Below are 144179 nucleotides of genomic sequence, written 5' to 3' on the forward strand. Positions count from 1 at the left end.
AATGGCCAAAAATGCAAGGCTATAGTAAGGCAAAATGTCAAAATTTGACGCATCCCAAAAACAGCTGAAAACAGTGGAAAACCACCTCAAATAGCGTGCAGAGACTCGCCATAGCAAAGAAAGTTGCAAAAATGGTCCAAAAAACCCAGAATATAGCATGTCGAAAAAATGACCCAAAATGCAAGGCAAAATGTCAAAATTTGACCCATCCCAAAAACAGCTGAAAACAGTGGAAAACCACCTCAAATAGCGTGCAGAGAGTCGCCATAGCAAAGAAAGTTGCAAAAATGGTCAAAAAAACCCAGAATATAGCATGTCAAAAAAATGACCAAAAATGCAAGGCTATAGTAAGGCAAAATGTCAAAATCTGACCCGTCCAGAAAACAGCTGAAAACAGTTGAAAACCACCTCAAATAGCGTGCAGAGACTCGCCATAGCAAAGAAAGTTGCAAAAATGGTCAAAAAAACCCAGAATATAGCATGTCGAAAAAATGACCCAAAATGCAAGGCTATAGTAAGGCAAAATGTCAAAATTTGACCCATCCCAAAAACAGCTGAAAACAGTTGAAAACCACCTCAAATAGTGTGTAGAGACTCGCCATAGCAAAGAAAGTTGCAAAAATGGTCAAAAAAACCCAGAATATAGCATGTCAAAAAAATGACCCAAAAAGCAAGGCTATAGTAAGGCCAAAATGTCAAAATTTGACCCGTCCCAAAAACAGCTGAAAACAGTGGAAAACCACCTCAAATAGCGTGCAGAGACTCGCCATAGCAAAGAAAGTTGCAAAAATGGTCAAAAAAAGCCCAGAATATAGCATGTCGAAAAAATGACCCAAAATGCAAGGCTATAGTAAGGGAAAAATGTCAAAATTTGACCCGTCCCAAAAACAGCTGAAAACAGTTGAAAACCACCTCAAATAGCGTGCAGAGACTCGCCATAGCAAAGAAAGTTGCAAAAATGGTCAAAAAAACCCAGAATATAGCATGTCAAAAAAATGACCCAAAATGCAAGGCTATAGTAAGGCAAAATGTCAAAATTTGACGCATCCCAAAAACAGCTGAAAACACTTGAAAACTACCTCAAATAGTGTGCAGAGACTCGCCATAGTAAAGAAAGTTGCAATAATGGTCAAAAAAACCCATAATATAGCATGTCCAAAAAATGACCAAAAATGCAAGGCTATAGTAAGGCAAAATGTCAAAATTTGACCCATCCCAAAAACAGCTGAAAACAGTTGAAAACCACCTCAAATAGCGTGCAGAGACTCGCCATAGCAAAGAAAGTTGCAAAAATGGTCAAAAAAACCCAGAATATAGCATGTCAAAAAAATGACCCAAAATGCAAGGCTATAGTAAGGCAAAAATGTCAAAATCTGACCCGTCCAGAAAACAGCTGAAAACAGTTGAAAACCACCTCAAATAGCGTGCAGAGACTCGCCATAGCAAAGAAAGTTGCAAAAATTGTCCAAAAAACCCAGAATATAGCATGTCGAAAAAATGACCCAAAATGCAAGGCTATAGTAAGGCAAAATGTCAAAATTTGACCCATCCCAAAAACAGCTGAAAAGAGTTGAAAACCACCTCAAATAGTGTGCAGAGACTCGCCATAGCAAAGAAAGTTGCAAAAATGGTCAAAAAAACCCAGAATATAGCATGTCAAAAAAATGACCCAAAATGCAAGGCTATAGTAAGGCAAAAATGTCAAAATTTGACCCGTCCCAAAAACAGCTGAAAACACTTGAAAACCACCTCAAATAGCGTGCAGAGACTCGCCATAGCAAAGAAAGTTGCAAAAATGGTCAAAAAAACCCAGAATATAGCATGTCGAAAAAATGACCCAAAATGCAAGGCTATAGTAAGGCAAAATGTCAAAATTTGACGCATCCCAAAAACAGCTGAAAACACTTGAAAACTACCTCAAATAGTGTGCAGAGACTCGCCATAGTAAAGAAAGTTGCAAAAATGGTCAAAAAAACCCAGAATATAGCATGTCGAAAAAATGACCCAAAATGCAAGGCTATAGTAAGGCAAAATGTCAAAATTTGACCCGTCCCAAAAACAGCTGAAAACAGTGGAAAACCACCTCAAATAGCGTGCAGAGACTCGCCATAGCAAAGAAAGTTGCAAAAATGGTCAAAAAAACCCAGAATATAGCATGTCGAAAAAATGACCCAAAATGCAAGGCTATAGTAAGGCAAAAATGTCAAAATTTGACCCGTCCCAAAAACAGCTGAAAACACTTGAAAACCACCTCAAATAGCGTGCAGAGACTCGCCATAGCAAAGAAAGTTGCAAAAATGGTCCAAAAAACCCAGAATATAGCATGTCGAAAAAATGACCCAAAATGCAAGGCTATAGTAAGGCAAAATGTCAAAATTTGACCCATCCCAAAAACAGCTGAAAACAGTGGAAAACCACCTCAAATAGTGTGTAGAGACTCGCCATAGCAAAGAAAGTTGCAATAATGGTCAAAAAAACCCAGAATATAGCATGTCAAAAAAATGACCCAAAATGCAAGGCTATAATAAGACGAAAATGACAAAATTTGACCTGTCCCAAAAACAGCTGAAAAACATTCAAAACCACCTCAAATAGCGTGCAGAGACTCGCCATAGCAAAGAAAGTTGCAAGAATGGTCCAAAAAACCCAGAATATAGCATGTCGAAAAAATGACCCAAAATGCAAGGCTATAGTAAGGCAAAATGTCAAAATTTGACCTATCCCAAAAACAGCTGAAAACAGTTGAAAACCACCTCAAATAGTGTGCAGAGACTCGCCATAGCAAAGAAAGTTGCAAAAATGGTCAAAAAAACCCAGAATATAGCATGTCAAAAAAATGACCCAAAATGCAAGGCTATAGTAAGGCAAAATGTCAAAATTTGACCCATCCCAAAAACAGCTGAAAACAGTTGAAAACCACCTCAAATAGCGTGCAGAGACTCGCCATAGCAAAGAAAGTTGCAAAAATGGTCCAAAAAACCCAGAATATAGCATGTCGAAAAAATGACCCAAAATGCAAGGCTATAGTAAGGCAAAATGTCAAAATTTGACCCATCCCAAAAACAGCTGAAAACAGTTGAAAACCACCTCAAATAGTGTGTAGAGACTCGCCATAGCAAAGAAAGTTGCAAAAATGGTCCAAAAAACCCAGAATATAGCATGTCGAAAAAATGACCCAAAATGCAAGGCTATAGTAAGGCAAAATGTCAAAATTTGACCCATCCCAAAAACAGCTGAAAACAGTTGAAAACCACCTCAAATAGTGTGTAGAGACTCGCCATAGCAAAGAAAGTTGCAAAAATGGTCCAAAAAACCCAGAATATAGCATGTCAAAAAAATGACCCAAAATGCAAGGCTATAGTAAGGCAAAAATGTCAAAATTTGACCCGTCCCAAAAACAGCTGAAAACAGTTGAAAACCACCTCAAATAGCGTGCAGAGACTCGCCATAGCAAAGAAAGTTGCAAAAATGGTCAAAAAACCCCAGAATATAGCATGTCAAAAAAATGACCAAAAATGCAAGGCTATAGTAAGGCAAAAATGTCAAAATTTGACCCGTCCCAAAAACAGCTGAAAACAGTTGAAAACCACCTCAAATAGCGTGCAGAGACTCGCCATAGCAAAGAAAGTTGCAAAAATTGTCCAAAAAACCCAGAATATAGCATGTCAAAAAAATGACCCAAAATGCAAGGCTATAGTAAGGCAAAATGTCAAAATTTGACGCATCCCAAAAACAGCTGAAAACACTTGAAAACTACCTCAAATAGTGTGCAGAGACTCGCCATAGTAAAGAAAGTTGCAATAATGGTCAAAAAAACCCAGAATATAGCATGTCGAAAAAATGACCCAAAATGCAAGGCTATAGTAAGGCAAAATGTCAAAATTTGACCCATCCCAAAAACAGCTGAAAACAGTTGAAAACCACCTCAAATAGCGTGCAGAGACTCGCCATAGCAAAGAAAGTTGCAAAAATGGTCAAAAAAACCCAGAATATAGCATGTCAAAAAAATGACCCAAAATGCAAGGCTATAGTAAGGCAAAATGTCAAAATCTGACCCGTCCAGAAAACAGCTGAAAACAGTTGAAAACCACCTCAAATAGCGTGCAGAGACTCGCCATAGCAAAGAAAGTTGCAAAAATTGTCCAAAAAACCCAGAATATAGCATGTCGAAAAAATGACCCAAAATGCAAGGCTATAGTAAGGCAAAAATGTCAAAATTTGACCCATCCCAAAAACAGCTGAAAACAGTTGAAAACCACCTCAAATAGCGTGCAGAGACTCGCCATAGCAAAGAAAGTTGCAAAAATGGTCAAAAAAACCCAGAATATAGCATGTCAAAAAAATGACCCAAAATGCAAGGCTATAGTAAGGCAAAATGTCAAAATTTGACGCATCCCAAAAACAGCTGAAAACACTTGAAAACTACCTCAAATAGTGTGCAGAGACTCGCCATAGTAAAGAAAGTTGCAATAATGGTCAAAAAAACCCAGAATATAGCATGTCGAAAAAATGACCCAAAATGCAAGGCTATAGTAAGGCAAAATGTCAAAATTTGACCCATCCCAAAAACAGCTGAAAACAGTGGAAAACCACCTCAAATAGCGTGCAGAGACTTGCCATAGCAAAGAAAGTTGCAAAAATGGTCAAAAAACCCCAGAATATAGCATGTCAAAAAAATGACCCAAAATGCAAGGCTATAGTAAGGCAAAAATGTCAAAATTTGACCCGTCCCAAAAACAGCTGAAAACAGTTGAAAACCACCTCAAATAGCGTGCAGAGACTCGCCATAGCAAAGAAAGTTGCAAAAATGGTCAAAAAACCCCAGAATATAGCATGTCAAAAAAATGACCAAAAATGCAAGGCTATAGTAAGGCAAAAATGTCAAAATTTGACCCATCCCAAAAACAGCTGAAAACAGTGGAAAACCACCTCAAATAGTGTGCAGAGACTCGCCATAGCAAAGAAAGTTGCAAAAATGGTCAAAAAAACCCAGAATATAGCATGTCAAAAAAATGACCCAAAATGCAAGGCTATAGTAAGGCAAAAATGTCAAAATTTGACCCGTCCCAAAAACAGCTGAAAACAGTTGAAAACCACCTCAAATAGCGTGCAGAGACTCGCCATAGCAAAGAAAGTTGCAAAAATGGTCAAAAAACCCCAGAATATAGCATGTCAAAAAAATGACCCAAAATGCAAGGCTATAGTAAGGCAAAATGTCAAAATTTGACGCAACCCAAAAACAGCTGAAAACACTTGAAAACTACCTCAAATAGTGTGCAGAGACTCGCCATAGTAAAGAAAGTTGCAAAAATGGTCAAAAAACCCCAGAATATAGCATGTCAAAAAAATGACCCAAAATGCAAGGCTATAGTAAGGCAAAATGTCAAAATTTGACGCATCCCAAAAACAGCTGAAAACACTTGAAAACCACCTCAAATAGTGTGCAGAGACTCGCCATAGTAAAGAAAGTTGCAATAATGGTCAAAAAAACCCATAATATAGCATGTCCAAAAAATGACCAAAAATGCAAGGCTATAGTAAGGCAAAATGTCAAAATTTGACCCATCCCAAAAACAGCTGAAAACAGTTGAAAACCACCTCAAATAGCGTGCAGAGACTCGCCATAGCAAAGAAAGTTGCAAAAATGGTCAAAAAAACCCAGAATATAGCATGTCAAAAAAATGACCCAAAATGCAAGGCTATAGTAAGGCAAAATGTCAAAATCTGACCCGTCCAGAAAACAGCTGAAAACAGTTGAAAACCACCTCAAATAGCGTGCAGAGACTCGCCATAGCAAAGAAAGTTGCAAAAATTGTCCAAAAAACCCAGAATATAGCATGTCGAAAAAATGACCCAAAATGCAAGGCTATAGTAAGGCAAAAATGTCAAAATTTGACCCATCCCAAAAACAGCTGAAAAGAGTTGAAAACCACCTCAAATAGTGTGTAGAGACTCGCCATAGCAAAGAAAGTTGCAAAAATGGTCAAAAAAACCCAGAATATAGCATGTCAAAAAAATGACCCAAAATGCAAGGCTATAGTAAGGCAAAATGTCAAAATTTGACGCATCCCAAAAACAGCTGAAAACACTTGAAAACTACCTCAAATAGTGTGCAGAGACTCGCCATAGTAAAGAAAGTTGCAATAATGGTCAAAAAAACCCAGAATATAGCATGTCGAAAAAATGACCCAAAATGCAAGGCTATAGTAAGGCAAAATGTCAAAATTTGACCCGTCCCAAAAACAGCTGAAAACAGTGGAAAACCACCTCAAATAGCGTGCAGAGACTCGCCATAGCAAAGAAAGTTGCAAAAATTGTCCAAAAAACCCAGAATATAGCATGTCAAAAAAATGACCCAAAATGCAAGGCTATAGTAAGGCAAAATGTCAAAATTTGACCCATCCCAAAAACAGCTGAAAACAGTGGAAAACCACCTCAAATAGTGTGTAGAGACTCGCCATAGCAAAGAAAGTTGCAATAATGGTCAAAAAAACCCAGAATATAGCATGTCGAAAAAATGACCCAAAATGCAAGGCTATAGTAAGGCAAAAATGTCAAAATTTGACCCGTCCCAAAAACAGCTGAAAACAGTTGAAAACCACCTCAAATAGCGTGCAGAGACTCGCCATAGCAAAGAAAGTTGCAAAAATGGTCCAAAAAACCCAGAATATAGCATGTCGAAAAAATGACCCAAAATGCAAGGCTATAGTAAGGCAAAATGTCAAAATTTGACCCATCCCAAAAACAGCTGAAAACAGTTGAAAACCACCTCAAATAGTGTGCAGAGACTCGCCATAGCAAAGAAAGTTGCAAAAATGGTCAAAAAAACCCAGAATATAGCATGTCAAAAAAATGACCCAAAATGCAAGGCTATAGTAAGGCAAAAATGTCAAAATTTGACCCGTCCCAAAAACAGCTGAAAACAGTTGAAAACCACCTCAAATAGTGTGTAGAGACTCGCCATAGCAAAGAAAGTTGCAAAAATGGTCAAAAAAACCCAGAATATAGCATGTCGAAAAAATGACCCAAAATGCAAGGCTATAGTAAGGCAAAATGTCAAAATTTGACCCATCCCAAAAACAGCTGAAAACAGTTGAAAACCACCTCAAATAGTGTGTAGAGACTCGCCATAGCAAAGAAAGTTGCAAAAATGGTCCAAAAAACCCAGAATATAGCATGTCAAAAAATGACCAAAAATGCAAGGCTATAGTAAGGCAAAAATGTCAAAATTTGACCCGTCCCAAAAACAGCTGAAAACAGTTGAAAACCACCTCAAATAGCGTGCAGAGACTCGCCATAGCAAAGAAAGTTGCAAAAATGGTCAAAAAACCCCAGAATATAGCATGTCAAAAAAATGACCAAAAATGCAAGGCTATAGTAAGGCAAAAATGTCAAAATTTGACCCGTCCAAAAACAGCTGAAAACAGTTGAAAACCACCTCAAATAGCGTGCAGAGACTCGCCATAGCAAAGAAAGTTGCAAAAATGGTCAAAAAAACCCAGAATATAGCATGTCAAAAAAATGACCCAAAATGCAAGGCTATAGTAAGGCAAAATGTCAAAATTTGACGCATCCCAAAAACAGCTGAAAACACTTGAAAACCACCTCAAATAATGTGCAGAGACTCGCCATAGTAAAGAAAGTTGCAATAATGGTCAAAAAAACCCAGAATATAGCATGTCAAAAAAATGACCCAAAATGCAAGGCTATAGTAAGGCAAAATGTCAAAATTTGACCCATCCCAAAAACAGCTGAAAACAGTTGAAAACCACCTCAAATAGCGTGCAGAGACTCGCCATAGCAAAGAAAGTTGCAAAATGGTCCAAAAAACCCAGAATATACCATGTCAAAAAATGACCCAAAATGCAAGGCTATAGTAAGGCAAAATGTCAAAATTTGACCCGTCCAGAAAACAGCTAAAAACAGTTGAAAACCACCTCAAATAGCGTGCAGAGACTCGCCATAGCAAAGAAAGTTGCAAAAATTGTCCAAAAAACCCAGAATATAGCATGTCGAAAAAATGACCCAAAATGCAAGGCTATAGTAAGGCAAAATGTCAAAATTTGACCCATCCAAAAAACAGCTGAAAAGAGATGAAAACCACCTCAAATAGTGTGTAGAGACTGCCATAGCAAAGAACGTTGTAAAAACTGTTAAAAAACCCCAGACTATAGCATGTCAAAAAAATGACCCAAAATGCAAGGCTATAGTAAGGCAAAAATGTCAAAATTTGACCCGTCCCAAAAACAGCTGAAAACAGTTGAAAACCACCTCAAATAGCGTGCAGAGACTCGCCATAGCAAAGAAAGTTGCAAAAATGGTCAAAAAACCCCAGAATATAGCATGTCAAAAAAATGACCCAAAATGCAAGGCTATAGTAAGGCAAAATGTCAAAATTTGACGCATCCCAAAAACAGCTGAAAACACTTGAAAACCACCTCAAATAGTGTGCAGAGACTCGCCATAGTAAAGAAAGTTGCAATAATGGTCAAAAAAACCCAGAATATAGCATGTCGAAAAAATGACCCAAAATGCAAGGCTATAGTAAGGCAAAATGTCAAAATTTGACCCATCCCAAAAACAGCTGAAAACAGTGGAAAACCACCTCAAATAGCGTGCAGAGACTCGCCATAGCAAAGAAAGTTGCAAAAATGGTCCAAAAAACCCAGAATATAGCATGTCAAAAAAATGACCCAAAATGCAAGGCTATAGTAAGGCAAAAATGTCAAAATCTGACCCGTCCCAAAAACAGCTGAAAACACTTGAAAACCACCTCAAATAGAGTGCAGAGACTGCCATAGCAAAGAAAGTTGCAAAAATGGTCCAAAAACCCAGAATATAGCATGTCGAAAAAATGACCCAAAATGCAAGGCTATAGTAAGGCAAAATGTCAAAATTTGACCCATCCCAAAAACAGCTGAAAACAGTGGAAAACCACCTCAAATAGTGAGCAGAGACTCGCCATAGCAAAGAAAGTTGCAAAAATGGTCAAAAAAACCCAGAATATAGCATGTCAAAAAAATGACCCAAAATGCAAGGCTATAGTAAGGCAAAAATGTCAAAATTTGACCCGTCCCAAAAACAGCTGAAAACAGTGGAAAACCACCTCAAATAGTGTGCAGAGACTCGCCATAGCAAAGAAAGTTGCAAAAATGGTCAAAAAAACCCAGAATATAGCATGTCAAAAAAATGACCCAAAATGCAAGGCTATAGTAAGGCAAAATGTCAAAATTTGACGCAACCCAAAAACAGCTGAAAACACTTGAAAACTACCTCAAATAGTGTGCAGAGACTCGCCATAGTAAAGAAAGTTGCAATAATGGTCAAAAAAACCCAGAATATAGCATGTCGAAAAAATGACCCAAAATGCAAGGCTATAGTAAGGCAAAATGTCAAAATTTGACCCATCCCAAAAACAGCTGAAAACAGTTGAAAACCACCTCAAATAGCGTGCAGAGACTCGCCATAGCAAAGAAAGTTGCAAAAATGGTCCAAAAAACCCAGAATATAGCATGTCAAAAAAATGACCCAAAATGCAAGGCTATAGTAAGGCAAAAATGTCAAAATTTGACCCGTCCCAAAAACAGCTGAAAACACTTGAAAACCACCTCAAATAGCGTGCAGAGACTCGCCATAGCAAAGAAAGTTGCAAAAATGGTCCAAAAAACCCAGAATATAGCATGTCGAAAAAATGACCCAAAATGCAAGGCTATAGTAAGGCAAAATGTCAAAATTTGACCCATCCCAAAAACAGCTGAAAACAGTGGAAAACCACCTCAAATAGTGTGTAGAGACTCCCCATAGCAAAGAAAGTTGCAATAATGGTCAAAAAAACCCAGAATATAGCATGTCAAAAAAATGACCCAAAATGCAAGGCTATAGTAAGGCAAAAATGTCAAAATTTGACCTGTCCCAAAAACAGCTGAAAACAGTTGAAAACCACCTCAAATAGCGTGCAGAGACTCGCCATAGCAAAGAAAGTTGCAAAAATGGTCCAAAAAACCCAGAATATAGCATGTCGAAAAAATGACCCAAAATGCAAGGCTATAGTAAGGCAAAATGTCAAAATTTGACCTATCCCAAAAACAGCTGAAAACAGTTGAAAACCACCTCAAATAGTGTGCAGAGACTCGCCATAGCAAAGAAAGTTGCAAAAATGGTCAAAAAAACCCAGAATATAGCATGTCAAAAAAATGACCCAAAATGCAAGGCTATAGGAAGGCAAAAATGTCAAAATTTAACCCGTCCCAAAAACAGCTGAAAACAGTTGAAAACCACCTCAAATAGCGTGCAGAGACTCGCCATAGCAAAGAAAGTTGCAAAAATGGTCAAAAAAACCCAGAATATAGCATGTCGAAAAAATGACCCAAAATGCAAGGCTATAGTAAGGCAAAATGTCAAAATTTGACCCATCCCAAAAACAGCTGAAAACAGTTGAAAACCACCTCAAATAGTGTGTAGAGACTCGCCATAGCAAAGAAAGTTGCAAAAATGGTCAAAAAAACCCAGAATATAGCATGTCAAAAAAATGACCCAAAATGCAAGGCTATAGTAAGGCAAAATGTCAAAATTTGACCCGTCCAGAAAACAGCTGAAAAGACTTGAAAACCACCTCAAATAGCGTGCAGAGACTCGCCATAGCAAAGAAAGTTGCAAAAATGGTCCAAAAAACCCAGAATATAGCATGTCAAAAAAATGACCCAAAATGCAAGGCTATAGTAAGGCAAAATGTCAAAATTTTACGCATCCCAAAAACAGCTGAAAACACTTGAAAACTACCTCAAATAGTGTGTAGAGACTCGCCATAGTAAAGAAAGTTGCAATAATGGTCAAAAAAACCCAGAATATAGCATGTCGAAAAAATGACCCAAAATGCAAGGCTATAGTAAGGCAAAATGTCAAAATTTGACCCATCCCAAAAACAGCTGAAAACAGTTGAAAACCACCTCAAATAGCGTGCAGAGACTCGCCATAGCAAAGAAAGTTGCAAAAATGGTCAAAAAACCCCAGAATATAGCATGTCAAAAAATGGCCAAAAATGCAAGGCTATAGTAAGGCAAAATGTCAAAATTTGACGCATCCCAAAAACAGCTGAAAACAGTTGAAAACCACCTCAAATAGTGTGCAGAGACTCGCCATAGCAAAGAAAGTTGCAAAAATGGTCAAAAAACCCCAGAATATAGCATGTCGAAAAAATGACCCAAAATGCAAGGCTATAGTAAGGCAAAATGTCAAAATTTCACCCATCCCAAAAACAGCTGAAAACAGTTGAAAACCACCTCAAATAGTGTGTAGAGACTCGCCATAGCAAAGAAAGTTGCAAAAATGGTCAAAAAACCCCAGAATATAGCATGTCAAAAAAATGACCAAAAATGCAAGGCTATAGTAAGGCAAAATGTCAAAATTTGACCCATCCCAAAAACAGCTGAAAACAGTTGAAAACCACCTCAAATAGTGTGCAGAGACTCGCCATAGCAAAGAAAGTTGCAAAAATGGTCAAAAAAACCCCAGAATATAGCATGTCAAAAAAATGACCCAAAATGCAAGGCTATAGTAAGGCAAAATGTCAAAATTTGACCCATCCCAAAAACAGCTGAAAACAGTTGAAAACCACCTCAAATAGCGTGTAGAGACTCGCCATAGCAAAGAAAGTTGCAAAAATGGTAAAAAAAAAACGAGAATATAGCATGTCGAAAAAATGACCCAAAATGCAAGGCTATAGTAAGGCAAAATGTCAAAATTTGACCCATCCCAAAAACAGCTGAAAACAGTTGAAAACCACCTCAAATAGCGTGCAGAGACTCGCCATAGCAAAGAAAGTTGCAAAAATGGTCAAAAAAACCCAGAATATAGCATGTCAAAAAAATGACCCAAAATGCAAGGCTATAGTAAGGCAAAATGTCAAAATTTGACCCATCCCAAAAACAGCTGAAAACAGTTGAAAACCACCTCAAATAGTGTGTAGAGACTCGCCATAGCAAAGAAAGTTGCAATAATGGTCAAAAAAACCCAGAATATAGCATGTCAAAAAAATGACCCAAAATGCAAGGCTATAGTCAGGCAAAATGTCAAAATTTGACCCATCCCAAAAACAGCTGAAAACAGTTGAAAACCACCTCAAATAGTGTGCAGAGACTCGCCATAGCAAAGAAAGTTGCAAAAATGGTCCAAAAAACCCAGAATATAGCATGTCAAAAAAATGACCCAAAATGCAAGGCTATAGTAAGGCAAAATGTCAAAATTTGACCCATCCAGAAAACAGCTGAAAACAGTTGAAAACCACCTCAAATAGCGTGCAGAGACTCGCCATAGCAAAGAAAGTTGCAAAAATGGTAAAAAAAAAACGAGAATATAGCATGTCGAAAAAATGACCCAAAATGCAAGGCTATAGTAAGGCAAAATGTCAAAATTTGACCCATCCCAAAAACAGCTGAAAACAGTTGAAAACCACCTCAAATAGCGTGCAGAGACTCGCCATAGCAAAGAAAGTTGCAAAAATGGTCAAAAAAACCCAGAATATAGCATGTCAAAAAAATGACCCAAAATGCAAGGCTATAGTAAGGCAAAATGTCAAAATTTGACCCATCCCAAAAACAGCTGAAAACAGTTGAAAACCACCTCAAATAGTGTGTAGAGACTCGCCATAGCAAAGAAAGTTGCAATAATGGTCAAAAAAACCCAGAATATAGCATGTCAAAAAAATGACCCAAAATGCAAGGCTATAGTAAGGCAAAATGTCAAAATTTGACCCATCCCAAAAACAGCTGAAAACAGTTGAAAACCACCTCAAATAGTGTGCAGAGACTCGCCATAGCAAAGAAAGTTGCAAAAATGGTCAAAAAAACCCAGAATATAGCATGTCAAAAAAATGACCCAAAATGCAAGGCTATAGTAAGGCAAAATGTCAAAATTTGACCCATCCAGAAAACAGCTGAAAACAGTTGAAAACCACCTCAAATAGCGTGCAGAGACTCGCCATAGCAAAGAAAGTTGCAAAAATGGCCAAAAAACCCCATAATATAACATGACGAAAAAATGACCCAAAATGCAAGGCTATAGTAAGGGAAATATGTCAAATTTTGACCCCTCTGAAAAACAGCTGAAAACACTTGAAAACCACTTCAAATAGCATGCAGAGACTCACCATAGTAAAGAAAGTTGCGAAAATGACCAAAAAAACCCCCATAATATAACATGTCAAAATAATGACCCAAAATGCAAGGCTATAGTAAGGCAAAAATGTCAAAATTTGAGACAAGAACAGCTGAAAACAGCTGAAAATCACTTAAAATAATGTGTCGAGACGAAAAATGACCCAAAATGTCAATATATGACATGTCCCAAATACAGCTGAAAACACCTAAAAACAGCATATAAATGTGCCTAGTTAAGCCATGGCATAGAACGTTGCTAAAACGGCCAAAATATTTTTAATAATGCATGTCGAAAAAATGACCAAAAAGGTATGTTTTAAAATGTCAAAATATGACCCAAAAACAGCTGAAAACACCTCATAACAGCTTAAAATAGCGGCTAATCAGGCCATGGCATAGAATTTTCCAAAATGGCCAAAAACACAATAATAACACATGTTGAAAAAAATGACCAATAAGGCAAGGCTACAAATAAGGCTAAAAATGTCAAAATATGACATTCACCAAAAACAGCTCGAAAGACCTCAAAACAGCATAAAATAGTGTGCCTAGCCAAGCTATGGCATACAATGTTGCAAAAATGACCAAAGACACCATAAAATTACACATTGAAAAAATTACCAAAAAAGCAAGGTTATAAAGGCTAAGGCTGAAAATGTCAAAATATGACATATCCAAAAAACAGCTGAAAACACCAAAAAACAGCATTAAAAAGCATGCCAAGACATGCCATGGTATAGAATTTTGCAAAAATGGCCAATAACACCATAATAATGCATGTCGAAAAAATGACTGAAAATGCAATACTATAGTATGGCAGAAAACTTAAAAATATTACATGTCCCATAAAGAGCTATAATGCCTCAAAGCAGCATAAAATAGTGTGCCGAGACACGATACAGCATAGCAAGTTGTAAAAAGGGCCCAAAACAGCGCAATATAGCATGTCAAAGAAAACAACCGAAAATGCCATTAATATCGCAACAAATGTCAAAATATGACATGTCCAAAAAACAGCTGAAAACAGCATAAAACAGCATGCCGAGATTGTCCTCGCATAGAATGTTGGCCAAAAATGGCCAAAAACATCATCACGTAGCATGTTAAAAAAAACGACCGAAAATGCCACGTATGACCAAAATTTGGCAAAAAATTTCAAAATGGCAAAATTTCAAAATATGACTTGTCCAAAAACAGCTAAAAAACACATAAAAACATATGTAGAGACACTTAATAGTTTAGAATGTCAAAAGAAACTGCCCAAAACATCATAATATGGCATGAAGATAAAACATGACATTGTATAGTATGGCAAAAAAAATCTCAAAATATGATACATTGAAAAAACAGCTGAAATCCACATAGTACAGGATGTTGAGACACGTCATAGTATACTTTGTCATGATGCGGTCAAATAGGTTATAATAAAGCGTGATGAAAAAAACAACCAAAAACGACATAGTATAGTATGCTGAAAAATGTCAAAATATGACATGTCAAAAAAACAGCAGAAACCACATAGTACAGCATGTCAACACACATCATGGCATAGCATGTCCAAAAAAAGCACATAGAAAGTGATTATTTGGCTTGACAGACATTATTATAGACTATAGCCTGTTTTACATTTAAATTACATTTAAATTACACATCTGCTGATATCATAATATGTGACTGTATTGTGCTCATCTAACACCAATAGTAGAGTGCCGACTTTTGCAAGATCTTGTCTCCAGCAACAGGATTGTTGGGAAGGGGACAGTATGGAAGTGTTGCTTTCTATCTGAGAAGCAAGCCAGAGCTGGAAGCCACTCTTAGATAGCTGGACCACTCACTCTCACTGAGAGCACTTTGATTTCCCTGCCAGGCTCCTGGGCTCTCCCAGCCCTATCTGCTGCCCCGTGGCGTCATGAGTGGCCAGCACTCAGCGGCACTAGCAGGGGGAGCAGAGTGTACAGACAGTCCCGGAGTGAGGAAGTGGGGCCTGAGCTCTGCCAGCAGGGCGAGAGGAAGCAGGAGGAAGCACAGCGGAGAGGGAGTGCTGGTGTTTGGGAGACAGGTGGTACAGTGTTGGCAGGTGTGTGTGTGTGTGTGAGTGTCAGTGTGAGTTTCCTTCGTCTGACCTTTATTCTGAATGACAGGCAGTGATGGGTTGATTAACAACCATCGAACACATACAGTGCACACACATCTGGTGCTTAATGCAGCGATGCTTCAGTGAACTGGGCCTGCTTAGAGGAAAAGGATCAGTCTGTTTTTAAAGGTCCTTCCTTCAGATGTGTGAATCTAGTTTAAATCTAAGAAATACGCTTTTTATGCTTTTAATGTTAATGTGTTTCTGTTGAAGATTTTTTTAGAGGTGATTTATAACTTTATGGAAGTTTGGGCTTCCACTGTGGCAAAAATAACCAGTAAATTACAGGCAGGAAATACTAAATCTTCAGGGGCTTCTTTTATAATCTGCATTGAAATCTTTTGATGACAAACTCACACAACAAGTGTCTGAAGTCTTTTCAGTTTCCCCTTCGGAGACCATCTGTCCTGACTGTGCAGGAAAAACTGGCTATCTACCAGCAACATAGACGCAACAGCAACTCCAAAATACCTCAACTATCTTATCATTTCTGGTTCTTGCTCATTCCAACTTTTGATTCCTGGAATATTATTTCAACAATAAAACAAATAGGTTTAAAAGCCAAAAACAAAACAAAACAAAGAACAACCTTTGATTACATTTCAAATGACAACCAAAACATGTTTTCTGTACCACTAATCACTCAGGCAACATTTCAGGCAGAAAACACATTCTCAGATTCTTTGTGCTGTGTAATAAAGCTTCACTCAAAGGTAAGTTTACTGTAACTGCTTCACAAAAACAGTTTCTCATTATGGTGCATACGTCTATTTAAAAGACATTTTTCATGTTTTTATGTAAATAGTAAAGACAGAATAAATACAACCATGCAAGTGACAAGTGGTCACTGTGGTTTAAGTGAACACCAATCTACCAACATGAAGCTAGTTAAGCGGTCCCCTCAAGTGGTAAAGCTTTAGCTGGCTAGCTAAACAAGTTTACATGAACACTAATATTCTACTATTATTCAGAAAAAAGGTCATGTAAATAGGATATTTCATTTGGATATTCCAAATAAAGGCCTTATTCCCAATGTAGCATTTTCCAATTAAATCACGGGATATGTTGGTTTAATTCGTGCGTTAGGAGCAATCTTTGGACGATTATACAGCATATTGGGAATATGCATCTCAGTGGTGGCTTATCTTTTGCAACATGCCGCTACCTACCTGTGGGTCAGCTCTGTGTGTTCAACACAAACCAACTCACAGTTTGTTAGGTTGTGGTAGAGGTGCATGCCCAAAAGAAAAAGCCAAGATATTTAGTCGGAAGAAACACACATGCTTTTAAACTTTATAAAAGACAGGTTTTTGGATATGCAGAAATATCACATCGGCGACCTTTTCAAGAAGGTGGTAAAAAATAAAAAATCAGAAGCTGCTCCAGCAATTCCAGTTTTTCCATGTTTTGGCGTAATAAACAACATATTAAGGTAGATTAATCGGAGTATGCAGGGCTGCATGTACATGGTAATTCTAGTGAAATATTTATTTTCATTAGCCATGTTAACACTTTAGTAGGAATATTGTATTTTCTGGAATAAAGGGAGGAACATTTCTTCAGGACTCTGCATAACAGTCTCTATTTTGGACAGTACATGAACATCAAATGACTGTATAAATAACAGTTAACTAGTTGCATTCTGAAATATTGACAACCGCACATAAGAAGGCTTTAAAAATGTCAACTTTTATAATGACAACATTCAAATACTCAACATATGATTCCACTATTCCACACGAGAAATATTGCAATCTTTTACTGAGTCTAAATGGTATTTTTTTTCTCCAGGTACCCAGGCAGATAGTCAGAGGATATTAAATCAGTAAGAATGTAAACAATCAATAACAAAGATTCATAGGCCATTGTAACTTTTACACATAATATCATGACAGAAAGCAGAGACATTCACCATCACTACCTTTTATTGCATTAAGAGGTTCTGCTTCTATTAAGAATACGCAAAATAATCATAACCTGTTTGTGCTTTTCTAATACACTAAACCAAGATTATTCACCTAAATATGAAGCAGTGGGATCAGTCCGTATTCAAATTCAACAAATTTATCGTCCTTCTTACATGTATTGCAGTGGGAGGAGCTTGCATTTTATTTTAAAGCCACACACAAAGAATATAGTACATGTATGTGGAGACTACAGTATTTGCTAGGCACTAGGTATGCACAGTACATGTTATGGGATGTGACAACTGTAGCGTGGCTCAGTAAAAGAACATCTGGTCCCTGCCACAGAAATGTTTGTACTGCACTGTTAGTATATGATTTAACACACAGTGACTGCCTGAGATCGCCTGTTTGATTCAAGAGTGTTCACGGTTACTGATGAAGATCTCAGCCATCCAGCCTACATTTGTCTGTAGTGCGTAGATATGGATTGGTGTTGGCTTTGTACTCGGTCACTGAGGGCCCTGACACACCAAGCAGACAGTCAGCTATAAGCTGTTGGAGAGCATCTATCGCCCTAGTTTTTGTAGTGTCTCCTGCTCTGATGGTACCAACTGGCTATTGGCGGCTTTTTTTCAGCCGATTCAGCCGTTTGAATAGTCACTGGACCCAATGAACTCCGTCTGTGAGAGAGATCACACTTATTGGCGGTTCGGCTCTTTGGCGGTTCGGCTCACTTTTGTTTCCAAGAAGAGAAACAAAAGTGAGGAAAGCAAACAAATTGGGTGAGATATTTTTAGCCATTGGGGTTTTGAGCAGAAACGATCTGTAATTTTTGTGTTATTATTTACGTGAACAGTAAACATGCTTTGTTCTTTCACATCGGGTTATGTTCTTATTGTGCTAACTGGCTAATTAGGGTCTTAAATCTATTAAGTCAGTCCTCTGGTTTCCCTTTTTGAAAGACGAATACAGACTTACGCCACCTGCTGGCATGGAGAGTTATTCCTTTCCTGCTAGTTGACAGCTGACTGTAGTCTTTACAGTGTGTTCAGATGAAACTTTTTGGCAGAGACGCGCCACTAGTCACCACATCACCACTAGTTTTATAATGTCTATTTGGTGTGTCTGGGCCTTAACAGGTCTGTGATCTGAGAAAGAAAGCAAGTTAAGCTAACAAAAATCAGGAATGTAAAGTAACTAACAAATATCTGCTAAATGATCATTGTTTGATACTGAATCATAATGTTTTGTATCCTGTTAAATACAGAAACAACTAGTATAAAAGGTGCATTATACATTTTTCAGTGTTGGCATAATCATTAATAGCCAGTAAGAGAGAAATAATCTGAAGTCATTAGAATGAATGTACTTGCATGACAAAGTTAGACACAAAATCACATCATTGCCCAATCCAAATGAACAGCCCTTGTAGGTAAACATTTTAAGCACTCTAAATCTCCATGCTTTACGATCAGTAACCAACCCAAAGACACATTGGAATTGAAAACAGTTTCAGCTGAGCGTTGAAGACAGGAAAGAAGACCTATGAAGAAAGTCTTTGAAAAGAAAAAGCAGTTTGAAAGCACGCAGCTTGGCAAACAAATGATTCACTTGATGTTGTTGAATGTGTGTGTGTGTGTGGTACAAACACCATCTCTCCCAAAGCCTGGAAGGTGAATTGGGAAAGTCAAACAGCTGCATTGTTGTAACATTTACATAACACTAAATATGTTTGTAAAGTTGCAAAAAGAGGGAAAAGTGCTTTTACAGAGGGCAACATGCTAATTGGATGTCAGAGGTAATGGCATAGAAGAGAAAACAAATTAAAAAGCAGCATTAGTCAAAGAACCAGGACTTGCAAGTGGAGTGGGGTGAGAGATTAGAAAAATAAATGAACAAATTAAACATACACAGCAGAAGAAACCATGCAGACCTCACAGCAACTGGCACAGGATTATATACAAACTGTGGGTGGTACTGTGAGCGACTGTAGAAAAAGAAGTGATACATTTTCTGTAATGCAAATGGTTTTGTTCTATATTTTATGTTCAAGTAATATAGGTTCATACCAGATATTATGAAGTTTGTCAGTGATTAAAAAGTTATTTTATTTTCCAACACTGTCATTTTCAGTATGTCTAAAGTTACGGTAAACTAGGCTAAATAAATAATAAATAGTCTGAGTTACATGATGTTTACACGTATAAAAAAACAACTATGTTAATCGAATTATTGTCACTGAAGACATCAGATTTAAATCGGACTATTAGTTTGAGTTCTTCCAAAAACAGACTTTAAACAAATTCTCATTAAAGTTTGAGAAACTAATCCAAAAGAATAAACCTAAAGGATACAGTAGAACATCATCTGCATAGAGTGACAACTCATCCTTTTTCTAACAGTTATTGCTGTTAATATGACTGAATGATTTTAGTGTAGTATTGTCTGATTAGTACTTTAAGTTAACGTAAATGATTCAGTCCATGACACATCATTCATATGTTAAAGTTTTCAAGCAATTACATACAAAAAAAGAAAAAATGAACTTTGGTTTCACTCTTCTTCAGCTTTAATTAAAGGGAGCTTTCACGCAAAACTCAAAGGTACATTTGTCCTCCTACCTATAGTACTGCTTATTAATCTAGATTGTTCTGGTGTGAGTTGCAGAGTTTTGGATATATCAGCCGTAATGATGTATAACTTCTCTTGAAGATAATGACACTAATGGCACTCGGCTGGTGGTGCTCAAAGAACAAAAAAACACAAAATAAAACTATAAAAATTGAAAGAGTCTACAACAATGTCTCTTCAAAGATACATCATGTCCCAGTTACTCAGGATAATCCACAGACTTTGTTGTGAGACGTTTCATGTAGGAACTATTTTCTCTCTACTGAACTACACCCTTCGAATGATTCTCACAGAAGAAAGCATACATCTACTCATAAAAGACTCAAGCGTGTAACAACATGCGATGTAATAGCATGCTCCCTGGCTGAGCTGTAATGTTGGCTAGCTCAGTGGTGCTACCAATGGATGCATGCTTCTTTTTGCGCTGTGGTACGGTTACTGGGTGTAGTTTGGTAGAAAGAACATAGTTCCCACATGAAACTGCTGACATAAAGGTCTGTAGATTATCTTGAGTAGCTGGGTCATCATTTCTGAAGAAATGACATTGTGGTTGAGTCTTTCCAATGTATTTAATGCTTTGAGTATCACAAGTAGAGTGATGTCTAGTTCCACTACATTGGAGTGACAGCAGACATCTCTACAGCCGATACCCAACAATTAGCAACTCACATCAAAACAATCTAGACTGATAGAAAGCACAAAAGGCAAGAGGAAAAGTAGGTGTTTTGATTTTGGGGTTAACTGTCCCTTTAGGTTTGTGGGGTTGTTTGGAATTATTAGAGTTATCTGCCTGTGATCTAAGTTTAGCTACTGACCCTTGTTTTTGCAATCCATTCTCTCTGTCTCCTTTTGGCTGTCTTTTGCTACTCTGTGCTTTCTAATGAAGTCAAAAATGTCTCCAAACTTATTTTGTCACTAAACTCATTCCCTGTCCAAAGACAGTGCCTCCAGGACACAATATTAAGTTCAGTAAAACACTATTCTCATAACAAGCCTCTATATTAATTATTTTTCAAACCTCCAAATAGGTTCCACAGGGCATAATTTGGGCATAAAACAAAAACACAACAGACCTCAAAAGCACTGTATAAAAATACTTGAAAACCTTCAACTTTGTCCTGTTGGAAACTCTCAAGGTGGATAACAGCTCAGGAATCGAAACTAAACAAAATGGAAATATGAAATGATCACAGAGGAGGAACTCATCATTGGCACTGAATAATGAAATCCAATTGAAGGAGAATAATAACAGTCCCAAACCGACCCGAGGGATTCCAATTTCCACTCTCATTACCCAGTAATGGTTTAGGCATTAGTGAGATGAGGTGAATAGAACGTCAGGTCCGGGAGAAAAGGTTCGCTTTCTAATGTTTTTTGGACACAAATCAGCGGCATTTGATGAACTCTCACTGAGGCATTAATAACAGAGGCACACTGCAATATACATCCTGCAAAGTATCTGTGCTGTCCTTGGCTGTTGATCAAAGCTGTAGCATTTACAGTACGGTTGAGCGTCGCAGGAGTTTCATTATCTGTATGAATTGACTTTGGCATAGAGACACATTGCCCAAACTGCTGCTGCGAGAAATTCAAGATTAAGAATGAGAAAAGAATGGATTTATATTTTTGATTATATGAGTTTGACTAGATTTACATTTTAAGTCATATAAAATTCTTTGTAATTAACTGGCAGTGAAGTATAATTTCTACAGTGGGATAGGCCTACTTCCACAAAGTGTGAGATATTACTACTCACATGACTGCAGTCCAAAAACCCATCACTTCAGATATTTAATCTAATGTTAAGAGGGAGTCAGGTGCATTTTTATTGGATCTTGATAACTAATTCATCTTAAAGCTGCATAAATCAAATCTGAACACAAACTGAAAAACAAGCTAACAGCCCTGACTTAATACAAGTTGTCATGGTGGACGTGCTAGCAAACAATTGGCTACTTACACATTCAGCAGTCACAAGCAACTTTTTAATTCCACTGGTGCTGTCTTTCTGGTCAACTATTTCTACATATTTACTCTGCTTTTAGTCTTTGTCACCAGAGCAGTGCAGGTCACACATAGCAGATTTGCTGAAAAACAGTTGGCTTTAAAGGGGACCTGTTTTGCTTATTTTCAGGATCATATTTGGGTGTCTAGAGCATGTTTATGTGCTTTTATGGCCTAAAAACATTTTTTCTCCCTCATACTGTCTGTGCTGGAACACCTGTTTCTACCATCTGTCTGAAACGCCCCATTGTTAACACCTATCTTGTATTAATTATTTAATCACAGAGGTCATTCGCCTACGGAAGTTACCTGCTCGGGCACAGTCGTACGCACTCAGCTGCATTATATTTCTAGTGCTCATGCTCTATGGGCCCAATGATGCAGAAGATCTGGGTACTTTCATACTGAGAATATAGGTTTTTTTTGCTTCATACCCTACTGAGCAGCTCTAATAGGGATAAATTGATAGATACTTTATTGTCCAACTCAGTGGAAATTTGTCCCGCCTCCATGCTGCATCCTGATTTATTTAATGCATCCATGGTGTCTCTGCACCTGTCCTAATATTTTACAAAATAAGAGAGAAATTAGTAACATCGGCAACCAAGATAACATATTTTCCTGATATTAACATGTAGCTACATGTACAGTGTATATGTAGCAGAGGAATGACAGTACCCGAGCAGCTATAGTGGCACTGTCTGCCATGCAAATCTTCAAAACCAGTAAGACTAGTAGGAATACGATGCAAAATCTGTGAGAAATTAGAAACAACGGCAACCAAGATTAAATGTTTCCCTGACATTAGCATGTAGGCTACATGTACATGCAAGCGGGGAATGACTGTAATAGAATATGGCAGCACTTTCTACCATAAAAAAAAATCACAAATAAAAGCTTCTGAATCACAATTTTCACAACCTGACATGTTTCAGAAGGCATTATGATCTAAAGTTGGTGATAAATTAACAACATTGGCAACCAAGTTTACGTGTCCTAATTTTTGCATAGCTACATGTAGCAGTTTACTTTAGGCCAGGGAATGCAATGTGGCACTTTCTACAATGAAAAACCAATTACAATTAAAGCTAAACTAAAATATGCACAACCAGACATGTTCCCACAGGAATACAATCTGAAATCTAGGAGAAATCGACCACGGAAACCAAACATTTTTCCTTGATGTTAGCATGTAGCTACATGTAGCAGTGTACTTGCAGCTGGGGACTGGCTGTAATGGAAAAAAGCTTCACTTTCTATCATGAAAAATCACCAACAAGAGCTTCTAAACCAAAATCTTCAAAACTGGACATGTTCCAGCAGGAATATGACCCAAAGTCAGAGAAGAATTAACATTGGCAACCAAGATTATATGTTTCCCTGACGTTAGCATGCAGCCATATATAATAGTGTAGGCTACGTGATATAAACACCTACAGTCGGATGCCTGGAGCAGATGACCAAAAAAAGAAATCCATCAGAAGCTCCCTCTTTTAGCCAAAGTAGAAAACATCTTGGAAAAAGAGCATTCAGAACAGACCTGAGGTTTTTGATCACAGGGATTACTTTTACATACCTTTACCTCATTATTTGAACCTATGGCCATGTTTAGTTTGAACATCTGCCATTATAACATATATGACAGAAAAAAAGGTAAAGCATAACTGATCCTCTTTAAGGTCAAAACAATGAGCTAAAAAGCGCCATAGAGAAGCAGAGATAAGTGATTATTCTCTGTGAGTTCATCTCAATGAGCAACTCCCCACACATTACTCTTACTCATTTTATTTACCTGTTAATATAAAAAAATATTGATTGATGCAGCTTTAAACTAAACAAACATGCAGACATTTCCTGCTGAAATCAATGGCTTGGCTGGGACTGGACAATTTGTCCCGCAGCTGTAATTTCAGTATGAAGGATATTAATTGTCCAAGGTCGGAAAATCCCAGGGGCTCACATATTTATCAGTGGGTACTAAAGAGGCAGGGAAAACTTACAAAAGAAGCCAACTGGATTGTGAAAATGCCAGTTTGATTTATAAATATACTCATTTATCCATCCATATCAATAGTATGTGGAAAACATGGCTTAGAATATTGGTTATTATTGAATGTTATCCAATTTTGTGCTTACAAATTTGGTCTACAGTGATATTTGAGAAACACAAGAAAAACACAGCATTTTAATGTTTCAAAGTTTTTATGACTTTTTACGATTGGATCGTCTTTTACAGCCAGCCTACTGACAAAATGTGGTAGATACAGTTATTAAACCCCATTAAAGTGCCAACTTCTGATATCTGAAGCAGGTCCCTGATTTTCTTTTAGTCCCATCCGACCCCAAGTCTGCATTAAATGAGGCGAATGAGAAGATAGTGAAGCAGATATGCTCATATGTGGTTGACTATACTGTAAAATACAGAAAATAAAAGGAGTTGGAGATGGGAAGATGCTACCTTACCACTACTGTGCAACTACTATGTCTGTGAGTAGAAACATCTCAATGCTGAAGATTCAGAAGTCATCATATAGACTTCATTATGTTAGAGCAGTCCTCTCTCAGATTCTTCCTGTTGCCACTCACTCAACATTCATACATTCGGATAGTCAAACCAGAGCAGAGAGAGAAGAGGAACTATAGGTGAAAGAGCAGAAATCCACCACATGTTCCTGCAGTCAGGCCCCTCATTGAGTCACTCCCCAAGATGAGTTTAATTAGGATCACAAGTTTGAGGATAGCCTGGATCTGACTTTAGTGTGGTCTGTCTCAGGAAGGCTCACTATAGAGTCCTTCTTGGGTTGCCCCGAGTCCCCAAGACCTGTTCCCACACCCCCTACTGCCAGCCCTGCACCAGCCCCAAAGCTCTGCACAGAACCGGGCAGGGATGCTACAGGGAAGGCGCCCACAGACATCTGGTGGGGCAATACCACCCTGTATGGTATGGCACTCCGGATGCCTGTGTGACCCGATGGGGTCTGAGGGGGTCCAATGGTAGTGGAAGAGACTTGTGTAGACTGGGGGGGGCTAGGGGCGCCAGGTTGTGCACCCTCGTGAGGCAGTGAGGGCTGCGAGGCTGACAGTGCCCTGGCGTCTTGGCTCAGACTGCCCATTTGCAAGGAATGAGTACTCTTATGAATGCTGGGTCGGTGTGCAGGGCTGGGTATGTGCTGCTGCACTAGAGAGAGCTGGGAGCCTGAGGTGTGACCAGCCAGGGCACTGGATCCATACTGGAATGACCGTCCCCCAAGGGCCAGCGGGCTTTGGATGGGGGGGCTGGAGAGGATGGGAGCGAAGGCACCAGAAGCAAGGAACTGAGACTGCAGTGGAGAAGCTGAAGCAGGGCTGGACGCGCTTTCCATCACCTGGAATCTCCTCACCATCCTGGGGGACTGAAGGTCCCCTGCTCCCATCGTGTTCCTTTGCATGGGGGCACAAAAGTTCATGGCTACGGCCTGCTGCAGAGTGGCAATTGCTGAATTCTGGGGTTGGGCAGAGGAACCTGGTGAATTAAACATTCCGCTGTGTAGAGGAGGTGTCATGGACATGGCCCGCGGTCGTGGTACGTCAACCTGTTGAACCATCTCTCGATCATATTTTACTATCTCTTGGATCATCTCATTCTCACGGTTGTTGAAAACACCCGAGTTCAGATCATGTTGAACTTTGTGCATAAGGATTGAGTTCTTCTTGCCTGCAATGACAAAGAGAAGTTAGCACTGTTGCTAAAGAAGGTGCTATAGAGAACCCCAGTAATGAGTCCTAAAACCCAGAAATTAATTAACCTTTCTGCATCTCTAGTTCCCTTGTCTCAAAGTTAATGGGTTTTTTGAATGAACTTTTGGTTAGATGTCTGAAATAAGGTCTGTGGTTAACACAAGCTTAAGAGACTTTCACGATTTGTTCATAAAATATGTCAGTAAATACCACACTTGTGAACTCTGGAGCTTTTCTGTGTCTTTAATAAGGTGGTCGCTAACATGAGACTATAAAGCATCATCACATCGAGCCGTGCCAAACCTGGCTTTATAGCCTTGTAGGTTTTTGGCGACACAACTGTAATTCAGTTCCTAGTAGCCTTACATTAGCTTTTTACTTCTAGTGATCACATTTAAGCTTAAAAAATACTGAAAGTCGTGTTCATGTTTGTTTACCACAGATCTTATTTTCTGCAATGATCCAAAATCCAATGGAAAAATTCCATAGGCTTTTTGACAAGGAAACCAGGGCAACGTTAGCTTCCAGGTCGGCCTACAGTAAAATGTCATCGCTGGGGTACTCTATTGGTTGCTAAAAGAGAAACAGCCTTAGTTGTAAAAGTTTGGTCCCATAGAATCATCCGACCCTCTCGTATTCTTAGTGAGTTTTTTGTAAAGACTGAAATAATAGCTGAACTGCTTATTCCACAGTGCATAGCCTATATATAAAACTACCTGCCATTCTCTCCATGCAACATCCATAGTGACAAGCATACAGGTAAAGAGAGAAATACTGTATTTTATATTTTCCACTGGTGTTGATATAGGGACAGCATTTTTGCCCGCCAGTGCTGCAGATGTGTGAGAGAGAGACCATGTCTGTGGCCAAAGCATTTGTTTACTTGTGCCTCTATGTCTATTGATGCCACCTGTATGTGATTAGATGATGTGCTGAATGAGGTAACACAGTGGTAATTGAATCAATGAACCACTGATGAAAGCCCTTGTACTTGCAGTATTACAACGAAGTGTCTTTGACACAACATTCCCAGAAAACCCCCAGCAGTGCACAGTTAGTGAAGCTATTGCAACTGACTGGCTCTTCAACTTGTACATGTGTTTAGCCGTCCTATTCTTTGCCAGCATTGCAAGTAAACAGTACTTTGGCCAACAAACAACTGCCACCTGGCTGACGTCACACAGTTGACACTGACTATGGTTACATGCACCCCAATACTCCCCTATTATTCCAAATATGACAATATTCTGAATTAGATGTGGGTCATATAAACAAAATATTTAATTTAAATATTCCATATGAGGCCATTTTCTGAATTTAACTTTTTCTGACTAAGACATGTGGGATATGCCAGTATAAATTCAGGTTTTAGTTGCAATATTTGGGCATCTATACAGCCAGTTCAAAACATTTGTCTTAACTGGGGTTTTCATCACAGTTTGCGACACATAGGCTCTTGTCTTTTTACGGTTGGCTCTTTGTGTTGTTATGGATACTTTTACACAAACCAACTCACCAACATTTTGCAAAGCTGTGGGGTAGAGATGCATGCAAAAGAAAATTCCACATTTCTGGACTGAAGGAAAAAAAAACACCTGCTTTTAAAGATTATGAAAGACTTGAATATCAAGGTTTTTGGATATGCGCAAATATCGCAGCGCCAACCTTTTCAAGGTGACAGAAGGAAAAGAGGGAATCCAACACATCCTCTACCAGTAGGAAATGGTCAAAAAATCCTATTCTGACGCAAAGAAGCAAAATGACAAGCAGCTCCAGCTGTTTTACTTCTCCATATTTTCAGTATGTTTGGGCACGTTAATCAGAGGATACACGGCTTAGTAACTGTTTACATGTCTTAGTAGCTTAGTATTGTCTTTTTTGGAATAAAGGCAAAAACATGACTATTTTGTGCATGTAAACAAATTCACTGTTTGAATGTTTTGGGGGGTGAGATCCCAAAACACACTTGTAAGTTCTGCTTATCGTCATAGGTGTCGCCAAAGAGAAGGAAATGGAGGTCTTTGAGATGGAGACTTCAATTCAAGGTGCAGTGATGAAGGATATGAGGGTTATGCCACTCACAAGTGATCTTGCTCCCATGTGACATCAAGCTGTGAATGAGATTTATTGCTTGTGAGTATGTGAAACTGATGAAACCTCTTGGAAGAGCACACTTAAGACTAAAACAGCGAGTTTCCTTCTGACTCACTGATAGATTAGAGGAGGACTTTTGTAGAATCCGCGTGATTGCAGATACATGTAGGACGGTGACTGAACTGTTCAATCCCACTTAGTCCTGGAAAAGCAGGCTGAACAGGAAACACTAGGCGAGGTATTGCTAGATAGAGACGTCACAGCAGGAAAATGTGTGAGAGAATCATCACATGTGATCTCACATGGTTTCATCACGAGCTGTGCTGGTGAGAGGGAGCAGTGTGTGCGTCACAAAGTGGTGAGGTTCAGACCCCCTGGGTTCTCACCACTGTCAGGTAAGTAAGATGAGTGTGTTAGAGGCTGCTGTGCCTGAAACCTGCTGAGAGATGAATCTGAGAGTTCCCCCTCTCTGACGCAACGACTAGGAAGGATGATGGAAGAGGTTAACAGAGACATCTCTCTTCCTAATGAAAAAAGAGAAGGAGCTTATTTGAGGAATGATTTTTTTCTAACCAGTGAATCAATTGCTTGGACACGTGAAGAAAGGTAAATAATGGCAAATCACTTACAGAGAAAATTAGAGTTAAACCAGGTGGGAAGCCTCTCGCTGTGAAATACACATTCAACTCACTTTAACTTTAAGTTGAAAGAGATAAGTTTTAAACTTTTCTATTCTACCCCCACCTAGTGTCTCCAAATGGTATTATTGTTGACGCCACTGTAGAGCTCAGCAAGTATCCACAGACAAGCGATCGTCACTAAACAACATCATCACACAACATTGAAGAGAGAAGAAAAAAACAAATCAAAGATAGTTTCTGTAATATAGTGCAGCTGGATTTTGATATTCATCACGGACCACCTACACTCAATTGCTTCGAATAATTCCTATTCGACCCTCTGCCGTTTCCACTACTACGGTGGACTGTAATGAAAACTGCAAAATCACTTGTTCACTGCAAATTACTCCTTTGCTGCGGATAGCTACTGCTGGACCTGGAAAAGCAAACTGCACAGTTCTCCTCCTGCTTTTGTAACTATGGTTGACGTACTTCATTTTGTGTTGTAAATTGATCCTTCATTTTTCCCGGGAGATCATCGTGTTAACGCAGGTTTTTCATCATTGTATAGCTATTACTGTTACGTGGGACTATGGTGCGCACAGCCTGGCGAATGTTTTTGCTTTCTCTCACTCGCTCTCTCTCCTTCTCTCCCCCTGCTGTTTGCTTCTGGTTTCCATGTGGATGCAATCAATCGGAGGGATAAAAGACGGGGAATGGAGAGGCGGAGCTCTCCCTCTCTCTCTCACTACCGACCGGAGCGCCAGCAGCAGCAACAGCACTTCCCAGTAGAGTGGGCCTGTGGGCTTGTTTTGAGTGTTTGCCTTTTTGTTTGTTGTTTTAGTTTGGGTTGGACATCACCAGCAGTCTTGTTTTTGGTTATTGTTTCTAGGGTCTTTCGTTTAGGGGGATGAGCTGGGTCTGACAGCCCATGCTTGGTTGGCCTAGCAATTCCCCATTTTATATTTGTTTTGGCCGGGATCCCCGACCCCTCTTTGGTTACGCTTTTTGGTTGAGTTTTAGTAATAAACTTGTGTTGGTTTTCCCCACAATTTTGGTGTGGTGTCCTTTATATGGTCGGCTGCTCCCTGAGCCATTGTTTGTGTGTGTGGCCGAAATAATAACATTGTGCAGTCAACATTAAATTCAGAATTAAATGTTTAAACTAAAAACTTATCTCTAGAGGCTTTAACCAGGCTGAGAAGTAGGTGAAGAAAACATTTTCCCCCTAAGGATGCTGTAATTTGTTTTCATCCGGTTTTTACTCGACTTTTGCAGGACAGATGTGGTTTTTGCACTCTGTCTTGCACCCAGCTGATGGGAGTGCTGAAATATCTGGAACAGCCAGCCAATGAGGATGATGAAGATGATGATGATGATGATGTTAGAGCCCAGTCTCAGAGCTGCTCTCTGATCATAAATGCTGCTGGGGAAGAAGGTTGTGACCAAAGGCAAAATTTCAGCTGCTTTTAGCCTTCATAGCTGCATCCAGATGATCCACCATCTGCTGTACCTTGGGGATGAAGAGGGACTCACAGAAAATGGGCATGATCCAGATCCAGTATAACTCCTGTGATTTTTTAGGATGTTGCATTGGTTCCATCTATGGACTGAAAAAAACACAAAGACTGGCAGTCGAGGCTTGGTGACGATGTCCCCTCTAGGGTTTTTGGGAAGGAAACAGAACAATCCCCATTCACTATGCTGCATCTTAGAAAAGCCCCGGTGTAACATCGTAACATCCATCCATCCATCTTCATCCGCTTAGCCCGGGCAGCAGGCCAAGCAAAGTACTTGATGTTCCTCTCTCCTGCAACACTTTCCAGCTCCTCCTGGGGGATCCTGAGGGATTCCCTTCCAGATGAGATATACCAATACCAATATCAGTACCAGTGCCAAACCAATACTAGTGTTGGTATACAATAGTAGTTTTGTTATGCAAGATTTGACGGTTGGTCTCTGTGGTTGACTGTTTGATCTGGCCCTCCTCCACTGTGATTGGACGTCTAGATAAGAAGTGACATTTTACCCAAAGTTGGATATTTGTCCATCCGAGGCAACCAGAAAAAATGTCAATTGCAGCACTCAGTGCCTTGTCACACACTGTTGCCGTTTGTAGCAGAGTGTTACTACACAAAGCTCCCATTGCAAAGAATTAACAAAATATGCTAACCTCAAGAAAAAACTCTTCTTTTTGTCAAGTCGAGGCAGAGCCATTACTGCAGCTGCACTTATTGCTGTCTTCCAAGTGTTGTTGGTGTACTTCCATGGTTTAGGTGTTCTTCCTTTGACATTTAACGGCAGACTACAGCATTCGTAGGTGCATATGCTGTCCCACCAGGTCTGCAAGAATTGCATCCCCAGTACCTATGAACCTATGGTACTGGAGAAAAACAAGTATTGCCATGTTCCCAGAATTTCTTGTGACATTAATGGCAAGAAGCACTGCCAGGTTCCTCAAGAAAGTGTGGTCATTTTTAGTGTACCTCCTCCTGAGGGAGCAAGTAACAGCAAAAGTGTTTGCCTCTGCTTGGTAGAACTACCCCAGTGTCCATCTTGGGGAGTCAAGGATGGCAAAGAGATGCTATAGGTGATACCTTAAGCATGACAATAACTCACTGATGATGCTTGAGAGTGAGCTGTAAGTAAAGGCATCAGGGCAAACACCAACTGATTGACGTGCCAATGGAGAGCTTTTCCACATGAAAGAGCTGCCTCTTTTGCAGAACTCACACATCAGCTGCATTACTGTTCTCTCAACAACGCCTATTCATTATCCAGTAACACCTCCACCCCCCTTAAATCACTGCTATACTGCCTCTTCTGCTGATCGTATGTGGCACTGTGTTTACAAAGTGATGCTTTAAGGGTTTGAAGACGATGGACAAGGGATTAGCCGCTCTCTATATAGGTATGGCTCACAGGTCGAGGACTGTTTTTCTGAGAAATGATTGAAGAAAGCCTAGTCCCATCAAAAATGTGAGTAATTATGGTCTGTCAGGCTGAACTGATCCCAAATAAGCACACCTAGTCACAAACCCTCAACAACAAAAATATGATGGAACTTAAAGATGTCAGTTTGATTGATATTTGAAGCACAAGATTAACAATCCAACAATAACTAATTTACACTTGAAAGGAACAAAGCTTGTGTCATTATTTGCAGGTCTGTATTTACATTTCAGATTCCGAACATGGCTTCTAATAACCCCCCGTGTGTTTGATCCAGATGTTTTTTCTAAAAACAACTGCTAACAAAGCCAAACAAAAGAACAAATTATTGGCCGTTACTATTCATCACATGGAACTCTGCAGGAAAATTTGGTCAGTGATTCAGTCCTGAAGCAGACACATTAGTCTCCCCCTAAATATATCAATGGGCTCACTGAAGGCTGCTCATGTGTGGAATCTGGCTGCTATGGCAACAGCTGGCAGGTGGTGGCTGCTGGGCTTTTGTAAACATGGAAAATGTGGTCATGTGACAGGGGGTGTGACACCAGCAGCACGGCTGACCTTGGGGGGCATGATGCGAGGGGAGAGGTGTCTGCATTGTGAAGAAAAATAACATGTTTGTGTTTACTTGTTAAGAATGGGCTCCAATTGCTTTGTTAAGACAAAACATGTCCATGTGGTGTTTGTTTGACAGATTCACTGCTGAGCAATCACTTTAACAAATCAGAAAATTCATCTAGAGAGAGTACAGAGGTTGAAAACTGACTTTGCTCAGCAATTTTTGTCCATTTACAAGTGTCACATATGTTAAATATCTGTTTTCAATATAGCATTCCACTGGAAGCATTCAATTGCCAGGTCAGATTTACCCTGAAAAAGCTCTAAGACAGATGATTCACAGCCTTGAATACATTTCCATCATCTACTTTTCCTCCACGGCACACATCGTCCCCGTTGGGATCATTCACACAGCTGTCAGACAGTGCAGCCATTTGACAGAGACATCAAGTTAATGAATGAATACATTTTCCATATGCTTCTTTTCATCTTATGAATGACTCATATGCTGATGAAGACATCATACCTGTGGATTTCATCAGTGAGACATGATGTTAATTATCCGTGACTAAATCCCCCAAGACATTTTTCACAAATCAGGTCTGGATGGAAAGATGAATTTCTTTACCTTTTGGACTGAGATCTGACAATAATAATGTTACCTGAATTTGAGTTTACGTCTGCCTCAATGAACCAAAAGGGGGAAAAATACAAGAACAAACTAAACTAAATGAAGGTAGAATAAGAAGGTAGAAGTTAGATTTATTGGTCATTTTTGAAACAACGTTTAAAAAACTAAATTACATTTATCCTTGATCCTGCTACATCTTTGGAGTTGAAGGTTGAGTTGATTAAAATCAGCAGCCTCTATGAAGATCCATCAGGTTGCTTGGTGATGTTGCTGCTGATGGCATCGTTAAATTCCAGCTGTGCATTTTTTGAACTTGCATCAGAGTCCCGAGTCCTTTTAGGTCCCTAACTAGGTCTGCCAATCCAGTAATGCAACAGTTCGATCTGGGATGTCAGGTGTTAACCATGTCTCTGTGAAGATGTGCGCAGAGCAGTCCTAGATCTCCTGCTCCTGTGTGAGCCAAAACCACATCTCATCCACTTTACTCTCCTGCAATCAGACATTAGAAGAAGGATTGGTAGAGGAAGAGCTCCCGCTCTGAGTCAGGCCAACCCCACCATGATACCAGGTCTCCTCCCTCTTTTCGTCTGGCACTGTCAGTTTTTTTTTGTCCCCTCTAGTCCAACTGGCTTGTTGGCATATGCCGTTGGTGAGTACCCTTTTGCGGTCTGCTGCATTCAGTCCAAGACCCACACAACTTTCCCCGATGATGATAAGTGCCACTCTCTCGTAGAAAAGTCGTGTTTCAGCAGAAGGGGCCACGTGTTGAGAAACCGTTGCTGAATGAGCCTTAATCGCATCTCATCCACTTTTTTCTCCTGTGAGCGGACGTTAGACAGAAGAAGGCTTGATAAAGGAACAGCTGTCGGTCCAAGTTTGGTCAGCCTCGCCCTGATACCGGCTCTCCTCCCTGTCTTCGTCTGATGCCTTTGGTTTCGTTTCTCTCCTCTGGTCTGACTCGCTGTTCGACACTGGCCACTGATGGAGATCCTCTCGGGGTCTGCTGCATTCAGTCCAAACCCCTACACAACTTCTCCGGAAGTTGATAAGTGTCACTCTATCGTAGAAAAGTCGTTCTTCAATAGAAGGGGCCACAACTTGGATAAATTTTTGTGAAAAACTGACTCTTTTGATCGTTTGACCCTTATCGGCTTAAGGAATACAAGTAATAAAGTAATGAACATAACTGAGATTTTATGCCCTCTTCAGAGGTGGGGAGTTAATACTTTTTTCTTGCCATGCCGGTATATCTGAATTAATACTATTTTGGTGTCCATGGATTCACTAAAATCAACTAAATGATTAAATTGTGAAGAATGTAACCAAGCTAACGATGTGTTGCTTGTCCATGTTGACAAAAAATTCAACATTTATAATTGATTGAGTGTGATCCAAGCAGCTTAGCACAAGCTCAAATAGGTAGACAAAAAAAACAGACCAGGTCTCTATTTGAAACCTGCATCCATTTGTCAAAACCTGCAGCCACAACTGGCTATTGAAAGGAACTCAATGTTTGTTCATTCACTGGTGCAGTTAACTGATACAGGTGGTAGTCTTACCTATCCTGTCCAATCTGTCAATGGCAACCGTCTCGAAGGCCCTCCTCATCATGGGATACTCCTCCAGCACCTCATTGAAATTGTCCACAGAGAGAGAGTACAGGCGGCAGTAGGTATCTGCTCGCACGCTGGCCGTCCGTCTGCCACGGGTCAGCAAACAGATCTCTGGTGAGGTAAAAGAGAGAACAGAAAAGAGACAAAATCACAAAATGACACACTGACAGCTGTCAGGGTGTCAGACGGTGACAGAGAAATACAGAGATACCATAAATATGGAGAGATTTGTTGAGCAGTCTAAAATTGACACCACCAAAACTCTTGGCCCTGAGCAAATGCATGATCAGAATGGAAGTGGTTTATGCATCCAGAGGTTGTGTGTCGCAAGTATGACCCAATGACAGTAAACCTGAGTATTTCCTCCAGCACTGGCACAGCACTGACAGCTGTGTGAAGAAAACACACTCTATATTTAGAGATGTGCAGCTAAGCTTCATTACATTCAGTTGTTCCCCTTCCCTTCCCTTAGTATCTTTATCTCTCCAGCTTTCTTCTTCTATGATCTGGGGCTGACTGTTGTCTTGACAACCATATGTTCTCCTTTTCCCTCGCCTGAAAGGTCGACCTCCTTTGACACTCTTTTGGGAAAATGGAGGAAAATAATGAAATGCAAGGAGACTCTGTTAACATGCATAACATGCATGGGGCACTATAGTGGAATGCACTGTGATCGTTTCATCATGACTGTGGAGTCTCCAGGTGCAGTTGGGGCAACTCACAGAATAAACAAACCAGGAGGGCTTCAAGAGGAAGTGCAGAAAACATCTGCATGTCATTAAAGCTAGAGTGCAGGACTTTTACATAAATGGACATGCATTACAGTCACACCCTAACAAAACAAGAGCACACAACACTGATTCAGCTGATTCAGACACCAGGAAAAGCTCTCTGTATTTTTCAGTATACTGGAGTTAGAAAATCGCCACCTTAACGTGTAGGAGGGCTTTGCATGTCCCTGTGACGCTGTGAGCTGTGTTGTCCGAGCCAAACCAAGAGGGATTCAAAAGGACCCTGATGAGAGGGCGCATTCTGATAACGAGTACCTCACCCAGTACAGGAACACTGCCACCCTTGGGGCCACTACCTACAAGGACAGGCATTGGGGCCTCTTGCATTGTGTGCTAAGAGGCAGGCAGGCGCCTGTCCCAGGTGTACTGACCTGCATTGCAGACTGTCTCTTGGGACATGAAATGTCACCCTTCTGGCAGGGAAGAAAAAGGAACTGGTGTGGGAGGTTGAGTACCAACTAGATATAGTTGGGCTCACCTCTAAGCATAGCACTGGTTCTGGAACCAATCTCCTAGAAAGACTCTCTCCTTTTCCGGAGTTTCCCATGGTAAGAGGCTCCAAGTAGGTGAGGAAAATACGAATACATTATCATCTTAAGCTGTCACACATTGCCTCTTTGCAGTGGACTCATATTACATCATATTACATGTCTACATATTAAGATTAAGTTATCCCTCTGTGTATGGTGTTTACAATCCGGTATGTCCTTCCTGGGACATCAACACAAGCACATGGTGTCTGCAAGTGGTTATGTTTAGGAAATAACAGCACATGGCAATCAATATTGAGACGTCGATAAAAGCACACGCTAGCACAGAGGGTAAGGTTTAGGCAAAAGGGGCACATGGCGCCCATCCGCATATCATGGTGCTGTGGCAGGTGCCATTTGGCCGCCTGCCGGGGTATAATAACACCACAAATGGTTCTGTCCAGCCACATTCTTAGTTGACGCCATCCAGCTGTGATTCACACAGATGCGAAAGGTTGATTCTGGTGACGTGATCTTGCGCCGAAAGCACTGCAAAAGCGGCAGTATTTGACGACTTCGGAATGAAAACGGGCTGGGGATAATAACGAGCCCCAAGCAAACGGGTCCCTTCGATGCGTTTTTTAGTGAGAACAGCCAGGTGAATGCAGACAGGCAGATGCATGATAATTGACATATAAGGACAAATCTGTGTTTACTGTGAACATGCCGGTTGGATGAGAATATTGAACAGAGCCAGGTGAGCTGTTTCTCCGTGTTTTTAGACTTTAGGCTGAGCTAAGCTAACCTAATGCTAGCTTTAGCGTCAGATTTACCATAAAGACATGAGAGGGGTATTAATCTTAGCTTTTGACAAGAAAATGATCAAGTGTATTACCCTACAGTTGTAACGATTCCTTGAAAACAAAAAAAGTGATTTGAGCCATAGTGATATTCAGGGCCAACATTTCCAGGGTGTCTTTCTTTGCATAGCAATAAACAAATACACTGTCTATGTGCAACAGATACTGTGCATATAGCACATTCACATACATTCACTGACTATGAGTCAGGACACAGCAGCTTTTTATTCAGAGTGTGACCTTGAGCATGACTGTGTTTTCTGCCGACCTGATAAAGGATTTATAGTTCCTCTTTAGATTAATGATTAATAACCTACGCAGTGTGATGTTCTACTGCTTACTGTACGTTGGTGGTTACGTCAGCAGCTGTATGAACTGTATGAACCTGTTCAGACAGAATGACATGCAAGTCGTCATAACATTACTCCATCTATTCATGGACAAGTTGGTGATCCTGAATATATCATATAGTGTAGTCAAATTACCTACATGTCAGTGGGAAGACATTTTTTTAATAACAATTTTTCTGAGTTTTCTTTTTGAAGTTTTGTGTGGTCACGTTAAAAAAAGGTCAAGTTTTAAGCTTTAAAGAAGCTCCAGTTTTGTAAGAGTTGTTAAAAAAACTCCCAAAAGAAGCTCCACACTTCCTTTCATAAATTGTCACTTGGGATCTTTCTGCTTATACATAACACAACCATTTACATATCGCTGGCATCATTAGTGGGACGTTCTGGGAGAGAAAAATGTTCTAATGAAACCGCCGGGGCTGCAGTAAAAAGCTGTTCAAACCACTAGGTAATCATTTGTAGCTTGTGGATAGGGCAACTGTCACACTTAAAAATAATGACAGATAAAGAGACATCCAGGATGGGTGAAGTGTATTTTAGCAGTGATTTGAAATTTTGTAGCACTATGTGGGATCATGAGTACCTTAACCTATTCCTTTAGACTGAGAAACAATGATTCCTGTTCCTGTTCTAGCGCCCCCTAAAAGAAAAAACAACCCAATTGTGCATTAAGCTGTTGTTCGAGGAATGAATGCTACTGTAAGGCATGTGATGGCTTCCAGACGGATCCACATTTTGGAAAAATAGCTAAAGGTTAGGATGCAGACTCACCTGCATTTACAGAAAACTGTTCACAAAGCTCTGCCTTTTTCGAAATGTATTAATCCAATAATGGAGCCAGTCCAGTCAAGTTATAGAAATACTCCATATTACAAAACAGAAATACTAAAACTTGAATCAAATCTGGGACCTGATGTTTCCCGTCACGTATCTGAATGCAGCTAAATTCTAAAAATAGGAAACAAAGCCTGACATCACCATCTACTTACTGCTACTTACTAATTGAGAGATTTTACCACAAATGCACACTGTTTGCTGCACCACACTGCGCTGGTTAAACATTTTTGCTCCTCCAATTCAACCCCCACTGCTAGTTTTGTGTATAAAGAGGAATCTGTGATTTCCTCCCTCCTGGCAGAGACACCTCTAAACAATCTATGCTTGACATTACAAATTGCCCCATCATCACTGTTGTTCTGTGCTAATTAGCTGCTATTAATTGGATATGTCTATGTGTGATGTGTATGTGTGTGCCATGTGTCACTCCAACAGCACCCCGGGCAGCTGGCACATCCACATTACTGCTGGTGAACTCTGGTCTGCTGCTGAGGGCACCGGAGTTAAAAAAAATGCAGCCTGAATCATCTAGCCACGGAAAAAAAAGTGTGTGGGTGTGTGTGTTTGTGCATGCTTGTGTGGGTTTATGGGTGGCGATGGCAACATAGGCACCACATGTTTCTAAACAGCCACAGAGGAACAACAGCCTGAGAAAGTGGGACAGAAGTGGCTGTGAGGCAAGAGTGCACAAGAAGTAAAATGTCAGGGTTTTATTTCGTTTTAACTGCTGGTTGCTACGATTCTTATTGAAATAGTAAAGACACACATCTGTGATATAAATGTGGTGGATTGCACTGGGACATTAAGTGTGAATAACACACGCCTGGAAGCACAGAATAGAATAGAGTTATTAACAGAACAGAGCAGAGGCCTCTTATTCTATTCTGTTATGTTCTATTTTCCTGTCTTTGGTTCTATATTGTTCTATTCTGCTGTGTTCTGCTATGCTACTTTGTTATGTTCTATTATGTTCTATTCTATTATATCCTACACTATTCTGATCTATTATATCTTACTCTATCCTGTTCTGTCCAGAATAGAACAGATTATTAAGGTAGAACAGAGTAGATTGCAACACAACACAACTCTATTCTACTGCTATTGTGTTATACTCTATTCTGTTATTTCTGTTCTACTATATTCTACTCCTCAAAGAATAGAATAGAATACTGTTTTAATATAGCTTACTCTTTAGTATTCTATAGTATTTAGTATTTTTTTAGTATTTATTTATTTGCACAGTAAAAACAAAACAGCAAAACATCAACATGATTGAAGCAGATTGTGCAGATGAGATACAGAAAAGCCCTAGAGGCTTTTAAGAGAATCTCACCACAAAATAAATCACAGAAGCAAATCAAGTATACCTCAATAAACTAATAAAAATAAAGAAATTGAGATCAAGCAGGCATAGGATCAATAAAGTACAATAAGAATGCTTATATGATATAGCAGAGAACAGAAAATAAATGGGGGAAAAATACAAAAAAACTCAATAGAACAGAATAGAATAGAATAGAGCAGTAACTGACAGACAGTGACATACCTCCAAAGTAGGAGCCGTCCATCAGCTTCATGCCCATGTTTCCTTTGGTGAGGACGCTGACCACGCCGTGCTGAATGAAGTACATCTTCTTGCCGATGGTGCCCTCTCTAATGATGTAGTCCAAAGGCTGGAAGACTTCGAATCTCAGTTTGGTCAGCATGGCTGTCACAAAGTTGGGATCAGCATTGGCAAACAGCGGCATGGAGGCCACCAGCTTACGGCAGTTGAAGTTGACAATTTCCTAAATTTTAACAGGAAACAGCGGTAAATCATCAAACTGTACTGACGCTTCTTGCAGCAGTACATCATTGCGTTTGTCTCTACCTGTCAGAGGCTCTGTCACAATTTGACTTTTTATCCAGCTTTTATCAAGTTTTACAGCATATCTTATTGATATTAAACCTTTGTCAGGATTTTAGGAAGGATTTTAGTCATCGGACTTGTTTTATGGACATGTCTCTACTGACCAGTCATGGAAGAGAGCGCGTGCCAGAGGGCGCCACTTTTGTGGTCCAGTGCCAAACAAAACTTGGTTCTTACACCAGTGACACTCAGTATGGCACTTTTAAATGTCAAAGAAATCTTTTCTCATCAATGACTTGATCTTAGATAATAATATTGACTTCATGTTTTTCACTGAGACATGGCTTGGCACAGATGGACAAGCGACTCTCATTGAAACTTCACCGCCAAATTATGACTTGGTTTTAAATATAATACATTTAATGAACACACTTCATTTGAATACCATTCTAATGTTTTAGCAGCCCTCCTGTACTGTGTATGTCTGCTAACTTCTGGCCTGTCTGCACAAATATCTCCAGTAATGCATTTGGGCATCTCTGATCATTTCTCTGTCTTTTTTACTGTCAGTGGTTATATACAACAACATATTCAACAACATATGGCAAGTAGCCCCCGTAAATATGAAAAAGGTCACTACCAAACCAACATAATTTCGGTTTTATTGTAGGAAGCACTTTGTGTTACAGTTTTGCTTGTATGAAACATGCTATATAAATAAAGCCTGATTGATGGAAGTCTCATTGGGCTGCTGTGCATTGGTATTTCAGGAAAAACAACTTGTAAAACTATTGATTTTAAGATTGATTCAGGGTAAATGTGATGGTACACAATTTTCATTTTTGTATTTGAAAAAAGAAAATGATCTCTATTTATTTATTTCAAATGTTTTAGATAATCAGATAATAAAAACACAGTTTCCTGAGCAAACACCCTTTTTGTTATTACCTTGAGGGACCCTGGCAGAGCTCATTCGAGTATTCTCCCTATTTTTCTCCTCATTTTCTGTTTCCTCAAGCGTAATTTGAGCTGTCCTTGAAGCAGGAGGACCTTGTTTAGTGTAAACTGCAGTAAACAGTGTTCGCTGGCAGCAGGAAAAACAACTCTTGGCTGTGTGGGAACATAAAGTCCATGTGAAAATCACTTTAAACCCATCTGTTCCTTCTCTATCACAGCCTAGTTTCAGTGAAAACTGGTAAGCACTTCAGGTGACTTAATCGGCGACATAGCAAATAAGTAAATTAAGAACAGTTAATAAGTAAATCAATACAGGGAAGGCTGAAAATGTCATCTTAAACTACTGGATTTTCTCAGTTCAGAAAAGCTGAGCATTATAATTAATTCATTTCGGTCCACTTCATCGGTGGAGAGTTGAGAAGTGTGTGTGTTTGTGCCTGAATGAGCACTTTATAGTGGATTCGTGTGTGTTTTCATACCTCGCGCAGTGGCTCATTAAGCTCCTCCAGGATGCTCTCCTCATCAAACATCTTGCCCTGGTATCTGTGCTCGTAGTAGTCATGGATTTTCTGTCGGAAGTCAGCCGGTAGTTTGTGGAATGACATGTACTGCTCCACTTGTTTGTACTGGAAGATGGAGAGAGGCGTGAGAGATAGCGTCAGTGAGGAGAAACAGCAGCGTACGTCGATGAAATCAAGATTCAGGAACACTTTTGTTAATTGTTACAGAGTTTGTCCTACTTTGCAGCATCATGAGCAGCTGCGGGGACACCACACATTTGTCGTATATTTTCAAACAGCATTTTTCTCTGTCTGTCTCGTCATGTGTGCAGTTACTGAGACTCTGCAAACATGACGATCCTGTGACCCATTTATACCTTGTAGCTATGGGAGGAAAACTGTGATGAAGTTGTTAAGGAAACATGACAGCTCTGCTAAGCCCTCGAGGATTCATCACGCTCTACTGTGTTTAGAGAAAAAAGACGCTGCTATTGTTCATCTCTGTCTCTCTCTCTCTGTACTTTGGTGTACTAAGTGCTTTATTTTGAAGGAACAAATGCACTGAAATTGATCAGAATTTCCACAGGGAAAACATGACTAATGTCCTGCTCAACCGTATAGCACAGTTTGAGTCACTATTTCTTCATGAAAATTCGTTGAACTTAACCTAATTGAGCTATCTCTATCGTCCACTTAAGGTACGATATGCTGAAAAAAACATTAAAAACAACATTAAAAAATCACTCAAAACGTAAGTGCTCTGTGAACGTAGGAATATTTTTTTCCAACATGTTTTAGTTTCAGAGGTCTTACAGAATAGATTTATGCAACCATACACGTAATAAAAAAAGAAAAAAAAATAAGGTCAAATATTCTTTCAAAGACATGTTCTACCAAACAGTTGATTTGTCCTTAGATGGTAAAGGTCGAAGCACTGTAATGGTATAAATGGAATAAATACATGGATCTAGTATTAATATTGGTAATACTACTTATTCTATGGTCACAGATTGATATGTGTTTGTACATATACATATTATCTTATAACAAGCATTATAACAGTACATGTTTGTCATTTCATTTTGTTTTCTTTTCTGTTTTACCACTACCATGAAAGAACATCCAATCTGTTTGGTAGACGCCTGTATTCAAAAAACTATGGGATCTGTTAAAAAGAAACAACAATAAAAAAAGATTTTTGTTATTATTGTCCTAAAAATGTAAAAAAAAAAAAAAAAAAAAAAAATCTATTTCTTTTTTCTTCATGAGGACATTAGAGAGTTACTTTCTCTGCATTTTCCATGAGTAAAATATATGACACAATTTTTACATGATCTATGAAAAGACACAGGTAAATAATTAAATGGAACCAGTGGGCATTTGGGTCACTATTCTCAGAAAAGGAAGATGTTTGGTTTTTATGCTGGAATTGATAAATATGTAACTATGTGGCGAGGAAAAAAAGAGCTGAAAATGGAGGTTGGCTGCAGCACGTTGGTTGTGTTTGCTCTCCCAAGTGATTCACACCATCACATATTCGCCACTGTTCTGTTTATCTACATTGAATGCAGCCAGATCGTCCACTTCTCTCAACTCATTATGACGCTCCATAACACATTTCATGCCTGAATTCCCAGTGAAAATAGCAGCCACTGGATCTATTGTATAGCCTCTGCTGTGAGGTGGAATTGCATGGCACTGAGTCAACTGGAGAGGAAATCTTGCTATTATTCATCATTCTATGTACACAAATGGCTTTTGGGGGTTGCTGTATTCATACCATGAAGATGGGACATAGCATGGCTGTTTCACACATCACTACCTTTCTACAAACAAAAAAATTAATGCTACATGCACAACATCCTGAGGGTGGAAAAGTAGTCACATGACTTGTGTTTTAGAACAAAAGGCCAAGAAGATAACCTCTGAAAGTAGCAGAAAGCTGCTTGCTTCCTGTTATATCAGCAGCAGATTTGCTTACACTCTGTAAAGATGCAGAAAGATGGGACACAAAAGGTTGAGTTGTATGACTTTTCAAACCAGTCTAGTGTCAGTTACAGTTTACATCCCTGTCTGTGAAATCATGGGGAACTTACCATATTATCCCTCTGGCAGTACAGAAGATGTATACAGTCAGCACAATTTTAATATTACTGTCACCAATTCAGTATCTGACCAAATGTCTCGCCTTCTGTTCCTGAGTTATGATGCGGTGTAATGGCCAGAAAAGTGTTGTTTTGATTGAAAGTTGACCTTCTGAATATATAATATTATTACTTCATCAATTTATCCTGTTCGACATTTGTGTTAAATGTAGTCAAAATAGCGTACAAATTCTGGAGTTATGGTCAAAAACATGTTTTGTAAGGCCCAAGTGACCTTGACCTTTGACCTTAAAACACCAACTTCTTATCAGTTCACCTTTGAGTCCAAGTGAACATTTGTGCCAAATTTGAAGAAATTATCTTACAGTGTTTTTGAGATATTGTGTTCACGAGAATTAGACAGATGCTATGTCACAGTGACCTTGACCTTTGACGACCAAATTCTAATCAGATCATTGCTGACCTCATATGGACGTGTGTACCAAATATGAAGAAATTTGAGATATTGGGTTTGGGACAATGAGGCAGACAAGGTCACAGAGACCTTGACTTTTGACCTATGAAGACCTAAGTTGAATTGGTTAATTGTTTAGTCAAAGTGGATGTTTTTGCCAAATTTGGAGAAATTTCCTCAAGAGATATCACATTTAAGAGAATGGGGAAGCCAACCTGAAAAAAAAAACACCTTCAGCCACAGCTATTACTGGTGTGGAGGAGCAGGAATAATATGAATGAATCAGCTTTCTACAGACCCAAAGCTGTTTTTGAAACAGTTGATCAATCACTGGCATTACTGGCTATAAAATGTTATGTAAGGTCTCTCTTCTCTCTCCCTAGTGTTTGTGTGTGTTTGGCAGTGTGAGTCATCCCTCTGTGGCGTAAACTGTCAATTGTATGAGTAGATATCAAGCAGAGGGGTCAAAGGAGAACCTCCCCTGTTCAGCACCACAAGATGAGCTTAAATCTTCTATACGGAGCTCACATATGATGGTAAGATAAGTAATAGTCAAACAGCCTCACAGTACCACTTACTGCCAGTGAAAAAAATCTACTGCACCCTGTCAAGCAAAGCCGTCACTGTTTACAGCTCACCTGTGGTTTTGCAACGTCTATAAAAATAAGCAGAGTTATGATTTTTTTTTTTTTTTTGCCTTCTACCTTTGAAGTTAAAGTTTCTCCTGGCTGTCAGTTTTCAGCCTTTTAACCTCAACAAAGGAATAACATGTTAGGGGAAAAAACAGAATATGACCAAATAAGACTATGCACAGGGAAATCCTTTCAATTATAAGTTGGATATACTCAGAAAATTGTACAAACAACAGGCTCAGGCTTCTTATATTGGTGACAAATGAAAGCAAAAACCTTAATGAATGGAGAAACACATGCAGATAACTCCATACAGGGCACAAGGGGTCAGTAAATGATTTGATGATTAATGATGTGAATAATATCCTTTACAGATGAGTAGGTAATACGGATTTAAAGGAAAAAATCAACCCCCAAATGACCACTTGCATATCAATTACTCGTGTAGTTTAACAATAACTTTGTATAGAAAACCTTGTTTTTCTTGCATGGCTACGGTGAATAAAATACCCAAACATGATGAATTGAAGTCATTGGGGTCCACATTTAACATCACCAAAAATGTATCAAAACATCCATTTACAAACTCTCACACAACTAACTAATGCAGTGTTATCCAAGTTTCATTAACACCGTCGTATGCTCAGCACTTCCCAAACAGACAGGTCTTTTTGATGGGGCAAGTGCACTTAAAGTTAAACGTATCTACACTCTCTTCAAAACCAGACTCCAATGACGAAAACAGCAATTTTACCTCACCGAAAACAACAGCTGCTGATCTACCACTGCCTCAGTCAGTCAATGTTACAGGGACATGAAGACTCTGTATTAAATATATACAAAGGAACAACTGTGTTTTTCCTTGAATTTGTCATGCATCTGTAAACCACAAAGTAACTGGATGGCCAATTGAAACCTTGAAAAAGACTTGTGTGTTACCTGAAGTGCGAAACAGTGCAGTTGATATAACAGAGAATAATCTTTAGCTGCCTCTGTGAGTACATTCACTCCTTTAATCATCTAGAGTGCCGATACCTTCTGACCAGACAATCAGGATTTATAAGGACACACACTGTGCGGAGGACCAGCAGTGGCGCTGACAATGACCTTGCTTGTAACAGTCGATGACACGTGCATAGGATAGGATGGCTGCCGTGTACAGGAAATTACAGTGTGTCACACTGTAAGGTGACATATGGGTTAGAGAAGAAAATGGAAGCTTGACCCTGGTGGCTTGGGTGGCACAGCAAATCATAATCTCCTTTATATAGCACATACTGGCTGTCATGGTAGGACATCATTAATTTTGTTTCTCTACGGGAGGATTTTCTCTCTAGAATATAAAGCAGTGAGTGTTTTTTATGAAAGATTGTAGGAATTATGTAAGAATTGCAGCATTGGTGGAAGAGAGTGACATTTATCCTTATTTTCAGTAAAATGTTTTGTCAGGCACCTTTATCCAGTGATTACCCAGTATCATTGTTCTCCAGTGATATACTACACAAATAAATACTACAAACACACGATAGAGCATGACCTTACACATGACAAAATAAAGAATCAGAGTGGATCACTTACTTTGATGAACCACATTATGGAATTACATCTGCAAAAACAATTTATTGCATCCTTTTCTTTATTACGTAAATCAATTTTAATCTCAATCTCATTCAGTCTTAATTAATTGCCTCAGGCCACAGTTCATTTAGCATGAAAAGCTATGAAAGCACTAAAAGAAAACCTTACAGGGTTTCATCCTCAGCCATCTCTTAAAGGGATAGGTCTGATTTTTTTGAAGTAGGGTTGCATGGGGTTATAGTCAGTATATTGCATACAATAGATGTCAGCTAGCAGCACACACAGGTTTGGGTCTGACAATAGAGGCTAAGCTATGTAATGCTGTGGATGGGGTCAGTGAGAAAATGTACTTTAGCCACCTCAAAAAAGTCCCTCGTAAAAAGGTCAACATCAGTTTAAGTGTGTGCCATACTGAGGCTATTTTCACCATTTTACCTTGAAGTCATATAGCTAGTTATGGCGGGGAAGCCATAAACAAGTTCAGATCTCAATTTATGTTCTTATTAAAGCCATAGACTCCATTGGAAAAAAACAGTAATTTTAGTTTGCAGGAGTTGCTGGTCTACCACTGCCTCAATCAGTTAGTTAGTTTGTGTTATTGTGTCACTTTGTGATTCTGAACTAACCCTTTAAAGCCACACAATAATACAAACTAACTAACTTACCGAAGCAGTGGTAGACCAGAAGCTCCTGTTTTTCTCAAGTTTTCCGTTGTTTGTCGTTGTCATTAAGGTACAGCAATGAAAAATATTCTCAAAATCACATACACTTAACTTATGTTGATTTATTTTGGTGTCTAAAATACATTTTGTTGCTGAGCCCTCCAAAGCAGTGTATTGCTTGTGAATAAGTACCTCATACAACCCCAATTTAAAAAATTTGAGCTGTGCCTTTAAGATTTCTAACACATCTTGAAAGTAAACACATACTCAAGATAACAAAAAAATTGGGTATGGCCTAAGAGAGGATTGCTCAAAATGAACATACTCCTAACTAACCCAATAAAACAAAAATGGGCTGAAGCCATATCACTTAAACTTAACAAATTTCAGCCCATTTGCCACATGACAGTAACAGAAGACGCAGCCAAACTTCCAGAGTATGCCGCTCATTCACTCGAGCATGGGGATAAACTAGGAGGCCCCTATTAAGTGTTTCCCGCCTCAGGATTCAGTGTGTGGCGTCTCAGTTAAACTGAAATGACATCTCTCTCTCTTACTCGCTCTGGTTCACTCACTTCTTTAAAAGTGGTTGTTGAAGGAGCTGAGTTTTATTGACTTTCTGATTTTCTCAGCATTAAACTTCTATTAGCAACCATGTCACTCAAACATCAGTGGGATGGGTGTTAGACCAAGAAAAAATGCAATAGAAATCTATAATGCTTGCTGTGTTACCACATGTTGCTGTTTGAGAAAAAGGCAAAGGGGACGATGGGAGAGATGACGGGTGTTTGACACCCTGAACTGTCAATTAAGGGTTTGACTCATACTGTAAGAAAAACACTGAAAGACATATATTCCAATGTTTACAGCCAGATACTATTAATATTTATCACCTCTCTAGGATGTCAAGTTTTCAGAAGCTGAAACTCCAAATTCTACTCAGTTTGTTTTAAAGTCTCAGCACAAGCAAATAATACATGTCGGACACAGCTAAGATCCTCCAATATTATGTTAATAATGCAGTGTCCATCTTACATAAAGTCAAACTGCAGGGGGTGCACATAAGATTTGACTTAGACCCTCCAGCAGTTCTTGTATTAACCCTAACAAATGTATTACATTACTGAAATCCAATCTGTTCTGGACTTAGTTAAGAGGGGGGTGAGGACGCACTGAGGTTTTTTTTATGGGACATAAAGCCTCTAGTTGGTGGCTTGCGAGCATGATCCATGGCTGTCACTGTAAGCTGCCACAGAGGGAAGGGAGAAATTGAATTGGCCCTCCCATTAATGGGCCATGTCACTGAGCGTCAGGGCTCAGGATGTGACAAGTCCTATCTGTGTGTGTGTGTGTGTGTGTGTGTGTGTGTGTGTGTGTGTGTGTGTGTGTGTGTGTGTGTGTTGCCCTGCGTGTCTAAAACCTGAGTTGACTTGAGCAGTATTCTGTAGCTCACTGACTAACGAGTGGAGACAAACCCACAGAAATACACACACAAACACACTTGTAGGCAGACACACGTATGCATGCATAAACTCACTACATTACTGTGTGTGGTAATGTTGGCATGGAGGGAATGAAACATATGGTTTATCCAAGATAACACTATCTAGGTCTGCAAAATATGCAAAAAAAAAAAAGAAGAAAAATGTTGAGATTATTTTGCCAGAAAGACGAGTTGTCATTTAAGTGGGAATAGTAATTTTTCAATTTCTCTTCATGGAAAAAATATAAAATTGTTGACTTTGTTAATTTTCTGGGGTCTGTACCAAACAATAATATTTTTCCTTGGGTATGGGATATAATTTGTAGGCTGTAGATCCACAAATATCCTCATTTCTAGTGGTTTATAATGTTATGACACATTTTACCTTTATCCAAAAAATTTCCACTCCAGTGGTTTTGAAGTTGCACTTAGCCATCTAGTGATTTTGATGGTATTATGATTAATTGCGAAGCCCCACTACAGCATAATAATTACTGCATACACAAAGAGTGTGATGTAAATCAGCTTCTTTAACTTTTATACTTGCATGTATTATTCAGTCATTGTGCAAAATGAAAAAATACTTCAACTTAGGGTTAATGTTTTGTAGATGTTCACTTTGTCAATTAAAATAATTAAATAAAAATATTGGTTTGTCATATCTGCAGAAATAAGCATGCTGGCTGGCAACAATATTTCATTTTAAAGCCACTATCTGCTGATACTGATGACTTGCTGATATTATCATGCATCCCTAAAAACAACATAGCAATAAGACCTGGTGATGTCATGAGGCTTGTTTCCTTTGTTTTGCCTTTGAAACGGTCTAACGGTAATGTGTATTGACGGTTCCAGTGTTTTTAGGATTTTGGCCCATGCCAGGGACTAAAGATAAAAGATACAGGATATTTTCTTCTCCGCTTCATCAATTTGGACCATTCTTTATGAAAAACAACAAAATCTCTAAAGACCTCATTTGAAGCCACAATGTGAATAATTTAAGAAAGTGTGACATGTGCATCTCCAGTGGTAATAACGAAAAATACACCAGTGATATTGAGAGCTTGGACGTTTCCATTACCACAAACTAAAACAAATGACATCTGAATACTTTCTTATAACGCGAAAAATCAGTTTATATGGACTCTCTTTACAATATATGTTTCAGGTGAAGTTGAGTGTGGCTGGAAAATAAAATAACATGTTACCTCAAGGTCCACTTACTTGCAATTTCTGGAGCTTTCAACCACATCTGACTCACTTCCAGCTATGAGATGTGGTTGAAAGCTCCAGAAAAAGCAAGTGAGTGGACCTTGCATTAAATTAGGATTTTTTTTCAAGTGTCAGTGACTCAGGTAGTCCAAGTCAGGCCTCAATGCTCATCCAGGTTATAAAGTGAGCAGTTCCTCAAGTCGCTGTTTCGTGCGTCAGGGGCCCGTCGATCACTGCACATTTCCAGGGGCCCCGAGGGGGGTCACATCTCCCTCCTCTCACTACTGTTTGGACACGCTGCTCTATTGCTCTTGCAGGGGAGAAAGTGATGGGGGAGGAGGAGCGGGAGTGCAGTTACATAATAGCTAATGCCCTCTGTCCATGTGTGGTGTCCGCTGGCAGATGGTGTATTGCCCAACAGTCAAGGGCGAATGGACGTATGAAGCAGGGGAGGGCCGGAGGGACGGAGATGGGAAGAGTGTTGTGGAGAAACATGGGATGAGGGCACCAGTCAACTCAACGTGAAGAACGGGATGACAAGGGAACGCTAAGCTGCTGCCACTGCCTCAGTTTTACTGTACCGTAGTCTACATCTTCATGTCAGCCTCCTAAATTCTGGCCACATTAAATTCCTACTGGTTTAGGTAATGGGATAATAGTTTACATAATTAACTAAAAGTGATGGATAAACTGGTGAAATAATTAGATTAAAATACCCTTTTTTTTTTAACTCATTAGCTAAAAATATGGATAATTTGCAAAAACATAATTGCCTAAAAGCGATGGTTAAATTATTTAAATAATTAGCTAAAGTAATAGATTATTTGTTGAAATAATTAGCTAAAAGTAATGAATAATTTGTTGAAATAAATTTGTTTAAAGTGATGGATAAACTGGTGCAATAACTAGCTAAAAGTGATGGATACATTTTTAAAATATTTAGCTAAAGGTAATGGTAAAAATAATTAGCTAAAAGTGCTTGATAATTTGTTGAAATAAATAAGTTTAAAGTGATAGCTAAACTGGTGCATTATGAGCTAAAAGTAATGGACAAATGGTTGAAACAATTGACTAGAAGTGATGGATAAATGGTTAAAATAATTTGCTAAAAGTAATGGATGCATTTTTGAAATAATGTATTAAAATATGTATAAATGCTTGAAATAATTAGCTACAAGTAACAGATAAACACGTAGCTAAAAGTGATAGATAAATGGTTGAAATAATTAGCTAAAAATAATGGATAAATACTTGAAATACAGTCATAGACAAACCTTAAATAATTAGCTAGAAGTAATGCATAAATTGTTAAAATAATGAATTAAAACTAATGAATAACCTGGTTAAGTAATTATCTCAGAGTAATAAATAAATGGTTGAAATGTCGTATACCACCCAGAAGTGGTAGTATAAGAAGGCAAAGCCACCCAAAAACACTGACAAATTAACTGAATCAAATGACTGTTTACAGTTAGGAACCTCTGCTTTGCAATGTTTCTCATTCGTGTCTCTGTTTCTTATCTCACACTTAACGTGTCTCTATTTATATTCCTGTAGCTAGATCTGCTGAACACACCACTAAACAAACAACATGTGTCCGCTCTGATAAAACAGAAAAATCACCAGCATGCTCGGTCCAACCCTGGAGCCAACAGTAAACAGTCAGAATCCGCACTGTCTTTGGTCAGCGGGGCGCTTGCATGCAGACAGGAGGAGATGCTTGGAGCCGCAGCTATTATGACATTTCTGTCTCAACGCTGAGCACGATGCTAACTGTTTACTCTGAGTTATGTCAACACAAGTCCATGCTGTCGCTAGCATTTACATTATCTTAGACAAAGAATCTGTTTCGTCACAGAGGCGAATTTCAACCCACAGCTCTGTCTCCAGTCTGTAATCTGATGGCGGCACTTATTGCGGACTGCAGTTCAGCACGGTTCAGTTCATTGGTTAACGATGAACAAACAGTCATGGGGGACCGGAGAGGGACGGCATGTTGAATGAGTTGTCTTAGTGCAGCCTGGCAGGGTATTTCCACTCTGTTCATTATTTCACTGTTGTGCATCACGGAAGAGGAGGTAAATGAGCCTGATGGCAGGAACTGATTTCTGCAGACGTCACAGCACTGACAGAGTGCAGCTACACATAAATGACACTAAACAGAGACTCCAGCATAGACTCAGCAGCTCATTTGCCCGCACTCTCAATTTTTCTCTTTAGTGTCTAAGCCTGCTGCAAGACATTGCCCTTTAGACTCATGGCATTAATGTCAAATAGCCCATGTGGAAACCAATTACAGTATAACTTTACAGAAACTTTTTATCCAACTAAGTTCCACACAAAATTCAGTGAGGATTGGATGAAATTTTTAGGATGTATGGTTGAAATGGTGGGATGTCTGTTAGGCAAAGATGGGCAGGCTGTTAAACTGTATTCAAATGAAAAGTAACACAACCAATCTTGTACATATTCCACATAATGATGACCCAGCAATTTGTGCATAAGCCACATATTTTGGAAGTCTGCAATAATGTGGCCAATGCGCTGACAGGTGGGGTGGTTCCTACTTGTGGCCCTAACTATAGCCAGGAATACGATAAATTAAAAACAGAGGAAAAGGGTCAATATTTCACAATTGTTAGCTCACCTGACACAACAGATATCACTTTAAAAACTAATTTGAACAATCTGATAAAATATCTTCAACATTCTCAACTCCGTCATATTGCTGGTGAGCTGATGCCACAACACAGATTTTAACACAAATTTTAACACAATGTGTTGTCTGTTGCAATTGATGGGGTATTTATAACAGCAGATTAATGCATTGTGTCCTTCTAGAGCAAAAAAGACAATTCTCTCTTGACCAATCAATGGACTGCAGTGTTTCTAGCTCCACCTTTTAGTACCAGATTAGTGGCTAGGCACCACAACAGAGAGTAAATAAAAAGACATGATGGGATGGAATGGTTCTACCGGTACTATTAGATATTTAAGACAATTGAAACACAAAAATAATCGTGCTGATGTGTAACGTCCTTAACTGTGATACGTCAGACTGCTTGGTGGAAACAAGTCTCAACAGATAAGCCCAGGCAGAGCCAATAACATAAGCCTCTTTGTAGAGATAGCAAACTTTGAAAATACCACTTAACTAAATAAAGTTTACAACAGAAAAGCATCAAGGCAAAAATGAAATAATAAAAGGCTAAATAATAAAGAATAAAACACAACCAAGATATAAAAATAGAAAACATGATCAAAAGAAAAAGAACTTTGGAAAATGAAATTAGATTTTAAAAAATGCATAGAGAAACAACACAAGGTTAAAAGTTGGCAAGATCAAAAGGCAATTAGATAAAAGCGAGTCTGTGAGAGTGTATTTTGAGATGTGGATTTAAAAGATGGGACTGAATTAGCAAGTCTGAGCTCTTTGGGCAGTCTTGACTGAAAAAGCACGATCACTGTCTGAGGGTCTCAAACTAAAGTTAATGTGATGTGTTAGGAGACTGAATCAAGGGATTATTACGATTAAACCAGAATTGCTGGTTGTTAAAACAGTGGAATAACCAACTAAACAACTAACAAGACTGACTAACATGGTTTTGGTGAGTTTTTTTGTTTCTGTTGAGTTTGAATGAAGAGTGTTTTATGGTGTATGGTTGTCTTTCTCTGTCCAATAAGTAAAATTGGTGTAAAAAATATAAACTTTTGTGGACATCTTGTGAGTGCATTGTGTATTGAGTAGACTGAAAACTGAAAACAGCCTACAGAACTTGGTGACCTCGCTGGTGTCAGGGATGGGAAAGGGTGTAAACCATCATATACCATATACCCCAGTGAAATTTCAGGATGGTATTCAGAACTAAAAAGTAGATACTGCCAAACTTCAGATTAGTAGATTAATCTGCTCTACCTCCTGAGCCACGGCCGCGAGAGTCTTCAATTTTGGGGACTCTCTTGCTGACCATCTTTTACATACAGTAATGTTGTCCTGATAAAGATAAGATAAATATAACAAAGCTATAATAAGACAACAACCTTCCTTTTTCTTTGCTAGTAGCGAAAAAAAGCACAATGACTGTAAAAAAGAGTAAGAGAGAAAAAGACAGTGCAGCTCGTGCCAGTATACCAAAATTGCCAACATTAGTATTGAAACTGTTTCAAACAATCAGAATATATATATTTTGATAAATCCAATTTTTTTTCTTTGATACCAATAGGCAGTCAAGTAGCAGCTTTGAACATCACTGAGGTGAAAAGGTCACACAGCATTGACTTGTTATGTGTTTCTATGTATCCACTGTATACATTGTATATATGGTTTACCCCAGATCCATTGATAATGTATCCATTCCCTGCAGCATTGCCCATGCTCATGAATCTGACTCATTCATACAGTAGCTTCATTACTTTTTCATTTTCATTATTCTACCACAGCCCCTCCCACAGGAGTGCTGGTCTGCTATAAACTCAACATCATCATGGATGCTCATTGATATCATGACCTAGAAAGTAAAGCAAGATGATTATCTCCTCAACATGAAGCACAGCATCAAGTCAAGAGCCAGAAAACAAGCAGAATAAAGCTATATGTAAAGGCCAAAACAGTATATGATTCAATAAGAGGGACGTAAACCTGATCAGCCTTTGTTCTAAACGTTAGCCAGAAGCTTCAACTAAACAACAAAGCTCAACCAATCACTCTGATGTGCATGGGTGCCTGCATGCATGTGAGCGAGTGATAGATAGCATGAGACATCTCCGCATCACGCAGGATCTAAGGATGCTAACAAGACGCAGAGCACCGCTGACACCATGGCCTTATAAAGCAGGAGCCTGCAGACACCGAAAGCTTTGATCAGCCACCGTACAGAGACGTCAGACAGGCCGAGGCCCGGCGAGCTGCAGCTGTGAATATTGAACTGATAGAACAGATGCTGTTCCTATCAAAGTTTGTTGGAATCAGATGAGCGGACCTTCGTATCAAATGTGAAAACCTTATTCACAACACTGTAGAGGACAAGCGCTGCAGATTAAATCACTTCATGGAATCTCCATATGGCGTCGTGCCATGCTCTATATCAAGGGGCCACCTGGGTTTGAGTAAAGTAATCCTGTAGTTCACCCAGAGTTATTTCACCAGTGATCTAAAAACAGACTGTAGTAAAACCATCCATCCTTTTTTTTTTGAAAAACTTAGATATGTTTAGGTTTAAAGGGTTAGTTTACCCAAATGAAAAAGAAAAAAAATATTTCTGCCACCACTGCAATATGGTGGCGTTGCTCAGTAAAAAAATACTATTTTAAAATATCAACAGCAACATCTTTTTGAGAGAAAGTGTCCCTGTAACTCTGGATAATCAACAGAGCGCACAGTCCACAGTTTTCACAGGGATTATTTCTCTGCTAGGAGGCAGCTCTAATGACAACTTTTTACAGCACAGTCTGTGGATTACTCAGAGTGCCAGAACATGGTTTCAAAAGAGGTGCTGCTGCTGGATTTATCTAAAGAATAGTTTGGGAAACATGCTTATTCGCTCTCTTTCCGAGACTCAGATAAGAGAACAGTGATACCTGTCTCGTGTCTGTCCATTACACATGAAGTTACGGCCAGGAATAGATTTTATCTTTGCATTAAGACTGGAAGAGCTATCCTGGAAGATTTCTTTACTGCACGTAAGTCCCTGCAAAAACACACCATTGTTACATTTTTGTTATAAATAATGTGTCTATTGTCAAGCTTTAAAGGTGCTTTAAATTTTACAAACTCTCACCCAATGCATGCAGTACAATCCAAGTTATATGCTCAGTACTTTCCTTTCCAACAGCGGACTAAACTGAAAGTCAAATTTAGCGATGCTCTTTTCAAAGCTAGACTCCATTGACAAAAACAGTGATTTTACCTCCCTGAACACAGGCGCTGCCTCGATCTGTTAGTTGGTTTGTGTTATTGTTTGACTTTCATGATTTTAAGGGTTACTTCAGAAAGTAACACAATAACACAAAGAAACTACTGATGGAGGCAGTGTTGGACCAACAGCTCTTGTGTTCATTGATAAAATGTAACAGTTTTTGTCAACAGAGTCTGGCTTAAAAGACAGCATAGATACGTTTAACTTTCAGTTCAGTTCCTGGTGGGAAAGGGCTGTCTGAACTGAGCATACAACTGGATAAATGAGACTTGAATTATACTCGAGAACTGTGTGAGAGATTATGTTTTGATATAGTTTTGCTGTTGTTAAATATGGACCACTATGACTTCAATCTATCATGATTCTTTATTCCATTTTTGGCTTCGTCATTCACCGTGGAGGCACGCGAGACAAACAAAGTTTTCTTCTCAAATTCAACATTACACAGGTGAGTAATTCATATACAAATGATCATTTGGAAGGTTGAAGTATTTTTTTCCTGCAAATACATCATAGTGGTATCAATCTTCTCATTTTACTTCTCAATTAACCAGACCCTTACCTTTTCTTGGTACTGCCGTCTGGATGAGTCCAGAGACTGGATGAGTGCGGTTGCGTGGCCGATGAACATGGCGTAGCAGGTGGCTCCGACGATCATACTGAGCATGGTCAGCCAGATGTCCGACATGCTCTCTGGGGCTTGTCTTCCATATCCAATGCACAGCATGTGGCTCATAGCTTTAAAGAGGGCGAAGGAGTAGAGCTCACTCCAGGTGTCATTCTGTAGAGACAAAGAAATGACAGACAAAATAACTTGTGGGGGGAACAAATATAAGGAAGATGGAGAATAGATGAAAAATAAGACTTATTCTGTCCTCCTAGAATAGCACTTAACTTCTATAGTTTCTTTCAAGATTCTGATGTGATGAGCTGAGCTTGTCGTCTCAGCCAAAGGTGGACTGTTAAGGCACACTGCACTAAAAATTTATACAAGATAGAGTACGGATGCACAATATGAGTATGCATAATATTATGTCACCTCTACAGAAGAGACTTGATGATCGCTAAAATTAGGTGGGAAAAAAGTGGATATATCGATATTGGTACATGTTGCCGACAAAGTGAGTTGCTATGTATGAGCATATTATATATCAGCAAAAGATGCAATCTTGTGCATTCCTAAGTTAGAGTGTGACAGAGGTGGTGATAGAGCAAGGGAATGAAAGCATAAGAGGGCTAAAGAGTAAGACAGTGTGAGGCTCTGTGTCTGGTGATAGTTTCAGGTTTGGTGGAGAGCTTCATCATGTGATTGAGCGACCTTGCCTCATCTTGGCCGGAGCAGAGGGAGAAGAGAGAAAAAAAGCGAGTGCTAATGAGAAGCCTGTACATCTGCCTGCTCCAGTCTGCCTTTGATTGGTGCTCAGACACTCAGTCAACCCTAATTCTCCCGTGTTCGATTCATTAGGAAGCCCTCCACAGGCACCGCTGAACCTCACAGCCTCCCCTCTAACAGCTGTGGTTCACACACTGTCCGGGCTTCACTGCTGTATGTGTGTTTCTTCTTAAACTCCCCCCTGTCCCTCTCTGGGACGAGTGGTGTCTTGAGTCACTGATTGACTGGTTGGATTCGTATCTGATTTGTGTTTTTCCAGGTGTATTTGCATTTCATTTGAGATTCAAATGCAGTTGGTTTTAGAGGAGGTGAAAGAGGACGCACTAGCAAAAGGCTGCCGTCAGATGACAATGAGTGTTTAGGAAGGGGGTTTACGAAACAGCAAAGATAGAAGATTTTAAAGACATGTAGCCTCTGGCAGCACACCCTGCTGGCTGACCGTGTGCCCCGAGCGTGGCTCAAAGTTTCTTATCTGTTTTGAGCTGTCAGCTGGATCAGTGACTTGGATTTGTTTAAGGAGATAAAACTGGGCTTAGTAATCTAAAAGAAAAGAAAGAGAAACCCAAGACAACAGTTTGAAGCCTTTAAGATCATACGCACCATCTTTGTTGGTATTTCTATAACTGCAGTCCTTGTCTCACTGTCATCCTCAAAGTTTAAGCCCGTAATAATAAGCAATATTGCAAACAGAACATTTAAAGGAGCTATATATAAGATCTGGGCATAATTCAAGTTTATAACTAAGCCTATCAACAACTCTGATATTATGTCTAAGATGCTTATGTATTGTACTCCGGATATATCCACTGCTAAGCAGCCAGGGACGCGCCGTTGCTCCTGTAATAATACATCCTGGCCTGAGAGGCGATAGTGAGTCACTGTCGCCTCTTGTGTGCCGCAGAAGAGGATGAAGAAGTTGAGCCAGCCGTGTTGCGTCGAAGTGTGTTCCTCTGTCGAATAGTGGTCATGGTCATGGTCAGGGCTAAGGTTTTGGGTCAGGTATAGGTGGAGAGGAAACACATATCGATGAGGAAACAGTCCTCGACACAACACTGGAACTGTAGGCTCACAGTTCGTGATAAACTTTTCTTTTAATGTTGTGATGTGACTGTTTTCCTGTTACTGTAGCGCTGCTAAAAGTGAGCTAAGTAAGCTATAAAATAAATTATACACAAACAACACAGGTGAAGATCATAAGACAGCAGCCTTATTTTGACCGGCTGTTTTGTTGCTCCGCTGTCAGTTATGAGTTGCCTTTATGTATGACTGATGACTGTAAATTGCAGATATATGGACACAGTAGTAGGCCGAGATTTAAAGGGTGAAATACTGCCCCCCATTCAGTTGGACTGGGTGGCTGGAAATTAAAAATAGATCCTTTAAACCACTCAGTCCAAGCAGTTCCCATTCCAAAGTCATTAAATGCAGCTGCTTTTGCAGTGATTTCGTTATGAGATCCCTAACCCTATAAGACGCCTGGGAGGGGTGGAGCATGGATTGAACAAAGCCTGGACTTTCATGCGGGAGTCTGGTGTTTGCTTCCCAGATGAATGTGATGTTTTTTGTCTACACCTTACCATGTGCCTCTTTTGCCTAATCGTAACCATACATGCCAGCATGCGGTTTTGTTGATGTCCCCACTTTGGTTGTTATGAGCTTTTGTTAACATCGCTGAGTGGGATCACTAAACATTAACAGTAGATGCAGAGGGATATCCAGAGCATAATATGTAGACACAAAAGTCGACTGCGAAGCAACAATATGCGATAATTTGGGATGAAAACATTATGCTTGGTCTCAGCATCATCCCCACTGCCCATGAGGCGGTGGACAGACCCAGAGCTGAACCCCCCTAGACAGCCATCAGCATGCTGACCACACTGCTGCTGGATAAACAGCAAAAGAAGGAGGCCCTAACCCAGAGCCCGGGCACAGAAAAAACACCTGCTTACACATGGCTGCATCTGTCTCACTCTCCTACAGACAAACGCACACACACACACACACACACACACACACACACACACACACACAAACACAGTATTTTAGTGGAGAGAAGAGCAGAGAATAAAAAATAAACTTCACTGCATATATCCTAAATGTACTGTACAATGCACTATACAAATGAAAAAAATGAAGAAAAAAAATACTGCTGAGTAGATATTCTACTTAAAATCAAGAAAAAGCCCCTCAGCTTGTCTTTCTGTGATCTATACTCATCAACTACTGTCACATGCTGCTGTGTTATTTATACATTATGCAATCGAGTCGGTAAAGTGGATGTTTAATCATCTTGCTACACATACAGGATGTAAGTAACTGTAAAACTCATCTGCATGTTACTCTCACTGTCTGTGTGGTTGTGTGACTGTTAGTGAAAGCCCAGGGGCATAAAAAAATTGTTTCTGCTGTATTCCTAGAAATGTTTTTGTCGATGTTCGAGGCCTACGTTGCAGCTGAGTCTCCTGTTTCCGCTCTGATTTCCATACAGATGTCAAACACCACCTTTAACCTGGATGCAGCAGAATTGGTACTCCAAGCATAAGTATTAAAACAAGTGAATGCATGCAGCCGTATGAATGTTACATATACTGTAGTTAAGGTCAATGGGTACAGCACGAATATGGTGACACTGACTCATGGTAAACTCTTGTATCTTGTGTTTACTTGTCTTGTTTAATTCCTTTTTTTGTATTGAACACTGTTGTCACTTTGTATGTTAAGCCCTGTCCTGTGCTGTTGATTGTGAGTGTAAAAAGGAGGCCAACTCGCTCACTGTAAACTAAATCTACATACAGGTATAAATAATGTTACCTTACCTTACCTTATTTAAATATAAAGAGTATACATTAAAGGAATAGTTTGGCATTTTGAGAAAAACACTTATTTACATTCCTGCTGGGCATTAGATGACAAGATTGATACCACTTTTCTATCTGTATAGACCCTTTAACACATGCACTGCTAACCTTAAATCATCCAGACCAGTGGTTCCCAACTGGTAAATCACGGTTCAAAAGTGAGTCGCGTGTCTATTCTGAATGGACCACAAGTGACATGAGAAAACAAAACGTTTGGAAAAACATACACTAGTTTGAAGTTAAGTGAACTGACAGCTCAGAGTTTTTATTTTGAAGTACCATTTATGTTTATTCTTGCAATATGTATTATTTATTTGTGTTCTAATCCAACATGCTGTGTGTTTACATTTTGCTAAATAAAATTGAATATGTGGTAATGTCTTTAATGTGGGGACCTTGAACTAATGACTAAGAAGAAATCTGAACCTTATGGCTGGACTAATTAGGAACCACTGATCGAGACAATACATGAAGGAGCTGTATGTGAGAATGCAAAATCAGTTGGATCAAAACATTAAATGGACTTTACCCCGGCAGATATGAGAGTGGTATCAATCTTCTCATTTACTGCAACCCTCAGCAAAATAAGTGTTAATTAATTTATAAGAGACTCCATGAGAAGTAAAACGCTTAGAGACAGAGACACACATACTGACCAGCTGTAACTGCAGTATGTGTTTATGTTTGAGCTAATAGCTGATTAAAACCGACAGTGTACAGCTGTCTCTTACTATCAGAAATTACAGCCTTCATAGTAACACAATAAACTAATTCTACAGAGATAGGATTGTGAGTGAAGGGGTGGGGGGGAACAAAGAGGAAACAAATGAATTTAACTCTGGTGTTCATTTTATTTGCCCTCGCTCTTCACTGAGCAGTGTGGATGATAGCTAATTGTACATAATGCATTTAGGGAAGAACAAAGGGAGCAAGGGACATCTATGATACGTGATGAAGTATAAGAATAGTGAGTGTACGTGCATGCTGACACATCCATCTGGATTTGCACACTGTTTGTTTGTATTTGAATGTGTGTGTGTGTGTGTGTGTGTGTGTGTGTGTGTGTTAGATTTGTGCCAGTCATGCTGCCGAGTACCTCTTTGACAGGGTGCAGTCCCTATCTGACTAAAACTGATGTGGGGAGTTTAGTTTGCTTGAAAGGAGTGACATTTAGATGACACTGATGTTTAGAATTTTAATATATAACTGCTATAAAAGAGCTTGTTAGTGATGTTAAGATTCATTATTTAGAAGCAGTGCATTCGTGGTTTTATTCATTATTAAAAACCAAATGTGCGGAAGGTTGCAAGATGGTTTGATGTCTGCTGGAAGTACTTGACAACAATAATATGAAACACTGACATTCAAGGCAAAACTGTTTCTACTCATGCATAAAGTTAAAGTGGAGTGTGTGTGTGTAATGGAAAAATAAAGGATTAATCTGCACAGTCTCAGGGCATCATGGCTGCTGTGTGTATACTGTGAATAATGCTATGTGTGTTTTTGTGAGGGGATTTGTTTTGTAGTCTTAACATGCTGCTCTTAACTAACTGCCCCTAGAAAGATTAATAAAACTGGATTAGACTGAATTGAACTGAACTGAATTGAATTGAACTGAATTGAATTGCATCGCATCAAATTGAAAAGTAACTGAAACCTAAGTGTGAATTCTTAACTTGAACTGGGACACTTTCTTTCTCAGAATATATAAGGCAGCCTATTAAAAGGTCTGAGTTGGTCAAATGTGGCATTTTTCTGTTTTCGAAAAGATGAAGCTGACTTAACTGTAGCAGCATGTAACAACCATAGTTCTTTTTTTCATAGAGCAAGGTACTGCACGAAAAAAAAGAAATATTCTGATATAATCATAGTAAAAGGGATAAAAGACGATCTAGTCAATCTGTTTTACTAAATAATAGAGTTCACAGCCATGCTAGCAGCTCTGTGTACTTGGACACGGCAGTGTTTTGACCTAAATGCTAATGTCAGCATGCTAATATTGCTCACAATGACAATGCTAATGTGCTGACGTTCAGCAGCAATAATGTTTCCTATATTGCATTTTTTGGTTTGGGCATTTGCTGCTTAGCACTAAACACAGAGTACAGCTGAGGTTGATGGACATGTCATTGGGTTTGCAGGAGTTTGGTATGGATTTATAAAGATATCTGGGAACAACGTTGGAGGCGGGACTCTGTTCCTTTGAAAGTTGCTCAGTGGTGCATAAATCCAAAAAAGTTTGATGTCGCAGGTGTGAAATTATCCACATTTTCTGCTTCATTGTCCTTAAAATAGCAAGCACACAAGAGATTTTGTTGTCCAAACCTACTTCTGGGTTAGCCCTCTGCTAACCTGAATGTGAGATTTATGAATTTAGGATTTTGAAATATTACTGGACCAAATGGATCAAATCCCAAACAACTCATTTCAGGTAGTTGTGACTAGGGATTACCAAAATGCTTCAGTGCTTCGATCGTTTTCATGGTAATACATGTCGAAATCTGGACAGGGAACTGGACAAACACCACCAGCCAAAGAGCCAAACGGTTGGAATATAAAGTGTGTTGTGTTGTAAATGCTGATTTGAGTCTTTATCTCAGTCTGCTTTATAGATGTATTTCTCAGCTGACTCCTGTGTATCTTTAATGCTGACTTCATCTTTAATCTTTAATGTGAAATGGATGCTTGTAAATCATGTGGCAGGATTTTAATTGATTTGCGAGAAGAATTGGACACAGTGGATCTTCGCTCTGCTGCTCAGTAAGCTGTTGTTATTGGGTTCGAGTTCATTAGCTGTAATTGGTTTTTCATCTTAGACAGATATCAAGAGGAAGAAGTTAAACATCATGTAGTCGATGAACATCTTCCTCATAATGTTATAGATTAGATGAAACGATCTGGACATGTTGGAGCTAAATTAACTGTATTACATGTCTGTTGTGTAGTTACAGTGGACACTCAGCAATCACATTATTTATACATCATTGAACTGTTACATAAAAAGATTATAGCAGCTAAAGAGAGGACAGTCTGTAATATTTGGGAGAAGGACCAGGACAGGGCAGGGACCGGGTTTCCAGGTCTTCCTTTTATATTCTATTTTACTTCTTTAAATATCCACTTATCCCCCATGCCAACACAAATACAAAGATTCAATGAAATTTGTGGCTTTGTGAATTGTCATCACGCCCTTATATTCACTATACTATATATAGAAACTGAAAATCATTCAGCTCTTTTCTAACATTCTGCAAACCCCAAATCAGTAGTTTTTTTAAGAGTTGCTTTTTTCCATCCTCCCTGAGGTATTACACATTGGCACAACTGCAATGTCATTCTTTTGCTTTCAACAAAGCAGAAAACTGAGCATTGCAAGTTGAACTTTTTGCAGAGAAGGTGTGCAAAGGGATAAGAATTACAGGTACATGATAGGAGATTCATTTGCAGAAAAGGAGCAGGTTCAGTCAGGCCTTCAGGTCCTCTGAAGGAACAGCCTTCATAGGCTGTGTCCTTCACAGGATCCAGCCTCTGAACTGAGACACAGCTGTAGATTTCAGACCACTTCTGGTGTGCAACCATGTGCATCCCGAGAACGTATCTAACTGATGATGCAAGCTGTGGCCATATGACTCAAGCCTAAAGCATCTGTGCTGCTATGGTCATGACAAGTATGAGGTGGGCCATTGTTGTAGTAATGATAATAAGATAAAGAGGAATACTTCTTGTATTGCTTTAAACTTAAAAACACTGAGAAGAGCAAGTTGCTTTTTTTAGCCATTGCAGTGTGACTCTATGGATGGAAATGTTAGCCAGTCAATTTTAACAGATTTTAATTTGTCAGTCATAACAAAATGTTTGCTAAATTAATGACATTCTTTAATTCAATGTTTAAAGAAAACAAGATTTTGTGAGTTGAGTAGATAGCCTGACAAACTCAAAATGTATAAACTAATGTTAAAATTGCCGTTAAGAATATGGATATTACAATCACGTTTTTTGCTCCCAATCCCGATGTGAGGCATTTAATATTGAGTATCTGCCAATAGCGAGTACTGATCTGATACTTTTTTCTAGTTTTTTAGATAAGACAGTTGCTCATTGTCCACTTGAAGTTGGTTATTTTAAAATATACCCGCATTCAAGATTTTGCCTTGATATTTTTCTATTCAATAGCTTATTATTATATTTATTCATTTTACAAAATAAAATATAAAATGAAAAGCCTGTTGACATTTTTATTTTGGCATTGTTGTCTCGAGAGAATTTCTCTGTCCCTTTAAGAAAGTATTCTCAGTGTTAGTTGCTTCGATGCAGCCTTTGTCTGAGTTACCTGGATGAACTGTCTTCCACTGAGTGTTTATTTCTTCTTCGAGCAGGGCGGAGAAACACCATGCACGATAGCAGTGGACAGGGATTATGATCTATACTGCAAACTGCCACCAGGGGGTATTCACAATAGTCTGGCTTTACATCTGGTGAACTTATGTGGTCTAATCTAATTTATTATCAAGCTCCCAAGAACAAAATGAGTGGAATTACAACCTCTGGACTTGCGCTGTAAAAGAGACAACTGTCAATAAGTAGATACGTTTTTGTGAGCATCACAATGCTTGCAAAATTACTCGTTTCACTATTTGAAGTTGATCCATTTAGGCTAATAACATTTTGAAAGCAACTTACTACATAGAAATAATTTCAAAACACAGGAGTCAGCTTTCAATGCTGTCAAGTTCTCTTCATACATCCACGCTTCGAGGGAGCCTTGATATTCAAGAAAAACCCCAACTCACTGCATATCGATGCTCAGATAAATATGACAACTTTTCTTCTAAAAATGGGGTTGGTCTCACAGGGGAAACTTGCCCCATAAAGACTGCAGTGCCAACCAGGCTGGGCAGCATTTTTTTTTTTTTTTTGATTGACCTCGCAAAACACAAAATGGCTCAGAATGGAGCTAATAACCATTTTAAAAAATAGTCAACACAATCTCCAAACTTAACTTGATTTTGTGTGTACTCAAAACACATAACATATGAAAGACGCATGAAATTACCTTTCTATTGGCTTTCTTGAAGGTTTCATGTCACAAATATCCTGAGTCAACCTGTTTAAATGAAGGATTCAGTCTCTCACTTGATTTGCTTTCATTCCAAATCTCTCTCAGTTTTATTCTTCCCCCTTCTCTGATAAATTTATTTAAGAAACTGATGTCGTCTTATTGTGATCTGTTACACTTTAAAGGACATGAACCGAATTACCACTGAGAGAAGCTGTTGGATCATAACAAGCAGTTGTCACTCAGCTCTCTCTCTCACACACACACACACACACACACACACACACACACACACACACACACACACACACACACACACACACACACACACACACACACACACACACACACACACACACACACACACACACACACACACCTCACACCGTAACTGTCCATTATTTTTATGTGCGCTGACAGGCCTGCCTGCCAGTCCGATCACTTCAGTAATTGAATGAATGGGGGATGTCCTTATTAACTTTCACAGCCAAAGGGCTTCTTGACATGCATCTCAGTGTGTGTTTGTGTGTGTGCTTGCGTGCATACAGTGCACATGCTTTGACAATAAAGCCACCCAAATTGGTGTACTATTGCAACTCTTCCTCTACAGTAAAATGTCTCAGCAGCCTAAATATTAAATTCCAAAACTGAGCTCAGGAGAGAAAGAGAGAGGCTTTATCGTAATGCCATTGATCCATGAGCCAATCAGAGCTGAGGCAGATGGGGCAAACCCACCTGTCATTCATGTAACAGAGACCCACTTAAATCACGGACCATAATGATTTGGTATCTTGTGATCACTGTGCTGTAGGAGCCTGATTGTCGGGCTTATAATAAACACCACTGTCTGCTGTGTGAATATCTTTTACAACTGACAGATACTGTTTTTGAGGCAGAGCTGAATACATTACAGGACGGAAAAGAATTGGAAGAAGGCTATTTTGATCATCACATACACACAAAAAGAAAGACACTCTTTTACATACACAAGCAGATATAAGAAAGCCCGTAATGCAAGTTTATGTATCACGTGTTGTTTCTGTCTGGCTGTATTATAGCCTAAGTGCACGTTTGCACGGACGATGCAAATAGGAAAGCAGGGTGAGGTCTAGTTAATGTCCATGCAGAGCAGGCAGTCAGCCTGAAGTGGAGCATGAGGATCATTTAACGCTGCGTCTTTCATTCAAAGCCACTCTGAAGAGGATCTCTGACCTTGTTTACCCCAAGATGGAAAGCGGCGCAGCACACCAGGCCACCGCGCCCACCTCAGTGCTCGCTGGCATTGTGGCATATTGCTTGAAAAATAGCACACGGGCGTAAACAACCTGCATCACTGTGAGGCATCAAAAGGAAAACTAAATGTAAGCATGGCGAGGTGGAAGGGAGGGAGAAAAAGGAGTGAAGCAAGCAATATATATATTTCTCTGCATTCATTCCCTTTGGCGATTATAACCATAATGCACAAAAATGTCTTTGCGCAATATAGAAGCGGCCTGAGATTGGAAAACATCCACACACAGTGTGGCTTTGAATTGGAGTTTAATGCCTGTAAGAGTCCATCGGCACATTTATATTTGCAACTGTGAGCTGAGAAAACAACTCCAGATGCCGAGGGAGCAGCAGGCATGCCTGAGCACTATGGGCAAGAGACAAGAGGAGGCTAATAACATCCAAACTGCTGTCACTTTTTTCTCTCAGTCAAACTAAGTCAAAGTCTACAATACTGCTGATGGTGGTGGCACACAGAGTTTAGGGATGCACAGCAACGATTTTTTTCAGCTGATACGATAACCGATAATTACCTGCTTCACATGGCCAATACCAATAAGATAACTTTAACTTTATAACCTGTAGTTTATGCACACCAGATGAGAACAGAGGATAACTTGAGGTGAGAAAATATAGATAACTTAATATTTCATAGCTCTGACCTAACCAAATCTAACTGACATCACTATTGTTGCTACGACAAAATCGGCATAATCTGTCAAGATAGAAATATCAACGTTTTATACAAAAGTAATTGAAACAAAGTAAGTAGCAGTAGCAGTAGAACTAGTCCCTCCAACACCGGTGTTGACACCTGGAGGCTAACGACACAGGTTCACACGCTCTGCGTCAGGGACAGTTGGTGAGAGTCCACTTGCACACACAGTGACAGGGAAGCAGCTATTGTTATCTAATGCTTATAACAGGGTTTTACAACAGAGTCGAGCCTTTCTGGTGTGAGTTTGTTGGGGATTGTTTTAAGGTCTGGTGTTGGATGTGAGCTGCTGCTGTTGTGGCTCGTGCTTATGATGCAGCAACGAATCTTCAGCGCTGCATATAAGCTGTTTCACGGCAGCAAGAAATTTGCTGATCGGGTGAGGAATCAGGGAGTCAGGGATCAGACCCTCAGTGCAATTGTGTCGTCCTTCACTGAAACTGTGGGTGACGTCCACACCGGCAACACGAAATGTTAGCTCTTTAGTGAGCGGGCTGCACTTGTTCCTCTTTTTCTTTTTTGCTTTTATTGGTGGTTTGCAAACCAACAAAACTGTACTAAACTAAACTAAACCAAACTAACCTAACCTAACCTAACCTAAAGGTGTACTGCTACCTACTGTATCGGGTTGTGCAGATGCTGCCATTAACCAATGAAAGCAGTCTGGCTTTGTATTACTTTGTATTATTATCGGAATAAAACATTGAAGTATAAATTTTCTATTATTGGTCCGATATAGTATATCGTGCATCCCTAATAGAATTGGCGTACTGTTTCTTGTTGGCCTCCATAGAAGTGGTGTGTGTGTGTGTGTGTGTGTGTGTGTGTGTGTGTGTGTGTGTGTGTGTGTGTGTGTGTGTGTGTGTGTGTGTGTGTGTGTGTGCGTGTGCACATGTGTTGAGGGTCAGAATGAGGAAAAATATGGCCAGAGATGAAACGAGAGGTGGAACGACAAGCAACAGTGACGCCCCCTAGGGTTAATGGGTGTGAGATCCATCTGTTCCTGGAGATCTCTCTCTCTCACACACACACACACACACACACACACACACACACACACACACACATACACACACACACACCACCGTGTCAAAGCACACAGTGTTTTCAGACGAGTATTTTCGAGGGTGGAATGTGCCAAAATTAGAAGGTTCAGCATATGAAGCATTTCTCAGCGTCAGCTGCGTCAGACAGCTCAGGAAACAGCCGGCACATGACAAATGCATGAGGAAGAAATCATCCAGTCTGCTGAACTTTCTTAGACACAACAAATATGTGATTTCACTCCAAGAAATAGTTTCAATGACGTCGCAAGCCGGTTAAAGTCATTCACAGCTTGTGATGCTCAGTAGCAGTAGGCGAGTAGCATCTTTTGGCTCCATCACTGTGACAGTGTTCAGGGCAGATGATATTGATGTCAGTCAGGAAAATGTGTCATTCACCATCAATGCCAACTATTTCTCCTTAGCCTTAAGCAGACAGTTTATTCCACATTCCTCCTGTAGTTATTACCTCTGCAGTCAATGCAAAATGTCCTGTCTAATTACCAATCAATTTATCCTAACAGTGCAATTCTCTCTTTGTCTAAAATCACTCCCAAAGCATTCCAGCAGTGTTTTTTTCCACTAATACACAAATAACAGGCTGCAACTAATGAATATTGTCATTATCGATTAATCTGATGATTGAACGATTAATTGTTCAGTCTAATAAATGTTTTAAAAAAAAGTGAAAAATGCGTGTCACAGTTTCCCAGAGCTCAAAGTGACATCTTCAAATTGCTTTTTTTGTCCAACCAGCAGTCCAAAATCCAGAGACTATCATCCATTTACTTCATCATATATCATTTCATATCATAAATGACAGAGAAAAACTGAGAATTCTTACATTTCACAAACTGGAACCAGCAAAACTAATCGCCTAACCAACTAATCATTACAGTTCAAGCATATACATCCTGTATACTATATGGCCACCAATGGAAGTCACAGTTCCTTCATTTAGTCCATCATACATGAATCATCAAGATATTGATAAGACATTTCAACCTGAATATTTCAAATTCTGAACATCATAAATATCTAAATTCATATTGTGGGTCTCCTGGCTGCACTGCTAACAGTCCCATTGCAGGTAATAAAACCAATATGTATGTATATGTAATAGGATGTCAAATCACCTGATTTTGCCCAAATTGCAGTAACATTATGTTAAAGTTTCATAACCCCAAGTTTAAAAAACTCTCTGAATCTTGCGGATATCATACTACCTCCTGTGGAGGGCTGTGGGAGAGGCTGTTCTTCCTACTGTCGACCCTCCTTATTCATATATTTTTGGTTTAAAGTAGGCTTACATATTTATATACTGTCTTCAAAAGGTACATACTGTATTTATTATTTAGATTTCAAAAGGCAAACAGCTTTTCCAAACTTTTAACATGTGTTTTAAATATAAAGTAAACTAGGCTTACCCTACAGGATGTTTTCTTTTTTCGTTTTTTTTGTTTGTTTGTTTATATTTTTGTTTGCTCATGTTTATTTTGTAAATATGGAGTAATGTGGTCTGTTTGCATTTTGTTAGTCTTGCACATAATTAATTTAAAAAAAACTAGGCTTAATTTGCAGTTCCAAAAGAATGTGAAAATAAAATAATTTATCAATTAAAAATTCTTGTGTCCTTTTTCCTTTAATTGTTTTGAATAATAAATTCCCTCATTAACAATTGTGAAAACTGTGAAACTGTGATATTTCCTCTGACAATAATCTTGATATCAAAATCTCATATTGTGGCATCCCAAATGTGTGTATGTTAGTGAAATACAGTATACGGGATAAGTAAAAAAAAGAGAAGAAGTGTGACAAAGGCAGGTATTGAGCATCAGCGCAAAGAGGCAGATTTGTCTCACTGCTCACATCGCCAGACTTCTCCGTGCCTCCGGCTCTGTCTGTCACCAACTCCCAGTCACTTATCTCTAATACAGAGTGACGAGTCAGACAGCATGGAAGGGTTTAGATTAGAAAATGATACATACACATACAAGGAGAAACATTTCCCAATGTCCCAATTTCCCAATGTCCCCCTGTATTTTGGTGTTTTTCCCTTCTGTTTCACAAGTGCAGCTAATTTGTGATTTGTGACATATTTGAGATATCTAATGATCTTGTTAGAAACTTTGGTGTTGATCTTTCTGTTAACCCCTCCTGTTAAACTGGGTCCCATATTATGCTCATTTTCAGGTTCATACTTGGATTTTTGGTTTCCAATAGAGCATGTTTACATGCTTTGATGTAAAAACAACAACAAAAAAACCCATTTTTTCTTTTAACTTTCTTTTACTGTCAACTTGAATATTGAATATCCTTGAATATTTGTAGCTAGATTGGTCAGTTTTTCCATGTCTTCCACATCTGCACTCTCGGGGTCTCTGGACATTTTTGCAGTCGGGGGATGACTGTAACAGCACTGCAGCTGCACTTTCTCTCTTTATGTCGCATAACTGTGACATCACAACGTCCTTACAGCTCGTTTAAAGGAGCAGTTCCTGAATACGAACTGTGTGCATTTCTCTGTGGGTTGACCATTTTGATGCTTTCAAAGTATTTATATAGCACCTTTACATTTTTTCTTGCTGCTGCCTTTTATTAAATTAAATATGTATTTATTCCTTACACTGCACTGTAACTTTTTCTTTTTGTATCTCAAATCTGTCTTAGTAATTTAGCTTGTTTTTATTTTCTAGTCTCTTGCGCTTTAAGTTTTTACCTGCAATTCAATGTCCTTTTATCTTTTTTTTAACGACGATGTTTCAATCTTCTAAAGTTTTATGTATAGGGCACTTTGAGTCCCTGAATTATGCTGTATAAATGAACTTGCCCAGATAATATTCATGTGGAACTTTTTCATCTGGTGTAATACTGCACTCCAAAAAAAAACATTTTTAATAGTGCTAAAATAAGTAAATATATACAGTTCATTAGTCCCACGGAGTTACGGTTACAACATCCAGTGTTCCTTGAAACAGTTTTATAGAGGTTTTGATTCAACTTAATGGTCATTTGGATTCTGTTGTTTGTGGTACTGATGAATTTTACTAATGTAGGACATTGATGTAAATATTATTTCTAGTTTTAAAGCTTCTTGAGAGTGGCTTGAGAGGGTATATTGGGGTTCATGAGGTTGTCTGAACAAGCAATGCTCCTGTTTGGCAAAATACTGGTTCATAAAGGGTTAAAGTTCACAACAAACATCCTTTTAATAACAATGATTGTACATTAATTATCTGGTTAGATCATCGTTTCGTGCAGCTCGAGAGTTGCACCGCTTGCTCTCCGGAGAGGTTTTTCTTTCAAGCCAGCTATAATTTTGGAGAAAAACCTCTCCTAATGGCCTGTCTATCAGCAGATGGCCAGCAGCTACCTGCCAGCTAGAGGGAGGAAAGGACATCTGAGAGGAGAAGTAAATAAGAGAGACAGAAAGAAGAGAATGGCTAAAGAACAAACCACATGGCGTGCTGTATGAACCGAGCGAAAAAAAGGCTCTTTTTTTTTCATCCCTCACTCCTGCTTTCTGTACACTGGCATGTCTCCTGGGTTTAACTAGAGAGGGTTTAATTGAGGCCGGTCCTGTGTGTGTGTGTGTGTGTGTGTGTGTGTGTGTGTGTGTGTGTGCGTGTGCGTGCGTGCGTGCGTGCGTGTGTGTGTGTGTGTGTGCGTGTGCGCGCACTCAACCTTAAATAAATTCTCTTTCCCCATCTGTCTGCAAATAACACCCCCTTGTGCTCCACAGGGGATCTGTTTTATGCTTTGCTTTTGCAGCGATTGTTCTTTGTATACTGGTATTCATGTGACTGTGTGACTCACAAATACACATATATGCGTATATATACACACACACAGATCATTTAGCTTACCACCATCTTGTTGAGGGAGACCCAGCAGTCAGACGGAAAATCCTGCAGCATGGGAACGAGGAACTGGAGGCAGCCATCCCAGTGACACAGCAGCAGCATCATACCAATCAGGTTGAATATTCGCATCACAGCACTGGCCAGGTCATAGGTCATGTGGAAGATCTGTCAGGAGGAGAGGAGACGGGCAGAGAGAGGGTTAGAAAACTGGAGAGGAGAGAGAGATGTGTGAGGGGAATGAAAAATGAGTTTATGTTTATACAGATAGATGTAAAAATGGTTGAATCACATCCAGTGAGCAGTAACTCCAGTATACTGTTACAGCGAGGAGAACTGGAAACAGGTGGCGAGATTTGCTACAGTATATGGCCAACAGTTAGTGCATCAAGGGTATTTTCAGAAGATGCAGCTGTTAAGTTTTGCATTTTGTGACAGTACAGATCCGGATTCGTTCTGAAGTTTAGATTTTCATTAATAAACAGAAAACACAAAGCATGTTACAATTAGCAAGAGAAAGTCCTCAAATCAATTTAAGTGGCTTTTCAGTAGCCACTTTGGCGGCATCAGAACATATTGTAAACACAACATTAACATACCGTCATTGTCAGGCGCAAACCTCGTATCTCTACATTTCACTATTTTCATTTATCAGTGGGTTTTACCATTTCTCAAGCAATGAAATGTATTTAAAAACTGCTTGTGACTAAACCTATCTCCACTGGATCCTTTGAAAAGCACAGCTTTTTTTCTAATTTGTGAAAAATAGCAATTTTGGAGATAGGAGGTTTGAGGTTTTTTATCATCTCTAAGTCTATTTAAATATCTGGCAGTAAAAAGAGCTCTATGGGAAATTCAGAGCGTAAGAGCGGTCCTGGCACAGTTCTCAATGTGGCGGTTGTTAGTAGCAAGTGGTGCGAACTCCATTAACAGCACTAAATATCGACAACAGTGCTTTCAGAGCCAACGGTGTTAACCAGGTAGGAACCAGAGGATGGGCGCTACGCTTTAGTAACAATGCTGTCCAAGTATCAGCGACAACTTTTACATGAGCACATTGCAAAGCGGCGGAAAAACTACAGACTACAAAACTACAAACTACAGAGAAGCTTGAATTACAACACACACAGATAGTGTTTATTCAGTCTCTGTTCAGGACGCTGTTACTTCCCTCGGTCTTAACATAGCAAATAATGGCTTGCTGCTACAACATTTTAATGTCATACACAGAGCCTTTAATGACCAACATTATCATTCACCTAATTCACTTTGAATTGTGTAGTCCTGCGTTTACAGCTAGCTGGCTGCTTACTTTGTTTTTTTTTTTCTTATAAAACAGCTGCCTGATTTGTCTGGCAATAACACTGATGAGAGCAGTAAGAGTGAACCAAAACAATAAAATTGCAGGTTGAAAAACCAAAACAATGATCTAAAAGACTCAAAAGGAGGTTAAAAAGTGGGGCGATAATTCTGGGGTGCAACCCCTCTCACATTATAGTCAACTGACCTATGTATACATATGATGTATATGTACTTTAAATAGTCAGTATAACAGAGGGTACATTTTAAAATATGGTATGATGATGAAACTTATCATTGGCACAGGCTGTATGTCACTCCTACTCAGTCTTACTAGAATAATATGGTCAGGCTGATGGTCCACAATATAAGCAGGTTGGGAAAATGAGCCGGAGTCTGTAGTCTGAACTCATTCATGGTGAAACCTCATCAGAGGCTGATGAAGCTTTGATCAGCAGCGCGGGCCGGCCCTCTCTACTGTTTCTTCAATTTACTCCCCTCAAGTAAGAAGGCTCATTTGTGTGGAGCTGGTGTCGTGGTCACAGCCTTGTAAACACCCCTCGCTGTGGCTTTGTTGGCTAACAGCCCAGCCTTGTTACCACTTTGTGTGTCTGTGCATGGGGTTTACGTTAATGTGTGCGCACTCCTGTTAAATCTTTGTTTAGCTGGGCCAACTGGAAGCCACGCTAAATCATAAGTAAAGCAAATTCCCCTACAGGGACGTAGAATTATTGTACAAGGGAAGTAGGGCAGATGCCGTATGTATGTCTGCATTTAATGTATATATTCATGCATACTGGAAAGCCCTTCGTTAAGGGCCAATTTGATGGTTTCTTATATCAAAAACAGAGGCTTATTTCTCACTTGAGACACGAGAGTCGTCCTACATGCGAACTAGGCCAGATACTGTGTGTGTGTGTGTGTGTGTGTGTGTGTGTGTGTAAGTGTACATGCACAAGCACCCGCTGTTGTGAGTTTACAGTTTGGGAGAGCCTGGTCGGGACATTCGATGACTCATCCTGTCACCTCGGAGACCTCGCTGCCCTAAACTCTCAGCTCACTTGAATATCAAAACCTGCATCTCTTACAAAACCCCCCATGGGGGGAGGGTCTTGTTAGTTAGTGCAAAGTCAGAGACAAAGATATTCCCCCATCATGTTTTATAACTCCACTAATGTGCATGATTGATTCTTCCTCATATAGCTCAGGGCCTTTTCTTAAAGTCTGTGTTTACTGAATCTCATGAATTTATTTGACTTTTTCTACAAGTAATTTACATAGAAAGTGCTTTAATGCTCATAACTCTTTGGCATTGTGTAACTAAGGTGTCTGCACACTAAAAAAATCTCCTTATTCCCCACATCTTGAATATCTACACATACTCAGCATGAAGATGCTGTTTCTACTCGGTGGATTACACACTATTTGAGTAGTTATTAAATACATTTTGAGTGTTAAATTTATTATTCACTCTTCTGTATATTTTGAAGGAACGGTGTCTAAGATTTAGGGGTATTTAGTGACATCAAGTTGTGAGGTTTGCAGATTGCAACCAGCTGAAACTTCTCCTGGTTAGAATTTCTTCAGTGCTCATTGTGAAGAAGGTTTTTTTTTTTATCAGGAGCCAAATTATTTGGTCTCTTTGTTTTCAAAACAAACACACCAGTAGATTAGAAACCATCAAAAACACTGAATAAAGCAGTTTCATGTTACAAATCAGTGCTTTTCCTATGCTGTTTGGTATGTTGCAAACAGGCACAAGCCCAGCACCTTCTAATGTGTGCTTATCTTTAATGAAAAAAATCTTTTTTTCTGATGCTGCTCATTGCAAAAGGTATGCTTACAACGGTGGCTGACGCAAAAACACAGAGCCAGTGTCTGGTCGAGGTGGGGGAGAAAAATCAACACAGCACAATCTCAACATTTTGACAACATTTTGTAACAGACTTTCAAAATAAGGGCGCTGAAAGAGGATGACATGGATCGATGTTTACACTTTGCATCGATGTTACCTGATCGTTGCTCATTTAATCAATAAATCGAAGCAGACTGATGGGTCGTTACACCCCTAATAAAGACTTACCATAAAACTTGAATTAATATCCCAGGCTATTATTTGCTTTAATCGCTGAACTCAACAGGCTTATAGTATTTGGGACAGGTATTAATACGGGATGGGCTTTTATTTCCTTTCATACAAAACTGTTGCCCTGCAAAGAGGGGAAATACAGCCAAACTGATTATTTAAATCTCTTTTTCGCATTTCTCTTGCTAACTTTGCTAGTATTACTGTTGTCTTTGGTGCTCATGTAATTGTAGAGAATCTTACCAGGCTAAACATGTGTGTAGTGTGTCCATATTGACAAACTTTCTTATCTAATATATATAATAATCTAATATTCTAATATATATTCTATATAATATATTATAATCCATTTCTGCCAATATATCCCCCTAAATCCTACACCCTGGACCTTAAAAGTTTTCCTTTCTCCTGGTAAATTAGCTACTGACTAAATGCCAAACACATTGCTTTTTCCCCTATAGAAGCTAATGGCCTTTGCTAATTTGAAGAAGGAGAAAGGGAATCACACTGTGAGGCCCTGCCCTGTGATTAGGAAGCATTCCCATCATGATTAATGAGGCTCCAGGACTAATGTTACCCCCGACACCCGAACAGCACCTGGCCATGTGTCACTGTCAGACCACAATCTGGGTCAAAGCGCATTAGTGTGACCACGACTCACAGCCTGAAAAACACAGATAAAGTACTTTTCAACTCCTGTCTGCTGCACATTGTCAAACTCAGAGTCCGGGCAGCTCAGATGACAGCGTTTATTGAAGCTGATGAATATTACACCCACTACCAATCTCCGCTCTCGTGCATACACACCCGCTAACACCCATTCACCATCATTGTCTAGCTCATGAAAAAGGCATCCCCTGGGGCATGCCAGCAAGTGGGGAGTCTTGATACAGGCTTCCTGCCTCAGGAAATTGCTCTGGTTATTCCCGACAACGCTTATCTGTGCTTTTGTGTTGGCCGCACAACAAACACACACCGCTCTATTCAAAGTCAAAAACACACAACCTGCTTTTTCTTTTTTTAAATTATAAGCACGGCCGTTGATCCGGCTGGCCCGCAGCTGAGCTGAGCGGTGAAATCATCACAACTCTTAAGATGATCTGTGAGGAAACCCCGCTGCAATGAGCTGAGCTAAGCTGAGCCGAGCTGAGCTGGACAGAGGGGAAACACAGCCAGCCACGTTTGGATCAAGCTGAGCTCGGCTGAACTAAGCTGATCAGGGGCAGGGCTGAGTCGAGAGCTAAGGAGCATTCAGTTGTGAGCATTTGAATCAGTAATTAGGGTTCTCATGGAGCTCAAATTACCACTCAGTAATCAGGAGAGCAGGGGTTATTTTCAGAGTGAGAGGACACACACTTCTGAGTCACAGACGCTTGGTTAGTTATAGGTCATTCCTCAGGTTATATACAACGCACATGGCCGAGCAGCGTTGATTGTTTTTATGTAGCATATATGAGGGATGATAATGCATCTATATAGATGAACATTATGTGCATTGTGATCAGAAAGCTTGTGCAGTTCCAGTCACATTAAAATAATTATAAAAATGCAATTAAAAAAAGGTAGCTTTGTTATGAGAACCAAAAAAAAGGCAATTAGTGTCTCCGGTGGTTGTGTTCAATCCTCGGAAAATCCCTCTTCACTTTCCCGCTGATAAGCACAAATTAATTTTTCATGAATTCTTAACTACATCAGTATATTCTGTTATAATGAGCCATTATCCAGCTATCAGGCGTACTGCTATACAACACTGTGAAACCTTGGTTTTTGTGTGTCAGGAAGTAATTATACAGAGGATTGTTTTGTTGACGTACAAACAGAATTGCTTGTATACTGACATAAACCACTGTGCTGGTATTCAATATTGTTTTATTAATTAGAGCAAAAAAAGAGTTGTTTTTTTGAGCAAACACAACTCAAAGCAGTGGGGAAATACTTAATCCTATCATCTAAACTGCAGCTGGAGTCTTTACTGAAACGTCAGTGATAATCAGCACAGCTCTGATGGCTTTGATGTGTGGCAGTGACCTTAAATGTATGGGCAGGATTCATTGGGTGGAGGCTTTCTTACGATCTGCACATTCCTTCACAGTCAATGGTGAGCCTGAATCACGGCACTGTTTCTGTCTGCGTGTTAACTTAGGACGCAGCATGATGTAAAAGTAAACGCTGAGGAAATATTAGGAACGTTGTCTGCAAAGGCTAACTGATATTACCTTTTACAGCCTGTTTGTTATCAATATTTATTTTTAAAACAATCGAATACGGATAAATTGGCTGATAATTTAATTTTTTTTTAAAACACATCAAACAACAATCTTGTTATAGAGCTGGGAATTTCACAGTTGAAAAATCAACTCGTAAGTGCCCTCTGGTGGAAAATTGAAACATACTTTGGCATTTTTGAAAAGCTGTAATCAGTAATGTAATGATTAGCTTCACTGTCTGTTGATCTTTCAATTATTTATTCGATTTGTTGATTAGTTTTTGGGCCTAAAACATCAGAAAATGGTGAAATATGTTGATCAGAGTTTCCAAACGCTCAAGATGACGTCCTTAAACGTCTTGTTTTGTCCAAAACACAAAGATATTAAGTTTACTGTCATTAAGGGGTAAAGAAACCAGAAGATATTCACATTTAAAAAGCTATATGTTTTTTTTCCTAAAAAATGACCAATTAATTTGTTATCAAATTAGTCATTAATCAATTCATTGTTGCAGCTCTAATTGGCTAGATCTAGTATCTTTTCACTCAAAACAAAACAAAAATCAATTTCTTTTCCACAATTGTTTTAGGAAGTAAAATATATTTTGTGAGATTTCAGTAAGCAACAAACCAGTATAAGCACACGTCAGCTAACGAATAGAGAAAGTTAATAATATTGGTCAATACTGGCTTATAATAGATATACAGTATTTATGACTGTGTTGGTATATAGAATGTACAAAGATATAAACACATATAAACATTGCAGTGTACAAATGGTTTAAAAAATGCATTTTTAGTAGTACTGACCCTTGCTTCAAAATAAAAAAACTTGATTTCTTTATTTCTGTTTCTATAGATGGTTAGTTTATAAACAAATCTACTCTACAGTGATATTGCTGGTAAAGCTTTTAAAACTGACTGTTACCGTAATTAAAGCAAACTGATTTTGACATTTATTATCCAGCCATTAAATATTTACCCCAATTTTCTCATAATCAGAAAACGAAAATGAAATATCTGCCCATATATCATGCCATATCAGTCAGGACACAGATAGGCACAGCTGTACAGATGGTTCAGATTAGCGTGACGGCTACAGTTGCCTAAATATAGCACACAGTTTAAAACAGTGGTGCTCGTGCTTTGTTCTCCCCGTGTATTTGTAGATGATTTTTTCATCTGTGTTATTATCATGTGCTTTCGGCCCATGTGCTCACTGTATCCCTTACTTACTGTTAAAGGGATAATAAAGATTAATTCTCCACCTTACTCACTCTTCCTCGAGCGGTCAGAGTAAAACCCAAACCCTGTCATAGGATCATAAATGTTGAATCAGCCTACCTCCTCCCACTGGTGGATGTAACGGATGAGTCTGGACAGCCTCAGCAGCCGCAGCAGACTGAGGATCTTAGTGAAGCGGACGATGCGGAGCGCCCGGGCCGTCTTGTACACCTCCGAGTCCATCCCTTTCTCCACGATGAGGAAGATATAATCCACAGGTATGGAGGAGACAAAGTCCACCACAAACCAGCTCTTCAGGTACTTCTTCTTAATCTTCTTGGGGTCGAGGATGATCTCGGTGTTGTCTTCAAACACGATGCCCGTCCTAAAGTTCAGCACCAGGTCCATGAGGAAGAAGGTGTCGGAGATGACGTTGAAGATGATCCAGGGCGTGGTGGTTTCGTCTTTGAAGAAGGTGATGCCAACGGGGATGATGATCAGGTTGCCCACCATGAACATCAGCATGGTGAAGTCCCAGTAGAACCTGAGAGGGGGAAAAAGTGGGAAGAAAATGGTTAGAGAAAGCCAGCTGTAAACACAAAGAAAAATGATTTAAAGTGCACTGTATGTTCCCGTGGAGAGGTAACCTACACCATCTGACTCAAGACAAGGTCAAACCAAGGACAAGCAGAGAGATGGGAATATAACAGGAAAGATAAGCTGTGTGCAGGTCATTTCAAATCAAAGAACAGACACAAGCCCCCTTAGCAGGAAGCCATATCTAATTCATAGTAGTGTTGGGCCCCACAATACGATATGATCACAATACAATATTATGGCGATTTTTAACATGTTGCAATGTATGATAACATCTTGCAAAATATAGCAATTTATTACCTTTTTTCAACTGCTAAATACTATTAAACCATGGATCTATCAATGATAAATCAATGCATCGATCTGGATCCGGATGGATTCAATGATCAACCATGCAATTTGATCGATGCAAAGTGAAAACATCAATCCATGTCATCATCTTTAGGTTACGCTTTTATTTTGAAAATTCTGTGTCACCATCAAACTGCAGATAATTTCAAGCAGCCAACAGAAAGACGATGAGGATAATGCTATTTACTCTGGAATAAATCTGCTGTGTAGAAATATTTTGGATTTCAGAGAAAATACAGGTCAACAGACAAAGCACATACTGTTTGTTAACCGTGAGTTTACGGATTAACGTTAGCTGCTTTCAACAATGTTAGGCTGTTTGATGTGTGTGAGTCAGTGGAGTCAAATTAAAGAAATGTTACTGCATTTAACCGGTTACAATTTTTAGTGACGTTTTTATCTTTTGTGCCCAAAAGCAAAATAAAAAGGGGTGGCAGCTCCTCCTGTAACCAACTGTGTTAAATGGGAATATGATACCATCTCATATTGATCACAGGTCCCTGAATCAAAGGGAATCTAATCGAAATTGTACAGTAGCAGACTTTGTGATATCAGCAAATATCGTATTGTGGTCCAAAGAATCGATATATCGAATCGCGATGAAACTGGCGATTTATACCACTACTAAATACGTCAAGTCAAGTCAGTTTTATTTATAGAGCCCATTATCACAAAACATGGTTTGCCTCAGAGGGCTTTACAGTGTATGACATCCCTCTGCCCTTAGACCCGTCACCGAAGAAGAACTTCTTTTTTTAATCAGATATAAAGTTTTCAGTCTGTTTGTCTCAGTTTAGTCGATTAATTTGTATTTCAACATTAATATCTTATTAAATGAATTAAATCATCTATACTTGGCATCTGTGCAATGCTAAGATATTGCCACACAAAAATATGGTGGTACTACGCTATATCGTCCCCCACCCCCCAATCCTGCTATGTAGCTGTTTGCATTTTGTCTAAAACAAATGAGCCACAATGCAACATTATTAACAAAGCCTAATCATGTAACAAAACCAAACTGTAGTTTAGAATTTCAAGTACTGCATTAAAAGAGTAAGAGCTGATATGATTAGTCGATATTCTTTTTTTTAAATTAGTAGCTATTTTGATAATTGATCGAGCAATTTTTCAAGCAAAAAAGCCACATATATTCTGGTTTTAGATTTTCTAATGTGAGAATTTTCTGCTTTGCTCTCTCTTCTGTTATCGAAAACAGAATAGCTTTGAACTGTTGTTCAGACAAAACCCCACATTTAAAGACGTCCCACAGGGCTTCAGAAAACTGCAATTGTTTTAAAGCTATTATCTAACATTTTATACACAATGTGTGACTTCTACAATAAAAAAAAAGTCTTTAGTTGCAGCCCTTTGTTGTTGTTTTTTTGTCGTGGTTGTTCAGAAAGTCCCACTGCTGTCTGATCGGCTAAAAAGTACGTGGGAGCTTGCAAAGCAACGGGAGAGAGTGATTGAAGAGTGATGCTGAGTCATGAATGTTCCCTGACATAATACCCCACGAAAACACTAATCAGTATTGTATTAAATCATTTTTAATGGTAAAATCTGAGTCACAGCCAGTCAAAAGCTGTTATAGTTGGCTTTATCCTAAGACTGCTGCTGTTTTACGCTCAGGATAATTGGAGGAGCTGTCCCTGGTGCTGAAACAGATGTGCAGATGCATTCCACGTCCAAGACGTTACTGTTTCAAGTTAACATCAAGTTCATGGTTAAAACAAAAACTCGGGCTTACTTGCTGGTAAGAAATATATATATGTCATATTGCAGTTACCCTTAAATTTTGAGTTATTTAGTGAGCCAAATACAACAACAAGACATGTCTCCATCTGTCCCTTGAACTGAAAACCATGCACTGTTAAGATCAAAAGAGTATTTGCTCATATTCGGAGTTAAACCATTTTGCATCAATAGACTGTATGAATAAACTAATTGTTTTAGCTTCACAAAGCTCTATAAGACCGGTTTTGGTAATTTTGTAACGATTCAACCTCTCTTTTCAAATTCAGTCAATTTAAAATCTTATTCTTGCACATCTTATTCTCTCACTGTACATTACTGCACTCTGAAAACTATAACTCCAACTGATTTTGTGTTGTGGCAGTACGTTATCTTATAAATGTATTCAATATGCTAGTATATTTAGAGTGAATTATAGTATATTCTTTGATTATGTATTCTAAATGGTAAAAAAAAACAAAAACTATTTGTTTTAACAATGACTGAACTGAACTAAAACTTAAGTTATAATATTCGACTTCACTCTGTGACAAAATAATTCCCCAATTTGGGATCAGTAAAGTACATCTATCCATCTATGTATCTATCTGTTATTCCATCTATTTGTCTTTCCATCTATTACAGTGTCAGTAAAACATTATGGATCAATTCTCCTCTGAAGTTTCAAGTTGGTTTTTTTTCAGATAATTTTGTTGTTATTTTTGAATATTTGCATCTTGGCTACAACTTAAGTGTTTTTATTGAGTGCTTTCTATTCTCCAAGTGCCTTGAAAAATGCCTAAATAAATACCCTTTTATCGTTTTTTGTCTTTACATTTGATAAGGAAAATGAGGGCAAGACATGTGTATTCATAAAATCAAACTTTTTCCATGTAGACCAACTCAATATGTGCCTTATGAACCTAAGTCAGTGTGACCCATACCTGAAGTCGCTGTATGGGTGGATAATCCAATTACCCGCCGACTTTACGCGCTCTTGCTCTTTCTCCACCGCCTTCTGGCTGCCAAACATGCGCAGGGAGAATTTGTTAACTCCGGGCTGCAGCATGGAACTAAACTGCCGCTGCATGTATGTCTGGTTCCCCCTGGTGTCTCCATCATCCGGCACTATCTGAGAGCCGTCCTCAGCTTTGGTAAAAGTGACAGAATTTCTCGACTGGCTCGGAGTCTGTCCTTTACTAGTTGGGGCGTTGGAGAAGGAAACTCTGGAGTCCTTTTTCTCCATCACGGCCGCGGTCTTGACCTCGGCGCCCGGCCCCTGAGTCAGGGACCCAGCTGAAGTGATAGAGCCGTCCATGCTTGCAGCCTGCCGCTTGCCGTCTTCAGCCGCCACTACTCCATCTGCCTGCTTCTCCTGCCTGGAGATGAGAGAGGAGAGGCTCCCAGAACTGGTCGGGTCCCTTCTACAGTCTCCGTTTTTGTTGCATATCATTCCGATGGCTCCCTCTCCTATCACGCTTGTTTCTGACACTGTGTCCCCTCCAGCAGCATCCCTTCGGCACAGCAGAGCTGAGGCTGAGCTGCCGCTGGCACTGACAGGTGCGGAGTCCTCGTCTCGCAGCAGCCACAGCTCATTGTTGTTGGAGTTTTTGCGCGCAATGGACGCGGCCCCGCCTCCTGCCGTCAACTTCTTCATCTTGGTTCCTCCGCTGCTCCCATGATCCTCGCGTCCGGCCGAGCTGGGGACTTGAAGGGGTCGAGGCTGCTGGAATTTGGGCTCCTCCTCGCCGTCCTCCGCCTCGACGTCCATCACAGGCTGAACAAAAGGCGAGAGAGATGCTGCCCGTAGCTTGAACCTGGTGAGACTGGGCGGAGGCGCAGGGAGCCCTCTGCTTTCCACTCACACCAGTTTAGGAGAACGGCGCACCGGTGGCGTTGCCATGGCTGCAACCTGGTTCCTGTTGTTGTGTGTGAAAGAGAGAGAAACAGCATCACCTTTGTGCTGCAGCCACATACAGGTAGATTATAGTTAATTAAATATAAGAACAAAAGGACCATGCAGTGTCATTAAAAAGAAAACTATTTGGATCATAAATTAAAAAATATGATTTAACAAAGTCATAAATAACTCACCTGACAGGAGGGAGGAGTATGAGGACAAAGGTGACAAGTGAAGGTCAAAAGAAACAACCGATTTTCCATCTTTTGTCACACACAGCTGATCTCAGGGAAACTATCAGTAAATTACCTAAACTGCCATTATCAATTATCAATAGTGGCCTCATTATGATTTTAGATCTAGGCTTTCTTCACTAAGAGGTTGTCTGCCTGTTGCTTTGGTTGAGTCTGCCAATGTGGTAACGGGGCCCGCCATTATTGGCTAAATGGCGCCACCTTGTGGAAAAAAGGTACCCATTGCAGACTCAAGCTTTCTTCCTTCCATATTTTTGATCTAGCTTTTTAGTTTGGAGAAACATCACAATCTTAATTTTATTAATCAATCGTTGACTTCTTTAACCTTATCTTATCTCTGCTGTTTATTTTTATTCTATTTATACATTTTCTCTTTGTTTTATAAAGTCAAACCCTTTGAAACCTGAGACAATAATTTGCTTTCTTGCAAAAACATTGGGCGTAAGAATGCAATGAGCAACTTATGGGGACATGGCTCAAACAATAGCAAGAAATTTGTTTAAAAAATAAAGTTACAGGAATTTACAAGAAAATATGCAAAGAAAGACAGTCATTTAAGCTTTCATAAACTAAGGTAATTCTCATTTTACAATGAGAAAGCACACAAGGTGATCATACAAATGCACTGTTCACTTACCCCTCACAGTGTGACAAATCATGCTTTCTATTAGCTTTTAGCGAGTGTCTTGGTCTGAAACAGGACTTTGTGCAGGGAAAAGATGATAAGAAAGCATGGATAGAATTAGCAAAATAAAACCTAAACTAATAACTAAAAGGGTATGGGGAAAAACGAGATATTTAATAGACTTTTGAAGAAAGAACTGTGTACTTGCCAACTATGTGCAATTCTCTTGAAGGTCCAGAGGAACCGAAACGGTAGTATAACTAATAAATTGTGATTCTGAGGAAGAGAAGTACTCAGGGATCATCTTTTCAAACATACACACACACAAACACATACACACACAAACACACACATATACAGGAACTGTCTTTAGTTTTAGTCTTTGTCAGTTTGGTCAAATTTGTCTGCACAAGCGTAAGGCATTTTTGCATGTTTGTAAAGAACGGGATGACCATCTGACTGTTACTGACTGGCCTTCACAGCATGTTGTTGTAATACTGTAATACCTGTTCTGCACGTTATTAAAAAAATAAAACAACTACATACTGATACTAATAAAAACTGTATTAAAATTTGACATTTTTAAAGAACAGCAATCAATGAAAATGTCCAAACCCACTCTGGAAACTAACCGAAACTAAACTGAATTCAAAACAAAAAAGAAATATGAAATAAAAATAAAGACTAATGAAATGTACAAAACATTTGTACTTTACTGAGTTTCTACTTTGAAAAAATAGAGGGAGCATGTTCTTGCCTACAAATGCACTGTTGTGTAAAGCTGCAGTTAGATCTAAAAAATAAAGCTTTCAGTAAGGTTGGCGCTGCATGTTTTTATACAGTAAAGAACATTTCAATAAGGCATGGGTTGAAGACTAAACAATTTTTTTTTAATTCTTACTTTTTTCTTGTAATCACTTTGCACATTTGTTTAGGCATGCAACAGTCATCAGAAACAGAGCTGTCCAGGTCATTGTCAGCTACAGACTAAAAATAAGAGACACCGGATGTCAAGCTTGAGGACATGCTTTGGTTCATCTCAAAAACAGGTTTTACTTGCAGTAACGATGGTGGAAAAATACAGCCACGGAAAACACTGACATTGTTTATAACTCCTGTCAGGGTCACCATGGCAGTAACTATGTTTCTGTAATAGATACACTGACAGCATTTGTTTGCAGGACAGTAAATCCTACAAACAAATAGTGATAATGATCTTCCATGCAGCCTTGAACACAAGCGATTTGACCAAAGTGGGTCAAGCACATCAAGGTCCCCCTTTAATATGAGGAAAAGTTGAGTAAACACAAACATGTAAAATCGAATACCTTTATTCAGTTTGTGCAAGTTGTTCAACAGATGGTGTTCCATGTATTCGGCTGGTACAACGATTGACACAATCCTGGCTAGGTCTTTTTGTTTAACTCTGAAATGGTAACATCCAATTACAACACTACTCAGGTTAAATGGAACATATGGCTTCTCAATCATCTACACAGTGGAGGGGACAGAGACGACGGCCCGACAATCGCACACAAATGTTTTTTTTTTATCTCAGATCATGTTGAGCGAGAAAGAAAAAAAACAAAAAAAAACATCTCAAACGATTCTCTCCTGAACTAAACTGAAACATTAATGTGTGGTATTCGAGTTGCGTTCGACAGAAGCAACAGATGTTACTTGCACTTGGTCCTTAATATATTTTCACTCTGGATGTGACATTGGCAACAAAAACATTTGTGACTAAAATTTTGATTTAAAATATGTGAAGAGGAAAAGGAAATAAAAGGATGATTTAAAGGACAAATGCTTTTCTACTAAAGAACTGTAATTTCTTACGGCAACCAATCCTTCATAATTTCTGCATTTAATTTAACATATACACACAAAAAAAAAGAGAAATGGTGCTTGTTAAGGCAAAGTATAAAACTCTGCTAAGGGAGGTTTGCGGCGGTGTGGGGACAGATCAAACACGAATTCAAATGCACTCCAGTGGTTGCTGTAAGGATGGCAGTGATCGATCAGGATCATACATGTTTAAGATCCTCTCAACAGCTGTTTTTTTTTTTTTTTTTAACAAGGAACCATTCCAGATGAGGAGAATAAAAAACAGGGTTCCCACACATTTCTGACAGTGAATTTCAAAACATTTCCATCATATTTGACCCCATTCCCATGACTTTAAGTAGCTTATATAGGTAGGCCTATACAGCCATACATTATCAAACACGCACTTCCCAGGCAAGATCTATTCGCTCATGAGACTTTCGACGCTAAATTTTTGCATAGACCAGACAGACACATACGGGTATTTCCCAAAGCCTTTGTTACCTTAATATATAACCCTTTAGCATTTTTCAGTTTCTTTCCTGACTTGACGCCACATTTCTTTCACCCAAAAGGGGGGACGGTCTGCGCCAGGACCTGAAGCTGGTCTGGTCTATGTGTATCATGTGATACTGGGGACATTTTGATGGTAACTTAGTGCAGCAAAAGATGTTAAATTAGTAACATGTTTGGGGATTTTTGGGAACTTTTTTAAACTATAGCCAAACAATATATATTCAAAACTTTTTGTTAATTCCAAACAATTTCCAGGCCGGCAAAACACTTTTTTAAAAAAATTTCCTAACTTCTCCAGGAATTTCCGGACCGTGGGAACCCTGTATAAAAGCAAAAACCGACAGCTGTGAGGTCAGTGCAGAATCAGCATCGACAGAAAATAAAGCACAAACGAGGCATTCCTCACGTGAACAGTCTAATGATTTTACAACGAACACACACTTTGCTAAAACGGCATTTAAACTCATGCAATATTTGCCCCGCGGCCTCAAGCAGAAATTACTTCACACTATGTTCTGTGGCTGCACAATGTGGAGAAGAATATAGAAGAAAAATAAAACGAGAGGAAATCAGTCAGTTTCTTAAAACATTAACACCCAAGCACGAAGAAAGTACTGAAAATTGCAGGGTGCACAGTATAATGTGCCACACAACAGCTGGATCCTGGACTGCCATCTGGATGTCCAGCTAGGATAGAAGAAAAAGTTGCAGAATTAAGGAAGTTAGACTGGTTTATCGACTGTATACTATTTCTAAGTAAAGGTAGCTGATAGTAAGTTTAATTTCAAGGATATCTTTGTAGTTTCACGCACCTCGTTCAGCTTCTAATTAGAATTCCTTTGCCTCACATTCTTGTCTTTGTGGTTTGTAGTAGAATTGCTCTTCCTGAAAAACATGTTAAGAAGCAAACATGAGTTCTGTCAAAAAAAGGCAAAACCTTTAGTGACAATAAAGACACTGAGCTGCTGAGTGTACTTACAGAGGAGCAGATCCTGAGTCGTCGTCTGTGAATGAATGAAGGAAGGCAAACAAAAGAACGTGTCAGTTGATTGCAGGTTACATGTCCGTTACTGGTGAGAGCAAAACATGCCGCCAACCGCCCCACCCCTCCCCCACAGATGATGGTAGCAAAATGTTAGAGCATCTCTGCAAAATGATTTCAATGAGGTTATCCAACTAAAGATGAACTGAAGCATGCCCACCTGTTGCATTTCTGACAATGAATGATGTAACAAAATCCTTCGAAAATCATTTTCTGCAGTAATTCAACACACAATCATTGTGTTGTACGAAAAATGTCACTTAGCAGCCTGCTGTATGTCTTTTTTAGTAAATCTGTAGTAAGATTTTAACATTGCATTACATGAACTTTTTTGTACATTGTCTAAGTCATCCCGTAGCATCACAGAGGCTCATGCAATACAAGCAAAGGACACCAAAGGAACACCGCAGAGGCTGCATCAAAGGGATAGTTTGGATTTCTTTTAAATGGAGTTGTATGAGGAACTTATCCATAGTCAGTGTATTAACATGCAGTAGATGCCAGTCGGCACACCCTGAGTTTGGAGAAGCAGGCTGGGGTCCAAAGCTAAGCAATGTGGAGCTCTAGATGGCAGTCAGCAAAAAAATGTATTTTAGCACCCTAAAAAAGATCAAAACCACCAAACTCCATTGAAAAAAAAAAACATATTTTAGCATGCTATAGGCAGGAGTTGCTGGTCTACCACTGCCTTGATCAGTTATTCGTTTGTGTGACTTTGGTGAATCTAAACTAACCCTTTTTCACACACAAAAACACCAAAAAAACAGTTAAAGGCAGAAGTAAACCAGCAGTTCCTGTGTTTAACGATGCTGAATCACTGTTTTTTTCAGTGGAGTCTGAGAGCGATTTAACGGCGTCATTTTCCTGTTGGAAATCACTGTCTGATATTGACGTAAGGCAGTAAAAAATAACTCTTAATTTAGAGACATAGCACATTTAGGTCTTAAATTCAACAATCTATCGCTCTTGATTGATTTTGTATTGCGTGAAGGTGCCTCCTTGACATTTACGTCAGCAAGCAAACATAAAAATGTAAAAAAGAGCTGCTGTGTGATGGGACGCACCATTAACAGTGTAAAGCACCCAGAACAATTTTTTTATAAGCTTCCAAATGAAAAAAAACTGAGCTTTTCACCGATTTGTTTTTTTCAGGGGAGATACTGATACCGATTATTAGTAGTCAATGAGACCAATAAACCAAAGTTTGCCCAATTTACAATAAAAATGATAATCTTTCTATCATAATTTAGAATTTGAAATATAACAAACTCCAACTTTGTTGAAATGCCTTTAGCAAACCTGAAACTTCCAACATCTCCCCTCTTGGTGGGCATGGTTTTCAAAGTATTCCACATTGTGCTCTGTCTCTTTAGCATTTACTTAAACTGATGAAAAAACTTTAGGTAGCAAAAAAACATTTTGTCGCTGACGTATCCACAGCGATAGATTGCTTTACGTCTACGTTTAACTCCAGCGTGCCAAACTGGTGGCGTGACAACTGACATCTACTGTATGTAATACGCTGTTTATGGGTAAGTACCCCATACAACTCCATTTAAAAAAATCTGAACTATCCCTCTAAGATAAAGAAACAGTAAACATCTTTAAACTGACAGAGATAACACACAACCTGGCATGTACAGTGGCAGTATTCACACCAGAGCAAGAGCACGTAGTCACAAAGTAACGCTATCTCTGTGGCCAAATGGTGAATGAGAAAATGTAATTGATGTACTGACCTGGAGAAGAGGGTTGCCTATCATTTATCATGCATAAAGTACAAGATGCAGGACACATGCAGACAGAATGCTGAAACCTCTCACTTTTCAACCTGTTCAAGTTCATGTCAAACCATTACACTGGCTTACGTGTCTCATTTTGACTCTTTCATTGGCTCAAACACATGATTTTTTAAAAAGGGACCAATAGAAAGTGGAATGTTTAAGCTTGCTCTGATTGCAGGGCCAGTGAAAGAGTGACCAAATCTTTGAGCGCATTCCTCTTAGAAGTGGTGACTATGAAAGCAGTTCATTCAGACTCCCATAGCTTTTTCCACGCGGTCATCTCAGCTCAACCACTTCAGTCTGACATGCAGTTTTTGTCCACTTACCAAAATGCAAAATCAGCAGCGAACAGAGAAGTAAAAATGTAAATAATAAAAATAATAGTTTCTATCACAGATTATACAAAAGGTGAAAGCTAACTCCTGATCTTTAGTTTAAAAATGTAAATTATAACAAAACAATAAGGATTCATACTGAATGCATGCAATTACAGTCTACACATCCCCATCTTCAAAGCAATGCTTTGTGTTAATAGCCTTTAACTTGCCACTAGGGGGCATAAATCTGAACTAAGTTCAGTACACAGGTCTACAGTTTGAGTCTTTCTTGTCCTAATGGAGGTTGAATGACTTCAAAGAAGCTTCTTTATGTTCTTTTAGTGACACATTACAGCAGAGGACAGAGAGTGTGGGCTGGAAAACGGCCATATCTGCCCACAAAATGTACACTCCTTCCTGGTGGATATTTTTACAGCCACTTTGGCAGCTATCTGTTTATGATAGTTAAGTATTTTTGTCCTACCAAAAGCCCTGTAATTGGTAAGATAGGAAAATGGCCATTAAGTTTTGGCATGACCAACTGATTTCTGCCATTTAAAAAAAAATCCCTGCAGAGTGACTGTTCAAACCAAAAACAGCACTATGTAAAAAACAAAACTGTACAGCACTGATGGCAGTGTGTTGCTTCAGGTATTGATGAGAAGGTTAAACACAATAGGAAAAAAAAGTAGTTGCTATAGTGTGTCAGATTCTGAGCCGATTATTATAAGAAATGTGCGATTCCCATAAAAGTAAAGTTTATTGGTGCTGGTTGTGGGGCGGTCAGCCGTTGATACCGTTTGATGCAACACTGAAGGACTGTCTCCTTGAGCTGCTCACCTCCAGCTTTCCATACCCGCATAGCACAAGCTAATACAGCACAAAGTGATCCCATCCCTACTCGTCATATGTTGCCACTTGGGCAGAAGCTCCACAGCAAGAGTTAACATCTGACACTGAGCCCATAAACCCATTAATAACCATTGGGTAACATTAGCTGTGTGATGCGAACAGTTAGCACTGTCACTGTGTGTTTGTGGGTGAGACTGTCCTCCCTGCAGCAGCAGTCTCATGATAAACAGAGAGACAGCAGGGCAAGGAGGGGCTGAGCAAATCAATACGCTGCATGCAGCTCTAAAATAAAATGACATTTAAATAGTCAAATTTGTGGTAAAGATGCAATGCTTGGACAAAATTGCAAGGTTGCACAGAATTCACATGGACTGGCTAATTTTGCATTAATTATTGCAAAATTGCGACATCCCGGAGGGGCTGATCAATAGCACTTTAAATACTATGAGATTGATGTTATAAGTTATCACAGCTGGAAGCACTTCATCATGTTTTATTGTTTGCAAGGTAAAACAGTAGAATGAACCTATCCACGAGAGTAATGAACCTATATACGTGACTAATGTGACCTTATATGTATTTGACTGGAAATAGCAGTGCAATGCCAAATAATGTTAACCCTTTAACACCTCGATCACCATCAGTTTTCTTGTGCTGCATTCAGACACCTATCGCAAGCATTTAAACCTCTAAAACCTAAGAAAATTGTTTTGATTTCTCTTAAAAACTTAATGAGCAACTTGGAAAAAAATAGCTGAGGGAAATAATTAGATAATGTTAAAAAACATTCTTGTGTGTTTTGTATTTTACTTTTCTTTTTTGGTTGCTTTATTTCCATGTAATTTTCTTGCAACTTTACATAATTTCTTAGCAGTTTTTTGGGGCATTTCTTGTTAAGTTGCTCATTGCCTTCTGCCCATGTTTTAGAAAAAAAGCAGGCCAATTTGGTCAGGAGTTAAGGGGTTAAACTTATTTGCCAATAACTTGCCTTTTTTTGTTTTTGAACTTCATTTTGACCAACACAGTGGTCACACTGAAATAAATAAGAAGTTTTATCACACAGTACTAATGTTGGTCTGAACATAAGAGTAGGTGTAACGGGAAATATGTAGCAATGGAGACAGAATGGCGTACATACCATCATTGATCTCATCAGGCTTTCTCCTCTTCTCGTAGATGAAGATGATGGTCACCAGGATGATGACCTCGGCCACGATGCCAAGGAAGGGCCAGAGAGCAGCCAAGCGACTGCGGACACGAAGGTGGATCTGATCAGTGGTTGTGCCAAGCTCATTGGTTCCAGAGCAGATGTAGTCTCCTATGTCATTTTCGATGCTCAGCTCATGAATGGTCAGAGTGGTCTTGTTGGGAGTGCTCTTGATCTCATACTTGAGAGTACCGTTGGTGAGGGCCTGAGAGTTATGTTAAAGTAACAAGTTAGTAATGCAAGCAAGACAGGTGTGACCATTCTGTATTATTTACTTTATTTAGAATTGAAGCACTGCACATACATAATTTGCAAATTATGAACCATCACAGTAACTAAGTTGACTGAAATGTTTAGTGCCATGTTCTCTGGCTTAAAACTGTAGATCAAAACCATCATGAATAATTTTAACACACACCTTTAGGCCACCATCTTCCTCTTTGTACCAGTTCCAGTCAGTGGGCAGTGGATAGCCATGGCTCACGCAGACCATCACACCTTTGTCCTGCTCATTTCCGTGCTCAGAGTGCTTGTAGGCTGCAACATGGGGAAGTGCTACAGCAAGAGAAAAACATGTCCAAATTAGAATAAGAAGGTTTGAGTATTAAATATATAAAATAACCTTCATCATTTATCCATGAGAAAGAGGCACCTCCACGTAAGAATTGTATGTAAAGGCTACCTGATCTGTTACTATAAAAAATTACATTTGGAACCATATTAAAACCCCAGTGTTAACAGACATAAAGTTGACATAAAATGAGCAATAAATGCAACTTTCATCTAATGATATTTATAAATAACTTACTTTTGACTTCAATTGTCTGCTTCGCCTCTGGATCAGTCATAAACACACACTCATACTTTCCACCAGAACTGTGGGTGATCTTGTCCAAACTGTGGGAGGAAAACAAATGAGGTATTTAGGCACTTGTTGTATCACTCCTCAATAGATCACAGGTGAATTTTTCTCTACAGACCTATCATACAGCAGGTGGAGACTTCTCACCATAGCTGCTGAATGCTGCTGATTAGTTTTCCACTTAGCTAAGTAGAAAATTCACAATAGAACCCTGTTTATGCTCAAGAACCGGGGGTAAAAAAAATAAAGCTGCTTGCCCATGCAACAAATATTTCAAATTTCCCCTGGTAATCACAATCCCACTTTTGTTTGCTGCTGCTGTCCCGTACAGTTCTGCCCTCTCTCTCTAATGGGGAATTAAGGTCAGGGCAAGTGAGCACACTGCTAGGGGCGCTTATCCCTGCTGCCAAGACTACCGGCAAAGCTGCACGACTGCACGGCCCATCTCTCTGCTAATCAGTAGCAGTGAATGCCTGAATGGCGCCCCTAGCTTTGCTGCTAATGGAGGCAGCCAGGGAGGAAGGGAGAATCGTGAGAGGGGGAGGAACGTCACGACAGGCAAGCAAAAGGCAAAGTGGGAGGGAGAGAACATTAGAGGAAAGATGGATATTGAGTGTGGTAACAAAGCCAGAAAGGAACAGCATATGAATGAAAGTAAAGGACTGGAGGAAGACACAGAAGGCCAACATAGCTCACTTTTAGGCTGAAAAATGTATTCTAAATCAACAACGCTCAGTCCATGGGAAATCTAAAAGTATTAAAACCAGATGGGCTTGGCATTTTTTTGTATGGTTTATCAGAACTAGAAATACTTTACTGAACCCGGGGAGGAAATTGTGGCTTGTTATAGTCACTCTGATGCCAAGCATAGAGAAATTTAGAAAGGACATAAGTACCAGAACAAAGTATGTAGAAATATAAAATAGAAATACAGAAATACTAAAATCAGTTAGCACTAGTATGTGAATATTTTAAAATGATAAATATGTATAAAAAAGTGCTGACTGTGAAAAGTGTGTAGAAATATAAAGCAGAAATAGGGTTGTAATAGTAAGAAAAAAGTAGCACTAAATGTGAAAAGTTATAAATTATTATTATTATTATAAATTATAAACATGCATAATACAGTGTGTAAATTGTAGAATGTAAAAATATGAAACTATATGACTTATGCTATAATACCCAGTGTAATACTAGTATGTAAAGTTAGAAATCTAAGACGTGTGTTATTCACTTAACACTAATTAGTGAATTGCACAGTTGTCCACAACATAAACAGGACTCTCGGGGAAGAAAATAATTCTTCTGTTTTACAAGCAAATGGGGAAAAAGCATATAAACACAACCATATTTAAGTATAATTTTTATTAATATTGCTGTCATGGATGAGTGCATTTCTCGTGCCACAGTAACTACACAGCAGATCTGCCCATATAGCACACTTTGGTGGATGTAGCTACTTACCGGAGGACTGTGTATGAATGGGCGTCAGACTTGGAATCTTCCAGAAGTTTGCCATTGTGGGTCCAGAAGGAGCCCTTGCTGGGAAGGCTGGTCTCTGTCAGGTTGCAGGTAAGGACTGCGGAGGTCTGGTTGCTGACCTCTGCAGGCTCGCTGATAATGTTTGGGGCTTTAGATGAACAGAGAGGAGAAAACAAATATTATCATCCTTTTCTAAAATGTGAATTTTTTGCTTATTTGAATTACATATTTTTTTGCAGGTTTAGACATCAATGCTGCCCTACAAAGGCAAAACCCAGTAACCGCATATTTGGTCCATATTTAGTTTTAACCTGTATCTGATTTTACTATATAAAAATATGTCCTAAAAATGTGTCATTTCAATGAAAGCATCTTTTTATATGTGCAGTAACTACAAAACTGACCTGCACTTTGCCTTTGTAGGTTCTAATACCTGTATATTTTATTACTGACCTGAAGGTATTGCCTTGAAATTCATTATGATCACTGAGTGTCATACTTTTCAAGATGTGTTCATTTTACATTTTTGCTCAACACTCAACAGTTGTTCCATCAAACCATTCATTTTTGTAAAAGCAATGTCATAGAGCATACCATGTAAGCCATGTGGCAGCCCAGTGCTCACACTCATAGGCAGGGTGGAAGAGGTCTAATCTGAGATTCAAGCACTTTCTTGTTTATCAGTTATTCTTTTTACTCTCGCCAGATTGGTAATGCAGATTGGGATTTTGTTGAGATGACAACTGTTGGGTGTCAAGCTGAAATCAAAGAATTATCATTAATGTTCTTGGCATTATCCTTCAGCTTACCGCCTTGAGAAAGAAATCCGTTCTCACAAATTAAACCAAGAAAACAGTGTGACACAAGTCCAAGTTCTGGGCAAATACACAGAACTTTCCAATAAAGGTGAAAAGAGCTCCCCAAAATGGGAAGATCTGTCCCACCGATGGTAAAATGGAGGGAAAACAGGAGTTGTACTGGAAATCTAAAAGTTGTCTACAACAAGGTCATGGGGAAAAGATATATAAATACATGCAGAAGAAGCAACAAGAGGGTGATGTAAAAGTTTCAGCAGTATCACTGCCAATCACATGATAAAATGTAATAATTAAGTATTTTTGCTTCAACTGGGTGAAGAAACTGACCAATTCTTTAAAATAATAATACTGGACCACAAGGCAGAAAGATGCCCCATGGCTGAAAGTCTATTTTTAATAATTAGTTGCCATCTTCTGTGCCTACAGTTCAGTAGGTTATAAGCCACAGGAATGGTCTACAAGCATTAAACAAAAGGGGCATTGCCAATGTTAGTATCAATTAAGGAAAATACTAGCAAAATAAAAATCTACCAGGAAGCTATACTAATTGAGAAATCTGACACCCCTTTTTGTTTTTCTTGAAACAATTAAATCTTTTGTTCATAAGCAATCATTTTCATGCAGGAGCCATTTGCAAATTTCCAACCTTATGACCAGTATTATATGAACGGGCAACCCATCGTGAAGCTATCTAAGCCTTGAAACAGGGAGAAAAAAAGGCATCAGATTGAAGACACGTTCTGTGTCAGGTAACAATGGATTAGGGAGCGGCCCAGCCACGCTTCATGACCGGGTTTGGACTCTACTACAGGACAACCTTTTACGGAGAGGAGAGGGAGTGTAAACTGGGTGAGACAGGACGGAGAGGGTATTGGACTGGAAAGCATGGGAGTTGAGTGTAACAGGAGCTGAATGTCCAGGACTTCACTAATGAGGAGATAACAGCCAAGCTACTTTGACCGGAGTCTCCTCATGCTTCCTCGGCCACTCACTTTCGATCACAATAATGTTTGCCTGCGAGCGGATCCACTTGATTTTTGGCGTCTTCCTCAGTTCATTGCGGTCAGGGTCGTTGGAAGCGCGGCACTCGTACGTGCCTGAGTCGTTGAGGTTGAGGCTAGTGAGGTGAATGGTGCTAGTGGCATGTGCTATATATGTGGCATTTACTTGCACACGGTCATACCGTGCCCCGTCAAAGAGCTGGGTGAAGGTCTCGTTGGGCTCTTCACCCTCTACAAACCACCACTGCACCTCAGGAATGGGGTTCCCTATCACCTCACAATGCAGCTCTGCGCTGTCACCGATCAGCTTCATCCGAGACAGGGGGGACTTAATAAAGCCCGCTGAGCAGGATTTACAGTCAGCCCAGCAAACAGTGAATTTTTGAATGTGGTGGGTTTAAAGCAAGCCAGGTGATTTCATGGATTGGTGATAAAAGGCAGAGATGGAAGAAAGACAAGCAAATAGGAAAAAAGAAAGAAAAAAGAAATAAAGTTAATAAAACGCAAATGAAATGAAAATATGAAAGTACGCACATAGAAAAAGCATAGATCAGAGCAGCAGATTCATTAAATCATTTTGATCATTCTTTGTACTCTGACCCATCAACTCAAAATTAAGAAATGCAACATAAAAAGGCGATTAGGGATGACCTGAGCTGAGCTGAAAGCACAGCATCAAGCTATACACTCAGTATATAACATTACACAATAACTCCATTTGTTGAATGATAATTGCAAAAAAAAAAACTACATTGGCGTTTTAAGATCAATTTATGCCACTGATATATTGAAAATATAATAGCATTTTCAGGACCGTGGGGACCCTGTATTAATATATACAAAAAAGTATATGTAAAAATATTCTAAGGGTCGTCCAAGACTACTCAATTTGAGGCTTCATACAAAATTTGCCCGACACGAGCATGTGGGGGAAAAAAATAAAACAAGAGAATTGTAGTCTTATAATTGTCAGTAAAACCCTGTTGTGTCATTTGGCATCACGTGGGCTAAAATTTGCTGACATATGTATACATACAGTCATGTGAACTAAACGGTTAATATCGAGGTCAGTAAAATGATTGAGGTCATGTTAATATATCACATGATAAGTCAATAATGTAATTACCATGACAGGCCTACACTCAGTTTCCGATTATGCACATCAAGCATCATGAGGCCTAAAATGTGTAATTGTTGATCATACCGTTTCAGATAGGTGTTCAGTCAGTGTTTTAATAATTTTGGAGGATGTAATTTATGTTGGAGTTGGATATTGTATTGCATTGCACTTATTTTGCTTATTTGCATCAATGAGAGTATATTACCATTAGGCTTGGATGATCTCCTCCCTGATAAACTCAATCTGTTGTTGATGGTTTATGTCAGTTTAATTCACCACATTAAGTGCCTTTAAAAGGGTGTTTATTCTATATAAAGGTTTTGTATTTGCAATTAGTCTATAATATACGCTGTGAGTGTGGGAAAAAAACCCAGTCAAGACATCCCTAAAAAGGCAGTTAAGCATGAAAGAAAAAACAAACAAAAAGACAAGAACAAAACATTAAAAGCATTCAATAGCATTCCAATGAAATCAATAAAAATGAATGAAACAGAACATGAAGAGAAAAGCAGATGAGGCTGAAATGAAAAACATTTCACATGATAAAATTAAACTTAAAAAATCCATGAAAGCCTGAGGACATGCAGGCATTTTGGGCTGGTGCCTTTTCTCTGCTGTGACTTGTGTCACCCAACAGTGGTTAGGATGTTAAACTAGGCTAACACTATTTTTCATTATATTCTGCTGTTGGCTTCATGCAGGTGCACTCAATGTATGCAGAAGTCAATGCAGTGAATCTCCACTGAGTGGCAAATGCAAAACATTCAGCATTTGCCGTTGACGCAGTCACACGGGAAGAACATTAGAGACACATGTTTTTAGCTGTTGTGCAACTGACTGACGAACAGATTTAGAAAGGAATGCATGCACTGTTTGAATAAAATGTACTTTTCAATTTGATTAGGCTGTCAAATCCTGCTTGAAAGTGTCTAATTTTTTTCTTAACTTCTTATGACTACATGTAAAACACTCACAAATAAGTTGGTTATGTCATGTCAAGCAACATTCCTTTCTGATACATTTACTTCTTTAGATATTTGTCTGCTTCCCAGTATCACGGTTCCCCATATTCATAGCGGGCAGGTTGGACTTGTTTGGCCACTCAGTGGTGGTCAGCGAGGTTATACACTTAGGTGGGTCCAGTGAAGAATAATATTCTCACGCTACAGGCCAAAACACAGCCAGCTTTTTCCTTTCTCTCAGAAAACATACTAAACTAACAAAACCCAGAACAAAACCAAGGCTGGGCACAGGGAGGACACCCAACACAAATAAGAAAAAAAAGCACAAATGAAAATCAAGTTCATACTAAAGATCTAACTGTAAAGTTACTCTACAAGTACGGCCCTTTTTTAACAATCCGTTGATAAAGATATTGACACAGCATAGTATCGCAATTTTTTGTGGGCAATATTTTATTGTTACACCCAGTATAGATTTTTTATTATATAAATTATTCATATTACAAATACAAATTAAACTTTGGATAGCCTATTAGATTAAAAAAACACTATTTTTTCAGCCCACTAGATAGAATTTGCTGCAATAAAAATGACTGAAGTGAGATAAACAGCCGGAAAACTTTTAGATAAGTCAGATGATGATGTTTTTCTCTTGGGACATACTTGTCAATTGAAAAAAGGCAATATATTGCAACATATTTTATGTCAATACTCTGCATATCGCAACACCTTTAAAATTGCAACACTGTTTTAGTCTGACTTACTTATCATGATGTTAGTGTATTGTTGGGCCTCTGGTGATTCCATAAACACAAACAAAATAGCGGTTATGTACCTTTCGGTCTTTAATTTTATTACTTTGCATTATTTTAATCATTCAAATTTGGCTGCGTGGTTAAATTTTTCTGTGATGTGACAAACTAAGAACACATAGAAATTCATTCTTTACCCGGATTTTCATGTTGTGTTTGAGAGCTAAAAATTTTCAAAAACACTTCTAATCAAAACTATCAGCAGGTATTAATCAAAGACAAAACAAAATAGGCAAACTTGTGAACCTGTCAACAAGAACTTCAGTCTCAACATGTATGTCACGTGACCTTTCTAGCTTAAGGGCTCCCGCCAACGCTGCCAAAGGTCACCTTCATAGCATATGCTGAATGAAAGTTCAAAATTAAATATAGTCTAAGCCCTATTTAAGCTGCCGATACATATAAACCACATGCATCTCAACACTGTGATTTACTGCCTTTCACCCTCTGCTCTTTCATATGAGAACCAGCTCCATGTGTTAAGCCCTTTCAGAACTCAAATTCCATAGTTGATATTTACATATGGTCAACACCAAACTGCAGGGCCAGAACGATGTACAAAAAGCAGAGAGGAGCAAATAAATCCAGACTATGGGGATACATGCTTTATCTTTTTTTCATTTAACCTGCTGGTTAAAATGTAACAACTCAAGTATGAATTTATGGAGTCTGTGGAAAAAACAAAAGGGTGTACACAAAGCCTAAAAAATGCAATTCTCAGGCCACTTTCAACACTTGAGTAACAAAGTATATTGAATTTTTATCACCCTGACAGGAAGAGGTAGTACAATGTAACATCCTTTTCAATAGAAGATGAATGCCAGAGGCTCTAACAAAAAAGTAGTGAAACAAATGGAAATAGACGCTCAGTTTATAGAGGCCATTTCAAGCTTTCATTTTTGACCTTGGTTTATTTGGTCAAGGTCACTGGACATAAACAACCTCTGAAGAGGGAGAAAATAACTGTCAATTTCAGTCCACAGAAATCCATTTGCTGTGACCTGATTTTTCAGGTGTCCGTCTATTCAGAGTACACAAAGAAAATAGCCTGCTAAGTCTAATCATTCAGCTGCAGTGGACCACAGATTTGTCACTACTCTAAGAAGAATGCCAACACCCACACCCAAAAAAAACAACCTGTCACTGTCAGTGCTACTGCTTCAACTGCGGGCTTTTATCATAAAAGGATAATTTAAGTGAGAGCAGGTTAAGCAGCCGGGATCTCGAAATGGTGGCCAATAACAAAAATGAGTCTGTATTCACCACCATTTACCAAATTACTGGGACTAAACATCTAGTACTTAAAATGTGTGAAAATACTGGCTTTTCCTCACAAAGCAGCCTCACCTACCTGCCTGCCTCATAACCCACATTTCACACCAAAGTCAAACTGGAGAAAAAGATGAAACTCTAGGGAAATCTAATTTTAATCCTGATCTACTCCAGAGCAGGCGCTACTAAAGCAGGAAACATCGAGTGGTATGAGGGCTCCTTGTATGACGCACATGCACACAGTAACAGTCCGGCTGCTGGTACCAACTCTCTACAAAATAAAAGTTAGCCACCCATGCTTTAGTAAACCATGGCAAATAAAGGGTGCACTTGACTTTCATAGCCCATGGTTCAACAACATATTATGTCACATCATGTGCTTGCCCATTTCTCTTAACTGCCTCTGGGATGACGAAACACTGAGAGAAAAGTGACGCAGTTTGGATATTTTGAAATGAGATTAAATGAAAGTGAGTAACTCTTAGAGTGTTGAAACTCCAAAGCAAAGACAGTCACACACATTTCAACATTACTCCATTTACAGAGTGTTGATGAAATGAAAAAAAGCTATCAAGAGCTAAGAGTTTGCAGATTTGGAGTAAACCACTTTGTATTGCTACATTTTTTACATTTTTTTAATCTATTGACAATCATTAATTAGGCTGAATTCAAACAACCATGGGTTTATAGGGTACATTAGGTACCCATTAAACCCATGTCAAACTTCTGACATAATTTACAAATGTAACAATAAAACATTAGAAATGTAAAAATGAGAGATTAGGCTTTAATTTGAACAAAAATGTTCTCATTTGAAATTGGGGCAGAATTTATTACATGCAGATTTGACTGGCTTTATGGGGGACATTTCCCCTGAATAAAAAAGCATTAATGTCATGAAAATGCATAAAAATTCTGAATCTCTGTCTCTCTCTTCCAAATTCAACAACTAGAGGGCTATAAATTTGTTATGTCATGGGGTACAAAGTCTGAATTTGGAAAGATGTTCTAGATGACAGTGAAAGCACCCAATGTTCTAAATATCTGAGTACATTTTGCATTTGAGAATTGAGAACATTAAAACACAATGAAGGTCATTTGGGTATGGTTGAAAAGAAAATATTTTATAGGTTATGAAACAATATGTTGGTATTATTAATTTAGGTGGTGTTCCCCTGTAATTAATTGCTCCCACCTTATTCCTAGGGGCATGTCATTTTTTTTAACATAATCTTTTAATAAAGAAAAGTCTGTCCTTGTGTCTGTTAATCGCCACGATAGCCGTCACCGCAATGCTGACACACACTTATCACATGACACATAAAACAGAAAATTGATTATGATGACTGTAGCCATGCAAAGATCTGTGTATGAATTAGGGTTGCAACAGTATGAGATTTTCATTATTCTATAAACTCACAGAATTTTCTAATTAATTTGTTTTTTTGGGGGGTTTTTTTTAATAACTAACAAGAAGGGGAGATTCTACATCTAGTTTAGGGTTGCAATGATTTTAGATTTTCAGGGTATGATAACATCTTAGAAAATATTGCAGCATCATGGTATTACAGAATGATTATTATCAGTTAGGATGACCCTTAAAGGAATGTAAACGGAAGGATTTGTTTGAGTTGAACAAATGTTTTATCAGTATAATGAGACTTAAAACCACCTTTTTTAATAGAGGTAAAAGTGGCATTTTCCATCCTGTTTAGGATTGCAACAATATGAAATTTTCAGGGTACAATAACAATCTCAGAAAATCAGAAAAATATCACATTCTCAAGGTATTACAAAATTATTATTATTATTATTATTATTATTATCAGTCAGAATTTAAAAAGGAGAGTTAGTTTTGGCTGAACAAATGTTTTATCACTCTAATTAAGATTTGAAACCATGTTTTCCAATGAAAATATATGCAAAAAGTCACCCTTTTGAAAATAACTAAAATAAATGTGAGATTTTCTTTCCAGTTGCATTTTTTTTTCAATAGCGTAAATAAGCAAATGCACAAGGTATGGTAGTCATCAAATTTCATATTACGGTATACCTTAAAAGCAGTAAATTGCTGTAACCCTAATGCAGTTGCATTTTTTCCTCAATACCATGAATACTTCATTGTATGATGTATGATAACTGTTGATTTTTATACCACGGTATATCTTGAAACTGGTGTACTGCTGTACCCTGTATGAAGATAATATAGCTTTTTAATTGAGTAGTTCATCAACGGTGACACAAGTCGGCAAACAGAAGACAGAAGAGTTAGTGGCAGGTCATTTAATGGCCATTAATATGACTAGAATGTCAAACTTTTCGTAGTAAAATGCTTCAACAGAAAATGACAGAGGGTTAAAAATACTACATTTTAACAGCTGATAGGCATCACGTGGATTTGGCCTACCGGCTCACTGAACCAAACACCAAATGATGACCGTCTAATCAGGACAACCCACCAACTAAAGTGGGTGAAGCTGTCAATTCTTAGGTTACAAGCCAGGGCCTCCGGTTCCTAAAAGGCTGTGAGGAAAGACTTACCAAGGGAATAAGATTATTTAACCCCCTGGGGTGAGAGTGAAAACCAGTTAATCTTTATTACTAATGAATATAAGCCTTTTCTAGCGTTACATAACCCCCGAGTTCAGTGGACACCACAACAGCAAACGTTACTGAGCCACCATACATTTTAAATTAACATTAATGCTCATGTGACCGATTACATCAGCTTGGCAGTTATCTAAATCCCTTTGTGTTCAGCTGGCACAGACGAAAAAACAATACATTCAACGTTGTGTTCACGGTGTTTAACTGCAGTCACGAAGCGGCCGGTTAGCTTAATTTTAGCGAGTGAAAATTAGCAAAAATGTGTCGTTAGCAACAACACTCCGCCTAGCTTTGCTATGTGTAAACGTTTCGTGTAACACTTGACGCATTTTGTGTTCACGGTAGCTGTAAAGAAAGGCATTCGACATCAAAACTCACATATGTCCTCACGTTACCAAAACAGGCCGCGAAATGAACAATTTTAATGTTCGCAGTCAGGGCAAAGTCTACATCTTCAACCAACATGGCTGACACAAATTTCTTACCTGTGGACGCGTTAGCTCGCCAACAGCTCAACAGCAGGGCACTGACAGCCCACAGTAACTTCATAGTCGATGTTTCAGTGTTACTAAAACGTCGAATAAAAATGGAAATGTTTAGTAGGACGGGTTGGATCTTGTTGCTCCCGAACTTCCTGCCAGATGTAGGAGCTGAATGATCAACAGTGGAGCCGATGTAGTTGGTCGTCCTCTAGTTGCACCTCACGCACACGCCCTGAGAAGCACGTACGCATGACGTCGTGTTGGGGGCGTGGTTACTGTACGTCACATTGATCGCTTGGACATTTGTCTAACGTTTGTATTCTTGTGTAGTTTGCTAAAACATAATAAAATAACTTTATTTACTTAAAAACAACCAAAAAGAAGTGGTGTTGATGGTGGGGATTTGTGCAATACCCTCAGATAGTTAAAAGCGTCTGAAGGAGGTTACATTTTTAAGGAAATTCATGTCAAGCATAAAATTATTTAAAACCCGAGTTTATCGGTTTGATTTCTTTAAAAGTGGAGAAAAAGCAACAAGAGAAAATTTGCACAAAAAAAATGCAGGAAAATCAATTGAAATAAGCACAAACCACGAAAATGACCCTAAAAACTGCTGAAAAAAGTATTTAGGGTTTTTTTTCTGTAACATAAATTTAAATATGAAATCATTATAATTATAAATATGGTTTTTGGGACATTCCCTATTTTTTAAATAATTGTCTACTCTTTGAAAAAAATATTAATAAAATATTTTAAGGTAATTTTCTTGTCATCTTTTACTAATTTCTTGCAGTTGCCCGGTTGGTCATCGACTTTTTGAAAGAAATCAAAACAATTTGCTCAGGTTTCAAAGGGTCAAATAGCTTGTTATTGTTTCATGTGCTGTGTTTAGATGCCTTATCTAAACACAGCACATGAAAACAGATATTGATCCAGGTTGTAATTGATTAAGTCATGTAATAATTATGTCACTGTTAGGTGAGCATGTTACCCATCATTGTAATGTGCCACATATTTATATCATATTTTTTATTCATATATTTTTTGTAATTACTTACTTTTGCAGACTTTACATACTCCCCATATTATACATCTTTAAATGTTTACTGTCCTGTTGAAATATAATGCACATATTTATTATTAATTTATTTTATTTATTTTTTTTTTACTGATGCACATTTTTATATTTATATCTTTATTTAATTTAAATATTTATTTATTTATTATTTTAATACTTCTACATCTATTATTCTCTATGCTTGGCATCAGAAGAACTGTATAAATCACAATTTCTTGTATTTCTCAGTATTTCTGACTCTGATTCTGAAGGAAAGTTATCCAGATGTCACTCAGGTGTATATTAGAGCATTAAACTTCCAAAAGTGTAAGGATTGTCTGAAGTATTAAGAAACTGAATTTTTAGGTTTTATCTCTTAAAATCTAAAATCTAAAGCACCAAGTGAAGCTGTAAATTGATCGGTGTGCTCCAGTCCTTTCTTCTCCTGTGAAAAGTCCTGGTCCTTGAATTGAGGGGCACCTGATTAGGCTGCACGCTGTTGGATGATTTGCAGCCGAAACAATATCACAAAAACTAAAACTGAAAAAAAGAAAAAAACTGAACTAACTCACAAAACGTTGCAGAATGACCAATGATCATACAGGCTGCAGATGGAGTTTGTAAAAAAAAAAGTAAAATTAAAACATGAAGACAGATGACACAATAAATTTACAACCCTGATTCCAAAAATGTTGGTACGTACATAAAAACAAAATGTAAGGATTTGCATTTCCTTTTTGAAATACATTAGAGGAAATAAGTATTAACATGTCTATGTTTTTGTTATTAAATATTATTCAAATGCAGCTATTCACATAAAATTTAGATTAGACATTGGTTTTACCTCAATAAAACTAAATGTTTTCTTCCACAGAGACAGTCTTTAAATCTTGAAGATTCTGGGCAGCCTGCTTGTGATCTTGAGAAATATTGCCTTCAAAACTTAAACAATTAGTGCCCTTATTTCCAAAATGCTAAGTGTTGTTAAAAGAAAATATGATGTAACACAGAGGGGAATATTCTCGTCTTAGTTTTTTTGTAACCTGTAAATTGTCAAACAAATAATTTTCTCAGCTTTAACAGTAAATACTTGTCTTTGTACTAAATTGAATCGGACACAGTCTCAACTTTTTGGAATCTGTATTGTACTAGCAAAAACATATAGAAATCTTTATGTACATAGCTGTCAAATAGATACCTTTACAGGGAGCATTGATAAAAATATATAAGACAAATTATGGGCAATCATTTTTAAGAGTAAAAAGAAATCTTGAAAGTCTGTCCGTGGTCAGACATTAATCCTGCAAAATCAATTTCCCATTACTATCCAGATATTCTCTGTCAACACGGTTAAATCTGAATAAATGTATGAGAAGATATGCTTGAAATTCCCTAAATCCACATCGAAAATATATATACATTTTCACATTGTCAATGTGTATGTTGTATTTTAAGTTCAACATGGTGGCTTCAGACATTGAATCTGTTGTAACTTAATACTAAACAGTTCGCCATATTTCAAGGTACACAAGGGCACAAATGCTTGCTGTGTTAACCACAAAGGTAACAATAAATTGTGAATATGAATCAGCTATTTCGTATTGTGAAGTCAAACTCACAATTCAAGCGTATCTATTCGTCTTCTAGGTAGACCAATGTTCTATTCATAACAATCCCTTCAGATTAAAAGACCTTTGAACCTAAATCTCACGGGAGACGAGAGATACAATGTGGAGGAAATACACCCATATGGCTACACAATGAAAGGAAGCAGAATTTATTGGCTTATTGATAATATTTAACTGGCAAGCATCCAGTGATTGAAAGATTTAATTGAGACTCTGTTTACTATCTACGTGCCTTTGGAGCCGGCCTCACTTTGAAAGTGCAAAACAACGTCAAAGCTTTATTATGCATTGAAATCTCCTCCAGCAGAGCTCGCTAATGGTGTTTTTGTTCTCTGCTTGATGATTTGGTTGTTCTATGAAGCTGCAAATGTCATTAAAGGGACAAATGATTTAGGCTGGAAAACACAAACCAGCACAGCTCGTAACATACCTGTTTAAAAGTGTTAACCACACCACTATTTTCTTGATTTGGTATTTGGACAGACATTATTTTGTTTAGCGATGGCTTATTTACCAGTGACCACATTTTGGTAAAATTTCCTACTTGTTTTACTGTACTCCCATCTAGTGTCTCACCACAGGACAACACAACAATCAGACTTTGTCCCAGCATACGTTTGCACACAATTAAAATACGTCTCTTTGAAACAAGCCCAATTTTAAATCCATTTTATGACTGCTGTTGCTCAAGATTAGACTTTAAAAAAATATTATACATACACACTGAGGATGTTATACATGGATTTTGAGTGGTAGCACCCAAGCTTTATTTTCATATCATTTTTTTTTCCCGACACAATCATACTGCAAATCAATAGTTTTTCAACTTCCAACTTTAAAAATATTTAATTTACCTTTAAGTTAAAATGCACAGAAATGTTTCTAAGTGTTTTCAGCTTTAAGATAACAACAAAAATTCTCATGTGTGTAATTTAGTAATAATTATCCACATCATTATCCAAACAGCACAAAATTACTGCAATTTGACGCATCATTTTAAGTGCAAACAATGGTACCTGTTTGGTGTCAGGTAATCTGTAAGTCTCCACAATAAAGTCATTTCATAAACTATTGGAATTTTGTTTTAAAACAAAAGGAATCAACTGTGTATCATTCTAAACCATAATGAAACTTAAGTGCGCACTTTAACAGTGCACTTTGGGTCATTTTTTAAGTGAGATATGAATGCTACTTATAAAAATTGAATAACTGTACATTTCCTTTTGCTTCAATGGCAAAAACAGGTCATTTACATCATACCGAAGAGATTCGTTTTTTTAAAAAAAAGAACAGCAACTGTCTTGATGTCCCGAGTCTTCTACCTTTGGATTCCTTTGTTTTCTCTTCCTGTATGAGATGATTTAGGTAGATCGAGCCTCTCGAAGTTTTCATGCTTCTCCACATCCTCCCTGACAGAAGCTGCACTCCAGGCCTCCGCCCTTCCTTTGTTCAGATCCCTGACGAAGGTGGGAGCAACAGGACGGGCAGAAATACATGGACTTCACGTATCACTTACCCCTGATTCAGGCTCGAGTGCTCCTGGCCAGATGCACTCAGGTCTCCACCCTGGAGCAGGGAGAGACTGGAGGTCACCACTCTGAAGTACAGCGGCCTAGGAGCTATAAACAGCTCATAGGGCGATAAGGACAAATTGTTCTCTATGAGTTATCAGTCGAGTTCTCATTGCTGGTCGAACTTGAGGACTGAGGGGTCGAAGAGGATGAGGAGGACGAGGAGGAGGAAGAGGAGGTAAAGTTCATCCCTGATAGTTCTGGAGGGTTTGTAGCTGTGTTCTGTCCACTCAAGCTTTTCCTGCACACCGGACACGTGTCGTGCTTGAGTGAAAGAGCGGTAAAAATAAGACGACGTTTAAGTACCTTCCCCAACACATAGTTTAAGATATAAAATAGTGAATATTTAAGTGGGAGAAGCATTTGATTGCTGATTTTTAATACCTGTTCCAGCCAGGGGACTATGCAATCATTGTGGAACATGTGATTGCACGGGAGCTGCCTCACATTTTCTCCAACACTGTAATCTTCTTTACATACTGGACATTCCAGTCCTGAAGCTGCAAGATAGAACATGTTAAAAATGTTAAAAAATTAGATATGAAATATGATCTGTCAAGTGGTTTTGGGTGAGAAGTTTACAAATAGCTGCATAACATTATGAACAATCAATGTTATTTAGAAAAAACAGTCGTTCATGCCCAAAATCCACAGTAATAGTTAGTAAAATGAGATGTTTGAGGGTTTTCACCAAAACGAAGAAGATTGCATGCTTTGGTTTCTGGTCTCACTTGCCTTTAACTTTGTAAAGTGGCAGTTGCACAACCAGTTCTCCAAAACCTGGTGCGATGGGTGTGTTAACGGGAGGCACCACCTTATTAAAGAATTCCAATATATTTCTATGACCTTGTAAAGTTCAGTATGAATTGATGAACATGAGCTACTCTTTCTTAAAGCCAGAAACCAGAGAAGGAGGACTCAAACATGTGATGTCACAGGATTTAAAGTCTGGAGCTGTTCCATAGACAATGAGGAAAACGGATTTTGTGGACCCATTGAATATTTTATCTTTTTATACCTAAATTAGCTTTATTCTTTTGTAGTGTTCTCTGTTCGGAAACAGAAAATGTACCCTGAAACTCAAAACATTCCCCCAGGTGCTCTCAGTATGATCTAGAGCAGTGGTTTCCAACAGGTTCAGCCAGGGGGTCCAGATTTCCCCTTATAGTCATTAGTTCAAGGTCCTCATATCGGATAAAATACCACATTTTCAATTTAATTTCACAAAATCTAAACAACACCTTGACTTAGAGCAGAAAAAAAACATAATTCAAGAATAAGAAGAAAGTGCACTTCAAAATATAAGCTCTGTGCCAGAGATTCACTGTACTTCAAAATAAAGTGTTTTCTTACAAACTTTATACATTCACGAGTCACTTGTGGTCTATTCAGAATGAACCTGTGACCACTTATGGACCGTGACCCACCAGTTGGGAAACACTGATTTAGAACATCTTTCCCAATTCATTGTCTATGGAGCAGCTCCAGGCTTTATATCCTATGACATTACACATTTTAGATTAAGCACTCTAGTTTTTGGTTTTGGGAGAGATTTGTCCATGTTTACTAATAATTTGGGACTGTGTTAGACCATAGGAATGACATGCATTCTGGTGGGGCATTAGGATGCAAAAATATGTCTCAAAATGAGAAAGATGCTGTCTACTGATCTACTGAACTAAACTGTCAGAAGATGATTTCAGTAACACTAAAGATATATTTTGTGGTTGTTTATCACATAAGTGAACAGCTTGAGTTATCTGTCATCAGCTTTTCTTTGCTTGTTTTTAGAGAGCCATGTCTTAAATCCCACTCGTATTAATAACTCAAGTCCATAATGAAATGCATAGCATGAAAAAATCTTAAAATGTTCAAAACTGAAGCCAGCTAGTCTGGGAAAAAATGGCACTTGCATTAACATTACACTGCAATGTAATAAAAACATGACACCATCTGTTGTAGAGAAAATTATACTGTTTTCCAAATTTGCAAATAAAGTCTAAGATATCAGGATAAAAAAAGAAAACCAGACGTAAAACATTCTGTTACACTCTATTATGTTTTAACTTACCAACGTGTTCATCTGTAATGTGTACTGTAGGAAGAGTTTTTATTTTATCCCTATCAGCAGGCGGGGGTCCCGTGTTCTCAAACTGGTTTAATAACTAAAAATGAGAAAAAAAGACAACGGAAATACATAAAATGCATATGTGGTTATTTACCACTGCATTTACTGAATATTTTCTTACAGGTATAAAATGTTTAATCCGAAAGGTTAAAATTAAGCACAGTAAATACTTAAAAAACGTGACAGTTTCTGAAAGATACCTGAGTTATTATTGCATCTAGACCGTTAGCACCCCAGGCATAATCCATAGGATTTGAGTGAAGAACGCCCCTTTGAGAAAAGAATCAGACATTGCAGCAGTTAGGGGACACCTCATGATTGTCATCATTGTTTTTCAGATTAAATATAGCTCTGTTTCAGACACTCACCAGGGTCCAACACCAATATTTGGCATTGCAGTGGGTGCAATTATTCCATTCACTAGTTGCTGGATGATTCTACAAAAGAGAAGACAAACATTTTTTAGGTTTATTTTTATTTATATTATCTCAATGGGTTTTATTTTCCATCTAATGTGCATTCTGTGCTTTCTATTTTTATCCTTATTTTTTATCTTACTTTTACTCGTATTATCAAATGGGGTTTATCCTTGTGAAGAAGCACTGTTTGTATTCTAATCTGATCCTATCTTATTTTTAAATGAGAGTTTTATAATGTCTTTATGTCTTCATGTGAAGTACTTGGTGTGTGTAATTTCTTTGTTGTAAAACACACTGGGCTGCATTTCTTGTACAAGGATTGCTATACAAATAAAGTTTATTATTATTGTTAAATATCACACATATGTACTGATGTTGAAATAAACTGGTTTGCTGCTATTATGGAAAAAACTCAAGTCCCACTCGTGCTTGATTTATAACTCAGGCCCCACATGTCAGTCTTTAGTCCTTACCCTTCTAAAGTAGGAACTCCCTCATGCCTCCCTGCCTGTCGTCTTGAACCATGACGACTTCTCGGTTGCCTGGCACCATATCGTTGCCGTGATGCCGTTTCCCTTTCTCGCCTGTTTTCAGCATCCCTGTTATCCTCTGTTCCCAGTCCCGCCCCGAAGTCGAAGCGGTCGTCAAAGACACCCAGGGCAAACTGACCGTAACCTGACGGGAACGTAAACAAGTGCTGGTCCGCATTCTGGCAGAAAAACAGATGAAAGCACACAGAAAAAAATGGATGCTCTAATCTTGACAGTGGAAACAAGCGAAGCTTTGAGACTTCTCTACAAAAGTGCGACTATTTATTGTCAATACAACACCACTGAAGCATGAAGAGTGCTGTTGATGGTTAGATCATATTTCAGCCTAATGGAAATGCATGCTGGCATTCACAACATACCCGTTTACTGAGGCGACATCATCATCACAGCCCAGGTATTTTTCAGTAAAAAGTTTTCCAACAGCACTGACATAAACTATATATCAGGCTCAGAATGTTTTCTCATCTTTGGGCAAACTTAAAAAACAACTAAATCATTTAATAAAATATTACTTTTCAGAGCGAGACTGGTCTGCAACAAAAGCAGAAGTGGAAAACCCCAAGATGATCCATCATGCACAGTACTAAATCAGCCAAAAAAAAAAACTATTTCAGGAAATTCTGACATTATACAGCAGTGTAGTGGGACAGAGAGAGGGAGAGGGGTGTGTGATAGACACCAGAGAAAAGAATAGGTTACAAACCTCAAATGGTTGCTGGTTCTGAGGCCCGCTGGAGATGGTAGACATGGAGCCATTGTCAGCACTAAACAGGGGAAAAGTGGTTGGCAAAGTTATGTCTCGACTCAGTGACATTTAAGGAAATTCAATCTTTTCCACCATGCGTCATAGTTTCCATCATTCTCAATTATGATGTCAAGTTTTTTCGTGTGCTATTTCTTCCCCTTTTCAGCGACCCTACACCCTGATTTCACATGAAATGTGACAGATGTGATCTAAATTTTAACTGTTACACTTTGAAATATCATGACAATAGTTTAAAGATATGTTATGCAGGATTTTCCTAAAGTAAAAATCTATGCATGTAGACTCAAACAGAAGTAATCCCTCTTAGTCATCTCTTATGATCCACTCTCAGTGTGCAGCGGTGTATTTTTCTGCAGATTCCCCTTTGCCTGTATTTTCTTCTTATTTTATGTGTTTGGGACATTTATGTTTAACCCCAGAGCGCTCAGGTGAGGTCAGGGCTTTTTAAAAAGGTAGTGACAAGGTGCCAGACCATAAGCGGCAGGCATCCAAGAGAGACGGCACTGAAAAAACAGCGAGGGGAAATGCCAAATAAGAGGGAATCTGCGTGCCTTGATTTCACTTTTCCTGGTAAGCGGGTTTACCAACAGTAGCTAAGTGACAACCCTGCTTAATATACCCTAAAAAATGATAAAGGAAAAAATACAACATTAAGCAAACAATGAAAACAAAAGCAATCTGTGCCACTGTTGACATGTGGACTTAAGTTTTACTTTTTTGACGGACCATTCCAACTCAAAAAACAGTGACTATGTGGTGATAAACAATTTGTGAAAGCACACATGAAAGACATCATCCTATTGACTGATTATGTGTTAGATAGGACAAGGTCAAAACTTGTGTTTCTAGCCCTTGAAGGTGCTGGTGTAAAGCAATGTTTAGCAGGACTCTTTTATACTGAGCTACTATACATTGAGAATTAGAGTTGGAAAATAACTTTTTTGTCCACTTGCCACTGAAGCTGGTGGATTCCAAAATCTACCAGCCACTTGGTAGATTACCATTGGGTTTTTTTGGCACGTGAGTGAAGCAAATCTTGCAGCCACTTGTGTATTTTACCAGCACTTTGCTGATGGCTTGTGCTAACCATGTAATTGGAATCAGAATCTAATACCAAACGTTTGAAGAAAAGACCCAGATTTTAAAAAAAAAAAAAAGAATTTAATTTCTAAAGACTATTTAAGGAATCTCGTTATCCATAGTGAATGGTGTTAATCTCCTCATATTAACTCTCTAATAGTTACAATCATAAAAAAATGCTGCCTTGATTAGGAAAATTGTATTTTAAATACATTTTATACACACCTTCTCTCCTCCAGCAGTTCCTCAATAAACCCTGACTCACATCTTGGACATGTGTACTCCTGAAAACAAACAAAGGTTAGTTAAACCAGCACATTAGTCATCATGACAAACTCAGCCATCTATTTAACAAACATTTACTGACATTCAAATTCACTTCTAAACCTCTGTAATCAAGTGACTTAAAAACATTCATGAACACTACAGCTACATCCTGTTAGTGTGTCAGTGTGCGTCAAGCGTAAACTGCAAGAGAGATATGTCAAACACAGCTCTGCTGATGGCACAGCTGCAGAGTGAGATAAAGGAGACTCATGATGATAATCCTTTTCATATGATGAAACCTAGCTTGAACCTCTAGAAGCATTGTGACGTGTTTGGAGGTCTGACAACAGACTGTTGGACAAGCAGCACCCTCTGCACATCGCAGACGATCATCTCCTGAAACACCAACAATCTGATGAAGAGGGCTCACAAGAGGATGCCTTCCTCACCACCGTCTAATGGGACGCTGTTAAAAGTGGCCTGCTGTGGTACTATTTGGTAAGGGAGCTATAGTCTGTGTGCCCCTAGAGTGAACACCAAGAACATCTGTGAGGACAAACTTGGTCTCTGTCCCCTCCACTCAGGACATCTAACAATAGGAGAGGTTTAAAAAGGTAGTGGATACCACAACGCAAAGCCCAGCACCACAGAAGGAAGTACAGCTTCTTCTTAAAGGCTATTAGACACCTTACAGAAACCTAACATTCAATAAACATATATAAAGTTTGCTACTTTACATAATTTTTGCACATCGTCATGTGTGGATGTGTGGAAACTTTTCAATGACTTTTTGAGGACCCATAATAAAAATAATAACAACAACAATAATAATCATGTCTTGCTGCACTTGCCCAGCGTGTTTTCAACCTTATCACATTCAAACTCTTTTCAAATACAATTTTATTAACTGGATAACATGAAGGGAGAGAAAGGACCGAGGAGAAAATGAAAAAATGTGTAAACAAAAAGGCAGAACTTGACGCATATTAGAGCTATGTTTTGTTGACAGGTACAGAAAATAAATTTGCCACTATGTTACATAACATAGACGGTTATCTATACCAGATTACTGTAACAATTTCACTGCAAACAAAAAATCCATTACTTTTTAAAAACATTTTTTTACTAATTCTAATACTTTGTATTACATAATTACATTCCATTACAGACCTTGAAAACACAGTTGGGAAATTAAATGACTTTTCCAGGTTTTTCATGACCATGGGAACCCTGCAGATGTTGTTGTCTCTGTGATTCTTTTGTATTTATACAGCGATACTGCAGCTGTCAATCTAATATTTCTATAAATATATCTATTAAACACTCAGGCTGTTCTTTACAATAAAATAGCAGTTGCACGTGTGTATGAGGTGTTAATACGACCACATTACCAGCAACCTATAGAAACCTATAGCTGATCTTTGACATTGTGAAGCTCACATTTACAGCTCTACGACAGATCTTTCTAGCCTGTGACAGGCATCCCACTTGTGTGTTTGACTGAATGGTTAAAAAAGAAAAGGATGCTGTGGCATTGTTGCCGATGAATCATTCATAGACATCATTAACAACCCAGCACACAAAGTTAGACCATACATAGTTCGGTAATAAAGGACATAGCTAAAGTCGTAATAAGAAACGATCAGCGTTACAGTTAACGTTTATTGCTAGTTAATATAGCTAACAGTTAGGCTAATGTACCACGTAAAACCCACATTAATCAACAATTGATGCAGCCAAATGTTGTTATAAAAGTCGCACGACAAATTACCGGTTGTTTGTGTGTAACGACTACGTAGTTAGTGTTTGTATCTGGATAGATCCACTATTAAGATAACAAGCTAACTAACACTGGGTTGCGCTAGCACAGCCAGCTAACACCGTTAGCATGCTATATTTTGGACCCGCTGCTACTAAGATTTATACTACAATAACAGCAAAACCACTGTGTTTTTCATTTGTCTAATTGTCTCTGTGTTTACTTTGTGTCTGCGGTACTTACAGGAAGACGAGGGCTAATCTCTGCGGAGCATCTGTGACAGAAGAACCGGCTGGGCCATGGAGGAGCTTCCGCCATCTTTAACCACTAAACAAGTAGAGAGGAGGAAGAACTACGGAGCATCGGAGAGGTCAATCTAGAAAATACGACGAGCATGTCATTGAAATACCTGCCCTGCATCATCGATCATATCAAAGTGTGTAACACGAATTAAGAAAGTAAAGAAAGCAAGGAAACATCACTGGATGTGTTAGATATTATTTATTATAAGAATGACAAATTAAGAGCCCTTTAAGCTCAACTGTTTAGTAGAGCACATTTTGAGTCACTAAATCATAATGAAAATGTGTTGAACTTAACTGATTGTTCTATCTCCACCATCTGGTTTAGGTAAGTAATGCTTAAAAGTAAGAAAATTAAATAAAATTTATTTAGTATGCAGTTCCCCTTCTATGAGAAGTTGGTAAAAAATCCCTCCAGACATCTGGGCTCTGTGTGATAGGGTTTACATATGTAGGCATATTTTAAGGGTATGTTATAATTTTAGTTTTCCTTTTGGTAAAGGTTGTATAGCTAAGCTCAAGTAGCTAAAACTGACTATTTTCTACAAAATACAAAAAAACCTTTTTATTATTAATTGTTGTAAAATTATACATTTCATGTATCCATCAGTCTATATGCTGAAACAATTTCATAAGTATGATTTTTTTACTATCTACATCTATACTCATACTCATACTAATCAAATGGTTGAATTGTCCTTTTATGGTGAAAGTAGTGATGCTAAGATAATAAATTTACATTTTTTAATGAAATAGAAAAAGGATGAATATTCATTGTTGCATTGTACATTTATTATGTAATGTTATTCTATTATATATCTGATGAAAAAAATATATCAGTATGATTTTTCACCATTTCACTATTTCCGAGGTATTTTCAAAGTTATGTGATGGTAAATATCTTGAATAAATATGTGGAAATAATACAAGTACATAGTAGTAGTAGTATGGTAATATTAATAAGTACATGGTAAAAAAAAAATGATATACTAACATAAACAAACATCATAACAGTACATGGTTTGTAATTTAGATTTTTTTTTCTTTCTGTTTTACCATTGCCATGAAGGGACATCTCAAGTGTTTGGTAGAGACCTATACTTTCAAATAAAAAAAGTATGTTGTCTGTTACAAAAAGAAAACCACATTGATTTTTATTTATTATTGATCCAAGGAAATAAAAAATGCAACAAAAATAAATCTTTTTTTTCTTATTGAGGTTATTAAAGGTTTATTGTGTAATTTTATAATAGACCAGAATGAATTAATTGTTTTACAATAGGTGTAAACATAAGAAATAAAAAAAATGCTTATTTCATTGTTAATAGTTGAAAATTAATTTATATGCATTTGCCAAAGTCTAACAGTTATGTGTCTTATAGAATATTGCCACATGGTGGTGCTTTTGTGTATCAGTTGTTGAAGAATGTTACTGTATTTCACATTGTAGCCAGGGACTGAGGATACAATACTCTTGGTAAATTTCCTTTGGAATATATGAGATTTTCAGTCAGGCTATTATATATTAGGAACACAGAATAAAGGTGTCCTTAATTCATACTCACATACCGACGAAAAAGCCTTCCTAACAGATTTGTATCACATATCAGCACACTGTGTCTCCACTGAACTCTTATCCCTGCAGGTTCAGGCCCCCCCTGTGCTCCCTGTTCACATATAAACCACAGAGATGTGTTTTTGCAATCTGGCACAGCACTGGATTTATTTTGACACATTTTACTTTTCCATTGGATTCCTGTCAACCACCTCATGAGCCCAACAGACATACTTTAAGTGTTTAAAAGTAGCATCTGTTTTTGAGAAATGTATCTCGTCAAAGGTGGATTTGTGTGTTGTCCTTGATGATCTGACAGTAGTTGTTGGAACCATTTTATCAAGTGTCAAACCTGAGACATAAAACAGTAAATAAGTAGCCCCTCGCATGGGAAATGCATTCTCTCGTCTTATGTGAGAACAGCCAAGTTCTTGTTGGCGGCTATCTGGCGGCCCTGAGATAGCAGTGAAGGTCTCAGAGATCGCTTTAGTTACACAACAACTGGAGGGAGAAATGATTGATTTTATTTTGTTTTTCAGGTCTGCTTTTATTTTCAAAGTTGTAAATTAAAACTTCGATGTTTATTTTTTTTATCAGGTATCCTTAATGTGATTACCATAACTAGAGATTGACAGCTATAAACATGTCACACAAGTCTGGAGTATCTGTGGTGCTTGGCAACACATGCTGAAAGTGAGTAGGAGTTCCCATCCGACCGCCCATCAGCCAATCACATCTCTCAGACGGTCTGGCCTGATTTTTATTTACAAATGTCCAGTTTTATGCTCTTGAGGAGAGTAGCCCTGAATGCAACCTCCTATGGTGCTCTTTGTTATGCATTGTCTAAAAATGAAACAACTGCAAAATTTCCATGACCCAATGGTTTAATTTCCCAATGTGTCATGCATAACATAGTGTAGACTTCATTAGTTTTAATATGACTGGATGTGTCCTCACAGCAAAGCTCACAGTGTAACCTAGTTAGCTCCTAATGTCCTGTCTAGGCCGGCGTTGTGTCTGATCTGGCCATGTGGGAGCAGGAACGACACGACTGTCCCATGGGCTGAGATTAGAGAGGGTCTGATAGCACTGAAGTTTGCTATGTCTGGGCCGGCTGAGGTAAGCTATTGTCTCTCTGCGCCCAGTGCGTCACCGCCATCCCAGTCGAATGCTCATTGTAGCAATGCAATCTGGGGAGTGAGTGACTTTGGGTCAGAGACAGGTCATGTGAGCAGCAGAAAACAACTCTACCAGACAGAGCAACCTTCCACATCATGTAGTTTTAGATCACTACTAATCTTGATTTGGAATATGCTGTATTATTGTACGAGTGGGCCGCACTGCTTTAAGGAAGTATAAATATATTAGATGTTTTCCTGCTATGAATTAAAGGAACAATTCACCCAGAAACTTAAACAACATACCTTTCCACTTACCTGTAGTGCTATTAATTAATATAGATTGTTTTGGTGTGAGATGCAGAGTGTTGGAGATCTTGGCCTCAGAGATATCTGACTTCTCTTCAATATAATGGAACTAGATGGCATTCGAATTGTGGTGCTCAAAGCGCTAAAATAATACATTTGAAAAACTCACCAGCATTGTCTCTTTCCAGAAATCATGACCCGGTTACTGAAGATAATTCACAAACCTTGTTGTGAACAGTTTCATGTAGGACAGAGCTGCCAACTCTCACGCAATTAGAGTCGCACACGTCCACCCCCTTTCACGCGCTCTCACGCCACACTCCCTATTTCTCACACTGTCAAATCCAAAACAAGAGAAAATTTTAGGAACTCGGTGAACAGGGCTCGTCAAGCCACCAGCAATGTCGTTTGGACTTCCTTCCACAAGTCAGATCTGCCGATCAAATCTGCCTGACTAGTAGGGTTGGGAACCGAAACTCGGTTCCAAATTAAAACCGAGTAGCCTACTTAACGCCAAGTACCAGGTTCTGCTTATCGGTTCCTAAAGGTGACATAAAATTAATTAATACAAACAAAGGCTACATATATCTGCAAGGCCATGGCTCGTTTGGAGAGTCAGCGTGCATGACCAGCGAGTCACAGCCATACCGCAAACCCTCCCAAATTCACAAGAGATTCCTGTTTAATGCAGCCCTCTCCCCGTGTCCTCCCGGCGTCACATTTCTCCCGTATTTCTCCTGATTTAGAGCCCTCGACCATGCACGTAATCTCCATGAGGGAACCGGGTTTGACAACTGACCCAATATATTAAAGAGGGAAATTTGACCACTCCACAAATTTCACTTTGTGTCCTGTGTTTTACTGAACATCCGACATGCAGCGACTGGTTAGAGAGTTAATACTGAAAATGCACAGAAATAGTTTTGTTTTTATGAAACTTGTCGGAATACAGACTGTGTGCCAGGTGTGTGCGCATTTGGATACCAGAGTGCGACTCAGGCCACACATTCCTATCTGAACCAAAGTAACTGAGCCCAAGAGATTCATTTTACTATGTTCGACCACTGACAAAAAACAGATGCACTAATGAAAACAATATGACTTACAGATTTTGCTGATCACACAGCTGATCGATAGATCACAGCAGACAGTGCAGTGTTGTAACAGAGACAGAGAAAGACAGCAGAGTTTGTCCTTAAACAGTTAAGTGTCAGGAAAGTAACCTCTTCAGATTTCTACAGAAGACTTCGTTTTAGTTTTTAGTTTTAGATGGAATTCTTTCTAAATACGATGATGCATCACACTGTTGTGTCTTTTTTTTTTTTTTTTATCAGGGGCGGATTTGGTGATTTGGGGGCCTGGTGCCCCAGTCTATCTGCCTTGCTTTGATTTCACCCATTCTCTAACAGTGAGTTAGCTAATGTTACAGTTCAGCAAAAGAGGACGCCATTAATAGTAACATCTCGTGCAGAAACAAGCCTCTCATCTATGAGTAGACGCACGCTTCCTTCTGTGTAATGATATGGTTGGCATGTATAGTTTGCTATAATATAGTTCCTACATGAAGCTGCTCATAACAAGGACCCCTAGATTATTTTGAGAAACCAGGTCATGAAAGAGAATTTGGTGTTGATTTTGCCTAATGTATTTTTTTGGGTGCTTTGAGCACAATGAGTGCCATCTTGTTCCATGATTTTAGAAAGAAGGTTGACATCTGCAACTCACACCAAAACAATCCAGATTGATAAATAGAACTACCGGTAAGAGGAAACATCTGTATTTTTGATTTCAAGGTAAACTGTCCCTTTAAAACACTGAACTCATGCTGCAAAACACTGCAAGGGGTGGAAGTCACTAATTGTATTTCTTCCTGTTGCTGTAATTAGCTTTTAGACAGCACATGCATGTATGTGCACATGCACACATACATCCACGTACACTTTGTTGTCGTTTTCTCTGCCTCCTTTTTACAGTTTAATTTCTGTTACACTATAAGAGCCAATAAAGTGTTGCAGCCAAGGCAGCAGACAGATATGCCACAAGGGACACTGCTGCTTTTGTCACTCCATAGAGTTTTTCCAGACACTCCAGCCGGGATTGCCCCACACAGTCCCTCTGGGCCCCCTGATCACACTCACGTACACACATAAACACACACATAGACACACACACCCACACACTCAGCAATAACAGCCGCCTGCTGGAACTTCCTGGGCCTCTTAGTCATGCGTCACTTGTTTTCAGTCCCACCCATCGAAGACTCTCTTTCCCTCCAGACACAGTCTGTCTGAGGCCATGTGTCACAAGAGCTGTGCATCAGACACCCACACACACGCATGCACACACACCATAAGGTCTCTGGACAAACAGCAAACAGGCTGTTAAGGTCAACATTAGTGATGTCCAAATGTATATACACATGTTTGAATCGCAGCAGGTATTCCACAGTGTTTTTCTGTTCTGCTTGTTTTCCAGAACAAAATCCTGTGATACTACAGCAGTGCATAAGAGTGTTTGGGATTACATCACTGGGCAGCTAACAAAATATAGATGTTGCTAGAGGAACATATGTATACAATTAACAACCTAGGTTCACCCGCCTTTGTTGTAGTGGAGTGTTTGTGGTTACTCACTGCAGATGTTTCAGCAGAGTTTGACTTTGTCTGCTTTCACTGACCCATTGTTTCATAATATTAGCCTACATTTGTCCGAATCATGCACAGTGCACTCAGTTCAAAACGCTGTTGTTTAACAGTTTAATACTTAAAATACTCTAATGCTCAGGGCAGCCTCTAGCTCACCTGCTAGAGCGTGTGCCCCATATGCCGAGGCCTTTTCAGTCGCCTGGGTTTGATTTCAGCCTGTGGCCCTTTGCTGCGTGTCTTTCTCCCTCTCTCTCCCACATTTCCTGTCATTCTACAGCTGTCCTATCAATAAAGGGAACCCCCCCAAAAAATACACTAATGCTCACTGTCTATTTGTGTTGCACTTTTCACAAGACGATTTGTGGTGGAAATTCTTTAACTAGTGACATGTATGTACAAATACATTAAAAGCTAAAGCATATCCATTAATCTTTTTGATTAGTATTAATTAACAAATGTTAGCATGCGAACACAAAATCAAGTAAACATTGTCATTGCGAGCATGAAAAGCACGCTACAATTAGCATTTAGCTCAGTTTAGTAAAAGTAATTTTTTTTTTCCCCATTTGTATGTCAATTAGTCATGCTGTGTTACCTTGAGTTCATGAAGAAAACTTTGTTTTTCTGGCATGCGTACACGGATTGAGGCATGCAATTGATTTATTGATTGGGGACCACATTTAAAAACAGCAAAGCTATATCAAAACATCCTTTTACAAACTCTCACGCAACTTGTGCAGTAGAATCCAAGTCCTATCCTGTTGTATGCTCAGTACTACAAACTCATGCTTTTTTGCTAAAACATTACTATTTAAAACTTAAATAAAAGTAAAACTTTGGCTAAAGTAGGGTTACAAGGCTAATGCTTTTATTTTAGCAAAATGCAAAATGAGAAGTACAGAGCATATGAGATAAATAGACTTGCTTTTACTGCATGAGTTGTGTGAGTATGTAAACAGATGTTTTGATATAGTTTTGCTGTTGGTCCCTAATCAATCAGTTAATCAATATGTGCTCCATTTTGTGTGGAGGCATACAAGAAAGTTTTTCTTCATTAAGTCAAGATAACATTGCATAACTAATTGATTTACAACTTGTCATTTTGTGGGCGAAGTACTCCTTTAAGTGATAAACACTGAAATGTCAGTTTGAAATGTCAGAATGGCCTGAGACTTGTGAATGATACTGCAAGCACAGTCTCACAAATAATCTATCACAAAACTGAACTATACAATACAGTACACAGTCAAAGAAAACCATTGGTGTAGTGGAGGGTATGCACAGGTATATTGAGTATAGGCCTACTCACCTATATTCTCACCTATATATTACAGTATACCCACCTATAAGCCAAGAAGCCATTGGAATACATAGGAGACTATACCTACTTCCTCTGTAACCTATCCATTTACCTATTTGTGCACCCACCTCAACAGCAACCACATTACTGAAGAAAACACAAGGACACTGAGCACAAGACACAAAACCTAGCACATTGGAAAGACATAGGCGAGTGTTATCTGTTCTATTCAGCTGATCCTACATAGCAACACCAACCACTGACCTCCACAAGAGAGAAGAAAAATTCTCATTAAACAGAACAAAACCTACAGCTTTTCCACATGTAATTCCCTGTCAGGTGAATAGGTGTGAAATAACAAGAGGACTGTGTAGAATATTCTCTACTGGAGTGTCTGGAGTATTGTTTTGGCATGCATTCTGTGTGTGTCAATGTGTTTGTGTGGGTGAGGATATGTTTTCAGTGCTTGTGCTTTTGTGTGTGGGTTTCCAGAATGTGCTGCTAGGATATTTTGCGTGCATACAGTGCATACAGTGCATACAGTATGTGTGAGTTGGCGTGTGTTTACATATGTGCTCACGCTGTTGTCTTGTAACCTCCACATTCCACACCAAGCAACACTGGAGCGTAATAAAACAATGCATGGGTGCAGTTCCTCTTCTCATCTAAAACTGACCATCACTGTGTTTACAAGACATGCAGTTCTGTCGTGTGGGGGAATAGATACCATATGGGCCTCCTGAGTTCATCTGTGGTACACTGTCCTACTTCAACAAGCAGGGGATCTCCTAACAGATGATTAAATTAGCTGTGTCCTAATGGCTATTCAACGAAAAGAAGCTGTTGATAATGAGCAGGCAAGATTGAATGAAATCCGAACCACGGCAACTTCCCACTCTTGTCTTGCTGAGTTTGCAGGGCATACCGTAACGCATAACGCAAATTAAATGTTCAACCAATTTTCCATGATAACCAACCAAAATTCCATCACAAACAAGCAGGTATCTAAGCCAAGGCTTATAAAAAAAGATATTTTTGTCTTGTTTCTATGCATGAGCCACCTGAAAAGTCGATGTGAAATTATGGTCATGGCTTGGTAATTTTCCAAGCCTCAAATTGCACACTTTGACTCAATTTGAGTCAAGTTTGGGAACTAAGTGTAGCGCAATTATCACACTTCATTGACTTTTTATTTCAGTTATGTGGCTTGATATTTCAACATGAACTCAAACCAAAGTTAATTCAATGACCTTGTCAGTGCCAAAGCAGGGGAGGAAACAATCTCATATTGTACTTGTCTCAGGCACATGTGTTCTCAAACAATTTAAACCCTGTGAGGACCCTAACAAAGTGATTTCATCAAACATAACCATATTTTATATTTACATTTAACATGTTTTTGAAAGCTGTGCGGTATATTTTGTTGCATTCCCAGTACATTTCCTTCTGTCAGTACATACAGTACACACCGGACCACACACAGAGCCAGATGAGAAGTCGTCCCAGAGGTCACGACGAGGAAGTGAGACAGTTCACCAAGAATAATTGTGGACAATTAGGATTTGCACAACTTCCTAACTCTGATTTGATCCTGAACAAATCAGTGACAAACACCGCTCATTTGCAGGAAACCTGCCTAGAGTTTCCAGTTGTTGTTTAAAAGGTGATTATACACTTAGTTGCAAAGTTTCTCTGAGCAAATGAATCACTATTTTTGTTGACAGGCAGGCCTACAGCTGAAGGACCAGCAGAGGTGGGTCCAAGTCATTGACTTTGCAAGTCTCAACTTTTTGCACTCAATTCCCAAGTGCTAGATTTTGAGTTTCGAGTCCTAAATAAGTCTAAAAGTCAAGCATGCCTAAATAATGGACATAACTTCTGTGATGTCACTGATTGGTTTGTGGATTGCAGCCTCGAGTTCAGCATTTTGGCCAATACCCATCTGAGTTTTTCAGAGCCAGAAGTGACCATATTTGAACAAGAGGGTGGAGTTGTGTAGGAGCAAAGGGTGGATCTGAATCAATGACTATAGCCATGCTCTGCGAACAGCCTGTCACTCTAAGCAGCCCGCTAATATATGTGTAAATTTACGTAAAATAAATAATTAATAAATAGATAAATACTTCAAAATTTAAATTTAAATGGGTGAGTTATGTAAAATTGAACCACCTGTACATTTGTCATTATTGTTAAATTTAACTATTTTTTTGTACGAGGCTGTAATCATGTTTATTTCTACTGTAATGTCGGGCATTTTAATATGGGGATTTACTTTGTTTTGCAAGTGACCATTCAATGAACTGCAATCTTTAGCACTTCTGCATTGTCTTCATTTCTCAGCCTCGGAAGTTGCTGTTTGGTTAAAATAAGCTGTTAAATGAGTTACTTGGCTGTTAAACTAATGTTAGCTGAGAGTTTGCTCGCTAACTATATTAATTTTAGTCACAACTTACCGTTCTTTGTGCAACAAAGTTGGAAATTCTTGGGTTTCATCAATAACTTTAGTTTTTGCTCTCTGCAATTGTTTTTTTGTCGACCACCATATAGTTTTTGTACATGAACAAAATTGTCTTTGGTATAATTTTTTTCAGTTGGCACTTAATAATGTAACGTTAAATCCTCATGGTTCTCACCTGCAACTTGATTTGATGGTGTTATATTGGTTCAAACAAATTATATCATTTGGGGAATTAAGTGTGACTTGGTGGGAATGAATAGTGTAAAGGTAAGTTGATTCAGGAAGTGGACTGATTTGTGACACATTTTGAAATCACATACTCTTTAATCATTGTGCTTAAGAGATGGTATCAAGCACTTTCAAGACAAAATAAGGCTCAAGTCTAAGTAATGTCGCAAGTCGTTGGTGCTGATGTCCAAGTCGCATTGCAGGTCTTGTTTGATTTCGGAAAGTTGAGTCTAAAGTCATCAAATTTGTGACTCGAGCCCAAGCCTCTGAGGAGCAGAGCCTTTTGCCTGGCAACCATCTCCATGTTGGGCCACTAAAAGCATGACCTGATAATTAAGATGATGATAATAATGATAATGTCTCAGATCAGCTCTGTATCAACAGATAAAGGCTGCACAATTCAACTTTTTTTTTACATTTACTAAATAAATTTCTCCTTCTCTACAAGATGTTGTCATCGTCGTAAAATGAGCATTACTCTGTGATGACAGTTCAGCTGACTGATAGTCTAAAATGGACCAATAAAATATACATGACCCCAGATTAAATATCATAAAAGTAGAGAGCATTTCCGAGAAATCCTAGAACGTCATCTGTAACCATATAAACTGTAAAACTGGAGTGCGGGCTGTTGTGTCAGTGTAATGATCATTGTCAAAAATTAAATGACATGCACATGTGGAAAATTTAAAGACTTGCCGTGTAACAGGGCAAGTCTGGGAAATAATGTCTGAGGTAGATCTATTCTGATGGAGTGATGGATCTGATATCTATTAGTTTCAGCTGTGGGACTGAGCTGTTTACAATCCAGTGGCGTGATCCAGAGAGTGGGTGGTCTCTGAAACACTCCACAGTGCGTGGTCTCATCACAACATCATTTCAGATCTACATGTTGGCTGTTAACTTACTGGAAATAGTATGGCAACTTGGCGGAAATGATACCATGTGGACGTCGTTGAGAAAGAACCTTGACATATCGGAGTGGGATGATTACGCATCCCTGAAATGTCAGTGTGGGCGTCACATGATGTTTGTCAGGATATAAACAACTCAGCCAAAGGTTGTGATGTAACATGTGAGACTGATCCCATGCTCATAACAGGTGAGATGCTACAATAATCACACCCACACACTCAAACATGCAGACAAACACACACTGGAAGCTGTGCTGCAATGGAAATGAGGTTGACCCCTCGCTGGTCGCACCGCAAACCAAAACATGTAGAAAAAAGAATGAAATATGGAGCAAAGTGGGCAGAGAATTCCTGAGGTCTCATGTCAAGTGTAATTAGGATAGCTCTGAAATGGCTCATAGGTTTACTCTGTGGTTATGTCATTACCACCACTGGTGTGACACAGGCACATCATATCCGACGTCAGTCAGAGCTCTGTGTGGTAATGATGTACAGGTTGTTCCTGGTGAAGGTATTACACAGTCATAATGACAACAGCAAATGGTATTTGCCTTGTATCCATCGGGATGGTTTGTCCAGACACATGTATCAAAAGTGCTGTCTCAACTTATTTTTCAAGTTGTGTGCTTTCCTGGAAGACCACAGCCATTTCAACATGTGCACCGCAAAGTGCGGCAAAGTGCTTTATTTTAGTGGGTGTTCACTGCAAATTCCTGTGGGGCTGCCACTTTTTAAACTATGGTGAGAAACACGGGTTTGGTGAGTTTATTGTGTGGGTCGCAGAAGAATTTATAGATGGCTCACACTCATAAAGGTATGGGAGGAATTGACTTGAATATATATTTTCAACATACAGCTTACATAATGAGGCGTAGATAGGCCTTTAAAGTTTAGATCTTGAAGAGGTTTCTATTTATTAAAGAAGCAATGTGTAAGATTTAGGGGGATTCAGTGGCATCTACTGAAGAGAGTTGCAGATTGCAACCAGCTGACACTTTTCCCGGTTAGGATTCCTTCATTGTTCATTAATAAGGAGGTTTTTACTGGGAGCCTAATTATCCGTTGAGGTCTCTTCCTTCCCAAAAACAAACAGACCCGGTGATTCAAAGCTGTAAAAACATTGAATATAACAGTTTCACGTGAAAAAAACTTTAGTTTTTCTGACGTTGTCATCTTGAAGGGGCTGCTAACTTTGGTGGCTGACAATGGATGTATTAAGGGACCTGGATACAGCATTCTCGCAGGGCCCTGTTCATTCAAGCATGAAGCCAAGAAAGCTCTGTTTCCCCAATACGAAATTTCCTTGATGATCAGTGCTGCTTCAGCAACACTGGGCCCATAGATCAAGCGCACTCAAGACTTCTGGCAGCCGAACCACCTACTTCCGGTTCTGGTTTACTTCCGCCGCTAACTTGAATGGGGAAAAAATTATTTAATCTTGTGGCTCTTCTAGACTGAACAAATGTTACCGGACAGACGGGATTTAATCATGATAGGGAAATGAATCATTTTGTGGGGTCTGTGATGCTTAAAAAAAGTATCCACAGATTTACAGACGTCTCTTTCCCAATGTAAATCAATGAGAAAAAGTCCAGGAGTTGAAATTCCAGGGTTTGGCCACTACAGAAACTGGCTTCAAAGCCCAGCACACTTTCTGGGGGCCTGCGGTTGACATGAAATTTTGAATAGCTCTATCTATAGCCAGTGTTTGGTTTTTCCGTTTTGTGCTACTATAGAAACATGGAGGTGCAACATGGTGATCTCAATAGACGAGGAACTGCTTCCTATGTAGATGTAAACGGCTAATTATAATGTAACCAAAACACAAAGATTTCCATTTCCAGGTGATAATACACTAAATAAAACAAAGTTATTACATTATATTACATCCGACACACTGGACCTTTAATCCCAAAGATAACAAGCTAAAGTGGCATGAGAGGTCTCATTGGACAGAAGTCGTCCCCTTCCTGGACAAGTCCAGTGGACCACACTGAGGTCATGTCTGCATGCCTGATGACTAAATATGACCAGTATGTTTGCGTGGATCTTTGGATCAATCCATCATATATAATTTTACATACAATGCACAGGAAACACTAAAAGATACACACAATGTGTGTTTTATAGGTGGGCACAGCAACAGCACCTTGGTGGCATTGTTATTTGCCCTGTTCGAACTAACAAAACATCTAATTCCATTCCCAGTGTAATAAAAGGGTACTTGGACAGGAATATAAACATCTCCCTAAAGTCGAACCAGATGCTGGTGCACGGCAGAGCGCAGGATTCAGAGGAAGGAGAGAGAACGACAGAAAAACAAGGGAGGTACTTTATATGGGGAAGTGAGTCAGTACCCAGGCCTCAGCACTTCGAAACATTCGTTCCTCAGCTACTTCGCCCTCCATCCCCCTGACCCACCCACCTAACCCAGAGCAGGGGGATATCCCTGAAGAGAAAAGCTGCCCGGCTTGGATTTGATTCCCTCCCATCTCTTGCATGAGGTCTTGAGAGGCCTTTCGGAGAGGCGACTCAGCCACCGCACGCACAGGAGAGGAGGTCTAACCACCACTGCACGCATAAACCGGGTGCATGTCTGTCTGCTGGAGCCTCACCCACCACCCTTAAACTTCAGCATGAGAGGAACGCTGTCTAGTTTCCTTTAGGGTGCAAGTATGATCTCATTTGGCTGAAACTGGCTATGATTAAGACGGTGACACAGTTTGGAAAAATCTAAATATTGCAACGTGAATGTCAGACCCACAGTTGCAGAGTACCGTGTGCTTTGTTATTATATGTATTATAGACAGATGTGGGAACAAGTCATTGTTTTGCAAGTCACAAGCATGTCTTTCTAGGTCTTTGTTTGCTCAATTCAAGTCCAGAGTCAAGATAGGCAAGTCCCAAGTCCTAAACTTTATATTTTGAGTCCCAAACAAGTCATAATGCTTTACCAAATGTAATGCCATTTTGACCACAGGGTAATAACATTAAATTTACAAAATGAATGAACCCTTTTCAAAAATTGTATTTGTTGAAACTAATGCAACTGAACTTATAATAAAAAGTAGTGCTAACACTGCACTTTCATAGCATATAGCACAAATAAGCAGTAACCTACTACAACAGAATGTATTTTGTATGTTTTTTCTGTCCTGTCTTGTTGTATTTCACTCACTTCATATCTGAAAATTGTGTTAAACTTTCGGCTCTCAAATTGGCTTGGGGGAAAGGTATCAAGTATATTCAAGTCAAAAGTTTCAAGTCTAAGTGATGTCACAAGTCACTGATGTTGGAGTCCAAGTCAAGTTGCAAGATTTTTGATTTTGTCAAGTCTAAAGGCATCAAATTTGTGACCCAAGTCTGACTTAGGTCCAATTCATGTGACTTGAGTCCACATCTCTGATGGTAAGAGTGCGCCGCAGGGATGAAGTTTTCTGCAGGCAGATGCAAAGGTTGCACCTACCTGGTTCCCTCGACAAAAAGCCTATAACGTTTTTCCATTAGCTTTTGGATTATTGCAAAAAATAAGCTCTGTGGCCAACAAATGTTTGATACTTACATGCTTTGTTCAACAACATAATCTTTACAAATGAACACCACTTTCATTTTTTCATTTTTGAAGCCTATGCAATAGCCAGAAGTAAAAAGCTAATATTGGGCTTTGAATGAACTACACTATGGTCACATGATTCCACATCGCCACCGCAACAAGGCTGTGAAGCAGTGTTCGGCATGGCTCGACGTGTTGGCGTTTTATAGTCTTTTTTGGCCACTTGTTAGAAACTGCTTTTTTGTAGACACATAAAAGCATAAAAGTTTCCAAGAGGGGTATTTACATACTTTTTGTCATAGAACAAAACTTTAAAGTCTCTTCAGCTTGTGTTAACCACAGACCTTATTTCAAGCCTCTAACCAAAAACCCATTCAAAAAATTGAAAGGCTAACTCATTTCTGGGTTTTAGGACTCATTCCTGGGCTTCTCTAAACAATATGAGCAATAAAAAAAAGCAGGTTGCAAAGTGGGAATTAAATATGTTCCAGTTTTGAAAGTTGAAAAAGAAAGATGACACATTGTGACAAATATTTAAACTTTATGTTGTTTTGAAATGGCAGTACAAAAATACAAAAATATGTTGATGCATTTGTCATTCAAATTTCACAGTAGGTACAAGGTTAGGTACAATGAGACTGTTATTTACAGAAGAGTCATTGAGATGTTCCATAATACTCTATAAGGATTATTGAAAGCATTTCGGACATCTGCTTTGAGTTAAAAGACTGATTTGACCATTTGAACTTGGCCACTTGTATCGATATCTACCAGCTTGGACTGACTCATCATCTCTGGTGGCAGTATCATCAGGTTGGCGCTCCATTCTCAGACAAATTTAATTTTCCTTTCAATCAGATGGTGCTGATTACATTTGTCTGTCCGGTAAGTTCTTTAAAAGACTCCAATCAAATCAAAGCAGCAAAACAGCAATGGAATGAACTTGCAAGACTTACAGAAATGCAAAACAAATCCAAGCACTCAACAGAGGAGGTATTGTAGAGGGCTTGGGGTTGTACCAACAATCCTCTGAGAGACTCCTACAAACACAACCAAACTATTAATTTTAGTGATTAGCGGGTGGCACAGAGTTTGGAGCAGAGTAACGATACGGTTTGTGTAGGCTGAGCCCCTTCCTCACCTCCAGACAAAAGTGTAAGCACATACAACCCAAATGTAGCTATTGTCTTCTTGTTTGTGGTGAATTGAAACCACATTGACCATAAAGTGGTATCAACTTTCCAAACATAATAGCAAAGCTTTCCATCAGCTTGAGGGGGGAAAACTGCTTGTTTGTGGGGAAATTAGAGAACGTAAAAACTGTAAAAAAAATAATAAAAAAATAAAAACAAAAAAGCCAATGCCAGCAGCCGCTATTATACACACACAATAAACAAAACGCAATAAATACATTTTATGCATCAGCTTTCCCAAGGATATATGGATTTGTTACTAGGATAAAAACATAAATAGAGTTTGATACCTTCTCCAATAAATAGTAGTGGTATTCTATTTACAGTATGCACACATCTCCCAAAGAGCCAATGAGATATTTCTATCTCGAGACACGTGTGTGTTCATCTGCCTCCTTTTTTCAAACTATCACAAATTGCTCACAGGGATTTGTAGCTCTTTTTGAGGCAGTTACACTACTGTATGTCTTCAGAAAAAGGTTTTCCAAATGTATCGTCATTTTGTGTACAAAGAGGAGGGGGAGTGATTGTCAAAAAAAGAAAAAGGTCATCACAGGAAGCTAGTGGTGTATCGTCTCTAAAAATGGGGCTGTGTCACGAGTTGTCCATCTAGACCGCGTTTTCTTCGCTGCCCTCCAGATCTTGAGGTTTCCGAGGGGGATCTGCACAAAAAAGACAGTCAAAATGTGTTTGCATGAAAACTTCAGGGTTACCACACATTTTCATGGACAAAACTTTACAAGGACACAAAATAATTTTTTTTTTCCTTGCCCCACTCGCCCAGTGTTTTTTCAAACATATATGATTTAAGTTTAGTAGTAAACTAAAAAATTCAAACAATAATTTCTGTTTTAACAGTTTCTGACTACGATAAGTGGTGTAATTTTGCCGATTTTTGTGCATTCCTCGCATTCCGAACCCATTTTCGTGAGAAATAAATAAATAAATAAATAAATTTATAAAAATTGCCACAGAAATCGCTGTTGTTTTTTTGTTTTGTTTGAAGAAAACACGTCTTCAACTGGGTTTTAAAGGCATGTTTTTTTAAAAAATCAGCAGTAAAATAAATACAAAATACAATTTTTAAGCCAAAAGTGCTGAAAAAAATATTTGACATGCTTAGGGGACATACAAGGGAAAGACGAAATGCTAGGAGAAAATTTTTGTGATGGACAAATAAATTAAAACAACTTGACACAAATTAGTTATATTACGTAGTCAGCTACAGAAAATAAATTCACTGTTATTTTACATTAATGTAATTTAATTTATTACACACAACACATTTCCAGTATTTTTCAAAACTATAAATAATTTTCACTAGTTCCATTACTTTTCCTGGCACAAATGTGATTGTGAAATTCCACTACTTTCTGAGTTTTCCATGACCGTGAACCCTGAAACTCACTGTTACAGACAAGTAGGAGCAGTAAAATGAGAAAGTAACAGGTGTTTTTGTAGTCTTACTGTTGCAGTGGCCATAGTGGCGAACTCCTATGGAGCGGCCGAGGAAGCAGGTGGCTCGGCGGAGGTGGCAGGCGCTGGGGTAAGTGATGTTGTCATTGCCACAGATTGGCTGCTCAGACGGCATGGGGATTGGGCACGGAGTTGTACGGCACATGACACAGTGAGCACTGTTGGTCTGGTCAGTCACACAGGTGTGGGTACCTGGACACACCACATTGGAGCATGACTCTGCAAAGCATGAGGAAAAGGACAATCAGCAGATATAAAAGGTGTGACATTTTGCTTTCATGCAGACCAGCTCATCTTGAAAATAGCGAATGAATCTTACTTTTGCAGTCTCCTTGGTACATGACCTCCAGGTCCGGGTGCCCCATGCAGCGGGCCATCAGCAGAGTACACTCATCCTTATATGACTTCCCGTCGCTGCCACACACAGCGTGCTTCCGGGTAATGTGAGAGCAGTCTGGAGAGCACACACACTGTGGCCTTCCCATCTTCATTTTGCAAACCTTCCCGGGACTGCATTTGACTCCCTCGCAAGTCTCTACAAAAGCACAGCAAGTGGTTTCATATGTGCGTGAGCTCTGCGCAGTGTCAGTGTAATGTTACTGTATTAACAAGTCTGCAGACATCAGGTGATCCGCAGGCATTTTTATCCAAAACAAGCTCGAGTTCAGGGGTTTTCCCCAGACCATAACACAATTTTCACCTTGCACAATATTTACAATAATCACATCTCTTTATTGACCGTTACACACAGGGGTGTCTCGCCGGGTGGAATGTGAGGCTGGCGTGTTTTCATAACAGATCTATGTGTACGGCTGCACACAGACTGGGCTAAGCTCCTGCAGAGGGACGGAGGGGCTCGGAGGTAGACGGAGTTCAAATAGCTGTCAGAGAAGTTTACAGGCTGAGAGGCGAGGAAGCCCCGGGCTCCTCTCACACCCCATAATGTCAGAGCGCAGGAGGAAGTGTAATCCTACACAGTGCAGAGTCAACATTAGACAACGCACACAGGTCTCTTCCCAGGACCTTTACAGATGATCAGTTTTGAGTCCTGAGGATTCTGTAAACAATGAGAACCTTATTTCCTGTCTCTACTAGCACTCCAATATCCTGTTTTATTCCAGAGCCGTGTGCTTTTTTTAATCTGACTCTCCTGATAAAACTTTTGGTTGATTTCCATCTTTCACTCTGTCTCTTGCTGCATATATATCACCTCCTCTGCATCTCCCAGTAGGAACATGTCTGGAAGCAGCAGTGGTAGAATTTAACTAAGCACACTTATTTACAAGTACTGTACTTAAGTACAAATTTGAGGTACTTTTACTTGAGTATTTTAATCTCATACCACTTTGTACTTCTACTTCACTACACTTAAAAAGGGAAACATTGTACTATTTACTCCACTACAATTATTTGATTTTTTTTTAACCAATTTTTGCACACAAACCATTTGAGAATATCAATGCAGCTTGATTGATTAGAAATTAACTGACGACTGAAGATTTGCTGCTTTTCCTTTTAATAATTGTGATTTATTAAATGGAATATGTTTTAATCTGCATTAAGTACTTTTACTTTTAATCAGTGGTGTAATGTAACAAAGTAATAATACTTTGTTGCAGTACTTAAGTAAAGTACAGATACTCCCAAAAATATTGTTTTTATATTTTTATCACTTTCACTTTTATTCCACTATATTGCCTAAATAAAATGTATACTTTTACTCAACTACTTTCCCCCTATGCATCTTATTTACTTAATACAAAGTAGGGAAGGAACTTAAATTTTTTAAGTTGTGAGAAAAAACAAATTTTCTTTTAATTTAAATTGTGCTCTATTTTTACAGTAGTGTACATATTACAAAGAAATAAACTTCATAATTCTCAAAAATCTGGCAGCTTGCTTTCTTATTAACAGTATGTACCTGTACTTTTACTGTCAACACTTGACTACATTTGATATCATAAAATTACTTTTGATACTTAAAGTGTCTGACATTTACTGTGCTGAAGAGTTTTTCTGAAGTAATATACTAAAAGGTGAATTCAACTTCTACCAAAGTCATTTTCTGGTAAGAAATCTGTACTTTTACCCAAGTATGCCTTTCAGGTACTTCATCCATCACTGCTTAAATAAACATGTTTTCCTGATTGTGCTTACATGCTTTCACTGACATTTTCATTGCAGGACTTTTACTTGTAGGGGGTTATTTTTGAAGTGTACTTTGATTTAAGATAAGGATCTGACTACTTGCTTCACCACTGGAAAACTTTATGATGTCTTACTCTGAATTGACAAGCCACTGTTAAAACTTTCAGTGACGTGACATTCACGATACTGACGTTTTCCTCCCACAGAATTCCAAATAATCAAGTTAGTGTAGCACATTATGAGTCCCAGACATCTGGGCATGTGGCGTGCATTTATTCCCGCCTGCAGGAATGTATTTCCTTATTTTGCTCATGGAAGCAAACAGGGCTCCCTTTTAACTAGCTTTAGAAGAAGTGAACACATAATGAAAGGGAGGAAAGAGAAAGATAGAGGATCTGATTGGACCAATAAGGGAGAGTTGCAGGCTACCCCTGACTGTGGTCTCTGCTTATTTCAGGTTTATCTAAGTACAATCTCTGCTTGATGAAGCCATGTGGAGAGGCCAAAAACCTTGGGTGTGTTCTCCCAAAAATTGCCAGTAGCTTGATTATAACTGGACCTTATCAGCATGGAGAAATTCACATTTTTGGCCTATGATTACATCAGTGCTGCTTATGAAAAATTATCTGCAAGTGAACCTGAATGAACCTCGCAGAGATTCCAGGAGGGGAAGCTTCTCAGGACAGCTGGGTGGAGTTATGTGGAACGCCTCTCCTCCATCCACGTCTGCATTTTGTTAGAAAACTGCAACCAGGCGGGAACTCATTGTGTAAATATCTTGATTCACAATGGTTTGAATTAACTTTCACTAACTCTCCGTGGAGAAACAAGAGTTATTTAGTGTTACGGAGAAGCCGATTTTTGTCCCTGTGATGTGAAAACACAAGTCTGCAAATGATATCTAAGCAGTGATTAAAGGTCCCCGTACTTACCTTAAAAATTACCACTGACAGTAGCAGTGGGATGTAATGATAATGTTTACTCACAATGAGACTGCAAAGAATTTAAATGTGGGTTCAAAGCAGTTTAACTTTTGAATTATATGCAGTGACTAATACCCCACAGCAATAAACCAAAGCAACCAATTGAATCCCTCCACTTAGTGAATTAATTTGTGTTTTTTTTAAAGGTTTCTTTGTTTACCTTTGCATGGTTTACAGGAGACGATTCCCAGGAAGCCCAGCAGGCTGACCTCATTCATAGGCAGGCTGGTGTTGGACCATGCTGTGTCCAGGCGTCCCCCGGCACAGCACTCCTCTCTGGTCACCCCTCTCATCAGCACCATGTCGCACCTTTGGTCCTGACTCTGTTGCAGCCAGCACATCCCAGCTAAAGAACAAAGCATAAATAAAACAAATTAACTTACTCTAACACACATAAACTCACATATAAACACATAACAAAGTATATTATATAAACCTTAAGTTATTGTCAGCTGGACTTCTTCTAAATAATATACATTAAATCAAAGGCTTATTATAAAAATGTTGCATTATAAAGGCTTATATATAGCACCTGGCAGCTACAATGTTTACACAGATATTAATTGTAAATATGTTCTTTAAAAGCTAACTATAAAAGACTAGATAACTTATCTTCAAAAATATCAAACACATAGGATAAACTTGAGCTCTTGTAAAAAGCACCTAATCATTGTGATAACGGTTAGAGGATTCATGCAGTTATTTTAAAAGTATGACATGCGGATGGTAATTTTTTTTCAAAATGAAAAAAAAAGAGGAAAAAGTCCACTCACCACTAGCAGGATTCCTCCCAATCTGATACAAAGTGAGCAGCACACCAAAAACAGGAATAAAAAAGATCATTGTGTACTCAAGTTTGTACAAAACTTGTTAATTTCCTAAAAGCTGGTCTCAAATGCAAATATCAGAAAAAGAAATGACGTTCCTCTGGCAAACACAGCAGATCACTCTAACTCTGGAAGTAGCTCTCCCTTATGTGAATGAATGTGTTGTGGATAAGTGATGTCGTTCCCCCTCTGTATAAATATTTAGCCCAGATGGAATTATGCTGCTGGGATGGGCGATCCGCTCAGCCAGTAATAAGCCAGGGCAGGACACAGTTTGACTCTGACTCAATTTCCAGAGTCGGGAAATGATCCATGCCCTCCAGCGCCAGACGCTGGGCACTTAAATGACCTCACAAAACATTTTCACACCATATTAGCCTCATTAAAGGCTAATTAATTCCTAGAAAAGATTTAGAGTGGAGTTTGAGATTAGATTTTTCATTATTAAACTTTAAATTAAGCTTTTTTTTCATGCAGCTTATTTAGGAGACTAATGAAATTAGCTGCTCAGGTATTTGGGAAAATACTTTATTGCACAATAACCTCTGAATGTGACCTTATAAGGGCCAGGTTTTTTGTTGTTTTGGACCATATTGTCTCATTTCTCTTTTTAATGTGGCATAGCTCTCCATACAAATCATATGCTGCTTGATCATTTCCGTCTATACGCTGCTCTGTGTGGTTTTGGCTGGGGAGAATGGCTGATAGATATTACATGCTTAATTCATTTCTCATTATTGTGTTCACAATAATCTTTTGAGCCAAAATGCTCTAGCACTGACCTTAATTTGGGGTTCTTTGTAGTATAAACCCAGAGGAAAAGAAAGAACCACCACAGCAAAGTGTTAACTTCTAAGATTATTCTTAAAAACTTCATTTTATAGTCAATAAAATTAATATCAAGTGCCTACAAATATCCTCAATGACAGTCCTCTCCAACATTGTTATACCTCATAGTTTTTACTGTCTGGGTTTATCAATAAAAGCTGATATTTCACTCTACAGCTGTGGTTACAATACTGAGAGATGAGCTGAGGAGTGGGAGTGAAGGTGGTCTGCCCTTGAGCAATATATCAAGTTCAATAAACACAATGATGTCGGAGATTATCAAGGACATTCATGTCATTTTTAGTCAATGCTCAGACACAGACAACCACAGCATAGACTGAAAACACTGGAATGCCGTGTGTATATATATACAGTATCTGTCAACCAGACGCCATTCGGTTTTCAAAAACGAGTCATTCGAGGTGCCTAATCTGCATTATCATCATGTTTGATCAGAACATCTGCACTGCTCCTCTCTCCTCCTGCACTCATTCACCCCTGACACTGAGAGGTATGCACTAATGCCAAAGTAATGTGAGTCTGCCCATATGTCTGTCACCGTTTTTTTATGCTCCCTTTTGATCATTGGTGGGGGGTGGAAATGAAGGTAGCATATGCTGTAGTATATCTGAGTCTTGGTGAATGATGTTGCCTTCTTCGGCGGAGATCCCCAGGGCACCGAAGGAATGCTGCCTGACCTAGGAGGGGAGGAAAGAGAGCAGTGAGCGTTGGCTGTGGGTGGCCTGCCTCTTCACTGGGTCTCTGCAGATCCACTCAGCTCCTCATATGGTTTGGATCATCACTGCCGAGCCATACAAATGAATACAGCATGGTGGGGACTTTGGAGCACCCACTAATGTATGATCTTTATTAGGGTGCAGCTCACTGCGTCCCATCTTTGAGAAATATTGGTCTCTTTCAAGTGGCTGGGCTCTGAGGGGTAGCATGAAATCGAAGAAGCCCATGGTGGACTGTGTCTAATGTGAAATAGAGTGAGTGCATCTGCACATGGCAGGTGTGGAGCTCAGTCTGTCATACTGTACATTTGCCTGTTAATAAAAAAAGAGAAGGCAAAAACACCACTGCCATCTAGTGGAGGAAGTTGGCAGGTTTGTGACAAGAAGAGCTGGGTTTGTTTAACCCATTTAACTTGAAACTCATGTAACTCAACTTTATTTGTGTAAATGCTGTGATTATCGAGAAAAGTGATACTCCACTTGCAGCCCGTGGGCCAAATCTGCTCTGTGACAGGGTGCCAGCTGTGATAGGGTCGACAATTTTTTAATTTACAATAAAAATAAACTGATTCACAGTGGATTTTTTTTCTTGCACTCTGAGAGTACATAAGGTGCCAGAATGCAAAAAAGCATCAAAATAAAGCTTGTTTATGGAAAAATGTGACAGAGTTGCAGGCTAATGACTGACGACAAAATCCATACAGCATAGTATCACAATATATTTGCATGGTAATATTGTACTGACACCAATAGCAATGTTTGTTATATTATACAAATGATCAATTTTGCTAATACAAATTAAACTTTTGGCAGCCTACTGTACTAATAAAATAACTGTTTTTTCAGTCCACTAGACACCTTTTGCTGCATTAGAAATGAACAAAGAGACAAGAACAGGCCAGGAACTTAATCTTATTAGATAAAACAGATGTTGACAACTTGATTTTATTTTAGGTAAATAAGTTGTGACTGAAAAAAGGTAATAAATCTCAATATATCACAATATGTGTTATCATAATTTTCAGCATATTGCAAAAACTTAAAAATTGCAAAAAATTGACTCAAGTATCATGATATTGTCGTATCGTGAGGCCTTTGGTGACTTCCAGTCCTCCTAATACTGTGTTGACACTACAAGTAAAAACGCGACAGTGTAACCAGCTTATCGCCAAGTAGCTATTGAAGTGTTGCACAAATACTCTTTAACCTAATGTTTGCATTTGGTTAAAAAAAAAAGGTCTATGCTTTTGCTCAATGTCTGAGCTCAATTTTAACATCACAGCCCCATTGAATCCCCGTGTGCACTGAAATAATTACCACAGTTCCACAGCTAGAAACAAAAACATATGATTGGTTGATGCTTCTACGTGTCATTGGAGCGCTGAAAATAGTTGAGGTCAGCTCAGGTTTGATTTGTGGCCCGTCACACCCGGTCTGCAGTGACAAATGTCAGGGGTCAGTTTGTTTCTTCATGTTACCAGCCTCCATTGAAAATGACCTGTAGCCTGTTGCTGCGTGGCTCGTACTGTGACCACAGCATGAACCCTGGATGTCCTGAATTCCTAGAAACGCCCCTGCATACACCTGACCTGTGCAGGGTTGCTGTGAGTGGTCCCTGGCCTCCTGTCACTTTGCAAAACTGGCCCGAGGCAAAGCAAGTTGAGAACCATTGCTCCAGCATGGCAAACATGATAAATATGAAACTGAAAAAAATGCTGTTAAAACTGCTTAAAATAGAAAGGCTACAGCTACACCAAGAGGAAAGGGAAATTCAAAATAATAAAACGTCTTTGTCCAACCTATATCTAAGAGACATAACTGAGCTTAATTTAACATCAATATGAAATTTAGAACATTTTTCTCACCCTTCTTAAATCCAGCTCCTGAGAAATAGACTTCCTCTTGTCTCAGCCTGGTCCTGAGGGTGGAGGACAAATCAGAAGTCAGCAATCTCTAAATAAGAAGCTGATTTATTTCTGATGGGACAAAGAAAAGTCTATTGTGAGCAGCAACATTTTCCTCTGGGTGATCTAAAATGCAATACAACATTAAACTGCATGTACATTTTTCCCAGCAGATATTTAGCTTATCAAAACAAGTTCAGTGTTATGATGGCTTATGCTTTTACTAATCCACATCTTTAATTTGACATACATTGAGGTTAAACTAGCTTTTTACTTTTTTTACTTCACTTATAACATATATAGCTTAGTTAAGTAGCTTATATAGCTATTTAAATAATGAGTGCAAGTTAACTAATCAAGTTAGCCTGAGCAGAAAGGCCAGAAATCGACTGTATTTCTTAACAGAATATACAACATTAACCTACTTAACAGTTCACATTAGATAACATACATTAGCTGCGTTAGCTGAGTTAACATCGGCTAGCTAGCCCATGCTAAACCTGTGACATTAGCCTTTTAGGTTAGAAGAAACATTTAAAATAAATAAATAAATAAATAAAAAAGTTGTCTTTTGCTTACCTGTGGTGCTTTGATGTGAGTTGCCGTTGTCTGTCGTCTCTCAAATTTAAAGAAAAAGCCCTTTAAAAAAACTCACTTAGCAACACTGAGCTAGCTAACTTTACAGCTCAGCCAACGAGTGCGTCGTTATCTCGCAGCCTCGCGAGCCAAGAGCTTCTCCTCCATGACTTTAAACCATTAAATAACACAAATAAATTAGTGTCAGCTTTCAGTTACGTTGTTGAGGTAGCTACCTAAAAACCCATGCTAAAACTGGGACATATTAAAATGGATTGAATGGTTTAAGGGACATTAAACCCCCAACTTTTAAAAACATAGTCTACACATTTTCCTCTTACCTGTTGCTGTTGATCAGTCTAGATCATTTGGTGTGAGTTGCCAAGTGTTGGAGATGCCAGCTGTAAAGATTTATGCCTTCTTGTAACTAGATTGGCTTGTGGATCTCAAAGTGCCCCCTCAAAAAAAAAAAAAAAATAAAAAAACAATAGCATATCAATTCCCATATATAGAGATAGTCCACAGCCCGTGTTGTGAGCACTTTCATGCAGGAACTATTTACCAAACTACCACGACCAACTGTACTGAGAAGGACGAGTGCATCTACTGCTAGCTCACCTAGCACCGCTGAGCTAGATGACCTTACAGCTCAGCCCAAGAGGACGCCATTAATGTTTACATCTGGTGCTGTCAGGAATGATGTACGCTTCCTTCCGCGCATTGATACATGGCCGGTGTAGTTTGGTAGAAAGAAAATAGTTCCTTGAAACTGCTTACAACTAGGTTTATAATGAGTAACTGGGTCATGATTTCTACAGCCAATATCTCCACTGCTAACACTAAAACAATCTGGATTGATAAATGACAGTGCAGGTAATATCAATAGGCATATGTATTTCTGACTTTATAATGAACTGTCCCTTTATTAACTAACATTAGTTTAGTTTGGCTCGTATCTATAATATTATGGAATGTAGCATTAGTTATCATATGTTATCGTTAGTTATTCAGATGAAATACCCAAACTTGTCATTTTTCAAAAATGTTACAATTTGTTTTTATATCCAATTAATTATACACCCCCAAACGACCCATTCATAAATAGTAAGCTGGTTCTGGTTTTAGTAATTAGTCCAAAACTTAATGTCTTTATGGAAGACATTTTATTTTTCTTGATTTGGGGATATCCTAAACTATCATTACTTATCATACAAACTTGTAGCATTATACCAGAAGCTGTTGCATTACTGGAATTTCTGAGTCCACGTGTAGTTGCAATTAACCAAAAATACCAGATGAGGGCGCTCCATGCCTTTCTCTCAATTTTCCACCCTTTTTTTCAGGCAGTGTTCGTTAATCTCTGCAGCCTCTTTGAGTCACCATATGTCCTCACTTAATAAAAAGATGTCAAGCCTTTAATTTTGGACATCAGCACAGTGCTAAATGTAATTTATACTCATTATCTCCCTGATACATCTGTCATCTTCTACATTCATATGTGATGTCTGTCACACTGCCCAAAGGAATTACAGCTGACATGTCAGTGTCACTGATCATGGGGAAACAGTTACAACATGACCATCGGAGAATAAGTCACATGTTTTGTTGTTTTGGTTGCCTAGTCACACCAACAAATTTGGTTAATTTCATGCAGATCAATTTACTCAGAATAATTTTCTCCTGTGTGGTCATTTACTGCTTGTATCTCCTATTTTTTCTAAACGTCTATTAAGATACTCAGTGTTTTCCCATTGATTAGCATTATTCTGTATCTATTCTGTGAAGTGCATCCTTCATTTGACAGATAAAAGAGGTTGCACTCCTGACTGATAGAGGATATGAAGTCTGTATCTTTGCACAGAGCATAAAAGAAATGCACCCACCCCATTACAATCCACCCACTGGCCTATCTTAAGTCGCAGTGTTGCCGTGTACGTCACACGGCTAAACAGGGCTCAGCAGTGGTAATTGCTCTGTCTGCCCCGGCCTGGCTGAAAGCAGCTGCATCATCTATCCACTCAATTTACTCCTAATGTGTGTTACTGATTGAACCGGCAGTGAGGGTAGGAAAAGTGACAAGGCCGGATAGAATCACCCCCTCTGTCCCTCTGCACACAACTTTCCTCCTCCACCTCACTCTTCTTCCCTGCTTCCTTCCTGTGTCCAGCGTTGCCCATGTGAAGTCCCTCCAGCGGTTCATTAATGGGAAAGGTTAATGTCAGCGCACGCACTGCTCATACAAACAGCACTCCCTCCCTCTCTCCCAGCCCTCCCTCCTCTGCCCCTATGTCACCTTTTCCGCTCTCTTTCCCCTCTCGCCTTGCAACCAGAGAGGGGCACTGACGTGGTCGTGACTAAAGGGTCTCCCTCGGTGTCAGAGAGACTGTTATTTAGCTCCGTCTGTGAGCTGATCCGGATCTCTCTGCTCTTCCCCAGTGGGTTGGAATAACCCCTGGTGTTCATCTCCTCTGTAGATGTCCTCATGCTCCTGAATTCACAGAGACTTATACAAGCTCTCAAGTGTTTTTATTCAACTCGAATAACAGACTTTCATGACCCCGGTGTCTTAAAACTTAACACTTGAGTCTATAACTAAATAAAATAGAAGGTTTGGAAGGGTCTCCTAGTTGAAAGTTAAGGCATAATATGGAGTGAAATTTCAGTTTCCAAGAATATTCAAGTAATTGTGTTGTGCTGCTGATGCCACTGCTCGGTTATTATATAAACATCCGTAGATCCAGCATATTGGACAACAAATATAATCTATGTCAGTTTGTTGTTGAATGGGGTATTATAAGCATCTAATTTTGTGGCTGATGACTGGAACTGTCTCCGTCAATAGTTTATGTTCATTTCGATGTGTCTTCTGGTAATTTTATTAACCGCGTTGTGTTGTTTCGATGAGATATTAAAGGATAAAGTAAAGGATATTATTCCTGAGAATAAGTTTCCTGTGTATTGAATTCCTTGGCCAGTCATGGTATCAGTTATTGTTATTGCCTCTGTGTGTTTTTTTTTTTTTTATTATACAAGCACCATCAACAACACTAGTACTCAATTCAAAATGCCACACTGTGTCTGTTTTTGTTAATTATTTCAGCAAGTTGTTAAACTGTTTGAAGTCATTGCCAAGTGTCAGTATCAGGGGCTAAACAATGAACCCAAAGTGCTAGACACTGCAGTTCATCAACTGGCCATTTGAGGCTGGCTCCAGAAGTCAGCCAATCCTCATAGAGCCCCATGTTATAACTTTTCAACAAAAATCAACATGTTTACAGCCTGGAACAAAAAACAGTTTGGGTCTCTTTAACTAATTTCCCCCTTTGTTACAACTGTATGGTGGCTGAATTTTTATATAACACATTCATTAACATTCTATTGAGGCCTAATATTATGCATAATTAAGTGCGGGTCGCTTTGAATGACAGGTTTTTTGCCTATAGTACCCTTAACTTCTTAGTCAGATCCATCACTTGCTCCTCCACAGCACCAGCCTCTTGTCCAAATCAGATGCTTTTTGCTCCAAAAACGCCAAGATGGCAACAGCTAAATAAAGAACTTGAGGCTCGTCCGCAAACCAATGAGTGATGATAGCTACATGTGTTATTTTTCAGTCTATGGTCATTGCACAGTGAGGATAACGACCTGCTGCTGCGCTCCATTTACCTTGGAGGTCGGAGGTCAGAGCTGGGATTTAGTCATGTTACAGTACAAACTGGAAAACTAAGAAGCTGTTAGAAATACCATTTGATAAGAACCGAGCAGCAACTGAGGCCAAGAAATGAAGCCAATATGGAAAAGCTGTAATGTTTTAGTATGGTCACTTGAGGCTGAATCCAGAACAAAGTCACTCCCCACAGACCTCCATGTTAAAATGCCAAACATTACAGCAGAAATAAACATGTTTGCGGCCTTGTACAAAAATGGTTTTGGTCTATGACAATTGTACTGGGGTTAAAGGCTGTGAAAGACCATTAGTCAGATCCATTGTTTGCTCCTCCACAGCCCGAGCCTGTTGTCGAAATATGGTCCTTTTCACCTCCAAAAAAAACCAAGATGGAGACGGCCAAAATGTCAAACTTGAGGCAGTCCACAAACCAATGGGTGACATAATTGTAGCTATGTCCATTATTCATACATATAATTATTCATTTTGCACATACAAACAATGAGCAACGAGTCCACAGATAGATGTTGCACAGGACTGTGTGTCCGACTGTTTTAATGAGACACAAATAAGACAGAAGTGCTAATAAATAGCATATTGCTGTAGCTTGTAACCATATTGGATTTTGAGGTTGGGGTTGGAAAGATTCATCTGACTTTCTAAGTCAGAAATCTGACTTCAGGGGCCGTTCCTGTTAAAATTTCCCACAGGGAACCTGGAAATTCTGACTTCCCAGTGCAAATGGAGTGCACTAAGGATCATGGTCATGCCTGGGTGATGCAGAAGTTAGTACTTATATTAGTAGTGGGTGTTGACCTTGATTGGTATTGATCTCTGAAGTGGCTTGCAGCTTATTCCATCATGGCATTCTGCTTAAGAAAAAAAGAGAAGGAAAAACAAAGCCTGCACACAACATTATGCTCCCATAAATATTTGATTCAATTACAACCGAGGTGATGTTTCGAGCTACATGCCCTTCATCAGACATTTTTGTCTCTAGTATTATCTCTTATCTGGCACCTAGCTTTTTTTTTTGTAAACTTTTTATTTTGCTTTAGAGAGTTTTATGAATTGAAATACCTTACTTAAAGATAAACACTTCAATAAAAAGAAAATATATGTTTTTTCTTTTTTTTTTAAACAGCCGATAAAACTTTCTCAATCCTAAGTTATAACCCACCCTCAGTGTGTGGTGGTGTATTTTTCTGCCTCTGTCTGGATTTTCTCCTTTTTTAAAAGTTTCTGTGCTCTGGACATTTATAGGCGTGTACTCCCACAGCGCTGAGGTTGCGGCTTTATAAAAAGGTAACCAGGTGCCAGACCATAAGCAGCAGAAATCTAAAAAGCACAGCACATAAAAAAACAAATAAAAAAACCACACTCACAAACGTAACAAGTCGAAATGCTAAATGAGAGTGAATCTGAGTTTGTTTTTACTTTCAGTAACCGACAATCCTGCGTAGTGCATAAAATACCTTAAAATCAAAGTTTGGTTTGTTATTCCATGTGACAGTAGTGCTCTCCAAATGAACAAATGAAAACTGTAATTAAAAACTAACAATAACTTCACATCAGTTTTCTCAACTTGACTGAATTCATTCACCCTGAATTGATCAAATCAAAGACTTAAAAGCAACAAATTTTCCCCTTTTGATCAATAGTTTGTAAAGGACCACACCTGATCACAGCTATTGTACCACCCCCATATTGGTTTACATACTCTGCTGTGTGATGGCGACTGATGTGCTACCAACCATCTGCTGCCTTTACACTAAACGTTGCCGTATCTTTCCTTCAGGGCTCACTTCTACAGTTTGTCAGACCTCGTTTAAACCTGCCACATTTTGTACTGCTAATGGATATTCAGTCCGATGTGACTCACTCACAGGCAGCCACTACACTTACTGTACTTGTTTCCTGGATTCCTGGCGCATCAGTTGCAGACACTGCAAAGTTATGTAATCCGGACAGTGGCGCTCCCAGGAAGTGTTATAGAATGGCGGCCAGATGGGGCCACTGGAAATTTCAAGTGGCAAACCAAAACCAAAAGCCATTACTGAATTTTAGGAACTCTGTTATGCTGCTAAGGTTTATAGACTGGTTGACATATCAATATGAAAGTAAGTACT

The 144179-nt window shown here is 38.9% G+C and overlaps 4 protein-coding genes and 1 long non-coding RNA gene across 6 annotated transcripts; all 5 read right to left on the reverse strand.

Moving 5' to 3' along the window:
* Positions 1–16956: 16956 nt before the first annotated feature.
* Positions 16957–82804, reverse strand: hcn2b (hyperpolarization activated cyclic nucleotide-gated potassium channel 2b). The gene is made up of 8 exons (XM_042513980.2): positions 81306–82804; positions 77800–78223; positions 70871–71032; positions 55230–55448; positions 40606–40752; positions 38867–39107; positions 33962–34126; positions 16957–25524 (listed from the first exon to the last, which is right to left on the reverse strand). Exons 1-8 carry the CDS (start codon positions 82130–82132, stop codon positions 24554–24556), a joined length of 3156 nt encoding a protein of 1051 aa, XP_042369914.2. The 5' UTR covers positions 82133–82804; the 3' UTR covers positions 16957–24553.
* A 1651-nt stretch (positions 82805–84455) lies between these two features.
* On the reverse strand, positions 84456–102330 carry bsg (basigin). Of its 2 annotated transcripts, XM_088077884.1 has the most exons (9): positions 102107–102330; positions 94840–95190; positions 93012–93177; positions 91494–91582; positions 91104–91240; positions 90617–90890; positions 86463–86487; positions 86296–86368; positions 84456–86170 (listed from the first exon to the last, which is right to left on the reverse strand). In XM_088077884.1, the coding sequence occupies exons 1-8, from the start codon at positions 102168–102170 to the stop codon at positions 86308–86310; spliced, it is 1167 nt and encodes a 388-aa protein (XP_087934010.1). In that variant the 5' UTR covers positions 102171–102330; the 3' UTR covers positions 84456–86170; positions 86296–86307. The 2 variants fall into 2 exon arrangements, with proteins under 2 accessions (XP_087934010.1, XP_042338213.2); XM_042482279.2 differs by lacking the exon at positions 94840–95190 and having other exon boundaries at positions 102107–102326.
* A 3111-nt stretch (positions 102331–105441) lies between these two features.
* On the reverse strand, positions 105442–113712 carry LOC121966848 (E3 ubiquitin-protein ligase RNF126-like). The gene is made up of 9 exons (XM_042516924.2): positions 113573–113712; positions 111529–111587; positions 110161–110221; positions 109380–109615; positions 108856–108924; positions 108688–108757; positions 108431–108524; positions 106744–106859; positions 105442–106623 (listed from the first exon to the last, which is right to left on the reverse strand). The coding sequence occupies exons 1-9, from the start codon at positions 113645–113647 to the stop codon at positions 106447–106449; spliced, it is 957 nt and encodes a 318-aa protein (XP_042372858.1). The 5' UTR covers positions 113648–113712; the 3' UTR covers positions 105442–106446.
* Positions 113713–128232: 14520 nt separating this feature from the next.
* Positions 128233–134521, reverse strand: fstl3 (follistatin-like 3 (secreted glycoprotein)). The gene is made up of 5 exons (XM_042515457.2): positions 134285–134521; positions 133672–133857; positions 130700–130915; positions 130372–130599; positions 128233–129566 (listed from the first exon to the last, which is right to left on the reverse strand). The coding sequence occupies exons 1-5, from the start codon at positions 134352–134354 to the stop codon at positions 129514–129516; spliced, it is 753 nt and encodes a 250-aa protein (XP_042371391.1). The 5' UTR covers positions 134355–134521; the 3' UTR covers positions 128233–129513.
* Positions 134522–134889: 368 nt separating this feature from the next.
* LOC121962162 (uncharacterized) lies at positions 134890–139075 on the reverse strand. Its single transcript, XR_006107115.2, has 4 exons — positions 138725–139075; positions 138387–138553; positions 137769–137821; positions 134890–135864 (listed from the first exon to the last, which is right to left on the reverse strand). It is a non-coding gene; the product is annotated as an uncharacterized LOC121962162 (long non-coding RNA).
* Between the last annotated feature and the right edge of the window lie 5104 nt (positions 139076–144179).

This window comes from Plectropomus leopardus, chromosome 5 (assembly GCF_026936395.1).
Source record: "Plectropomus leopardus strain MGB_pleo_1.0 chromosome 5, ASM2693639v1, whole genome shotgun sequence".
NCBI classification, from domain to species: Eukaryota; Metazoa; Chordata; class Actinopteri; order Perciformes; family Serranidae; genus Plectropomus; species Plectropomus leopardus.

Excerpts from the sequence above, each read along its gene's own strand:
- hcn2b (XM_042513980.2), bottom strand. The coding sequence starts at position 82,132 with ATGGACGTCGAGGCGGAGGACGGCGAGGAGGAGCCCAAATTCCAGCAG. Across the intron at positions 78,224-81,305 it reads CACCCATACAGCGACTTCAG|GTTCTACTGGGACTTCACCA; the intron begins GTATGGGTCACA and ends TCCCCCTCTCAG. Across the intron at positions 40,753-55,229 it reads GACGGCAGTACCAAGAAAAG|TACAAACAAGTGGAGCAGTA; the intron begins GTAAGGGTCTGG and ends TCCATCTTCCAG.
- bsg (XM_088077884.1), bottom strand. The coding sequence starts at position 102,170 with ATGAAGTTACTGTGGGCTGTCAGTGCCCTGCTGTTGAGCTGTTGGCGA. Across the intron at positions 86,488-90,616 it reads GCCTGATGAGATCAATGATG|ACGACGACTCAGGATCTGCT; the intron begins GTATGTACGCCA and ends ATTCATTCACAG. Across the intron at positions 86,369-86,462 it reads GACTCAGGATCTGCTCCTCT|GAAGAGCAATTCTACTACAA; the intron begins GTAAGTACACTC and ends CATGTTTTTCAG.
- LOC121966848 (XM_042516924.2), bottom strand. The coding sequence starts at position 113,647 with ATGGCGGAAGCTCCTCCATGGCCCAGCCGGTTCTTCTGTCACAGATGC. Across the intron at positions 106,860-108,430 it reads CATTACAGATGAACACGTTG|CTTCAGGACTGGAATGTCCA; the intron begins GTAAGTTAAAAC and ends TCTATCTTGCAG. Across the intron at positions 106,624-106,743 it reads TAGTCCCCTGGCTGGAACAG|CACGACACGTGTCCGGTGTG; the intron begins GTATTAAAAATC and ends CTTTCACTCAAG.
- fstl3 (XM_042515457.2), bottom strand. The coding sequence starts at position 134,354 with ATGATCTTTTTTATTCCTGTTTTTGGTGTGCTGCTCACTTTGTATCAG. Across the intron at positions 130,916-133,671 it reads CTCCTGTAAACCATGCAAAG|AGACTTGCGAGGGAGTCAAA; the intron begins GTAAACAAAGAA and ends GTGCTTTTGTAG. Across the intron at positions 129,567-130,371 it reads CCACTATGGCCACTGCAACA|ATCCCCCTCGGAAACCTCAA; the intron begins GTAAGACTACAA and ends TTTTTTGTGCAG.